Source organism: Entelurus aequoreus, linkage group LG28 (assembly GCF_033978785.1).
Source record: "Entelurus aequoreus isolate RoL-2023_Sb linkage group LG28, RoL_Eaeq_v1.1, whole genome shotgun sequence".
Lineage (NCBI taxonomy): Eukaryota > Metazoa > Chordata > Actinopteri > Syngnathiformes > Syngnathidae > Entelurus > Entelurus aequoreus.
In genome coordinates this window covers 26,389,113-26,533,291 of record NC_084758.1, presented here as the reverse complement: position 1 = coordinate 26,533,291, position 144,179 = coordinate 26,389,113, and the positions used below count along the sequence as shown (strand labels likewise).

At 38.4% G+C, this 144,179-nt stretch overlaps 7 protein-coding genes across 17 annotated transcripts in view; 4 read left to right on the top strand and 3 right to left on the bottom strand.

Annotated features, from left to right (window-relative positions):
* Positions 1-723, bottom strand: part of urp1 (urotensin-related peptide 1) — a 7,439-nt gene extending 6,716 nt beyond the window's left edge. The window contains exon 1 of the mRNA XM_062039850.1: positions 492-723. Coding sequence (XP_061895834.1) covers positions 492-594 — 103 coding nt within the window. The 5' untranslated portion in view covers positions 595-723. The remainder of the gene's footprint in view (positions 1-491) is intronic.
* A 5,595-nt stretch (positions 724-6,318) lies between these two features.
* Positions 6,319-15,911, top strand: c1galt1c1 (C1GALT1-specific chaperone 1). 2 transcript variants are annotated; one of them, XM_062040034.1, is made up of 3 exons: positions 6,319-6,363; positions 6,433-6,510; positions 14,214-15,911. In XM_062040034.1, the coding sequence occupies exon 3, from the start codon at positions 14,224-14,226 to the stop codon at positions 15,181-15,183; it is 960 nt and encodes a 319-aa protein (XP_061896018.1). In that variant the 5' UTR covers positions 6,319-6,363; positions 6,433-6,510; positions 14,214-14,223; the 3' UTR covers positions 15,184-15,911. The 2 variants fall into 2 exon arrangements, with proteins under 2 accessions (XP_061896018.1, XP_061896017.1); XM_062040033.1 differs by having other exon boundaries at positions 6,335-6,510.
* A 6,767-nt stretch (positions 15,912-22,678) lies between these two features.
* Positions 22,679-31,633, bottom strand: mcts1 (MCTS1 re-initiation and release factor). The gene is made up of 6 exons (XM_062040096.1): positions 31,432-31,633; positions 31,019-31,171; positions 30,840-30,937; positions 23,143-23,276; positions 22,956-23,023; positions 22,679-22,883 (listed from the first exon to the last, which is right to left on the bottom strand). The coding sequence occupies exons 1-6, from the start codon at positions 31,440-31,442 to the stop codon at positions 22,802-22,804; spliced, it is 546 nt and encodes a 181-aa protein (XP_061896080.1). The 5' UTR covers positions 31,443-31,633; the 3' UTR covers positions 22,679-22,801.
* Positions 31,634-36,111: 4,478 nt separating this feature from the next.
* Positions 36,112-65,777, top strand: cul4b (cullin 4B). The gene is made up of 20 exons (XM_062039787.1): positions 36,112-36,989; positions 39,940-40,055; positions 40,138-40,241; positions 40,316-40,385; positions 44,218-44,291; positions 44,369-44,531; positions 44,671-44,760; positions 49,461-49,543; positions 49,616-49,683; positions 49,767-49,885; positions 52,177-52,369; positions 52,455-52,559; positions 52,637-52,747; positions 52,829-52,914; positions 54,913-55,020; positions 55,123-55,236; positions 55,314-55,419; positions 55,486-55,658; positions 55,737-55,889; positions 64,828-65,777. Exons 1-20 carry the CDS (start codon positions 36,548-36,550, stop codon positions 64,921-64,923), a joined length of 2,574 nt encoding a protein of 857 aa, XP_061895771.1. The 5' UTR covers positions 36,112-36,547; the 3' UTR covers positions 64,924-65,777.
* Positions 65,778-65,897: 120 nt separating this feature from the next.
* Positions 65,898-94,239, top strand: lamp2 (lysosomal-associated membrane protein 2). 3 transcript variants are annotated; one of them, XM_062039789.1, is made up of 10 exons: positions 65,898-66,078; positions 69,887-70,002; positions 73,129-73,339; positions 75,119-75,280; positions 77,675-77,901; positions 77,977-78,096; positions 81,132-81,186; positions 81,275-81,445; positions 89,098-89,261; positions 93,534-93,670. In XM_062039789.1, exons 1-9 carry the CDS (start codon positions 65,913-65,915, stop codon positions 89,238-89,240), a joined length of 1,371 nt encoding a protein of 456 aa, XP_061895773.1. In that variant the 5' UTR covers positions 65,898-65,912; the 3' UTR covers positions 89,241-89,261; positions 93,534-93,670. The 3 variants fall into 3 exon arrangements, with proteins under 3 accessions (XP_061895773.1, XP_061895772.1, XP_061895774.1); XM_062039788.1 differs by lacking the exon at positions 89,098-89,261 and having other exon boundaries at positions 93,534-94,239; XM_062039790.1 differs by lacking the exons at positions 89,098-89,261; positions 93,534-93,670 and adding an exon at positions 85,455-88,965.
* Positions 94,240-97,531: 3,292 nt separating this feature from the next.
* On the bottom strand, positions 97,532-110,843 carry atp1b4 (ATPase Na+/K+ transporting subunit beta 4). Of its 2 annotated transcripts, none has more exons than XM_062040115.1 (9): positions 110,651-110,843; positions 110,509-110,568; positions 109,942-110,158; positions 105,850-105,978; positions 104,379-104,483; positions 103,929-104,128; positions 101,365-101,421; positions 98,446-98,538; positions 97,532-98,331 (listed from the first exon to the last, which is right to left on the bottom strand). In XM_062040115.1, the coding sequence occupies exons 2-9, from the start codon at positions 110,563-110,565 to the stop codon at positions 98,170-98,172; spliced, it is 1,020 nt and encodes a 339-aa protein (XP_061896099.1). In that variant the 5' UTR covers positions 110,566-110,568; positions 110,651-110,843; the 3' UTR covers positions 97,532-98,169. The 2 variants fall into 2 exon arrangements, with proteins under 2 accessions (XP_061896099.1, XP_061896100.1); XM_062040116.1 differs by having other exon boundaries at positions 110,509-110,565.
* A 10,859-nt stretch (positions 110,844-121,702) lies between these two features.
* Positions 121,703-144,179, top strand: part of tmem255a (transmembrane protein 255A) — a 25,285-nt gene continuing 2,808 nt past the window's right edge. The window contains exons 1-9 of one of the 7 annotated variants that reach the window (XM_062040062.1): positions 121,703-122,296; positions 130,928-131,070; positions 133,665-133,727; positions 137,386-137,475; positions 142,590-142,655; positions 142,729-142,817; positions 142,960-143,028; positions 143,232-143,394; positions 143,466-143,612. In XM_062040062.1, the coding sequence (XP_061896046.1) occupies positions 122,239-122,296; positions 130,928-131,070; positions 133,665-133,727; positions 137,386-137,475; positions 142,590-142,655; positions 142,729-142,817; positions 142,960-143,028; positions 143,232-143,394; positions 143,466-143,612 (888 nt within the window). In that variant the 5' untranslated portion in view covers positions 121,703-122,238. Of the gene's footprint in view, positions 122,297-130,927; positions 131,071-133,664; positions 134,048-137,385; positions 137,476-142,589; positions 142,656-142,728; positions 142,818-142,959; positions 143,029-143,231; positions 143,395-143,465; positions 143,613-144,179 lie in introns of those variants that run through there. The other 6 variants (XM_062040068.1, XM_062040066.1, XM_062040069.1 and 3 more) reach the window with 6 other exon arrangements.

Below are 144,179 nucleotides of genomic sequence, written 5' to 3'. Positions count from 1 at the left end.
GAGGAATGTTGAAAAAGGGTTGAAAAAATGTGAACTGTGATAACTTTCCATGAGGAGGTGAAAATATGGCTTTGAAAAACCTTCCGGGAATTCCTGGAATTTTTTTAAACTTGTAAAATGGTAGTTTAATTGTCCAAGGTGAGTGGAGTGTGTGGGTGGTTCGAATCGGTTAAGAAATGTGGGAAATGTACACGTTGGAAAAATGGCCCATTCATTTTCAAAGGACAAAATGACCCAGAGAACCGGGAATTCTGGGTAATCTGGGATATTTTTGGATAAATTGTAGTAAATATAATATAAATAAATTGTGTTTGTAGTAATTGAAGTAAGTTTTGTTGTTATTTTTACAGAAGATAAGACTTTCGGAGGGTGAATATAGTGAGGCTAGCAAAGTTAGCATGAGCATGAGGTTTCAGATGTGGGAAAAATACCATAAAAGTCACATCTTTTTGAGAAAGTATGAGAATAAAAATGTAAAGATGCGTTCATACCCGGCTGCGTCTCCATGTCGGACTCGGGGTAGAGAGGTAGCGCATGCGTCCATCTTGCGGAACAGATGACAGCGACGAGGTGGACCACGGCGAGCGACGGCATGGCGGCAGTCTCTTTCTCTAGAGGCGGACCTGTGTTGCCCCCTCCTCGGCAGAGATGTCCGCTTATAAGCCCGCGCGCCCGCCATCCATCACAATCCGATCAATACATTATCATCACAGCCAGCGTCGGCCGTTTAATGGCTCGGGCGTCACGGCCGCCATTTAGAGGAGGCGGTCAAGTCAGCTGAGGCCTATCTGTGCTTGCTCAGGGACGCCTGACAAATGTTTGCCCTCCCGCCGTAATAATGAGCGGCTGTCCGCGCAGGATGTGGCGCTTTATGTACGCCGCCGCCTCGAAAGCATCATCGCTCACGCCGGACTTTGTTTGTGCCAAGTTTCTGCGTCATTTTCCCGTCGCTGACCCACCTGTGGGGTCATCCATCTCCCACTCGTCTTATAAAACAACTTTCATACGACGCACTGACACAAGAAAATGTTTATTCTTTTGCAGCGTGTGGTTAATTATATCAGGTAGAATTTTCTGATATGATTGGAAGTGGCATGTGTTTTGTATTTGGTCACAGAATCATTTTAAAGCATTCTTCTACTAAGGTCAAAGTGCACATGTCCAAGGCGCTGTGAGAGTGCCCCCAGGAAATTGAGAATCCCACAAGAATGTAGATTTAGGGTTCAGGACAGGGGTGGGCAATTAATTTTTACCGGGGGCCGCATGAGCAACCCGAGCACTGCTGGAGGGCCACATCGACAATATTTCAATTAAATTTTGCTCAATATTATTTTTGATATATACCGTAAGATAAATAATAATAATAATAATACTTTCTTTTAACCTAACTTAACTTTATACCGAAAGCACTGCTTTGGAAATCATTTGTACCCCTTTCAGAGATCACATTTAGTTCCCCTTAAACATCCTCATGTTGCACAATGAAATGTAAGCATAGGATGAAGTGTGCATTCCTGTAACTTTCTCTAGTAACAGCATTCCATGATTAATATAAATAAATTAACATTAATAATAAATGACAGTAAAATAATCACACGTATGACTGAGGAGTCATAGTGTAACTTTGTGTGGTGTTTGAGTTGTCCGACGTTTTGTGTGGCCATAAACGCACCAGTGGTTTAGTGGTATGCGTGTTGGTGACAGATGACAAGTTGGTTTTGGCCTGGTTTGTACGGCTGAAAATGACTAGTTTTTCGAGAGGGGGAGGGAAGCTACAGACTCTCAGCCTGGGGGCAACAAGAATTGCCACCCTAGCTCGTTGCCTCTGGCTGCTTGCAACGCCAGAGTGGAAGAGAGTCCAGCCCCTCTCGAGAGCACTGGTTCCAGAGCCCTTGTTGTGCGTCGAAGTTCTCCACTTTGCGCATCAGCTCAGGCTCCTCCCCCCCAGCGAGGTGACGTCTCACGTCCCAAGAGCTAGCTTCTGTAGCCGAGGATCGGACCGCTAAGTGCCCTGCCTCCCAGCTCACACTGCACCCGACCTCTATGCTTCTCTATGGTGAGCCCATTGGAGGGGGGACCCACAGTGCCTCTTCGGGCCGGCCCCATGAGAACCACCTTTGGGCCCGGCTCCAGAAGGGGGCCTGTTTGTCTTGGGAGACCCTACCAGGGGGCATAGAATCCCCTGGGCAACATAGCTCCAAGGATCATTGGGACACGCAAACTCCAGCTCAGAGAAGAGTCATTTTGAATCATTTTTTAAAAAGTGTAGGGAGTCAACCAGTGGCATGGAACTGATTTTGAGGTTCCATTGAATCATTATAATACTGTTTTACATTATACCTTTAAATATTGCCAATTTTCCTCACGCCACCAACTTTTACATTGTCAGATTTTTACATGCCAGCGTGGAAACTTGTGATTAAGGACTATATAAATAAACTTTGATTGATTGATTGAAAAATCATGTGGAATTGTACAAATGGAAAAATCCCAAAATGTCTTCCAAGGCTTGAGAAAAGCTCAGGGGCTTCTGTCACAGTGGAAGGTCACTAATGGGCGTCAGACGAGACCATGAGATGTATCAGCGTGTGTTCTCGTCTGGGATGTTGTCGCTGAAAATGACATTTCATACATCTTGCTGCTCGGCAATTACGCTGTGACGCAGACACAGGTTTTGTCCAAAAGAACGTTACTCAGCTGCAAACTACAATCAGTGGTATTGATGTTGCGCCATTTAGGATGTCAGTGATTGATTCAAGTAAATGACTCCATTTAATGATAATATTTTGTGATTTGCATTGGTACATTATTTACATTATTTATCAAAATGAGTCATAATGTCAATAAAAGTATACTTACTGCGATGGTTATTGTATTTTTTTTTTGTCAAACTATTTGTATTGGTTTGTATGTGCGTCTATTACATACATTTATATGCAGATATGTACATATTTTTTTACTATAATATACAACATTGGTGCATGTGTATACTGTTTGTACATGTTGCTGTTACCTTTGTAATATTTTAATGTTGTCTTATTGTTTTATTCCATATGGTTTGCTGGCCTAAAATAAAGTCAATTACAAAGAATATTACAATTTAAAACATTAAACAATTGTGTTAATGTGGCACATAAAAAGGTGCAAATAGTTAAACAACTTTAGATTTAAATTATTTTGTTTGTATATTCTGATTGATATCGTCGAACAGGAAAAAATGTGTAGTACTTTTATTTTAAAGGCCGGAAGTAAATATTAAACATTGGTGTATGTGTATACTAATTGTAGATATTGTTATTACTTTGGTGACAATTTTAAGAATGTCTTATTGTTTCTTTCTTTTTTCCCTTTCATATGGTCTGCTGGTGTAACATGAAGTCAATCATAATGAATAATTAAATTCAAAACGTAAAATCAATGTGTTAAATGTTGACATAAAAAGTATAAATAGTGAAAAAATGTTGGGTTTAAAATGTGCTTTAATAATACAAATTGAATCAAACAAAAACATAAGTATAAAAAAATACAATAATCCAATCATTTGGATATAATATAATTGTGAACTAGAAATCTGAGGCCGTTATTTTGTTCAACGTAGTCTAACAGGAAATAATGCGTTGTGCTTTTATTGTGAAGGTCGGAAGTAAGTATAAAAAATAGTTCGTACATATCGCGGTTACTTCTGTAATAATTTTAATAATGTCTTATTGTTTATTTTTTCCCTTTCATATGGGCTGCTGGCCTAACATGAAGTCAGTCATAATGAATAATTACATTTAAAACAAAATCACTGTGTAAATGCAGCACTAAAAATGTTAACATAAAAAGTATAAATAATGAAATAACTTTGGGTTTAAAATGTGCTGTATAAATACAATTTTAATCGAACAAAAAATAAAGATAAAAAATACAATGACCTAATCTTGTGGATTAAATTGTAACGTAAGATACTTTTCTGAGACCCGTATTTTGTTCAATGTAGTTGAATAATGTCACCACTAAAAGTGTAAATTATAATACAGTTTTGGATTTTTTTAATTTTATGTTATTTATTTGAAATTAAATGTGCAATATGAACAATCATTTTAATACTAAAAAAATACAGATAAAAATACAATGTGGCTATATTGTGAGCTACTTTTCTAAAAACCTTTATTTTGTTCAACGTAGTGGAACAGGAAATAATGCTTCATTGCTTGTATTGTAAAAGCCAAAAATCTGTTGTTTGTCTCGCTCTTTGTGACGAACAAAAACAATTGTCTATCGCCTCGTTCTTCATGTTAAACTTTCATCTCACAAAAAATAAAATGACCTAATCGTGTGGATTAAATTGCAACGTCCGCTACTTTTCTGAGACCCTTATTTTGTTCAATGTAGTTGAACAGGAAATAATGCATAGTGCTTTTATTGTGAAGGCCGAAAGTAAATATAAAACATATTTGTACATATTGCTGTAACTTTTGTACTAATTTTAATAATGTCTTTATTGTTTTCCCCCTTTCATAATGAATAATTACATTTAAAACATAAAATCAACGTGGTAAAGTGGCACCAAATATGTCACCATGAAAAGTGTAAATTGTAATACAATTTTGGATGTATTTCATTTTATGTTATTTGAAATTAAATGTGCATTATAATATAATCATTTTAATAATAAAAAAATACAGATAAAAATATCATGTGGTTATATTGTGAGCTACTTTTCTAAAAAACTTTTATTTTGTTCAACGTAGTCGAACAGGAAATAATGCTTCATTGCTTTTATAGTGAAGGAAGAAAGTAAATATAGAACATATTTTTACATATTGCTGTAACTTTTGTAATAATTGTAATAATGTCTTTATTGTTTTCCCCCTTTCATAATGAATAATTAAATTTAAAACATAAAATCAACGTGGTAAAGTGGCACCAAAAATGTCACCATGAATAGTGTAAATTCTAATACAATTTTGGATTTATTTTATGTTATTTATTTGAAATGAAATGTGCATTATGAACATAATCATTTTCATAATTAAAAAAAATACAGGTAAAAATATAATGTGGCTATATTGTGAGTAGAGATGTCCGATAATATTTTTATTTTTTATTTTTTATTAAATCAACATAAAAAACACAAGATACACTTACAATTAGTGCACTAACCCAAAAAAACCTCCCTCCCCCATTCACACTCATTCACACAAAAGGGTTGTTTCTTTCTGTTATTAATATTCTGGTTCCTACATTATATATCAATATATATCAATACAGTCTGCAAGGGATACAGTCCGTAAGCACACATGATTGTGCGTGCTGCTAGTCCACTAATAGTACTAACCCTTAACAGTTAATTTTACAAATTTTCATTAATTACTCGTTTCTATGTAACTGTTTGTATATTGTTTTACTTTAATTTTTATTCAATAATTTTTTAAAAATTTGTTTATCTTTTTTTTTTTATTAATTAAAAAAAAAAAGACCTTATCTTCACCATACCTGGTTGTCCAAATTAGGCATAATAATGTGTTAATTCCACGACTGTATATATCGGTATCGGTTGATACCGGCAGGGGCGCCGAAAAGGGGGGGTAAAGGAGACGGATTCTAGGGGCCCATGATGGAGGGGGGCCCAGAGAGGCCCCTAATAGTGATGAAATTATAATGTTGCCGCTGTGTTGGGGGCCCTGTAAAGATTATTTTCATGGGGCCCAAAATCCCTAGCGGCGCCCCTGGATACCGGTATCGGTAATTAAGAGTTGGACAATATTGGAATATCGGATATCGGCAAAAAGCCATTATCGGACATCCCTAATTGTCCCTAATTAAATGTGCATTATAATATAATCATTTTAATAATAAAAAAAATACAGATAAAAATATCATGTGGTTATATTGTGAGCTACTTTTCTAAAAAAACCTTTATTTTGTTCAACGTAGTTGAACAGGAAATAATGCTTCATTGCTTTTATTGTGAAGGCCAAATATCAGTTGTTTGTCTCGCTCTTTGTGACGGAGAAAAACAATTGTCTAATTTTATTTGTTTTTTGTTTTTTTTACATATAAGCAAATAAATAATAATGATCAAAAAACAATTGTCTATCGCCTCGTCCTTCATGTTAAACTGTCATCACACATGCAATCATCTTTTCTAAAAAAAAAACAAAAGAAACACGCAACATGAAAAAAATAAATAAATAAATAAAAATCAGTAAATGCAAAAGTGCAAAAAGTAAAAAAAAAAAAAAGTAAACAATAAAAACTTCTGAATCATTTATATGGAAACGATCGATATCTAGTAAAAAATGCTAGATATTTGGCTTAAACTATCCGAACGCAACCCACGCAGATCACGTGACGACCCGACAATGGCGGAAGCAGGTACAATGTGAGCCAGCCATGCACTTTATCGCCAACTAATCTCGTCTGCTGCTGCTATTATCTGCCCAGACTGGACTATTGGGAGCTGAAAGACCAAACTAAGCCGGAGCAGCACCTGGCCAAGGACTGTCGCCCTCGCTCCACACAGTATGACACATTTATCTCACTAAATAGGCACCGAGTGACAGCATGCTAACTGTTAGCTTGCAAGCTACGGCGACGTTCGTCGTTATTAAGTTTGGAAACTTATTTCACGAATACGTCGATAATGTCTCCTTTCAACTTTTAGACTTTCGAGTAAATGTCTTGGGTCGAATGGACGTCAATTGCGACACTTTTAATGTGTTGATTCGTGTCATTATATTTAACAATGGCGCTGCCCAAACAGCTTTATGGTGTCATGTTTAATGGTTAGGATGTATGAGTTTCAGACCTGTCTAAACACCTCAAATTAATGGTTAGGATGTATGTGTTTCAGACCGGTTTAAACACCTCACATTAATGGTTAGGATGTATGTGTTTCAGACCGGTTTAAACACCTCACATTAATGGTTAGGATGTATGTGTTTCAGACCTGTCTAAACACCTCACATTAATGGTTAGGATGTATGTGTTTCAGACCGGTTTAAACACCTCACATTAATGGTTAGGATGTATGTGTTTCAGACCTGTCTAAACACCTCACATTAATGGTTAGGATGTATGTGTTTCAGACATGTTTAAACACCTCACATTAATGGTTAGGATGTATGTGTTTCAGACCGGTTTAAACACCTCACATTAATGGTTAGGATGTATGTGTTTCAGACCTGTCTAAACACCTCAAATTAATGGTTAGGATGTATGTGTTTCAGACCGGTTTAAACACCTCACATTAATGGTTAGGATGTATGTGTTTCAGACATGTTTAAACACCTCACATTAATGGTTAGGATGTATGTGTTTCAGACCTGTCTAAACACCTCAAATTAATGGTTAGGATGTATGTGTTTCAGACCGGTTTAAACACCTCACATTAATGGTTAGGATGTATGTGTTTCAGACATGTTTAAACACCTCACATTAATGGTTAGGATGTATGTGTTTCAGACCGGTTTAAACACCTCACATTAATGGTTAGGATGTATGTGTTTCAGACCTGTTTAAACACCTCACATTAATGGTTAGGATGTATGAGTTTCAGACCTGTTTAAACACCTCACATTAAGGGTTAGGATGTATGTGTTTCAGACCTGTTTAAACACCTCACATTAATGGTTAGAATGTATGTGTTTCAGACCGGTTTAAACACCTCACATTAATGGTTAGGATGTATGTGTTTCAGACCTGTTTAAACATCTCACATTAAGGGTTAGGATGTATGTGTTTCAGACATGTTTAAACACCTCACATTAATGGTTAGGATGTATGAGTTTCAGACCTGTTTAAACACCTCACATTAATGGTTAGGATGTATGAGTTTCAGACCTGTTTAAACACCTCACATTAATGGTTAGGATGTATGAGTTTCAGACCTGTTTAAACACCTCACATTAATGGTTAGGATGTATGAGTTACAGACCTGTTTAAACACCTCACATTAATGGTTAGGATGTATGTGTTTCAGACCTGTTTAAACATCTCACATTAAGGGTTAGGATGTATGTGTTTCAGACATGTTTAAACACCTCACATTAATGGTTAGGATGTATGAGTTTCAGACCTGTTTAAACACCTCACATTAATGGTTAGGATGTATGAGTTTCAGACCTGTTTAAACACCTCACATTAATGGTTAGGATGTATGAGTTTCAGACCTGTTTAAACACCTCACATTAATGGTTAGGATGTATGAGTTACAGACCTGTTTAAACACCTCACATTAATGGTTAGGATGTATGTGTTTCAGACCTGTTTAAACACCTCACATTAATGGTTAGGATGTATGAGTTTCAGACCTGTTTAAACACCTCACATTAATGGTTAGGATGTATGAGTTACAGACCTGTTTAAACACCTCACATTAATGGTTAGGATGTATGAGTTTCAGACCTGTTTAAACACCTCACATTAATGGTTAGGATGTATGAGTTTCAGACCTGTTTCAACACCTCACATTAATGGTTAGGATGTATGAGTTTCAGACCTGTTTCAACACCTCACATTAAAGGACGACATGTGGTTACATTTGCACATTTCAACATATATATATTTAATAAACCTGTTGTGATCACAATATTACACATTATTACAGTGTAAACAATGGCTTTATCCTTTTAACACTATAATAATTCTGCCCAAAAATAGAAATAGCTCTGTGTGTGATGGATGTGAGCCACCACTAGTCTGATCAGTGCAACAGCAGGCAGTCATGAATGCTAAGGATAATAACAACATACATATACACACAGGGTCGATTGCCAGGGTTAATGTGGTCAACATATATCAAATAAAAACTAAAGAAGATAAGGCTCAGAATGGTTTCTTAACAAAACCTTTCTACATATAAAGTGCTTTTTTTGATTGATTGATTGATTGAGACTTTTATTAGTGGATTGCACAGTACAGTACATATTCCGTACAATTGACCACTAAATGGTAACACCCCAATAAGTTTTTCAACTTGTTTAAGTCGGGGTCCACGTTAATCAACATTAAACTGCCTCAAGTTGTTGCTCAGATTAAATAAAATGACAAAACTTTTCTTCTACATACAAAAAGTGCAACATTAAACAGTTTCAAGTCAACTCAGCCTCAGATTAACCCCCCGCCCCCCAGCCTTTAACCCTGGTGACTTTCACTCAATCTTCATGTTTTTTGCCAGAAAAATCAGTTTATCCACATTTTCTGCAGAAAGAGCAGACCTGCTTGCAGTTAGAATGGCATGGAGGTAGCAGGTATGGCGAGGTAGTGCCTGGCTAACTTGGCAGTAAGAGGATATATGGGCTCATTGTTCTTCCACCATAGAGGTGGGTCAAAATCTAGTTTTTAATGCAATATGGTCTTAAATCTGCTGCTATAAAAACATTTGTTATTGTTTTAGCCCTGCCTGACTTAATATGTCCGTGTGGAAACTCGTTCGGTACACCTCCGAACCGAAACCCCCGTACCGAAACGGTTCAATACAAATACACGTACCGTTACACCCTTATTAAACAGTTATTAAGCAGTGGCACAAACATTCATGTCATTTCCAAAACAGAAAGTGCAAGATTGTCAGACATTTTAAAACAAGCTAATAGTGCACTTTTGTGCATGATGTCACTAAGATGACATATCAAAACAACACCAAACTAAATTAAAGTGCACTTTTTGTACAGAACGCCACTACAATAGTTTAAAACAAATAAAGTGCACTTTTGTGCATGATGTCACAAGATATTTAAATAACTGTCTAATAAAAATGAGCTGCATAATAAGAAATCAAATAGTGTATGTCCTTCGCTATGTGGTATTTCCTTCTGTTGACATTTTTTTTCATATGGTGTTGATCTGGAAATGGTTGCTTGGGCATTTTGTTGGGTGTGGCACCGGCCAGATATGTTGACATGCGGAGTTTCAAGCACTCTTCATTCTCTAGCGTTAGACTTTTCAAATGATGCTACAAATTAGCAGTAATGCTACTTTCTGTAGCAACGCTTTTGCCGCATACTTGACATGTTACGGTTGTCTGTTCAACATCTTCCCACTTGAAGCCAAACAACCGCCAGACGATGGACCCCCTGCTGTTTGTCTTGGGATAGAATTCTTCTCCCTTAATTTGTTACCAGATTCGCACCTTATTTATCTCTTATTACCACTCGCACCGCTCCGCTAGCATCACAGCTAACGTGACCGTGTCTCTACCTCTCTGCTCGGCCGTGTGACGTTGCACGCGCGACAGTATGCGACGTATGTAAGAAGGTGCGCTTGTTATATGTCACTGTGAGTAGGAGAGACAAGAAAGAGTGAGAAAAGCCTGCAGTGTAATGCCCGCAGCTAAAAGCAACTGTGTGAGAACGTATACTCGAATATCACGATATAGTCATCTTCTATATCGCACAGAGACAACAGTGGAACCCTTGAAAAGGGTTCTTGAATTGAAAATTTTGTATAGATAAGCCAATTTTAATAAGAATACTGTGTTCCAGCCTTGACAAAAGTCTTACATTTAGTTAAGGTTTATACACTTTGAACACAACAAAGTGTAGTATATCAAACAAACATCATAAGGAGGCCAACTATCTCTTTATTACAAGCCAAAACAACAACAAATACAAGCTCAACTGTGCTGTATACGCTGCTCTGCCAACACAGAAGTCCCTTTGGTGCACTCACAAAAGATCAGAAATCACAAAAATCCTTAACTTTAACAACTATATTGCGACAATGATTAACATGTTTAAAAGTAAAATCCTCTTACAGTACATTAACATGGTGGAGGATCAGCTCACGAGAGGAGAGAAATGAGCAGACAGAGGGAGAGAGGGGCCGCTGAACGAGAGGTAGTCTTGTCTGCTGTGAAATAAGTCCTCTTGGGCATCTTTTTCCAGAAAAGTCAGTTTTCATCATCATAAAAAACTTGCTGTGGTACAAAGCCGGCTTCCTTAATCTCTTGTATACGAGCAAGCACAACATGAATGAAGTGTTCGTACACAAAGACATGGTTCGCACACAGAGGCATATTTGGCTTGTTCTAATAGTTCGGAAACTGAAAAGTTTGCAAATACAGTGGTTCATGAATCGAGGCTTGCCTGTTTAAGTTCTTACGGCTTGTTTTTAATGAATAGGTAGCAACGAGCAGTGGAGTATCAAATGTTTAATCGGTCGTGAGTCACAAAGGAAAACATGTCTCCAATGTCAGTACCTGCTTTACCGGTAAAACAAACAGACTTGCCTTCATGTTTGGAACACATTCCTTTTGTTCAAAGAAACTTGACAAAGTATTAGTGATACTGTCATTATACAGTAAGTGCTAACACAGACAAACTATTTATAGCGGCTGGGCGATTATATGATCATGATCGCGAATTTGAGTTTGATCAGCCGTTAGCATATTTCCTCAAACAAACAAGGCGAATATGTCTGTTAGAAGTTACCGCAGTAGGGAAGCAACAATGCTTCTACACGGAACAATCCGCCTTTCTTGACCGTGATCCTGTGTGTGAGTTTGTGTACGTTTGTGTGAAAGTGTCCATGACCATCTCCTTCCACCGTCGCGAAAGTCAGTCTCCTCACGACATAATTAATGTTCAATCAGCGTTGTGCCTCTTCCTCCTTACACAGCTGGAAGTGCAGCCCAGAAGAACAAAACAAAGAAATATGACTAACACTAGCATAGAAGTTGAAACAACATTTAAAAGGAGCAGCGACTTTACTTGCACTATCTGCTGCAGCTCACCAGTAATCCTGCCCTGCATGCGGACCTGCAGGCACTCAGAACATCTATGTGACTGTATTGGTCCCAACTGGGAGAAACAACACCCATTAATTTAATCAGAAAATGCATTTTTTATACCTAAATATTTTTAACCAGACTTTTTGTTTGTGTCTGCAAAGATTCCACTCCTCTGATATATAACATGTACTAAAAAACTCTGCAGACATACACTTTGAGTTCTTTTTGTTTGTGGATAAAAAAAACATTTTGTTCGTGAAATAATCATTAAAGTTGTTTAATGTGTTGGTACTAGGGGTGTAACAGTACGTGTATTTGTATTGAACCGGTTCGGTTCGGAGGTGTACCGAACGAGTTTCCACAAGGACATATTAAGTAGCATAACGCACGTTGTGTAAACAATGCACACCGAGGCACAACACACGGCATGCTAGCAGCTAACGGGCTATGATAGACTGACCACACGTCCTCTTTTCACCGGACATGTCCTCTTTTGCGGAGCTGTCAGGGCGGAGTTTCTTAAATGCCTCAAATGTCCGGCATTTTGAGTTAGGGTTGCGTGTATTTTCAATGTACGTTCAGGGTTAAGAAGGGGTTAAAAACAAAACAAACTGTGCGCGCAGCAGCATTGGTGAGGGAGGGGCAGAGAGCGAGAGAGTTATGATAAACGCGCATGCGTCGCCAGGCTCCGCTTTTTATCCATAGATTTATCAGATTTAATTATCTATAGCAGGGGTGTCAAAAGTGTGCCCCGGAGGCCATTTGCGGCCCACAGCTAATGTTTTAAAGGCCCACGGCACATTCTAAAAATAATATTAAAATAAACAAAAACATAACAAAAGTGAAATAAAAAAAGCTTAAAGGTTAAATGTAATTTAGAAAAATTTGCAATGTTTACTAATAAAACAAAGCTGTTTTTTTTTCTTTCAAACTGTCATTGCTCAAAACATAATATTGAATCAAAATCAATGTTATTATGAATGATTGACCTATCCAAGGTTCTGATTATTTCACATGAAATATTACACTAAGGAAAATATTTTTGGTGGAAGATTTTGCAAATTTGGTAAAATAACCCAAAAATTTATATTTTGTTGTTTTCTTACTGTATCGAAAATGAACGGAACTGTGACCTCTAAACCGAGGTACGTACCGAACCGAAATTTTTGTGTACCGTTACACGCCTAGTTGGTACACAATATTTTACTGCACCTCATATTCAAACTGCACTTAAACAAATTCAATTGGTGCCTTTTGGTGTCCTTCAGTATGTTTCATTTGTTCACGGGGACTATATAATAAAATATTTCTTATATGAACAAAAAACTAAGTATGCATTTTTTTGCCCCGTATTGAGCGCAGTAAGTGCAACCTGTCTCCATTGAGTGCACCTTTTAGCTGTAAAAAGAAAATGGAAAAAGTGCTTCTAAAATGCCCATAAAAAGTGGTAGATGTCTCCTACTTGCATGACAACATGGACGTGCAGTAAATAAGAGTGATACCCCGTACTATACATACAGATTCTTCATTTAAATGAGGTGGTCTGCACCACTTAAATTACACACGCAATGTTAGTAGATCACACGCAACACGTCCACTAATAATACATGCTACGGTTGTACAGTATACCGGTATTAGTATAGTACTGTGATACTAATGAATCCTATTCGGTACTATACCGCCTCTGAAAAGTACCGGTCCGCATATCTAGTCAATACTACTATGATTACATCAATATATATATATATATATATATATATATTTTTTTTTTTTTGAAAGTTATATTATGTTTATAAAGTCAGGAAATATGTCCCTGGACACATGAGGACTTTGAATATGACCTGTAACTTCTTGGTATTTGATTGATACCCAAATTTGTGGTATCATCCAAAACTATTGTAAAGTATCAAACAACAGAAGAATAAGTGATTATTACATTTTAACAGAAGTGTAGATAGAACACATTAAAACAGAAAGTAACCAGATATTAACAGTAAATGAACAAGTAGATTAATAATTAATTTTCTACCACTTGTCCTTAATAATGTTGACAGAATAATAGAATGACACAATATGTTACTGCATATGTCAGCAGTTAAATTAGGAGCCTTTGTTTGCTTACTTACTAATAAAATAGAAGTTGTCTTGTATGTTCACTATTTTATTTAAGGACAAACTTGCAATAATAAACATATGTCTAATGTACTCTAAGATTTTTTGTTAAAATAAAGCCCATAATGCAATTTTTTGTGGTCCCCTTTTTTTAGAAAGTATCAAAGTATTGAAATCATTTTGGTACCGGTACCAAAATATTGGTATCGGGACAACACTAGTACACGGTATTTTATAGATTGCACACGCTGTTTACTGTGTGATATTTGGATCTTAGTAAATCAGGCCCTAAATATGAGAAAGGTACTTTAGTTCATGGTGTGTGAAATACAGGGAGTGACAATACAACCTTCAGTTAGTGTCTTCTTCTTCTTCTGTGCAGAGGAGCCAAGATGTTGTCCGAAGGTGGCTCTTTTGTGAAGGGGATGGCCTTGGGAGCGGTCTTCAGCCTGACGCTGGCCATCCTCGGTAGTTTCAGCCCCAGGGCCCAGTCTGTGTCGGAGGAGAACCACCATCACCACCATCACGTCCAGGCGGCGAGCAAAGACGAGCTCAAGCGCCTCTCGGACCCGGAGGCTCAGGAATTGAACTACCAAGTCCGCGTGTATTGCGTCATCATGGTCCAGCCCAAGACTCTGGTCCACTGGGCCGCCGCCGTGGACACGTGGAGCAAACACTGCGACAAAGCTGTGTTTTACACCTCGGAGTCCTCCAAGGCCCTGGAGGCGGTGGACCTGAACGAAAAAGACGACTGGGCGAGGTTGCAAAAAGCTCTGAAGCACGCCTACGAGAACGCCGGGGATCTGCGCTGGTTCTTCATAGCGCAGCCCACCACCTTCGCCATCATCGAGAACCTCAAGTACCTGCTGCTCACCAAGGACCCCGGCGAGCCCTTCTACATCGGCAACGCCGTCAAGTCCGGCGAGCTGGACTACGTGGCGTACGACAGCGGCATCGCCCTCAGCTACGAGGCTCTCAAAAGGCTGGTGCAGGTTTTCCAAGACCAAGACAAGTGTCCCCAGACCAGACAAGGCCTGTGGCTCCTGAGCGAGGACAAGCAGCTGGCCGTGTGCCTCAGGTACACCGGCGTGTTCGCCGAAAACGGCGAGGACATGCACGGCAAGGGCCTGTTCAACAGCAAGAGCGTGGAGACGTTGATCAAGGAGAGCATGAAGAACAACCCCAGCAAAGTGGTGGAAGGCTGCTGCTCCGACATGGCCGTCACCTTCGGCGGGATGTCGCCCAATCAGATGCAGGTGATGATGTACGGCGTCTACAGACTGCGTTCTTTTGGCCACGATTTCTACGACTGGTTGACGTTTGACCCTCCGGAAGGTTCAGAAAACGACTAGATCTTGGCTTTTAATACTAGCTCCTTGTATAGGAAGATGGTTTTCTTATGTGGACTTATCTAATTGGATCTTTACTGGGGGGGGTTTAGGTTTTTACAAGTTTTCTACCTTTTGCACTCTTTGCTCCCGGTTCCTGTGGTGGTAACAGTCCATGGGCACACCGTCCTTTTCAATGAAGATAACAATGTGACTTGCGCTTAGGCTACGGCTTTTTTTTATGTTTTTCCGTCCTTGTGTGATCCTAAAGCTGAACCTTTGTGTAGACGTACCAAATCAAATATGTCACGTTTTCCTCATTTTCTAATTTAACAAAAAGAAGAGGGTTCTGCTCTGGAAGGTCACAGATAGCAAAGGGAAGTTTCCTGGTACTGATTGGGGACATTGTCTTATACAGAAGGTAACACTGTATTTTTGCCTCATTACTGTTGAGAATCCTGCATGTGACGAAAGCATTAAGGAGTAGGACTATCCAGGGCAAGCTGCAGTGTGCTCAAACAACCACCAGGCAGCATCTGTGAGCAGATATCGCTTTCTCTGTGGGAAAGGGTCGGTAATGCTTTCTTTTACCATACTAAGTGAAGGAAAAGTCCAAAATACAGTGTTGCTACTGTTGAATCTCTTTTTTGTATGTTTGTGTGGAATCATCCTTACTGGATAACCTGTACTTGAAAATGACAATTATTTAAGAAATTTAATAAAAGTGAGAAAACATCCATCCATCCATCCATTTTCTACCGCTTATTCCCTTCGGGGTCGCTGGAGCCTATCTCAGCTACATGCCAAGTCAAATATGAATTGCATGCGGCACAAATGGTGGAGTTTATTGCTGTGCAAATATTGTTTGTCTACATCCGCTTTTGCTCTAACTCAGGCTTGTCCAAAGTGCATTTGCAGACCACAGCTGATTTTTTTAGCAGCCAACTTAAAAAAAACATTACCATAAAAATTGAAATTAAAGAGCAAACGGGTGTAATGTGACGGGAAAATGTTGCAATATTGACACCGATGACACAAAGTTGCCATTCGGGCAATTTGTTTAACTTGAAAACCGTCATTGCTGAAAAAATACAAACTAATAATCGACGAGTTGATCTACAGCAGGAGTATCAAACTCGTTTTCACTGAGGGCCACATCGCAGTTATGGTGGCCCTCAGAGGGCCGTTTGTATCCGTGAATAATTCATGAAGATAAATGTATAGGGATTCACCTCATTTTTATATAATTTTTGGCCCTGCGATGAGGTGGTGACTTGTCCGGGGTGTATTTGCAGCTGGGATAGGCTCCAGCACCCCCCGCAACCCTGAGAGGGACAAGCAGTAGAAAAAATGTTTTTTTTTTAAATCTTAAAACTGTCAGCTCAGTCACCAAAATTTTGTCAAATTTAAGGTGGTTTTTCAACATATTACTGTAAATGGTAAAACGGTATTATAGTTTTTTTTCGGTAGAATTCTGGCAACTGAGCTGGCAGTTTTTTACCGCAAAATCTATTGTCATTTTTAAAGTGTACAATTTGATGTAAAACTTGCTCTGATATAAGTCAAGCAGATATTTATCATTATTTGTATTTTAACTAAAAAAAACACATTTGAAATGTGTATATATGTTGCATTATTAGATAATAAAGTTGAAAATATATGCAATTGCATGCAGTATGTGCTTTTTTCTGTCAAAATGGAAAGAAGAATACGTTTTGTCAGAAAAGATAAAAATACTTCTTTGATGAGTATTATTTCAAAGTTTTGGCGGGCCACATTAAATGATGTGGCGGGCCAGATCTGGCTGCCGGGCGTTGAGTTTGACACGTGTGGTCATATTTAAGCGTTGAAAGCTAAAATAATATATTTATGAGTGGGGGCCTTTTGGAGCGCCAATATCTTTAGTCTGATATTTTTTGGTCATTCATAAATAATTTTGACTAAAAAGCAATGTCATGAATTATTGACTTATTTAAATCTGCAATAACCTGAAATCAATAGTGCATATTTTGTTTTTGCCATGAATTAACGCTACAAAAAACGGCATAAAACATAAAAAACAAGATAAACACCTTATGGAAACAGATCTGAAGTTGATCTATAGTTTAAGTGTTAAAAGTTTAAAAAAATAACCGGTATTACTTATATAAAAAATATATATATTAACCATTTTGGGCTTTTGAAATGTTTCCAAATGTGGGTTGCGATCAGGTGGTGATGTGGTTTGTGCAGGCCTTGGAGGCACTCATGATTAAGGGCTATTCGATTGATTAACACTTAAATGACTGAGACCCTTTTGGGTCCCCGGGACCTTTAACAGTCACCAAAATTGAGGGGAGCCCAATGTTTGTTTTTTCGAGAACTCTATCTTAAATCTTATCTGTACTGTAAAGTTCAAATTTGAATGATAAATGTGAATGACTATAAAAAGGAAGTCTAAGTCTAAATGCTGATAGCTGTGTTTGTCTACGTCTGTGTCGGACTATCGTGCACTTTATCCATTTTCACTGTAACTCTGCACTTGTCCACCATATTTCTTAAATGAAATAGGGGAGTGGGCTAGGAGGACACACAAGTTAGCAGCCCTAGCATGGCAATGTGAGTTACAGTGCTAAAAGTCAACATCATGCTTAGCCCATTTGCATAAAGGGAAACATGTCTGTGGCTGACTGGTGGGTTTTTTGGAAGAGCTCCTGAATGTGTTTTAAGATGTGTAGTGAAGCCTCTTGATTTACAATGTGGTGGGCATATACAGAGGGTGGCATGGAGTGGGTCAGAGGCCGTATGAAAGTCATGAGAACTTTAAAAGTGAGCCTCTCCTTTTAGGATTTCTTCCTGCCTAAAATGTCTGGAATCGTTGCAGCCTTTTCAGAACGTTGTGATAAATTTGAGGTTTATATTTTTTCAATGACATTGAATTAACTTGTGATTTCATGAATTTGTAGTCTCGGTTTTAAGTGTTCATTGTAACCCTAACCTCAAAGAGCAGATTTCAACAAACGTGTGAAAACAAATCCTAGACACTAGATGGCAGTAAAAGCACATACTACAAACATTGTCAAATTACTATACGGTTATTATTCACTATAACTAGTAGTAACAATGATAATTACAGCAATAAACACCACCAAAGGCTTTCTTATTGTCTGCACTAAACATTCTATGTTTATGTTATGAAAATGTTTGTCAATTTTTAACATTCATTTATGTTACAAAACCAGTGAAGTTGGCCCGTTGTGTAAACAGTAAATAAAAACAGAATACAATGATTTGCAAATCCTTTTCAACTTATATTCAATTGACTAGACTGCAAAGACAAGATATTTAACGTTCGAACAGGTAAACTTTGTTATTTTTTGCAAATATTAGCTCGTTTGGAATTTGATGCCTGCAATATGTTTCAAAAAAGCTGGCACAAGTGGAAATAAAAGACTGAGAAAGTTGAGGAATGCTCATCAAACACTTATTTGGAACATCCCACAGGTGAACAGGCTAATTAGGAACAGGTGGATGCCATGATTGGGTATAAAAGCAGCTTCCATGAAATTCACAAACAAGGATGGGGCGAGGGTCACCACTTTGTGAACTAATGCGTGAGCAAATTGTCAGAACAGTTTAAGAACAACATTTCTCAACCAGCTATTGCAAGGAATTTAGGGATTTCACAATCTACAGTCCGTAATATCATCAAAAGGTTCAGAGAATCTGGAGAAATCACTGCACGTAAGCGGATAAGCCCGTGACCTTCGATCCATCAGGCAGTACTGCATCAAAAAGCGACATAAGTGTGTAAAGGATATCACCACATGGGCTCAGGAACACTTCAGAAAACCACTGTCCGTAATAACTACAGTTGGTCGCCACATCTGTAAGTGCAAGTTAAAACTCTACTATGCAAAGCCAAAGCCATTTATCAACAACACCCAGAAATGCTGCCCGCTTCACTGGGCCGGAGCTCATCTAAGATTGACTGATGCAAAGTGTAAAAGTGTTCTGTGGTCTGACGAGTCCACATTTCAAATTGTTTTTGGAAACTGTGGACGTTGTGTCCTCCGGACCAAAGAGGAAAATAACCATCTGGACTGTTATAGGTGCAAAGTTCAAATGCCAGCATCTGTGATGGTATGGGGGTGTATTAGTGCCCAAGGCATGGGTAACTTACACATCTGTGAAGGCACCATTAATGCTGAAAGGTACATACAGGTTTTGGAGCAACATATGTTGCCATCCAAGCAACGTTACCATGGACACCCCTGCTTATTTCAGCAAGACAATGCCAAGCCACGTGTTACATCAACGTGGCTTCATAGTAAAAGAGACTGGCCTGCCTGTAGTCCAGACCTGTCTCCCATTGAAAATGTGTGGCGCAATATGAAGCCTAAAATACCACAACGGAGACCCCGGACTGTTGAACAACTTAAGCTGTACATCAAGCAAGAATGGGAAAGAATTCCACCTGAAAAGCTTCAAAAATTGGTCTCCTCAGTTCCCATACGTTTACTGAGTGTTGTTACAAGGAAAGGCCATGTAACACAGTGGTAAAAATGCCCCTGTGCCAACTTTTTTGCAATGTGTTGCTGCCATTAAATTCTAAGTTAATGATTATTTGCAAAAAAAAAAGTTTCTCAGTTCAAACATTAAATATCTTGTCTTTGTAGTCTATTCAATTGAATATAAGTTGAAAAGGATTTGCAAATCATTGTATTCTGTTTCTATTTACGAATTACACAACGGGCCAACTTCACTGGTTTTGGGTTTTGTGGAAATAGATAGTGTTAATGTTTGTTGGTAAATGAGACAATGAGAGATTACCATCGCACTTCAACATCCCTAACATGTAAATGCTGCCTCTTTGCTGGGTCAGCATTGCAAATGAAAATATTTTTAATTGTCTTACACTGAATAAATGATTAAATATATAAATACATGTAAACTAGGAATAAGTGTTTATAACCTATATTACCCAGAAGGCTCAGTGCTGTAGACAAGAACCAAGAGGAGGTCTAATGCTGCGTTCCATTTACCTGGGAAGTGGGAAGTCGGAGCTGGGAATGACGTCACAGCAGAGTTGTGAGCGTTGCAGTTACGATGTCGGAAAACAAGATGGCCATATCCACGGAAGCTATTTCCTGCGCTTGCCTTGTCTGAATACAAACAACTTATGGGACAACATGCAGTCTTTCTGCAACCTTCAAACACAGTTGATGAAGAGGAAACACAGACGCTACTGCAAGCTATGTACAGCGTATACACCACATGTAATAAACCCAAACAAACTTCCCTAGTCATGGTGCAAAAAAAAAAAAAAAAAAGCAACTAACAAATGTCAACACACATGGTCACACAACACAAACTGCTCACTGAACATTGTGGATATTATGAAAAGAAATCCAAACACCAAAAAATGATTCTAAATTACACCCATTTAAATCTATTAGAGTGCATGATGGAAAAAATGTAAAACACTCTACATTTTTGGCACATTTTAGCTGCTTGATATATCTGATTGATTACAAAACTTTGAAGAGGTTGTCACAGAAGTAAACAAGGTAGGAGTCCAACTTTGACATACTCTTGATATCCAATTATATTAATTATATATCCATTATATTAATTAATGATATATCTATCATATTAATATATTATGTACACTCATACATATATGCACAGTTACTTTACATGCAGTCGGCTTTTGTCCCCCGGCCAAATTTTTTTTAGCCCAACGCAGCCCACCACTGAATCGACATCAACAATATGATTTGCCTGAGTGCATACTTGCCAACCTTGAGACCTCCGAATTCGGGAGATGGGGGCGGTGTTGGGAGGGCGGGTTTGAGGTGCAGGCAGCATACCCCTTCCCCTTCGAGCAGTCCTGGATGAAATGAAATTATTTTTTCCAATCATTTTGGAACTTGCAAGCGTACTTCTTCTTACTCGTCGTCACCATGTCTCTTCTTCGTTCTTCTGCTTCGTCTACTTCTTCTTGTGTGTGCAATTGTGCACTGAGCCGCAAAAGCCGTAGATGTTATTGTAGCGTCCCGGAAGAGTTAGTGCTGCAAGTAGTTCTGGGTATTTGTTCTGTTGTGTTTGTGTTGTGTTACGGTGCAGATGTTCTCTTGAAATGTGTTTGTCATTCTTGTTTGGTGTGGGTTGACACTGTGGCGCATATTTGTAGCAGTGTTAAAGTTGTTTATACCACCACCCTCAGTGTGACATGTATGGCTGTTGACCAAGTATGCATGGCATTCACGTGTGTGTGTGTGCGTGCTTGAAATTAACGTTATCATTAAACAAGTCAAAAGATCATACGTGTCAGCATTTCTTGACATCTTCGAGTAAAGACCATTGTTAAACCCATCCAACGCTACATTATGATGTGACTGTGCCGGCACGCTGTTTATATGGAGGAAAAGTGGAAGCCTGGACAGTAGGGCTGCAACAACTAATCGATTAAAATCAATTATAAAAATAGTTGGCGATTAATTTAGTCATCGATTCGTTGGATCTATGCTATGCGCATGCGCAGAGGCTCCTTTTTAAAAAAAAATTTATAAACCTTTATTTATAAACTGCAACATTTACAAACAGCTAAAAAACAATAATCAAAATAAGTATGGTGCCAGTATACTGTTTTTTTTCCAATAAAATACTGGAAAGGATAGAAATGTAGTTTGTCTCTTTTATCCGATTAATCGAAGTAATAATCGACAGATTAATCGATTATCAAATTAGTTGTTAGTTGCAGCCCTACTGGACAGCATGCGGCTGTTAAGGCGTGAAGGTTTCAGGTGAGAGAGGACGCTAAAGGCAGTGCCTTTAAGGCACGCCCCCAATATTGTTGTCCGGGTGGAAATCGGGAGAAATTCGGGAGAATGGTTGCCCCGGGAGATTTTCGGGAGGGGCTCTGAAATTCGGGAGTCTCCCGGGAAAATCGGGAGGGTTGGCAAGTAGGCCTAAATGGCTGGACCGGACAGATACTTTTTTTTTTTAAAAAACAAACTTTTTGATCAATTTTTTATTCTTAATTATCGTTACAAATAAGAATCGCAAATATTTTGAGTTTTAATTTTTCAAATTAAAGTCCAAGCCCTATTGAACATCTGCCGAATCTTCTGGCCCAACAAAATAACAAACAAGGAGCTGTACACCAAAACAGGATGCAGAGATGTGGTCCGTGAAATAAAACTTAGGCGACTCAGATGGCTAGGCCATGTTCTAAGAATGGACAACGAGAGGATACCAAAGGCAGCGTTAAGATGGACACCACCGGGAAAACGTAAGCCAGGGCGGCCAAAGAACACCTGGCGAAGAACAGTTGAAGGGGAGCTGAAAGAGATGAAGCTTACATGGGGCGAGGCACAGAGACTAGCACAGCAGCGAGATGAATGGCGTCGAGTCGTCGAAGCCTTATTTCCCATCCGGGAAGAAGAGGATTAAACGTAAAACCTATTGAACATCATTCAATAAAGTAACTTTTGCATAAGAAATAACTTTTAACCAGATCCTAAGACCAAAAAAAAAAAGATGTTCGAAGCGAGTTGTTTCTTTTAATTGGTGCACAATGGTGAACTGGTACAAAGCCTTGATTAAGTCGGTGTAAACAGATGAGCCTTTAAAATCGCTATATATTTTGGGATGTGACTTATTTATACGTCTTCATGTGCCACAGTCCGTCGTTGAGATAGTGAACGTTCTCGATCCCGATGCCCTTGTTGACTTTTTCTCTGTGTGATGAAAAGAGACCCTATTAACGCTTGCGACTCCTTTCAAACTTTGCATGAGCATTTTAAACTTACATGCTCTCTGCAGACATCTTCATGACGCCGACACACAGCGCGTGTTGTTTACCCTCCGCCATGATGGCCTATGTCCTCTGGTCAAGGATATAGCGTTAGACGACAAACTGTGCACACAGTCTTACCTGCGGAGGTGTGCACAGACAGGAAACTCTTGCAAATAATTAAAAAAAGATGAGAAGGATACGACGACGGTGTCGGATCCAGCCGGGTAGAGTTTAGCGCCCGGTGACGTCAGCCCCGGACACATGATGTTGGCTCCGCTTAAGACGAATTTGATGGCCCCTTTGTCAACTTGCTGGTGCGGAAGAATAAACGGATCTGAGAGGAGACAATGTAGTTAGTGTTGAATAGGGGCAGCACAATTCTGTAAAAAAATAAAATCACGATTTCATAGTGTTTCGATGTACTGTATTTTCCCAGACTATAAGGCGCACTTAAAATTATTTTTTGTCCTCAAAACTCGACAGTGCGCCTTATAGCCCGGTGCACCTAATGTACAGATTCTTTCTAGTTTTGCTTACCAACCTTGAAGCTATTTTATTTGGTACATGGTGTAATAAGTGTGACCAGTAGATGGCAGTCAAACATAAGAGATACGTGTTTCAAGTAAACAACACCAACATTTTAAATGTTCCATTGAAAATATAGAACATTACACACGGCGCACAAAAATATATCAAAATGTTTTAGTACGACATTGGTAAGCTATGAAGGCGCACCGCTTGATGTGTTTCAACATACGAGTATTATTATGGTGTGCGTTTAAGGTAAGACAATATCTGGCGTTTTGTTTCGCAATATGCAAAATCAACTTTTCATACCTTCTGGTACCTGCTGATCTGTATTTGAGATCTGCATAAGTCCTGAAAAATTGCGTGCTTCCGCCTTTGTAGTGCGTGGCGACGCTGTAGTCCATAAGCTTCTTCTTTTTCTCTATCTTCTTGTTATGGGACATTCATCCTCCACTGTTGCTATTTCTAATATAAAGTAGTGTAAAGTTCTTACTTATATCTGTCAGTAAACTCGCCATGAAAGCGCTAAAACATAGGGAGTTTATATTATTCACCCAAGGAACTTTAGTTATTAGAGAGTTCCGGTCGGACAGTTTTTCACGGGACACATTTCCTGTGTTGTTCTTTCCGGATGAGGAGATGCTGCTCCGTTATTGATTGAAGTAAAGTCTGAATGTCATTAAAACAGTTAGCTCCATCTTTTGACACTTCGTTCCCTCCCGTCCTTGCACGCTACACCGCTACAACAAAGATGACAGGCAGAAGACGCTGCCAAAGGTGAGCCACGTAAATAAGACCACCCATAAAACGGCGCATCCGGAAGAGACTGTCAGAAAGCGGCTTGAAGATGATCTGTAAAACATCATCTATGCAACATTTTGACCAAAGAACCACCATTACAGGTTATGTAGACCACAAGGAAGTATTTTACATTTAGAAAAAATTATAATAACATGACTCCTTTAATGCGCCCTATAATCCGGTGCGCTTTATATATGAAAAAAGATTTAAAAAATAGACCATTCATCAGCAGCGAGCCTAATAATCCGGTGCGTCCTATGGTCCGGAAAATATGGTATGTAATAATGACAAGTCAAGATGATAAATCTATTCATTAATATCATTGCTCGTCTTGTGCCTTAATGAATAATAGCAACGGATTAGGGCTGCACGATTAATCAACATCGAATTGATTCTAGGATTTCAATTAGTGCGATAACCGTCACCGGCATTTGAGTGACAGACATGTTCGCCAATCAGAATTATGGAGCCTTGCGTCCTTTGTCCCATGGCCAATCAAAAGTGTTTAAAGTACACAACGAGCTTGTGTTCGCTGCAGAAGAGGCAGTCAGTACGCTAATAACACACACCACTTGCACATTGGAAAAAGTTTTGATGGCGACTAGACCTGGGCTTATTGTCACTAAGTCAATCATTTGAAAGATAAGTGAAAATAAAGTCAAAATAAATTGCAATGTCCGTGTGTGTTTGTTTTCTTTCTCTCTCACTTAAAGGGGAACTGCACTTTTTATTGGAATTTTGCCTATCGTTCATAATCATTATGAGGGACAAGAACAGGCGTCTTTTTTTTTAAACGACTTTAAAGATGATAAAAAACGCTTTGCTTAGAAGATGCGGCTAACGTGAGTCACCGTTGTAACCTTTAAAGTCCTCTAAGACAACTTCAAAAAACCCTCCAACATTTTATATACACACTGCAAGTATATATATAATGTAGTAACAGACACCTTCATAACAATATGTAATATGTACAACATAAACACTGCAAGTATATATATATATATATATATATATATATATATATATATATATATATATAATCTCCTGAGGATTGAGGAAACCCCTCATGAAACAGGCCTGTAGAGATGAAATAGTCTTGTGATTTTTTTCCCACACAAACATATATATATATATATATATATATATATATATATATATATATATATATATATATATATATATATATATATATATATATATATATATATATATATATATATATATATATATATATATATATATATATATATATATATATATATATATATATATATATATATATATATCACACCCACAATGTAGTAACCGACATGTTCATAACAATATGTAATATGTTCAACATTTACCGTATTTTAGTCATTTTAATCATTTCCGAGACTGATTTATTTTGCGCTTGATTTCTGTTTCCATAGCAGTGCATGTCCAACTTCTGGCAACAAATGTGTGTTCCTACTTCCAGAATCAAACAAAAGTGTGTTCTAATCATAGCAGACTTGGTAACAGACAACAAAGACAACTATTTTTGGACAAATGAGGATTTACAACCTTATGTTTTTGAGGCTGAATATACTGCTGCTTATAGAAGCGAGCACAAAGAAAGAGTTAGACAATTGAGCAGACGGAAGCCGGGAGAGGGGGATGAAAGCGATTTTGACGCTATAAATATGGAACTTGGAGACAAGCTATTTCAACATAAATGGATTGCTTACCCAAAATCAACAGGAAACGCCCCCAACCAGTTGGGCCAGACAAAAAATTATCCATCGAGTCAGTCACTTTAATATTGATCATGATACACGCAGCACATCATGCGCGTTATTACAACTACAGTACATACGCTGTCTGGCTAGCTGTGTACAAACAAAAGATGAAATAATACTTTACAGATACTGTAATATGATTGTTCATGATTTTCAGTCAGTACAGATTGGTGTTGTATCGCAGTGTTGTGCATAACAAACTCAAACGTGTTTCATGTTGTTGTAGAAGCTCGCATATCTCTTTCCGTAGCTAGTTTTTACAGATAATACTGTAGCATGCCCATGTGTTACTACGCTAGAAAATGAGTTCCTCAGTGTTCGCTCTAACGATAACAATGTCACTACAGTTTGGTTATAATACAGATTATGGAACATAAATGAAGTATTGTTGACGGTTTTTGAATGCATTTTTAAGTGATTTAGAGGTAGAATTGATTGCTCCCGTTAGCTGCATTGCTACCAAGAACGAGGCGATTTTTAAATGGTAGAAAGCGAAAAAAACAACCTTTTGTCTTCTTGTCTCTCATAATGATTGTGAACAATAGGCAAAATTCCAAAAAATGTGCAGTTCCCCTTTAAAGTTCTTACTCTGTGCATCGTTCCCAGCACCTGAGCAGGTTTATTTAACAGTAGAATTAACTGAACGCAGTGAGCCCCCTTTTCAGTCATCCACAATCTTTGTCTCGGTGGGCGGCAAGCGGCACCGTTAGCTTACACACACAGGACATCGCCTCCGCTACTCGCTAGTGGGAAGTTCCGCAAAGTAACACAAATTATGAGGAAAAACTATGATTACAAAGCAACTTAAAATGGGATGGGCAATGTAAGGCCATCAACATGAACGAACGAGCGAGAATGCCATGATGAAAAAAAATTCATAAAAAAGACAACCTAACCTAGTTTTTCCAACTGGGAAAACTTTTTGGGGATTTTACCTATCATTCACAAGCCTTGTGTAAGACAAGCACACGTTTCATTTTTTTAATGCATTCTCACTCGTAAACAAATGCAATCAAAAGTCCGCTTACAATGGAGCCTATGTGGGTCGCTCTATTATGCCTAAAAAGCTCTTAAAAGTACACCCAAACACCTTCATTAAGGTGTTATACACCTGATCTAAGTATATATGTAATGTAGTAACAGGAACATTTATAATAACATGTAATATTTATGTATTTTGCTCAATTTGGGCATACGGAGACGCATTCATTTCATAAACGCTGATTATTACTCACTACACACCTCATGAGAGCCATCAAACATAATAAAACATCACTTACTGCTGTCACTGGGATGCCGACTTTTAGGATGTTGACATATTTTCATTTAGATGAGGAATGACTCATAATCCTTGCAAAGAAAAGGGGCGTGCAACCAAACATCTTTTTGTGTCTTTCTCGTCTTTTTTGAGTCTAAATTGGATGCCAAAGTTGACCAACTTTTCGGATTCTGTCCGCATCTGTCAACTATTTAAGTGAGAGGCATTATTTATGATCAAGAATAAACTTCCACGAGTTTCGAGGCGAGAAAGCAGCTGATGAGGTCAAAATAGCAGCACAACTTAGTTAGCTCTCTGTGATCACGGCGTCGCTATAAATAGCGTTAGCACTTATAATAACAATATCGCTAACAGTCAGGTCAGAATATGTTAGAATATTATTGGCTGGATAGAAGACCTCCTGTAGACTCCATTGTAAGCAGACTTTTAATCACATTTATTTGCAAGTTAGAACGCATAAAGAAATACATCCATATTCTTGTCTCTCACAATGATTGTGAATGATAGGCAAAATTCCCCCAAAAAGTGCAGTTCCCCTTTAAGATGTTCAATACTCACAGTAAAATGTTTGCTTACAGAAATGAGTCCATTATATTGTTTTATTTATTTAGAATAACAAATGTATTTACCTTCTAATTCCAGATATATAAATACTTTATTGATCCCGACGGAAGTTCACTTACAATGGGAAACAATTCTACAATAAAGAGAAATAAAAGAGAACATCCTTTTAAATGGTTTATGATTACATTATTACTTAATTTTGTCATAAAGTAATATTATTGTTCATCAGCAATTACTTGTGAGACAATATAACTTCACTGTATAGAAGTTATTGGTTTTTTCTTCAATTTAAGCGCATGATGTAGACCAGGGGTGTCAAAATCATTTTAGCTCAGGGGCCGCATGGAAGAAAATCTGTGCACACACGGGCAGGACTATTAAAACTAAAAAAATAAAGACTACTTCAGATTGTTTTCTTTGTCTTACTTTGGCCAAAAATAGAACAAACAACATTCTGAAAATATTACAATAAAAGTATAGAAAAAACTACCGGCAGTGGTAAAGTTTAGATCCATGAAGGAAAGAAGAAAGTGAATGAATGTTTATAACTGAATACATTTACATATGCATAAACACGTCTTTTCTTTGTTTGTTTTTTTAATGAATTAAGTAATGTTTATGACAACCTTTTTCCAAAACACAATATAGAATGTGAGATATAACAGGATAATGCATACATTTATAATTTGTTTTCAAAAAGGTTACAAAAAAGTGGGACTCCAAAAATGTACTGTGGGACCCCATTTTTATGACTTGATGGGGTCCCTGGGACCCCATTTTGAAAATTCCTAGAGCCAACACTGATGGAGTATTGGTGCGTGCGAAACAGCAGCAGGTGGCTGTGGCCTGCGGGCCGCTTCTATCACTAATCAAATATAATCCCGGGGGCCATAGATCATTCATTCGCGGGCCGGATCTTTTGACACCCTTGATGAAGACAAAAGCTAAGAGTCTGTCTGCAAAAAGCCAAATATTTTTGAAAGTCGATTTATGGAATATTGTGGGGGGGGGGTGTTTAGGTGGGCGGGTGTTTGGGGGGGCGTAGTAGAGGTGGCGGGTATATATTTTCAAGTATTTCTTATATATATATATATATATATATATATATTAATCTGTTCATGAATGAGTATATCCGTTCGGCCACCGTGTCCAATGGAGAAGTCTGATCTACAAAATTTGCAGGCAGCATACCCCTTCCCCCTCTTGCTGTCCTGGATGAACTGAAATTATTTTTTCCAATTATTTTGGAACTTGCAAGCGTACCGTATTTTTCGGACTATAAGTCGCAGTTTTTTTCATAGTTTGGCCGGGGGTGCGACTTATACTCAGGAGCGACTTATGTGTGAAATTATTAACACACTACCGTAAAATATCAAATATTATTTAGCTCATTCACGTAAGAGACTAGACGTATAAGATTTCATGGGATTTAGCGATTAGGAGTGACAGATTGTTTGGTAAACGTATAGCATGTTCTATATGTTATAGTTATTTGAATGGCTCTTAACATAATATGTTACGTTAACATACCAGGCACGTTCTCAGTTGGTTATTTATACGTCATATAACGTACACTTATTAATTTATTTTAAATTGCCTTTCAAATGTCTATTCTTGGTGTTGGGTTTTATCAAATACATTTCCTCAAAAAATGCGACTTATACTCCAGTGCGGCTTATATATGTTTTTTTCCTTCTTTATTATGCGGCCGGTGCGACTTATACTCCGGAGCGACTTATACTCCGAAAAATACGGTACTTCTTCTTCTTACTCGTCGTCGCCATGTCTCTTCTTCGTTTTTCTGCTTCGTCTGTTATGTTTTTGGACATTACTACTTTCCGTAGTTTTGAAGCAATGCATGATGGGAATCCAGGATGTTGTGTGTCTGTGTATTAACGTGCTGGCTGGAATAAACACACAACACACGCTGAGAAATAGCTCCGTGCCTGCCTACTTTATGGGTTGTAGATAAACCTATGGATAACGGAGACATATATAATAGTCTCCTTCTTGTTGTGTGTGCAGTTGTGCACTGAGCTCCAATAGCCATAGATCAGTGGTTCTTAACCTTGTTGGAGGTACCGAACCCCACCAGTTTCATATGCGCATTCACCGAACCCTTCTTTAGTGAAAAATAAATAAAAAAATTATTCAAATTCAAGACAAAGTTATATGTGTTTGGTAACACTTTAGTATGGGGAACATATTCTACGTAACAAAGACTTAATTTAGAGTTATTTGGTTAGGGTTAGAGGGTTAGGGCCAGGGTTAGAGGGTTAGGGTTATAATAAGGCCATGTCGTTTAAAGCACTAATAAGTACTTAATAATGACTAGTTAAGAGCCAATATCTTACTAATTTGCATGTTAATAAGCAACTAATTAATGGTGAATATGTTCCCCATACTAAAGTGTTACCATGTTTTTTTACTGGTGCACAAAATGAACCGTGCATGAACATCACCTTGTTCAAAGAACAAAACCAACACAGTGCATAAACTCACAACAAATTACACACCTGCAAATCAGTCTGACTTCTGCTGTTGCCGTATCCGTAATACGCCGATAGGGAAAAGTTTTTATTTACACGATGAGTCGGTTGTGTTTTGACCTCCGCCGAACCCCTAGGGTTCGATCGAACCCAGGTTAAGAACCACTGCCGTAGATGTTATGTGACTGGGCCGGCACGCTGTTTATATGGAGGAAAAGCGGACGTGACGACAGGCTGTCTTCACTCAGGTCTTGTTAAGGGGTGATGGTTTAAGGTGAGAGAGGACGCTAAAGGCAGTGCCTTTAAGGCACGCCCCCAATATTGTTGTCCGGGTGGAAAACGGGAGAAATTTGGGAGAATGTTTGCCCCGGGAGATTTTCGGGAGGGGCACTGAAATTCGGGAGTGTCCCGGGGAAAATCGGGAGGTTTGGCAAGTATGAGTATAACCCCTTTACCATTTACTTGAGCAGACTTACATTTATGCAACAATCTCAGTGTGGGGTAGAACGGGCCTTCTCGCTGTCTGAAGAAGAGCAACTCTCCATTCACCGTCAAGATTTCAATGTGTTCATGGCTGCAAAGTGAAGAAGGAAGGATGTGGGATCAACACATCACTACACAAGTTGAACATGAATACAAATAAGAGAAATCATACCATCTCACTATTTTGACAGGGTCCTTCTTTGGCATTATGTGATTGAGCCATGACTCGATTTCAGGAAATTGATCCAGCAGCTGGCTCTTTATGCCTTTAATGACGGATGTTTTCAACTGTATGCAGTTTGACACATTTTCCTTCTCATCAAACCTAAAATGGATGACAAAAAGAGTCACAACACAAATTACACTGCATTAGCTTGTTTTTGGTAGCTTTGTCGTAGCGTATATATTTTAAACACCAGCATAATAACCCTCGAAAATGTCAGTAAATACACACCCCGAACATTGTAAAAGACTTAATTTAAAGTGGACATTTTTGGACAGACATACAACAAGCACACCTTTGACCAATTAGCCCTTGCTAGCTCCGTTAGCGTTAGCCACTGTACCAAAATAATGACCACTCACTTTTTAAACATCTTCTTTTGTCGTCTTTTCGTCGCTTTTCTGTGAGATCCAAGCTTTGTTCCTACACACGCCACTCATATACGATACTATAATCACGCCGTGGAAACAATGTCGTGTAGAAAAAATGGCAAGTTAAAACTAACGCACGCCTGTTTTACGACGATCGCAAAGCAGTTCGAGGAGTAACTTGATTTGCGACAGTCATGTCGTTACACGGCAGGTCAGGTTGTTTAAAAATGTATTTGTTTAAATTTCGTGGGGAGTATTAATTTTTATATTGCTGTATTTATTTATCTTTTTTATGTATGTTCATGCTGTGTCATTGCACTTAATAAAACTGAGCGCTACCGGACATTTTGTGTATGCATAACGGATAACGAAGACTTTTGCAATATGTTTTAATCTGTATTCTAGTACCAAAGTGGACAATAGAAATGAACTATACATTGAATTGTGAGTTGTTTTTTTAATTTTTTTTAATTTTAGTAACAAATATGGATGGACTGTACAAAAGAAATCACTAATACATTAAACCTTTTAATTTAAATGAATGTCATATTTGATTAAGAAAGTAGTATAACACAATGTATACACAATATACAGTAGAAATCAACAATACACTACTAGACCTTCAATCTTTTTTATATAGTTTAGTTTTAGTAACAAAGTGTAGGAAAACATACATTAACAACAAATCGGAAAAAAGTTCATTATATTTGTATACATTTTTAGAAATTAACAATACGTTAAATCGTTTTCTTCCATTTTATTTATTTTATTAACAAAGTAATATGGAACGATACATAGCCAACATACAGTAAAACATGAGCAATACACTGAATCTTGAATCTTTTATGTATTTGTATTACTCAGTAATAAGTAGTAATAATAACAATAATAGTAAAAATAGTAATAATAATAGTAGTAAAATACTACAAAATGTACATACCATAAAGTAGAAATGACCAACACATCATTTGTTTTCATTTCAGTAACAAATGACTATATGACAATGTATGCACAACAGCATTTGAATTAAAAACACATTGACTATTAAATGTTTTTTGAGCACACAAACCATATATATTGACAATGTACATACAAATTAAGTCACTTTTAAAACATTTCAATATTTGTATATATCCAGTCAACATCCTGATATAAACAAAACATTTCAAAGAAAGTAAAATAAGAGACAAAACAAATAGAAAAAATACGAAAAATTGGGCTTATCTAAAACAACTTACATTTCTAAAATAAAGACAGTAATTTAAGGGCTTTTTAAAATGTGTTTTACCATATTCCAAGGTTGTTGTTTTTTTAGAATAATTAAAAATCATTCATCAAATGGGAGAATTTGGGTTTTACTTTAAGAAATTGAATTTAATATAAATACATTTGCTTTTAACGTGATGATAATAATTATTATTTCTAATAAGATCATCAATATGCCAGTTTTATTCTCTTCTACAGTACATAGGGACATCTCTATATCTTTGTCTTTCAGCCAACCTCTGATCTCCTCCCAAATTAAATGTACAGGATCACATTCCAAAAATACATGATTCACATATTATATAGTATTCCATAACAGTTGTCAACCATAATCTTTATATTTTGTTTCAGAAAATCATTAGTGGGTTATATTCCAATAATTATTTTAAATTATATTTAGTGAATTCCATTAATAAAATGTATTTAGTGTATTCGAGTTATACATTTAAATTATACTAATTTAACTTTAGGAATAATTTGCTATGTATTATATATTATGTGTTACTCTTGAATCGTAATTTCCAATGGTTAGGGGGCTGTTCTCGAGTGTGTATATTGTATGGCGCCATCTTGTGGGCCAAAGTAATACCACAATATGGTGCGAAAAGTTTTTTTTATTTTCTATTAACCAATTGAACACAAACATTATATATTGACAATATACAAACAAACTGAGGTACTTCCAATACATCTCAATGTTACAGATATTCATTAGGTTGAGCAATCAAAATATTTCTACAAACAAACATGTTAAAGAAAGTAAAGCAAGAGACAATACAAAACGATTTAAAAAACTACAAAAACTAGTACCACTCTTGGTACACTGTCTTAATCTAGTGGTACGCCAAAAAAATCACTGGATTAAAGTACAGTGTTTTATTTTCCTATATTCAAGTACAATTGTACTGTTCAAACTGTTATTGTTACAGTGACCAAACATATTAAATATGTTTTTTAAATAGAACCTAAGCCTTGTTTTTGATGAATACTTAGGCCTATTATGCTACTGTATTTTAATGTTGGTCATTCTGGTGGCACATGGAGAGCCAAGTTTTTTCTGAACCACTGATCTATAGAATTACAGATGTAACAATTGTCAATTGTCAACCATCATGGGTTTTTTTTCTTTCAAAAAAATCATTCCATCAACAATATTTGTTTAACTTTAGGAAGACTCGGATATGCAACGTATGTATCTTTTTAAAAAAATTTTTTTTATAGAACTTTACTTATAATATGCAACATTTGCATATAATCAATAAATAATAATAATCAAAACAAGTACAAAAACAGTACAAAACAGCGCCTGGGGGTTGTAAACCCAACAAAGTAACTAAAGTAGAATGCCAAATATATACAGTATATGTAACAAAATGTAAAGCCATAGGCTCACACAAGCTCCGTAAATAATCCAAATTTGGAACACAGCCTCATAGTTTTTACAGCTTTTTGAAGTATAGAGTGTTTTAAAGGAGATTATTTTTTTAAAGGCACAAAAAACAAGTTGGGTATTGACAAACTTACATGTATGAATATAAAACTTAGCCAATAGTATAATGAGGTTGCAAAGGTAAAATTTCCATATTTCCATTTTCTACCGCTTGTCCCTTTTGAGATCGCGGGGGGTGCTGGAGCCTATCTCAGCTGCATTCGGGCGGAAGGCGGGGTACACCCTGGACAAGTCGCCCTCTCATCACAGGGCCAACACAGATAGACAGACAACATTCACACTCACACACAAAGGTAAAATTATTTTTAATTATTTATTTTTTTATACACTGTAAATCCAACTATAGCACATCTTTAAAACAAAGCCCACATTTGTGAAGTGAAGTGAAATATGTTTATATAGCGCTTTACATAGTGAAACCCAATATCTAAGTTACATTTAAACCAGTGTGGGTGGCACTGGGAGCAGGTGGGTCAAGTGTCTTGCCCAAGGACCAGTGTTGGGTTAGTTACTGAAAACCAGTAATGAGTTATAGTTACTAGTTACTTCATTTCAAAAGTAACTCAGTTACTAACTCAGTTACTTACACCAAAAAGTAATGCGTTACTTTGAAAAGTAACTATTTAGTTACTTCTTTTTTTCTTTTCTTTTTTAAAAGCACCCATTAATGCCCTTTAGCCTTCATTTCAGTACTGTTATTGCACTGGAGAATAATACAATGTGTTGATCAACTTGACATGCATTTGCATCACTGAACTCTGCTAAGCAATGTGGTCTACATACAACACACAAACAATGTGGTCTACATACAACACACAAACAATGTGGTCTACATACAACACACAAACAATGTGGTCTACATCCAACACACAAACAATGTGGTCTACATACAACAAACAAAGACAAAGATATGTTTCAAAGGCCAATTTGTTTCTGGCCAGAACAAATTGACAAAACTATTTTAAATAGCTGCAACATAATGGCACTTTAACTTGAACTTGAAGTAGATAGGATATTTGAGCAAAGACACAACTTACATTTAACTAAAATGTTATTTTCTTTGTGCTCGACAAAAGAAAAGTATTGAGAATTTCTCCTTGTTAAAAAAATCGACTCTTGGCTTCGCCATGATGTCTTGTTAGTTGTTATGATAGTAGCGTTTATGTGTGTGTGTGGCCCTTTAAGATATGACAGCATGTGGGTGAGGGACGTCAGCGAGTAAGTGGGCGAGAGAGGTGAGCGAGCGGCGACAGTGAGTGCTTGCAGGTGCTCTAGCTTGGTGGATGGCTGCGTCCAATAAAGTCACAAAGTTGCAACAAACCGCCGGCCTCGTCATTCACCCTCAGCTGTAAAGACCCTCTTCCGGGTAAAGTGAAGGTTGTTAGCCCCGAAGTAACGTCTCCCCTGCGCTCCTCAACTAGGTATGAGAGTCCCCCCCCCGCCCCCACCCACACAAAGCACGTACGCCTTTTCTTTTCCACCGCAGCGCTGCCACAAAACACACTCAGATCTTCAGTTTCTAGCCGATACTACATAAAAAATAACGTAAAATAACGCAGTAACGCATCATGTAGTGACGGTAACTGAGTTATTGAATATAAAAAATAACGCGTTAGATTACTAGTTACCGCCGAAACTAACGGCGTTACAGTAACGCGTTAGTCCCAACACTGCCAAGGACACAACGGCAGTAACTAGGATGGCGGAAGCGGGAATCGAACCTGCAACCCTCAAGTTGCTGGCACGGCCACTCTACCAACCGAGCTATGTGCCTCATGTCATGACTTTCGTACTTGTATCTTGCCACGCTCGAATGTCAATTTCCTGTATTCAATTAATTGTTCTCGAGTGTGTGTATTGTATGGCGCCATCTTGTGGGCAAAAGTACCACAACAATATAAAACACGTTGGTGCGAAAAGTACTTTCGTTCAAAGTACTTCCGGTGGGGTCACCGGTAGTTTTTATGAGCCTTTTTTTTTTACTCGTTCTTACCACCACTTGCTTTCCGCACCTATAAACCTACATGCACTTTGTTTATTTATGAAAAAACCCAAAACATTTGTTTTCGTTTTCTGTTATCGAGTTACTCTTCGCCGGACCTCCTCGCAGCACCGGCGGCTGAAGACGAGCGAGGCGAAAAGAGGAAGCAATAGACGTCCATCTTTCTTTCTGGATGCCAGCAGCAATAATAAGAGAGCAGGCTAGCTTCAAGTCTACTTTCCCCACATTTCGGTTTTTTTTCCACCTGTATTGGGACTTAGCAAAAAGGAAACAAGCCGGCGTTGAGCTCCAGGACAAAGCACCGCGCTCACCCCCGCTGAAGCTAGCCTGCTTTGGGAAGTTCGCGACTAAGAAGACTGGCTGCTGAGAATTAGTATTCCCGTTCTTTCATGTTTCCAACAGGTTTATCTTCCCCTAACCCCCCACCACCGCCGACCCAGGAGGCAAGAGCGACGGCTACTGATGTCAAAAACGACAGCGGCAACATTATATCTTCGAAGAAGAGGAAAATAAACGGCTCCGAGAGGGAAGAGACCAGCGGCCCCATTTCCCCCTCGCCCCCCAAGACCCTCACCTCGTCCTCCTCCTGCTCGCCCATCCACAAGAAGTTGCGCTTCGAGGACGCCGTGGACTTCATCGGGCTGGATGTGAAAATGGCCGAGGAGGCTGCCGCCGCTTCGTGCTCCTCCAACAACAAAAGCAAAGCGGCGCTGCTGGCCGCCGGCGTGGGCCACCATGCCAACGGACTGAGCAAGAGCGCCGCAGGCTCCGGGACCTTCTCCAACAGCAAGCCGGGGGCCGCCAAGAAACTAGTCATCAAGAATTTCAAAGGTAGCAGAACATATCTAATATCATATCTTGCATTTAAAGACTCCCTCACAAACATAACACTACTGTTTACAAATCAAGTCCGTGAGCTATCTGCCTGAGCTTTGTGGTTTTGTGTTCATTTGGTTCGAAAGGGACAAACGGTAGAAAATGTATGGATGGATGGTTAATTATTCATAACAGGAGGCTATCCTGGTCATCAAACTTGATTTACTTCAGAAACCAAACTGACCCAAACATAACTATTTTTTTCTCTCTCACGCCCCCCCTTGGGGATAGATTGTTTTCACGCCCCCCTGCAGTAATTTTTATTTTTAATCTGCATGTCAGGATCGTTATTTATTAACACTAAAGATTAAAGTTAAAGTACCACTGATGAAATTACCCTCTGCATTTGACCCATCCCCTTTTTCCATGGAGGAGAGCAGTGAGCAGCAGTGGTGGCTGCGCTCAGTAATCATTTTGGTGATTTAACCCCCAATTCCAACCCTTGATGCTGAGTATCAAGCAGGGAGGTAATGGGTCCCTTTTTTATAGTCTTTGGTATGACTCGGCCGGGGTTTGAACACACGACCTACCGATCTCAGAGCGGACACTCTAACCACAAAGTCACTGAGCAGGTTCCTGAGTAGGGATGTCCGATAATATCGGCCTGCCGATATTATCGGCCGATAAATGCGTTAAAATGTAATATCGGAAATTATCGGTATCGTTTTTTTTATTATCGGTATCGTTTTGTTTTGTTTTTTTGTTTTTTTAATTAAATCAACATAAAAAACACAAGATACACTTACAATTAATGCACCAACCCAAAAAACCTCCCTCCTCATTCACACAAAAGGGTTGTTTCTTTCTGTTATTAATATTCTGGTTCCTACATTATATATCAATATATATCAATACAGTCTGCAAGGGATACAGTCCGTAAGCACACATGATTGTGCGTGCTGCTGGTCCACTAATAGTACTAACCTTTAACAGTTAATGTTACTCATTTTCATTAATTACTAGTTTCTATGTAACTGTTTTTATATTGTTTTACTTTCTTTTTTATTCAAGAAAATGTTTTTAATTTATTTATCTTATTTTATTTTATAATTTTTTTTTAAAAGTACCTAATCTTTACCATACCTGGTTGTCCAAATTAGACATAATAATGTGTTAATTCCACGACTGTATATATCGGTTGATATCGATATCGGTTGATATCGGTATCGGTAATTAAAGAGTTGGACAATATCGGAATATCGGATATCGGCAAAAAGCCATTATCGGACATCCCTATTCCTGAGCTTTGTGTTCATTTAGTTCGAAAGGGACAAGCGGTAGAAAATGGATGGATAGATGGTTAATTATTCATAACAGGAGGCTATCCTGGTCATCAAACTTGATTTACTTCAGAAACCAAACTGACCCAAACATAACTAATTTTTTCTCTCTCACGCCCCGCCCCCCCTTGTGGATAGATTTTTTTCATGCCCCCCCTGCAGTAATTTTTATTTTGAATCTGCATGTCAGGATCGTTATTTATTAACACTAAAGATTAAAGTTAAAGTACCACCGATAGCCACACACACACACACACACACACACTAGGTGTGGTGAAATTACCCTCTGCATTTGACCCATCCCCTTGTTCCACCGAGGGGAGAGGAGCAGTAATCATCAGCTTCAAAATTTAGCATCCTCCATACGTCTACTCTCAGTACTCTGTCTGGGTAAAGTTTGTAATCATCCATCCATCCATGCATCCATCCATCCATCTTCTTCCGCTTATCCGAGGTCGGGTCGCGGGGGCAGTAGCCTAAGCAGGGAAGCCCAGACTTCCCTCTCCCCAGCCACTTCGTCCATCTCCTCCCGGGGGATCCCGAGGCGTTCCCAGGCCAGCCGGGAGAGATAGTCTTCCCAACGTGTCCTGGGTCTTCCCCGTGGCCTCCTACCGGTCGGACGTGCCCGAAACACCTCCCTCGGGAGGCATTTAGGTAGCATCCTGACCAGATGCCGAAACCACCTCATCTGGCTCCTCTCGATGTGGAGGAGCAGCGGCTTTAGTTTGAGCTCCTCCCGGATGGCAGAGCTTCTCACCCTATCTCTAAGGGAGAGCCCCGCCACCCGGCGGAGGAAACTCATTTCGGCCGCTTGTACCCGTGATCTTGTCCTTTCGGTCATAACCCAAAGCTCATGATCATAGGTGAGGATGGGAACGTAGATCGACCGGTAAATTGAGAGCTTTGCCTTCCGGCTCAGCTCCTTCTTCACCACAACGGATCGATACAGCGTCCGCATTACTGAAGACGCCGCACCGATCCGCCTGTCGATCTCACGATCTACTCTTCCCTCACTCATGAACAAGACTCCAAGGTACTTGAACTCCTCCACTTGGGGCAAGATCTCCTCCCCAACCCGGAGATGGCACTCCACCCTTTTCCGGGCAAGAACCATGGACTCGGACTTGGAGGTGCGGATTCCCATCCCAGTCGCTTCACACTCGGCTTTTAATATTGTAATCAATCAGATGAAATATCTAGAAGGAACTGGTTACAGAACAACCCCTGGAAATGGACTTTTTGAATGTTTTGAGGTTAAAAATGTACATAAAAGTTGCTGAGTTTTATTATATTTATATATGGCGGTATGAGGCTAAATTCCTCCCTGGCGGTGTTGTTGTATGGTAAAAATTGCTGTTTGGTCTGCAGACCACTGGCACATTTTCACTTTGGCCCTTGTAGGCCAAACATTTGGGCACCCCTGCTCTATTACCACTCACACCCTGGGGGGCCCACCCCACTATTTAAGAGGCACTGCATTAAAGGGTCTGTTTGGATGTTGCTCACAGTTACATTTTTGTAGGGGACATACATTTTTCACGCCCACCCTGAAGTGAGCTTTTATTTACTTATCTATCTGTATGTGTCAAGATATACGCTATAACCTTGCTTTCCCCCACACACAGAGAAACCCAAGTTGCCAGAGAACTACACACAGGAGACGTGGCAGAAGCTGAAGGAGGCGGTGGAGGCCATTCAGAACAGCACATCCATCAAGTACAACCTGGAGGAGCTCTACCAGGTCTTGCTTGCGCTCCCCAAATCCAGTCCGCCGCCAAACGTGTGCCTTTCACTCAAGCTTGTGTTCCTTGTTCCCTCTGCAGGCTGTAGAGAACCTGTGCTCCCATAAGATCTCAGCCAAGCTTTACAAACAGCTGAGGGCTGTGTGCGAAGACCACATCAAGGCCCAGATCGATCAGTTCAGAGAATATCCTTTTTCAAATATTATACTGCTGTTTTTATTATTCACTAACCTGACGTTTGCCTTAATATTGTTCTCACGGGCGCTCTGGACAGTGTGCTCTTTCTGAAGAAAATTGACAAGTGCTGGCAGGATCACTGCAGACAAATGGTACGTCCTAAGTAAGGAAATACACCTGTGAACACAATGCTGCTTAATAGGTGGGCATAAGCCAGGGTTAGTTAAGTGACAAACTGTCTAATTGCTTCTAAAGCTGTCATATATGTGTAAAAAATTAAGTTGTGGTTTTTAATAAATCCCAAAGATGTAACATTGCTTCCCACTATGCAGCCGATTTTCGTAAAAAAGTATGTGATCAGCCATTGCATATTAATGACGATTTATTTTTGGTGACCTGCTGACAAGCTGCCAGCATCTAATTGTTTCTACATACACAATGTGGAGCCGCTCCACTAAATCAATAATAAACACCTACATCACGGCAAACACACTGCATTTACTAGTCTCTTTGGTAGCATTAGCAAATACGATTATCACTGGAGGACAATGCTAAGCATCACACACAGAGAGAAAGCCAGGAGCAGGCATGCTAATTGCTCAGCTAACTAGGCTTTAAACAACACCAAGAAATAGTAGCTTAGTAAATTTTAAGTGTAGATGGAACCATGTTGAGTGTGTGGATGTTGGAACGGTTCAAATCGGATGAGAAGTGTGGGATAAGGAGAGGTTTGTATTATGCCCATTCATTTTCAATAGGGAGAAAATTACCAAAAAATCCTGGAAAACGGGGAATTGTTTTTGCGTTTGATATACCGGAAGAGCAGGGTGTGTGGATGGTTGAAAGGTCAGAAGGGTTTAAAGAATGCAAAACATTTTGAGAATTTCAGTTATTTTAGAACTATGAATATGTCCCTTCATTTGAATGGAAGTTTCCTAGAAATTTGGGGATTTTGGGGAAAAACAGGAATTTTTGAAAATATAGATAAGACCACAATTGTCCTAGATCAGGGGTGGCGTGGCGAAGTTGGGAGAGTGGCCGTGCTAGCAATCTGAGGGTTCCTGGTTCAATCCCCACCTTCTACCATCCTAGTCACGTCCGTTGTGTCCTTGAGCAAGACACTTCACCCTTGCTCCTGATGGGCCTGGTTAGCGCTGTGCATGGCAGCTCCCGCCATCAGTGTGTGAATGTGTGTGTGTGAATGTGGAAAATAGTGTCAAAGCGCTTTGAGTTCCTTAAAAAAGGTAGAAAAGCGCTCTACAAGTACGACCCATTTACCATTTAGATAATTTGGCCCTTGACTTTGACACCCCCGTCCTAGATGATATGAATGGGTTGGTGTTGGCATTTTTGGAATTGATTGAAAAATGTTTACGTAGTAACAGTTTGAATTTAAATGTGTATTCTGGAATTTTGGGGAAACCAGGAATTTTTATGAAAAGAAATGATAACTTTTGTTGTCCCAACTAATAGGAATGTTTTGAAGGTGGAATGGTCAAAGACGGTTGAAAAATGTGTACTGTGAAAACTTAGGTGGGGAAAATATCCCGGAATTCCTGGAATGTTTTTTAACTTGGAAAATGGTAGTTTGATTGTCCAAGGCGAGTGGAGTGTGTGGGTGGTGGAAAGGTCAAATCGGTTGCGAAATGTGGGAATTGTGCAAGTTCGAAAAATGTCCCATTCATTTTCAATGGGCAAAATGACGCAGAAAAACTTGAATTCTGGGTAATCTGGGATTTTTTGATTTTTTTGGGGAGATCCTGATTTCCGATCGAGCCGAACGTTTTGATACTTGAACGGTTCCCATCGGATGAAAACTGTGGGTTCTGGAGTGCGCCAAAGTTTTTGGGCGGAATAATAATAAAGAGACCTTTTTTTGGTGTAGAATAACATATAATAAAATGAATAAGGAAGAGGATAACATAACAACAACTGTTGGTGTGTCAGCATTGTCGCAGTCAGTACAGGACACGTAAGAGGAGGGCACACATCTATAAATTGGTGGCGTCAATGCCAAAGGTAGTATCAGTATATAATTGATTCAAGAGTGATTTTTATTTTCTCAATAATTTTGTCGTTATTGTTCACAAACTCGGGGAATATTTTCTTGCACACAAGAGGACCTTGAGGGCAAAAACCAAATCATTTAAATGAGTAATAGAGAGTCATTTTTGCTTTTGTTTAGTTATTATTTACTATTATTGACTCTGTTTTGCTCAAACCATTGTATGTCATAAAAGGGGAAAAGGAACTAGTTTCAATATCGTGTTGATATTGTTAAACTTCCAATAGCACTCACCTTAAATACATTGAAAAAAGCACAGTTAGTACTTGTGATATCGGACGATCTTACTCATGGATCATCGGTATCGGCAGCGTAAAACCCTGATCAGAACATCTACACTTCCCACGCATCTCATTTTAAAGAAATTTGTAAGTGACATACAAGTGTAAAAAGAAGTTAAGACATGTAAAACAACAAAATACTGCCTGTGGCGAAGCTTACGTCTTGTTACTTTATTTTTCTTCTCTTAAATCCTTTATCACCTTGTTGGTGAAGGTGTCACAAATGATGCCTCTGACGTCTTCTCATACGGTGATTAAAAGTTAGAATGATACTTTTCTTGAAAATTGGATTAATTGTACGGCATTTAACTTTCTACTGTTTTAGTGTGTAGTAGTGTTAGCATTTTATTGTCTCATTACTAATTTTGGCAGGTACATTACCACAACCTAATAAGGGTCCAGTACGAGAGCTGTGTCAAACGCTCAATTTTTGCATTAAATAACGTTTTGATAGAGGTTATTAGAGCGCTAAGAACAGGGGTGTCAAACGTAAGGCCCGCGAGCCGGATAAGGCCCACAAACAGGTTTTATCCGGCCCACGGGATGAGTTTGCTAAGTATAAAAATGAGCGGAAATTTTTGAATGGAAGAAACTGCTGTTCGAAATGTGTCCACTGGATGTCGCAATAGCAATTCATTGTATCTTTGTAGATGATGCTACATATGTCGAGTACACCAGTTGAGGAAAATGAGCAAACTACATAAATAACATCCTGTAATTTGATTTTGATATTACTTTTGTTATCTTGATAGATTGAAAATTAACACCAATGAGTTGACTGATGAACATTATCAGATAGTTTATTCAGAAAGTATAAATAACGACAAATAAAGATAGAATACTATCAACCGCAACATGTAAGTGTAAAAAACCCAACAACTTTATGATTTGTACATTTTCAGAATGTGCTTGTTCTATTTTTAAACAAAGAAAACAATCTGCGGTTGTCTTTATTTTCAAGTTATCGTGCTGTGATTTTACCAGTCCGGCCCACTTGGTAGTAGATTTTTCTCCATGTGGCACCCGATCTAAAATGAGTTTGACACCCTGGTTTAGAAGGTACCGGTAATGTTTATTAATGTTTGTAGTTTACAGTAGTGTAGAATACTTCCATCCATCCATCCATTTTCTACCGCTTATCCCTTTTTTTGGAGTCGCGGGGGGTGCTGGAGCCTATCTCAGCTGCATTCAGGCAGAAGGCGGGGTACACCCTGGACAAGTCGCCACTTCATCGCAGGGCCAACACAGATAGACAGACATCATTCACACACTAGGGACCATTTAGTGTTGCCAATCAACCTATCCCCAGGTGCATGTCTTTGGAGGTGGGAGGAAGCTGGAGTACCCGGAGGGAACCCACGCAGTCACGGGGAGAACATGCAAACTCCACACAGAAAGATCCCAAGCGCAAGATCAAACCAAGGACCTTCGTATTGTGAGGCAGACACACTAACCCCTGTTCCATCGTGCTGCCGTGTAGAATACTTGTATTACTAAATAAGCTAACCTGAAATCGTTACCCCCAAAAATCAAATCGAATCGTGTGGTGCCCAAAAGATTCACAAACCTGTAAAGCATCATCATTGAAAAAAGGTCATTACACTTAAAAAACTGTCATCATGTTTTTTACCCCCACAGATCATGATAAGGGGTATATTTTTATTTTTGGACCGTACCTACGTTTTACAAAACTCAATGCTGCCATCCATCTGGTGAGTGATCGGCCACGTTCCTTTTTTCTGCACACAAATTGAAGTGTTCCGCTAAAGTTGTCCCGCCTTTCTCGCAGGGACATGGGTCTGGAGCTCTTCAGGTTCTACATTATCAGCAACCTTAAGGTGCAGAGCAAAACCATCGACGGCATCCTGTTGCTCATCGAGCGGGAGCGAAACGGCGAGGCGATAGACCGCAGTCTGCTGAGGAGCCTGCTGAGCATGCTCTCTGACCTGCAGGTATCTCAACTTCACTCCCGATGGACTCCTAAGAACTGCTTAATATGAGCTATTTTAATCCCTTATGTGATGAAGAGTGCAGCTTTGGGATCTTCCTGTTGATAAACCACTTTAATGAAAACTCTCTGACCTCGGACAGATTTACCAAGACTCCTTCGAGCAGCGGTTTTTGGAGGAGACTAACCGACTGTACGCTGCGGAAGGACAGAGGCTGATGCAGGAGCGAGAGGTAAGCTTTGTTTGCTGTATGCTTCCAGTTATAAAGAATCACTTTAAAACCCTACGGCAGTCCCCTTTAAAAATAGACGCACATACACAAAGTAGAAACAAAGAAATGTCCGGAATGTAAATCCGGGAAGTGAGTCAGAAGTCAGTCGAGGTTCAGTAGCTAATCCGCAAATAAATGATAAGAAATATGCGTGTCGTTAACAACCCACACAGCAACCGTTTAATCATGTGAAGTCATTTGCATGGGATTAATTTAGCCTGAAATTAAAAATGCAATTTACAAAGTTTGCACTTTCTCGCAATTGAAAAGCTTTGTTGACGCTGCACCAAACTGTTCAATAAAGCAGAACGTAAGATTACTGCATATTTGATGTGGCAAATAATCCTCGCTCTACACAAGGTTGTTACGAGAGACCAAAAGAGGTGTTTGGTGCTTAGCCATGTTCCATTTTGATTAACAAAGGCTTTTATCATAGTATTGGCCTATTTTCCTGTTCACTGATGTTATTTAAATAATCAGTGGAACCTCAGAAGTCAAGTAGTGCTGTCAAAATATTAGTTTTTTTTAATCACATTAATCACACTTTTGCATTTTGATTAATCACAGTAAATTGCTTGCGTGCTTAATTTAAAATAGTAAACTCCCGCGGAACTTTTGATGGACCCCCCATCAAAAAAAGTCGGTTTAAAGACAAATGCAAAATTTGCAAAAAATAAGTTAGCATTCTAAAGTTAGCATAGAAATATTGTTATGTTGCCTTGCTAAGAAATAAGTAGTTAACATACTTACTTGATGTCTCTAAGTAAGGAAATCCAAGATTTTTAGGTTTAAACATAAAATGGCAAAAATTCTAGCCTGAAACGTTAGCATGCTAGCATAAGAAAAAAAGTACCAAGTACCAAACTCCATGATTTTAGGTTAAAAGTAGACGTATTATGCAAAACCAATATTTCTTACCTATTGGTACCTGGGTTATTTTTTAGGCTTTTGTATTTGGTATCTACAAAAGCCTAGAAAATGTGAAATCAAACCATAAAGGCATTATAGAGATATTTTTAAAACAATCTTGCCTTCCTTCATACTTCCTCCAAGCGAGCCGTTTGAAATTTGCCCGATTTGTGACGTTTTTCCCCATTGGTGATGTCAGTGATTATCTCCATATAAGGTAAAGTTTTGCCCAAAGAGCTTTGCGTGAGTCCGCCATTGTAGTCAAAATAAGCTCCTTTTTTTCCCTCTATCCTCTTGTTGTGGGGCAGACTGGCTCGTACATGCACATGCATCCTCCGCTGTTGCCATTTCTAATACAAAATAGCGTAAAGCTTGAACACATATCTGTCAGTAGACTCCATAGGGAAGCGCTAAAAACTACAACATGGCTGATGGGGAGAAGACACAGTCGAAGTGGAGGCACGTAAATTAGACCGCCCACAAAACTGGGCATTGTGAAGAGACGGTCAGAAAGCGGTTTGAGGATTGTCCTCTAAATTTGACCAAAGAACGACCATTACGTGTTATTTAGACCCCAAGGAAGTGTTTTAAATGTAGAAAAAAATAATCATGATATGACCACTTTAAGCATATAATATTTGCCAGATTGTTTAAATAAGACTTTAGCATGCTAATGTTAACATGTACACTACCGTTCAAAAGTTTGGGGTCACATTGAAATGTCCTTATTTTTGAAGGAAAAGCACTGTACTTTTCAATGAAGATAACTTTAAACTAGTCTTAACTTTAAAGAAATACACTCTATACATTGCTAATGTGGTAAATGACTATTCTAGCTGCAAATGTCTGGTTTTTGGTGCAATATCTACATAGGTGTATAGAGGCCCATTTCCAGCAACTGTCACTCCAGTGTTCTAATGGTACAATGTGTTTGCTCATTGGCTCAGAAGGCTAATTGATGATTAGAAAACCCTTGTGCAATCATGTTCACACATCTGAAAACAGTTTAGCTCGTTACAGAAGCTACAAAACTGACCTTCCTTTGAGCAGATTGAGTTTCTGGAGCATCACATTTGTGGGGTCAATTAAACGCTCAAAATGGCCAGAAATAGAGAACTTTCATCTTAAACTCGACAGTCTATTCTTGTTCTTAGAAATGAAGGCTATTCCACAAAATTGTTTGGGTGACCCCAAACTTTTGAACGGTAGTGTAATTATAGGAACAGTTAGCCTTCTTAGAAAAAATATTAACATAAAATGTTAGCATGCTAATGTCAGCTCGCTAACATAGGAAAAGTTAACATACTTGCAAGATGGCGTCAAGTGTCAAAATCCTTAATTTTAGACCCAATCACAGATGTAATTTTATTGTGAGAATGGCCCACAAGATAAAAAAAAAAAAAGGTTTTACTTGAATGCACTTCATTTATTTGTTCAGTTTTATCTGAAGTACCACCTGGATGTATTTTGATGTGAAATTTGTAAGCAATCACACCAGTCAGTCTCTGTATTTAACTTTGCACTGACCTATGCATTGACCTGATCACTAACCTAAAAGCATCTGCGCCTGAGGTAAAAGAGCAAGTGCGGTCTAAATAAATGATTGATTAATCTGCGTTCAAACATGATTAGTCGCACGAGTTTAAGTACCAGTCGAGTGGAAAAACCAATTGCCTCTATATTGAAGCTATTATCATGAATATCTGATTTATCACACCGAAAGACTTACAAAGTAAATGTATATAATATTTAGTTTGATTGAATAGTTATGATCAAAATAGTATCAATCTCACAGAGATTCCAGAGCCATTTTGAGAGATACAGAGGAAGCCAGACACATCATTGTGTGACGTAGTGGTAGGAAAAACAGATCCCTTCCCCATCAACAAGAATGCAAATCATGCAGACTTTGTGAGAGCCAACAACGGTTACTGTGGGAAAATTATGATCCAGAACCTTATATTTTTGATTCTGAATATAAGGAGGATGATCTACAAATTTTAGAGGCTCTGCTAAACTGATCCAGCTTTACTGAAACACTAAGCACCATGTAGCAGTATTGCAAAGTGCTAAACAAGAAATACAAACTTCAAACATAATAAAACGATAGCTTACTGCACGATGTCTGCTCTCACTGTGATGACAACTAATAGGATATCAATATCTTCCCGTGCTGATGAACAAGGAAAAGTCTCCCTGCAGACACTGTCTTCGATTTTCTTCGAGCCCAGAAGCGATGATGCGGGAGCAGCAGGACATCGCGGTAAACTCACAGTAAATCAGCAAAGGGCTATTTCGCTGTGTGCTATCAATCCGCTGCTAAAAAATAGTATGTCTGCGTTAGCGCTTATAATAACAACATTGCTAATATTTGATTAGTATTCAGGTCATGATATGTATGAAGAGTATTGCTGACGGGTTTTGGATGGTTATTTAGAGATTTTTGTGGGCGAAATAGAGAGCCCCTATGGACCACATTGTTACCTGACTTTTGATGTATTTATTTATTTCTTAGACTTAGAATGCATAAAAAAAATAATGTGTTCATGTTTTATATAAGGACTGTGAATGATAGAAAGCAAATGTCTCTCTAATTTTTTACATATTTCCAGTATGACTGATCTGATACGACAGTCAAGAGTGCAGAAGTATTACTCCAGTGGCGCAATCTACGGAAATTAGCGAAAACGTTCGGACGGAATATTAAAAAAGGCTGACTGAATTTGTGGCATTTTGTCAACTTGTTTTTTCCACTCTAGAGTGGCAGTAGAGTGGAAAAAAGAAGTTGACTTTATAAGCTTAATTGTGATTAATTGTATCCATTAAACCATATCAGATTGTATTTACAATCCGCAAAGTATGTGAAATTACTGTCTACGTGTTAACTTTGACAGCCCTAAATTGGGCCACCAAAGTTGCATAAATTCTTCATATGATCATTATGCAGGGTTTCTTTTACACAATGCTTCAGCTCAATGAGTAGTTGCTGGTGGGTGCATTGCTTATTCTTTGGCTTTTTGTATAACAAAAGCCAACGCATCCAAGACCCTCCAGCAGAGCATGATGTGCACCTCAGAGAAGAAATCTAAACCTCCATCAAGGGTCACACGGACCACAGATCTTTGGTTCGCCCAATATATATATATATATGTATATATAAATATATATATATATATATATATATATATATATATATATATATATATATATATATATATATATATATATATATTTTTTTAGAGGAAATCATTTGTAGCCTTTCTTGTTTTTCCACCCGTGTAAAAGCGCCATGTTTAAATCTGCCAATACGATCTGGATGTCACTTCTGACTCGCCATTGTTCTGTACTATTACACAGGAAGCTAAATAGCTAGTCAGCAAATTGTGGTTGCGCCATCTCAGGAAAAACATATTTTTACACTTGTATGACCAATAATAGTGTTGAAAAAAAAAGTGTTACTCCGGGCCTTTTGCCATTATTGTGCGCAAAATCATGCCGTTATTTAAGTCAAGACTGTTTGTCCAATTAGCATATTTTTACAGTAGCATGGCCATTAATAATGTCAAAATATTGCTTTAGCCCACGCAGGTAATAAAGGTTTTATGTTGTTGCCGATTTAACCCTGGAACGAATTCATTTTAGTTCCATATATTCCTGTGGGAATAAATAGTCTCATAAAGTGAACAAATCCCGAGATTGAGCAGAATCCGGCAAGTTGATTGCATCCGACTAAGTTTTTAATGTGCTTGCAGGTACCCGAGTATCTGCATCATGTCAACAAACGCTTGGAGGAAGAGGCGGACAGAGTCATCACATATTTAGACCAGAGCACACAGTAAGCATTGGCCGGATTGTTTATAATTAAAACAGAAATAAAAGACCGGGAAATTGTTTCTTTGCCTTCCAGAAAGCCGCTTATTGCCACAGTGGAGAAGCAGCTGCTCGGAGAACATCTCACAGCAACACTACAAAAAGGTAAACAGCATTAGAGTGCAATGAACACAAAATGGAGACTTTTTTATTATTATTATTATTGATTGTGACTTTTGTTGTTCCAGGGCTGACGCACCTGTTGGATGAAAACAGGATTGAAGATCTTTCTCTCCTATATCAGCTCTTCAGTCGAGTGCGAGGTGGGGTTCAGGTGCTCCTGCAGCACTGGATAGAGTACATAAAGGTAACCAACTCTGTGTTTTCTCACTGCTGGATATAATATATTATTTATTTCTTAACAGTGAAGAAAACATGACGTTTTCATTTCAACATGTGTCTGAAAAGGACAACTTATTTAATCCTACCCTGATTCATTCACACCATGTCTTTAACAGAATGATACTCAGTAATTCAGGGGTTTATATTTTGAAGAAAAAACAAAAGGTGTTAAAAAAACACAATAAAAATGGTAACGTCAGTAACAAGTATAAATAAAATAGGAAAATTATAAATTGATAAATAATAGAAAATTCCATCCATCCATCCATCCATCTTCTTCCGCTTATATAAGGTCAGGTTGCGGGGGCAGCAGCCTAAGCAGAAAAGCCTAAATTTCCCTCTCCGCAGCCACTTTGCCCAGCTCCTCTTGCAACAGAAAATTAAATAAATTAAAATACGTAGAGAGACTAAAGATTGATGTAAAAAAAAAAATCAGACAAACCTAATTTAGAATAAATGATGAATTCAACTTAAGCATTAAGCTATGAATGTTGATCAATAATTAAGTATATTGTTATAATTACCATACATCAGGGGTGTCAATCTTGTTTTTATTAAGGGGCCACATTGCAAATAAGGCTGCCCTTAGAGGGCCCCTTGTAAATAGTGAATATATACATTACAGGCTAAAAGTTTGGACACACCTTCTCCTCATTCAATGCGTTTTCTTTATTTTCATGCCTTCAGATTGTCACTGAAGGCATCAAAACTATGAATGAACACATGTGGAGTTATGTACTTAACAAAAAAGGTGAAATAACTGAAAACATGTTTTATATTCTAGTTTCTTCAAAATAGCCATCCTTTGCTCTGATTACTGCTTTGCACACGCTTCGCATTCTCTTAATGAGCTTCAAGCACACCTGTGAAGTGAAAACCATTTCACGTGACTACCTCTTGAAGTTAATTGAGAGAATGCCAAGAGTGTGCGAAAAAAGTAGTGCACACACGCCTTGTTAAAATATGTTGATAAATATGACGTGACGGGCCACATTAAAAATGACAAGGCAGATCACAATAGAAATTATGTGCAGGCCACACATGCCTTGTCAAAATATGTTTGACAAATATGACGTGGCGGGCTATGTTAAAAATTACAAGGCAGACCACGTTAAATATGACGTGGCGGGCTGCGTTAAAAATGATACGGCAGACCACATTAGAAATGATGTGCATGCAACACACGCCTTGTTAAAAAAATATGTCGATAAATATGACGTCGCGGGCCACATTAAAAATTATGTGGCGGGCCAATTTAAAAATGACAGGACAGACCACATTAGAAATAATGTAGCGGGCCACACACGCCTTGTCAAAATATGTTGATGAATATGACGTGGCGGGTTACGTTAAAAATGACATGGCAAACCACATTAGAAATGATGTGGCTGGCCACACAAGCCTTGTTAAAATATGTCGATAAATATGACGTGGCGGGCCACTTTAAAAATGACAAGGCAGACCACATTAAAAATAATGTGGCGGGCCACACACACCTTGTTAAAATATGTTGATAAATGTGACGTGGTGGGCTACGTTAAAAATGACATGGCAAACCACATTAGAAATGATGTGGCGGGGCCACACATGCCTTGTTAAAATATGTTGATAAATATGACGTGACGGGCCACATTAAAAATGACAAGGCAGATCACAATAGAAATGATGTGCAGGCCACACATGCCTTGTCAAAATATGTTTGACAAATATGACGTGGCGGGCTATGTTAAAAATTACAAGGCAGACCACGTTAAATATGACGTGGCGGGCTGCGTTAAAAATGATACGGCAGACCACATTAGAAATGATGTGCGTGCAACACACGCCTTGTTAAAATATGTCGATAAATATGACGTCGCGGGCTACATTAAAAATTATGTGGCGGGCCAATTTAAAAATGACAGGACAGACCACATTAGAAATGATGTGGCGGGGCCACACATGCCTTGTTAAAATATGTCGCTAAATATGACGTGGCGGGCTACGTTAAAAATGACAAGGCCACATTAACAATGACGTGACGGGCTAGGTTAAAAATGACAAGGCAGACCACATTAGAAATGATGTGGCGGGCCACACACGCCTTGTTAAAATATGTCGATAAATATGACGCAGCGGTCATAATGGTGCAGCGGGCCCGATCCGGTCTTGAGTTTGACACCTGTGTCATACACGCTTCTGCTGTTGAGCTGAATTATTTATTGTTAAATGCATGTGCGTTTGATTCTCACTGCGTGTGTGAACTCATTCCGTTAGGCTTTCGGAAGCACAATTGTGATCAATCCTGAAAAAGACAAAACCATGGTGCAAGAGTTGCTGGACTTCAAAGACAAGGTGGATCACATCATCGACGTGTGCTTCATGAAGAACGAGAAGTTTGTGAACGCCATGAAGGAGGCGTTTGAAACCTTCATCAACAAGCGGCCGAATAAGCCCGCCGAGCTCATAGGTGGATTTTTTTTCCCCCCATTTGTTTTAGATTAGTCTGTTAAATTCATAATGAATATCCACTCTAAATGTTGCTTCCTTTCCAGCCAAACATGTTGATTCTAAACTGCGAGCTGGAAACAAGGAGGCGACCGATGAGGAATTGGAAAAGATGCTGGACAAGATTATGATTATATTTAGATTCATCTATGGTAACACTGACCAGCGTTGTAACAATGAAGGTGCTTTCCTGTCTGTGAATATTAATAACATGCTTCTGGTCTTTTAGGCAAAGATGTTTTTGAGGCCTTTTACAAGAAGGATCTGGCCAAGAGGTTACTGGTGGGGAAAAGCGCTTCGGTGGATGCTGAGAAGTCAATGTTGTCAAAACTAAAACATGGTAAAACATTCTCACATTGCTGAGAATAACACAGAGAGTGTGGACTTTCACTTTCACTTTCCCTGACCCCCCCCTCTGCAGAATGTGGAGCAGCTTTCACCAGCAAACTGGAGGGCATGTTTAAAGATATGGAGCTTTCGAAAGACATCATGGTGCAGTTCAAACAGGTAAGAATGTGCAACGAGGTCATTGTGCTGTGAAGATGTGTGAGGACTGACAAATCAAAGGATGCAGAAGCCATTTAGCTATTTTTCGCCTTCCAAACCAGTACAATATGTATCTTTTTTTCCCCAAAGAACTAGAAATGCAATATAAGTAGAAATTTTGTGTGAATGCTGAACGCTGGCCAAAAAGCGTCAACGAGCTTTTAAAAAATAAACGCAAAAAATATACGCTAAAAATCTGGCGTGGTAACAGTACTATGCGTACAGTTAGCATTATTGAAATACCAAAATATATGACACCGGAGTGTAATCCTGCTAAATAGCTAAAAAAAATCTAGCATGCTAAAATGCTAACTGTAACATGTGTCAAGTACCAAAATAATCCAAAGCGCTAAAAACTACAGCATGGCTGACGGGGTGGAGACGCAGTCGAAGGGGCTTGGTCTAGAGGAGGGCTTTGGCACATAAATAAAACCTCCCACAAAACGGGAGCTTATTGAAGAGCCAGCCAAAAAGCCGCTTGAAGAGGGTCTGTGGAACAAAAATATACGCAAAATTTGACCAAAGAACCACCATTACATGTTATGTAGACCACTAGGAAGTGTTTTAAATGTGGGGGAAAAAAATCATAAAATGACCCCTCGGAATAACTTTTGCACCATATTCAAATTTATTGAGGCGCATCTGTGATCTAGAAACACATGTTTACAATTAGATTCAATGAACATACAGTTAGAGAGTCAATTGCCTTGAGCCATAATGCAGACCCATCATTGGAAAGACAAGCATGTGTTCATTAAAAGGACCAGGATCAAAATTTGAATGGCGATTTTTAGAATTACCGTACTGCCAGGGTTCCAACTAAACCAGAAGAAAGAATGTTTCTACACTGCAAAAACTGAAATCTAAGTAAGATGAAATATCCCAAATAAAGGTGATATTTGCTTATTTTCTGTCTGATAAGATAATTCTTCTCACTAAGCAGATTTTATGTTAGTGTTTTACTTGTTCTAAGCGTTTTGGTCCTAAATGGTCTCAGTAAGATATTACAGCTTGTTGCTGAGATTTGATGACCTATATTGAGTAAAACATGCTTGAAACTAGAATATCAACTGTTGCAAAGCTGTGTCATCAACACTCACAAGTATAAAACTACGGTACTTTTTTAAAGTAATCAATTCTTACTTCGAGCATGAAAAACAAAATCAGGATTTTGACACGAATGTGTCTCATAATTAAAACGGATGACAGCCAAATGGACTTTGCTGTTTTATTTTCAATGAAACAATAGAAAATACATACTCATATAGTAGTACAGTTGGCACAGTACAGTAAACTGACAGTTAATATTTAAACATTTGACATTACAAACCATTTTGAGCAGAAATAGTTCATGCACTTTCAGATAAATTATTCAAAATTACAATAAAAAAAAATGTGGCCAGGCTGTAAATATGCGCGCTAATTGACTGAAAGAGCACGCACTTGGTGAGATGATGTCATGTTATCGATGGAAAAATGCAATCTTTAGACCATATGATTTGCCTGAGCGGCTAGGAGACCCCGAGAGTAACAAGCGGTTGCCTTTCCATTAAGAACAATAAACTCGTTTTTAGTATAAGTTTGCTGGTTTCAAGAAATGTAAATGCTGAGCACATATCATTATGTCAAGATAATGGCACTAGCATTTAATTAATTAAAGAATATTTTTCAACATATTGAGCAAAAAGGTCTCTTTTTTTTCTACCAAGAAAAGTGCACTTGTTACTAGTGAGAATATACTTATTTTAAGGTATTTTTGGGTTCACTGAGGTAAGCTAATTTTACTTGTTTTGGAAAGTTTTGACAAGCCGAATTTTCTTGTTCTATTGGCAGATAATTTTGCTTAGTTCAAGTAAAATACCCCTAATTTTTTCTTTTTTTTTCTTCTTGTTTTTGAACACTGACTTTTTGCAGTGTACGCCAATGTCTTTTGATGTGGCCATGTCTCCTGCCTTTCAGCATATGCAGTGCCAAAACATTCCCGGTAACATTGAGCTGACGGTGAACATTCTCACTATGGGTTACTGGCCCACCTACATCCCCATGGAAGTACACCTGCCTGCCGAGGTGAGAGCAAATATTTTAACAGACGCCATTTTTCCTTTATGACCCGACGTGTCGTTAATGTGCCACATGTTGCTCTGAAACGCCGCTGTTATCTACGTCCAGATGGTGCGGCTGCAGGAGATCTTCAAGACCTTCTACCTGGGCAAACACAGTGGCAGGAAGCTGCAGTGGCAGTCGACACTCGGCCATTGTGTCCTAAAAGCGGAATTTAAAGAGGCGGGTGGTTTATTTCTGGGTTGCTGTGACGCACTGCCTCTTGTGATATCTCAACAATGTCTTCTTTATCACACCAGGGCAAGAAGGAGCTGCAGGTGTCACTTTTCCAAACACTGGTGCTGCTGATGTTCAACGAAGGGGAGGAGTTCACCCTGGAGGAGATCAAACTGGCCACAGGAATAGGTGCACCTGGTCGCACCAAGGTCTCATGTAAAAGACAAAACAACTGATGTATTTTTTTCTCTACAGAGGACAGCGAACTGCGTCGCACTCTGCAGTCGCTGGCGTGCGGCAAAGCGCGCGTCCTCACCAAAATCCCCAAAAGCAAAGACGTGGAAGACGGCGACAAGTTCTCGTGCAACGACGAATTCAAACACAGGCTTTTTCGCATCAAAATAAACCAGATCCAGATGAAGGAAACGGTAAAGCTTCGCTCCGGCTTACCCGCCATGGTGTCGTGTTGGTGGACAATAACCTTGAGGTGGTTGTCCTCCCTGCAGGTGGAGGAGCAGGCCAGCACCACTGAGAGGGTCTTTCAGGATCGACAGTATCAGATCGACGCCGCCATCGTGAGGATCATGAAGATGAGAAAAACTCTGAGCCATAACCTTCTGATGTCTGAGGTGTACAACCAGCTCAAGTTCCCCGTCAAGGTGATTGGCCCCATGCCTTTTTAGATACAGTATCCTCACATTTTAGCACGTATAGCTTCTCAGAGGACCACACTATCAATGTGGATATATTTTAGAATAGTCAGTGTACAGCAGGGGTGTCCATAGTGTAGCGTGGAGGCCATTCGCGGCACGCAGCGAATGTTTTATTCTACACATTTTTTTAATAAAAAAACATAAAAAGAGCAAACAGGTGAAATGTAACGATAAAAAGTTGCAGTGTTGACACAAAGCTGCCATGCAGGCTGTTTTATTTCTCTAAAGCGGTCATTGCTCAAAAAATTATAAGGAATCAAAATAGGGCTAGGCAATATGGCCTTTTATTAATATCTCAATATTTTTAGGCCATGTCACGATACACGATATATATCTCGATTAGGGATGTCCGATAATGGCTTTTTGCCGATATCCGATATTCCGATATTGTCCAACTCTTTAATTACCGATACTGATATCAACCGATACCGATATCAACCGATATATGCAGTCGTGGAATTAACACATTATTATGCCTAATTTGGACAACCAGGTATGGTGAAGATAAGGTACTTTTAAAAAAAATTTGTAAAATAAGATGAATAAATTAAAAACATTTTCTTGAATAAAAAAGAAAGTACAACAATATAAAAACAGTTACATAGAAACTAGTAATGAATGAAAATTAGTAAAATTAACTGTTACTAAAGGTTAGTACTATTAGTGGACCAGCAGCACGCACAATCATGTGTGCTTACGGACTGTATCCCTTGCAGACTGTATTGATATATATTGATATATAATGTAGGAACCAGAATATTAATAACAGAAAGAAACAACCCTTTTGTGTGAATGAGTGTAAATGGGGGAGGGAGGTTTTTTGGGTTGGTGCACTAATTGTAAGTGTATCTTGTGTTTTTTGTGTTGATTTAATTAAAAAAAACACAAAAAAAACAAAACACCGATACCGATAATAAAAAAACCGATACCGATAATTTCCGATATTACATTTTAACGCATATATCGGACATCTCGCATATATCGGACATCTCTAATCTCGATATTTTGCCTTAGCCTTGAATGAACACTTGATGCATATAATCACAACAGTATGACAATTCTATGTGTCTACATTAAAACATTCTTGATCATACTGCATTAATATATGCTCATTTTAAACTTTCATGCGGAGAGGGAAATCACAACTAAGTCAATTAACCAAAACTGTATTTATTAAACAGTAATTAAGCAGTGGCACAAACATTCATGTCATTTCCAAAACAGAAAGTGCAAGATTGTCAGAGACATTTTAAAACAAGTTATTAGTGCACTTTTGTGCGTGATGTCACTAAGATGACATATCAAAACAACACTAAATTAAAGTGCACTTTTTGTACAGAACACCACTACAATAGTTTAAAGCAAATAAAGTACACTTTTGTGCATTATGTCACACAAGATATTTCAATAACTGTAAAATAAAAATTAGCTGCATAATAGGAAATCAAATAGTGTATGTTCTTCGCTATGTGGTAGGTTCCTGCGGATGTTATCACCTTCTGTTGTTGACTATTTGTTTCATACGGTGTTGATCTGGAAATAGTTGCTTCTGCATTTTGTGGGTGTGGCACCGAACGGAGATGTTGACATGCGGAGTTTGAAGCACTCCTTATTCTCTAGCGGGTGACTTTTCAAATGATGCTACATTAGCAGTGGTGCTACTTTTTGTAGCAACGCTTTCGCCGCATAATTGTTCAACATCTTCCCGCTTAAAGCCAAACCACCGCCAGACAATGGACCCTGTGCTGTTTTTCTTGGGAATTAATTCTTCCTTTATTCGTTACCTTGTTCGCACCTTCTCTCTCTCGTATTACCACTCGCGCCGCTCCGCTAACATCACAGCTAACGTTACCATGTCGCTACCTCTCTGCACCGTGGGAGCGTGTGACGTTGCACACGTGACGTGTGTAAAAAGGTGCGCTTGTTTTAAGTCTCTGTGAGAAGGAGAGACAAGAAAGAGTGGGAAACGCATGTAGTGTAATGCCTGCAGCTAAAAGCAACTGCGTGAGAATGTATACTCGAATATCACGATATAGTCATTTTCTATATCGCACAGAGACAAACCCGTGATATATCGATATATCGCCCAGCCCTAAATCAAAATCAATGTTATGAATTTTTGACAAATCAAAACTTCCACTTTTAAATATTTTTAAGCAAAAATATTGCATATTTTGTGTATTTGCCATATAAAAAAACAACTTTTCTTTGACAAAAAGGGCATAGAACAAACCATAAAATCTATAATTGTTGGCTGGATCTTAATTTGATCTAGATTATGCGTGACCTCGGGGATCATGCTTTTTTTTTGCCATACCAGAATATGATGACGCGTATGAATCACTTAGCTTCACTGTAACCACGGTGGGAAACGAGGAAAGACTGGTGTGTTGTTTTCTTTAATGTTTATAAGCTTACAATTAGAGGTGGGAATCTTTGGGCACCTCACAATTCGAATAAGAATATGATTCAGGAGCCACGATTCGATTAAAAATCGATTATTGATGCATCTTTAATTTATGTATATTGATGCGGTTTTATATTTATTTTTGTTTCACTAAATAAGCGTTAATCACTTGCAACTTAAAAAAAATAAATACAAATTTGCAATACTAACAGTTAAATTAATTCCCACATTTATTAAATTAATGAAAATGTGGGAAAAACTGGACCATAGGTGCCTGATAATAAAGGAGCTGGTTGGATCTCTCGGTGAGGTGGCTCGCTGCAGTCAGCCAACATTTAGAACTGTCTGCATTACTTTATTTACTTCATTTAATCGATTCTATAATTGTCCATGTCTGAATTGCAATGCCGTGAAAATAACGTTATTTCCCCCACCTCTACTTACAATGTTATGCAGAGGTATAGTTATAACAATATTATAGACTAATTATACTATTTATAGTTACGGTGGAGAATTGGGTGGCCGCGATATATTTTCTTCTTCCTGGGGGGGTGTAACAGAAAATAATTGAAAAGCACTGATGTAGAGACTTAAGCGTTTCAAGAAAAAAAAAAGGCTTATTTTAAAGACTTTTATGAGTGGGGTCCATTTGGATACCCAAGAATTTTTGTCAAATTATTTTTTTAAACTGTCATTGGGCAAAACAAATAATGAATTGAAATCAATGTATTTATGGGTTATTGACCTATTGAAGGCTCCAATTACTTCACATCAAATTTTCCACTTTGAAAATCTTTTTGGGGAAAATATTCCATATTTTGTGTTTTTGTCATAAATACAGGGTTTTGATAAAAAGCGCACAAAAAATAAAATAATTACAAAATTATATCGACATAGACCTAAGATCAAGAGCAGGGGTGTCTAAACTTTTGGACTGGCGGGCCGCATTGGGCCGTGGGCCAAAAGCTGACTTCATACAAAGTAACACTCAATTAGCCTGTTCACCTGTGGGATGGTCCAAATAAGTGTTTGATGAGCATTCCTCAACTTTCTCTGTCTTTTTTGCCACTTGTGCCAGCTTTTTTTAAACATGTTGCAGGCATCAAATTTCAAATGAGCTAACATTTGCAAAGAATAACAAAGTTTCTCAGTTCGAACGTTAAGTATCTTGTCTATTCAATTGAATATACCGTAGGTTGAAAAGGATTTGCAAACTTGAGCAAAAACCTAAAGTTTAAAAATAAAATCTACATATTGTATTGGTTTTGAAAATGAATAAGATCAAAATGGCCCCCGCATGCTTTGATTTTTCCGTGTGCAGCCCTAAGTGGAAAAGGTTTGGCCACCCCTGGTGTACAGATTGTATAGCAGTATAGATTTACTATCCACTAAAACCGACTCCACACAATATTGTCTAAATAGCTGGCTATACAAGTGAGTAGCACAATAATCGTGTCTTACCTACACGCAGCGTGGTGGCGATAGTGTCACGGTGTGGGGCTGCACGAGTGCTGCCGGCACTGGGGAGCCACGGTTCATTAGGAGGAACACATGAATTCAAGCATGCACTGCGACTCCCTTGATGACAAGGACATAAGGAGCCCAAACACACCTTTTCAGATGAAGGCGTGTCTTGCTGAGGTAAGCTGCAGGTGATGCAGTGGCCACCTGAACACAGTTTGAGCACCTGTGTGGCAACCTCCAGCAGGAAGGAAAGGATAAAAGGTGCATAAGCAGCAGTGTTTTCATCGGGTTGTCACACTGTGTACTGAATTTGCATCCTAATGACAAAAAAGCATGGAACCTGAACAGGCCAGCCTGCTGTGTATAGATATAAATATGAATATGATATAGATATATACATGTGATGTCCAACTCAAACTGCATCAAGGCTAACCACCATGTCAAATTAGTTCGCTAGCTCTTATTCTAAACTCTAGCTTTACATTCACACTTTTTAGGGTAACAATTGTTTTGTCGTGACGCCATCTTGTAAAAGTATAGAATATATTAACAATTTGACATGACAAACACTAAAAGTCGTCTCACCCCAAGTTCAACTGTCTTATTCCAGAGAGGACTACGTAGATCCATCACAATGTATTTATACAGCTCTCAATCACATGTGTATCAAAGGGCTTAACGAACTCACAACATAACCCTGATCTAAACCCACATCAGGGCAAAGAAATGCTCAAAAGTCCCCAACTGCACTGCAAAAAGTCAGTGTTCAAAAACAAGAAAAAAAAAATACAAAAATTAGGGGGCTTTTATTTGAACTAAGAAAAATTATCTGCCAGTAGAACAAGAAAATTTGGCTTGTCAAGACTTTCCAAAACAAGTAAAATTAGCTAACCTCAATGAACCCAAAAATACCTTGAAATAAGTATATTCTCACTAATAACAACTGTACTACTATATGAGTGCATATGTTCTATTGTTTCATTGAAAATAAAACAGCAAAGTCCATTTGGCTGTCATCTGTTTTAATTATGAGACACAATTGTGTCGAAGTCATGATTTTTTTTATTTCATGCTTGAAATAAGAAATTATTACTTTAAAAAAGTACTTTTTTACTTGTGAGTGTTGATGACACAGCTTTGCATCAGTTGATATTCTAGTTTCAAGCATGTTTTACTCAATATAGGTCATCAAATCTCAGCAACAACTGAGATCATTTAGGACCAAAACCCCTAAAAAAAGTAAAACACTCTAACATAAAATCTGCTTAGTGAGAAGAATTATCTTATCAGACAGAAAATAAGCAAATATCACCCTTTTTTGAGATATTTCATCTTACTGACATTTCAGTTTTTGCAGTGTGGGGAAAATGAATAAACCTTGAGAAGGGACCGTAGACAAAGGGACCCCCCTTCCAGAGTGATTGGCTGCAATGGCTGTCAAGTAGATATAGGTATACTTTTTGTTATGTTACAACCTTATTCCAAAATGGAATAAAGTCATTTTTGTCCTCAAAATTCTACAGACCATACTCGACAATGACTATGTGTACACTGCAGGCCAATGTGGCCCAAATCTGCGTTTTTCGAAATCGGATTTTTGTCCGACTATTTACACTGCAAGTAAAATGTGATCTTTACCAGACTCCAGGGTAAACGCACACAGGCCCCAATGCGGCCCCAATGTGGCCCCCACGTCTCTTGCATGCGCAGTTCGACAAAGCGAAAACAACGGAATTTGACCGGATTCCGTTAATGAACAAGGAAGTTGCTACTACTACTACAACATTTAAAAAAAGGTCGCCGCACCTTAAAAATTAGTGTTTTTTTATATGAAAATGAACAAAAGTAATATAATGTATGAATGGATGTATATAGTGTGATATATTTGGCAGGGTTCTAATCTTTGTTATGGCTGTTAGGTAGAGGAGTGTGGTTCAACGCTTTATTTTTCAACTCACATGTAAGCAAATGCCCCACAGCGTCAATTCCCGTCCTTCAACAATCGCTAATTCTTTGGAATCCAAATATATATTCATATATTATATATTGCCTATTATTTGCACACTATTGATGCACTATTGATTGACTATTTGCCGTCGAAAATAGACTTTGCGCTCCAGACCGGATGTTGTGATGAAATATCCACTTCCGCTGGGGGGCTGTTTTTTCCCCCCGCGCACACGATTGACGTAGATTGCCCAAAGCTGATGAAAAAAATCCCATATGGGTCGCATTGCGTTTAGACTGAAATCACATTTAAAAAGATCAGATTCTAATCGGAAAAATTAGATTTGGGCCACTTTGGCCTGCAGTGTAAACATAGTCTTGGACTACCTCCTGATGTGGCCTGAATCAGATGCGAAAAGATCCGATTTGAAGCACTTTGGAGCGTTTAGACTGGCAAAAAAAAATCCGACCTGTGTCACTTAAGGGCAAAAAGATTTGGTGTGCAGTGTAAACGGGGCCAAAGTGAAAAGTTTTTTTTTGTTTTTTTTGCAAGTGTATTAAAACTAAAAAAAATGACATGTACCTAAGTATTCACAGCCCTTGCTCAGTACATTATTGATGCACCTTTGGCAGAAATTACAGTCTCAAGTCTTTTTGTATGCGATGCCTCAAGCTTGGCACACCTATCTTTGTTCATTTCCTGTGCTGGCTGTAAATGCCTATGAGCATGTGATTATTTTTTTTTAATACATTTACTTAAACAAGCCTGCTCAGTGGCCTTGTGGTTAGAGTGTCCGCCCTGAGATCGGTAGGTCGTGAGTTTAAACCCTGGCCGAGTCATACCAAAGACTATAAAAATGGGACCCATTACCTGCCTGCTTGGCACTCATCATCAAGGGTTGGAATTAGGATCACCAAAATTATTCTTGAGCGTGGCCTAGGCTGCTGCTCACTGCTCCCCTCACCTCCCAAGGGGTGGAACAAGGGGATGGGTCAAATGCAGAGGGTAATTTCACCACACCTAGTGTGTGTGACTATCAGTGGTACTTTAACTTTAATTTGCAAAATAAATTCAAAAAAACGTTGCACATTGTTTATCATGGGGTATTGTCTGTAGAATTTTGAGGACAAAAATAATTGTATTCTATTTTGGAATAAGGCAGTAACATAAGAAAATGTGGAAAAAGTGACGCGCTGTGAACACTTTCTGTATGCACTGTAATTATTGAATTATTAGATAATAGATCATGTGGGAGTCCAGTTCATCAGGAAGCCATCGGGATCTTCTTCCAGGCTCAGCCTTGTCAGCCCACAGTTGTGTGTGGAAGAGCTGTCTACCCCGGGTCACCACTCTGGTCAACTAGCACATCATTCGGACTGCTCCCTCTCCAGGAATTATTTGTGGCTCACCGCGTCGTGAAGCTCTGGTTCAAATTTATTGAAATTATTTAATTTCGGTCATATAATCAACCATTTTGTGTGATCAGTTTAACAGCACAGATTATACATATTAACAATCATACACATACACACACAAAAAGAAAAAGAATGACCGAGAAAGGAATAGGCTGAAGCCAAAGCTTATATTTGCCTGTCTTATACATTCACTGAAAATTAGATTGCCTGGAACATCAACATTCAAAAAAATCAATGGGATGAAAGTAATCATTGCTATATTTTATAATTTTCCATTATTTCACCTTTTAAGGCTTTCTTAAACTTTAACAAAGAACTACATGTCTTCAACTCATCACTGAGCTTGTTCCACCATTTAACTCTTAAAACTGAAATACATTTGTATTTTATATTCGTTCTTACTTTACATATTTCAAAAATCAATATCCCCCGTAAATTATAGTTTTCTCCTTAATTTAAATAACCTAAGAATACAAGCTGGAAGGCTGTTGTTCTTTACTCGAAACACAATTTCCTTTGTTTTTAAAAACACAATATCTGAAAATGTTAACACATTAGAACTTATGAATAAAGGATTGGTAGGTTCATAGTAGCATGCTTTGTGTATTACTGTAATTAATCTTTGTCGGGTTCAAACACTGATGACATCTATTAAACAGACAAAGAAGCAAGGAATTAAACAGACAGAATTAATTGAGGAGAAACGTCTGGGCTGTTCCCTCGTACAGTGTACCACCACGCTCTGACGAAAGATTGTACGCATCCTCTTTTATTTGGACTTTCCCTGATTACATGGCAACAGATGTTTCTATAGGAAGGGGGTCGTAAACAGCCGCTGCCTTTGGTCACAGAACAGTTCAAAGAAAAGGTGCCTGTAGATCTCGGGTCAAGACAAAATTTTCCTGTGGATTACAATACATCAAAGAAACCGAAACCTTCATGTCGCTTCCCATCCTACACAGTGGAGTTTTACAAGCCTTTTGCTTGGTAAGATCAAACACAGCTTTTGTCTGCTTGCCAGGAACTCATTGAAATTGTGATAACTTAGATGCAATTATTCTAACAATCTTTTTTTAAGTTTAATTATTGGGTCTATTTTTGTATTATACACATTTCCCCAAACGTCAACACAATAAGTTAGATATGGAAAAATAAAAGAAAAATATAACATATGCAGACATTTCTTATTCAGCATCTGTCTTACTTTATAAAGAATAGCAATTTTGTAAAATCCTTCTCCACAATTTGGGAGACAGCGCCTTCCGGTGGGGAAATACAACAACTGCGACAACTGACCCGTGTGACAACTATACTAGCTGTACACTGACTGCTTTAAAGCATGTCCATTAATCCATTTTCAACCGCTTGTCCGTGTGCTACCTTTTTGATTGACTGATTGAAACTTTTATTAGTAGATTGCACAGTTCAGTACATATTCCGTACAATTGACCACTAAATGGTAACACCCCAATAAGTTTTTCAACTTGTTTAAGTCGGGATCCACGTAATCAATTCATGGTATCAATTCATCGCAGGGCCAACACAGATATCAATCATTTGAAATTCACCATTGCAAGATCCAGCACATTTAATGTATAATTTGTGTGTGCAAACCATTGACGCTGGTCTCTCCCCCTTCTCCCCGCCCAGCCTGCTGACCTGAAGAAGAGGATAGAGTCTCTCATTGACAGGGACTATATGGAGCGCGACAAGGAGAACCCCAACCAGTACAACTATGTGGCTTAAAAGAACAAAAAAGAAAAAGTGACAAGAGAGTGAGAGATGCAGATGGTCACGGCAGGCCGAGAAACCTTTTTTTCGTCCCAGTGGATGTTAACATTGTCATCTTCAACCCGGCCACGACAAGCTGAATGGATGCCGCTCCACAGGAAGTTGTTGGTCAGGGGTCGGTCTTAAGATTCTGTGGACTGTGCGTCCATCGACAGCATATGTCCATATTCCCCAGTGCCTCTGAGTACATTGGGTGCCGCTGGACAAAAGACACACAACACATATATTGTTCTGTTTTTTTTTGTTTTGTTTTATAAAAAGGTGGGGAAAATATTTATTTTCAAACTTTGTCCACAGTTTGAAACAATACGCTCTTTGTTACCGAGTCACCTTTTCTTTTCCCTGGCAACCCTAAAAGCGCTGGCACACGTCCACAAGTTGGAACACAAATGTGCTCAGCCAATGTCAAACAAGAAGACTATTGGACTGCATGGCTGGTGTATGTGTGGTTTTGAAACGCTGAAACACAAAAGCAGATAACCGCACCAGAAAAAAAAAAAGGAGCACTTCTTTTGGTATCCAAGCTGCTACACCATCAATCTTCAGTATTTTTGGTTTTTGTACAATTCCTACCTAACCGGTGACGTTTTAACCTGCTTACAATCCTCTTTGTTTTTGTTTACCCCCTTTAGACGCCAAAAGCACAACGTCACCATTTCATCACCATCTTCCCTTTTTTATTTGTTTCATCTGACACTAAAGAGTTCTTTGGAGTTTGCAGGAAGTGAGCCGAGGGTAAAACATTGAATAAACACACATTTTGTTTGTAAAAACATGTTAGGGTTATTGCTTAAGATTAAAATAACTGTTTCAATCATTTTTATTTCTGTTTTTGGAAGACATTTTGCAGCCAGTGAACTTTGCAAGTGCCTTTAGTGCAGTTGTAAAGTGGGTTGTAGAGGCAGGTTATTGGAGCCCACACTGACACATTGGCCACTGGTCATATGACTTTTTATGTGACTTGCATTTCCTCGTACGCTGCAGTTCGTCAGCCAGCCAGCCAGCCAGCCAGCCAGCCTCGTCCGCTAAGATCACTGCTTAACGCTTTAACCCTTATCCTCAGGACCATCATGTTGCGATACTTTGTTTTACTTCTTGCAATCGGATCTGGTAAGTACTTGTTTTTATTTGAATATTAATGAAACTGCAGTGGGGAAAAAACATGCGATGCGAGGCAACTAGGACACACACGTCGGCCCGCTGCTCCGGCGTGCTTTGACGCACTAAAACAATATGACATCTTCTAAATAACATTTTTAAAAAATTGGGTTATCTTTCTAAAACATAATGACGCCAAATGGAGTAAGCCATCACGGCAGCTAATCGGTGTTTTGCAAATGGGGTTAGCTTGAATGCTAATTACCGTCTACGTCAACAACATTGCAACTTGAGAATTAAAACAGAATGTTTAATTTACGCTTCGGTGTACGTCTAAGTTTTTATCAAAACAAGTCTTAAAGACGAATTTATTATTTAATATTACGAAAAGCGGCATTGTTGTTAGCGCTTTTACGGCGTCACGTTAGCCTCTCCTGGCTAACGCTAGTTTCGGAAAGCTAAAGTTTTTTGAGTTAATGTTTAAAGCTCGTTTAAGGGACACGTTTTAAATCTTAGTTCCGTTCATAATTTTAACAAATGGTGATTTAAAGACGTCAGCGTCGTGCTAGGTTAGCAGTTAGCTTTGTGTGGTTGTTTACAGCGGGACGTTAGCACTGTTAGCTAGCATAAGTAACTTTCATGTTTGGCAATAGTTCGTCGAAGATAACACAAATAAGTCTACATTGTTTTTTAGTGTGTTTAAAGCTATTAATATTTAAATGTTGGGCTCATGGGGACAATCGAGCGAGCTGACGCTATGATTGTTAAACGTTTTGTTGTTGATTACGGGTGGACCAAACTATAAAGTTGACTCAAACCAGGCGGTTTTACTGCCCTTGTCTCCTGATTGACTTTAACCCAGATTTATTTTGTAACTATTTGTTACAACAGTGTCAAAAAGCTGTGTAGTATATCACAAAGTGTTTACACCAGAGGTGGTCAAAGTGCGGCCCGCAGCAGATTTTTTAAGGGCCGCTCCACATTCTTAAAAATCAATCAAAGTTTATTTATTTAGCCTTAAATCACGAGTGTCCGCCCGAATGTAGCTGAGATAGGCTCCAGCACCCCCCGCGACCCCAAAAGGGACAAGCGGTAAAAAATGGACGGATGGATAAATCACGAGTGTCTCAAAGGGCTGCACAAGCCACAACGACATCCTCGGCTCAGATCCCACATCGGGGCAAGAAAAAAACTCAACCCAATGGGATACAATGAGAAACCTTGGAGGGGACCGCATATGTGGGGACCCCCCCTGGGCGACCTGTGCAATGGACGTCGAGTGGATCTAGTTAATAGTCCAGTCCATAGTGGGGCCAGCAGGGGATCATCTTGAGTGGAGACAAGTCAGCAGCGCAGAGACGTCATCAACTGATGCACAGATGAGTGGTTCACCCAGGGTCCCGACTTTGAACAGCTTGCGCCTCATCTGTGGTCACCTTATAACCTCTTCACGCAGGAGAGGGGGGCAGAGCAGAAAAGAGATGGCAGATCAACTGGTCTAAAAGGGGGGTCTATTTAAATGCTAGTGTATACAAATGAGTTTTAAGACGGAACTTAAATGCTTCTATGGATACTACTACAAAAAACACAAAGTGCAAGAAAAGAGAAAATGTTTGTTCATTTATTTATTTTATCACAAGTGTCTCAAAGGGCTGCACAAGCTATGACAACATTCTCGGTTCAGAACCCACATAAGGGCAAGGAAAAACTCACAACTCAGTGGGACGTCAATGTGAATGACTATGAGAAACCTTGGAGAGGACTGCAGATGTGGGTGGGTGACCCCCCCCCCCCCCCTCCTCTAGGGGAGACCAGATGCAATGGACGTCGAGTGGGTCTAGCATAATATTGTGAAAGTCCAGTCCATAGTGGGGCCAGCAGGAGACAATGCCGAGCAGAGACGGGTCAGCAGCGCAGAGATGTCCCCAAACGATGCACAGGTGAGCGGTCCATGGCCACCGGACCTGTGCCCCCCACCCCCTCCACAAGGGAGAGAGGGGCAGAGGAGAAAAGTAAAGAAAAGGCAGATCAACTGATCTAAAAAGGGGGTCTATTTAAAGGCTAGAGTATACAAATGAGTTTTAAGATGGGACTTAAATGCTTCTACTGAGGTAGCATCTCTAACTGTTACCGGGAGGGCATTCCAGAGTACTGGAGCCCGAATAGAAAACGCTCTATAGACCGCAGACTTTTTTTGGGCCCTGGGAATCACTAATAAGCCGGAGTTCTTTGAACGCAGATTTCTTTGAACGCAGATTTCTTGCCGGGACATATGGTACAATGCAATCAGCAAGATAGGATGGAGCTAGACCGTGTAATAACTAAATAACTAAAATGTTGACACTAAAAACTAAGGATGCATGATGGGGGTTTTTTTCGAGCCCAAATAAAATATAGTTTCTTGCTACTCAAGGACGATACCAATAACCAATTAACTTCTTATTTATCTAATGTAATTTGTGCACATGCACCTTTCTTTGCAACCGGCTTTGGAGCAGCCCTTGTAGCATAGATCATATTGATGCTGGCAGTTCAGGTGGATGTGTTTAAAGTGTGATGTTTTTTTCCTGAACATTCGGTGCAAATAGCACGCCAAAAGTCTTCCTCTGAGACAGTGAATACGTCCCGAACCTAAACCTCGTCTACATCAATTCAAGTATGTTTTAAAGCAGTGTCGATTTGAAATGCCGTAAAAAAGACACAAACGCACACTGACAAACGAGCAGAGATTAATAAACATACAATTTATTAAATAGCCAACATTTTAAGAATTGATCAAAGATATAGTTCTACACATTGAGCCTATTAGAGTGCTAAAACTTAAATCAATAGTCAATATATCAGTGTGCAGCTTTTTAACCCAAACCTTCCTGAGCGCGGCCACCGCTGCTGCTCACTGCTCCCCTCACCTCCCAGGGGGTGGAACAAGGGAATGGGTCAAACGCAGAGAGTAATTTCACCACACTTAGTGTGTGAGTGTGTGTGTGTGACTATCAGTGAATGGTTTTCTTTTTGAGTAAGTTAGATTTTGTGTTTTGTTTGTTTTGTTTTCATTGCTGCTATTTTAACAGTTTTTAATACATAAACAAGGTTCATTGTTTTTTAGCACTTTGCCTTTCCTTTCTTTTAAATAGACAACATTTTATTATTCATTTAAATTTTTGTGACAGCTGAATGAGCAGCACAGTTACAGTATAAATCAATATTTATAAATGAATTAGTCATCTTGGTTATTAGTAAACACATGCTTAAAATAACTTAAGCTGCATTTAAAAGTCAAAGGAAAAATTAGAGCCATTAAATATGTGTACGCTTTATCCGATTAGTCGACTAATCGTTAAGATAATTGTTGACTAATTGACTTTCAAAATAATCGTTAGTTGCAGCCCTATTAATACACATGATCGGTATCCGTATTGGCTAATTTCACTCATGGATGATTTGAATCGGCAGAATAAAATCCTGATCGGAACGTCCCTACTTTATCACTGAAACACTTAACATTCAATATCACCTGAATGCAAAAGACATTGCTGCGAAATAACGTTAGTTTGGGGCCGTTTTACAGTAATCAGACCCAAGATAAATGAACAAACTTGTGGAAGAAATGTTTCCAAGACATTGTAAGTGCTTGATTAACAAAAGTTGGCTCTGGTCAACTTGAATGATATAAGTTAAAGCCATATGGATATGATCAGCTCAACCTTAACCCTGTAAGTAATAAAACATTGCTTATTGTGTCAGTTGTTGATGTTCAACTAAAATGTAATTATTTGTATACAGCGCACTAATCATTTTTTTGTTCCTTGGTCTGTCTTAGTAATCCATCCGTCTCATGGCACAGAAGTGATGGTGAAAGGCGAAGATGACAAGTTGTGTCTGTACGCCAAACTCATGGTCAACTTCTCCGTTTTGTATGAAGCGGCTGACAACAAGGTGGGTTTCGACGCTCATCAGATTGCACAGCCGAGTAGATACACGACTCCTAAAAGTGATGAAGGAAGTTTCTGGCAAGATTTTTGTAAACTCAGCATTTTAGCTTGTTGAGGTTTCCTAGTGGATATCCTGTCAGTGTGCTTATGTCCTGTCTGTTCATTGGTTTATTATTGGACTGAAGTAAGTAAGTAGAAGTCTACAGGGGAATCTGTTTAGTCGACACTGCTCGAAAATGACTTGACTGATATTGTCATAATCGAAATTGAAACAAGCTATTTCTTGCACATTTTAAGAATGGCCGATGATCAAGGATTTTTTAACAAAGTAGTTTGTTGAATATTTGTATTCTTTGGTGTCTATATTCATATGATATTTCATACGTTTATCTAACTTCAAAGACTTCACAGTCCTTATGTGAGACAAGAACACGTTTTTCATTGTTTATCCATTCTATCTCGTAAATAAACGCTAGCAAAAGAAAGCAAACAATGGAGGTAATGGGAGTCATTGCGTCTATTGCGCCCATAAAGCGCTCTATAAAACCTCCATCAACGTGTTACATACCGTATTTTACGGGTTACAGAGTGCACCGGTATATAAGCCGCACCCCCTAATTTTAAAATAAAACATTTTTTTCCCATATTTTAGCCACACCGGACTGTAAGTTGCAGATATACACGTTGCGAAATTAGTTATTTACACAAAAAGATTTTGTAAATGTTTATTTACATACCTTAATTGTTACCAAACGGTGTTTGTAACATGGCAGTAAAACGGCTGATCAAACACAACAGAAGTCATCGTAGCTGCGTAAGCTAGCTCTCCTATCAGCAAAACACTCAATAACTCCACGTTGACGTTTTTGTGAATTTACTGAGAAATTTGTGAAACTGAAACAATTAAAAAAGAATGCCTTTGTAAGTTAGTCATACTAACCCACACACCCGTAAACGTTTGAGCATATTAGCTAGTATTAACAACGCTAGCTTGATTATATTACGATAGCACGTACACATTTGCATGAAAATACTCTTAAAGATATCACACATTGGACAGTTTAGTAAGTATGAATTGTTTTAGTTATAATGTAAAACTTACAAACGTTTTTTTGAGTGATGAATGAAGAATCTATACGAGTAGAAAAGCTATGGCTGGCTAGAGGACAGAATGTCACTGATACTTCCGGTTGAAAGCTATAAACAGAAGGGCACTGCGGCACCTGCACTGAGCGAAAGGCCTCCAAAAGATGGTGCCATAGCACAAACAATAACACACCATTTAATTGTCTTTGCTTGTTTAGTTTTTTTTAACTATTTACACGATTGCCGTCAACAAAGAAAAATCCATAAATTAGCCGAACCGTTTTATAAGCCACAGGGTTCAAAGTGTAGATTTACGGTACATGCTGTAAGTGTGTGTGTGTGTGTGTGTGTGTGTGTGTGTGTGTGTGTGTGTGTGTGTGTGTGTGTGTGTGTGTGTGTGTGTGTGTGTGTGTGTGTGTGTGTGTGTGTGTGTGTGTGTATATATATATATATATATATATATATATATATATATATATATATATATATATATATATTGTAGTAACAGGCACATTCATAGTATTTACCTATTTTGTTTTTTTTTAAGCTTATGGCAGCGCATTAATATCACAGACGCATCACAATGTTCGCTATTTCCTCCAACAGCAACACTACTAATCATAGCAGACTTAATGAGAGACAAGGACGACTATTTTGGGACAAATAATAACCGAGAACCTTATATTTTTGAGCCTGAATATAAGGAAGATGAGCTTCAAGTTTTAGAAGCTGAGTGATAAGCAGATTCAGCAAGTATCACTATTGCTAAGTGCAAAACAAGAAATACAAACTATGAACATAATTAAAAATATCTTACTGTACAATGTCTGCTCTCACTGGGATACCGACTGATGGGACGTTTACATCTTCTTGTTTAGATGAAGAATTAATCATTATTCTCATGCAGGTAAGAAAAATTAAACAGGCGTCTTTTTGTGTTTTTCTCATTATGTCTGGGTCTAACTTGAATGTCAAAGTTGACCAACTTTTTGTTTTATGGGCACAACTTCCTACTATACAAGTGAGAGACATCTGAAATTAACTTATACCAACTCTGAGGCGATGTCATAGCTGCATAAGCTAGTTACCTCTGAAATCACAGCGCAGCTAAATGTAGTTCCTCAGCGTTAGCGTTTATAATAACAATATTGCTAATACTTGGTTAATATTCAGGTCACATGATGTAAATATAGTTTCGTCTGTGGTTTTTGGATGTGTTTTTAGAGGGCTTTATGGGCACAGTAGATTACTTTTAGCTGCATTGTTAGCCACCTCATATTTGCAGTATATTACGAATTAAAAGGCATAAAAAAAGAAAAATATGTGTTCTTGACTAAAATAGGGATTGTCAATGATTGGAAGAATTCCAAAAAATGTGCTGTTCCCCTTTACCAAACTAAGACCATAAAAAAATGGTGCATTTTAGTACTTCTAATAAAATTACGTAGCTTTTAATATTGAACATAACGGTCTGCAATTCCCAGCACATGGACTTATTTATTTGTAAATATTTAAATGTGTATATTAAATAGTTAGTTTTTATCAGTGTCCAAAGAACGAAAAAGTAATCGACAGATTAAACGATTATCAAAATAAGTGTTAGTTCCAGCATTAGTGTATTTTGTTCGTTACTGTGCCAGAAACCAGATGGATAGTGCCATGCTTTTTTTTTTAAGTGTACTTTGCACTGCATTTTAATGCTGTGTGACTAGACACTAGTACAATAGTTATCTTTTTGTTGTCATTTTAAGCTACTTAGCAACAATGAGGAAGTTGACAATACCACGATACGCGTTGACATTAAAGGGTCGATTTTTTAAATACAATTGACCACTTTAGGTCTAAAATTTTATGTCGTCAAAAGCGATCGACCATGTATGTCAATATCGCCGTAAGCGAGCACTTTTGTAATAGAAATAATAGAGCGGGACATGATGAATAGGTCAACATAGATGGGTTTTTGACATAAGCGAGACCCACTTAAGGATGTGTCACTGAGCTATTACTTATATTATTTATAATACTTTGATTATTCTTTTTTCAGAGCAATTCAGTCCAATTTGAGCTCCCAACTAATGTCACGTTAGACGGCAGTAAGTGCGAGGCCAACAGCTCCACGCTGAAGCTGAACTTTGGATTGGGGCACTCTTGGAGTATGAACTTCACCGTCAAAGGGAATGTGTACCAGGCTGACTCCATCACGTTCTCCTACAACCTCAACGACTCCACCGTCTTCCCTAAGTCGGCATCAAACGGTAATGCCTCCAGTCTCACTTTGCAAAGAATATGGACGTTTGCTGCTAAGTGCAAAGCATTAGGCATGACGGTATGCCTTCAGCCAGGCGTAGCATTAGAGATTTTCGTATTAATCGATTAGATTGTTCATTCATTGAAGCAAAATAGTGTGCGCTACTTGGTTCCAACCAGCAGAGGCGCTGTTGAGTTTAGTCTCAACTTAGTCTGAATAACATCAGCTGCAGAAGCTGCATTGTACTAAACCAGTGACTCTCAAACTGTGGTCTGTGGTACGCTAAATAATCACTTAAATAAAGTACAGTGTAGTATTTTCCTATATTCAAACACAGTGTTACTCTTCAAACTGAGTGTAATGTTACAGTGGCCAAAAATAATGAATATACTTTTAAACAAAACCTCTGCTTTGTTTTTAATGTATATTTAGGCCTACAACACTACTGTATTTTATTTTATTTTTACCTGTCCAGGCACTTAGGCAAATCATATTGTTGATGTGGATGATCATATTGCTGTACAGATTTACTTTACAAAAGAGAAGTGTGGGATACTTCTCTTGTTGCCTTATTTGTATTTAACTTTATTAAATTGATATATATTAATGTTTGGCGCAGCAGGAGGGGATATGAAGACAAAAAAACTACAACACTACCGTACTGTATTTTAATGTTGGTCATTGTGGTGGTACTTGAAGAGTCAAGTTTTTTCTGAGGTGGTACTTGGTAAAAAAAAAAAAAAAAGGGTAGCGAACCACTGTTCTAAACAATACAACACTGGTAGTGAAACAGGGGTTCACAACATTTAGAGAGAGATACCCCTATCCTATAAAGAGCAGTATTTAGTATTAGATGGTTGATTTTGCTGGCATTTTTTCTGTCTAGTTTGTATGTTTCAAGCATTGAAATCTTCTTGACCGAAACTGTCTTGCTCACATAGCCTAAGTATCCAGACCGAGGGGCTGGTGACAGGAAAAAAAAGGAAAGATGGGATATATATTTTTTATTAAAGATGCTAAAAGCAAACCAATGTAGCACCCCAGACCTAAGAAAAGTTTATTTTCCTTCAGATATTTGACAGTTGTTAATTACTTTGTAGTGCCCTGTAGTGCCACCTATGGGATTGGAGAGTAACAAAGCAACGTTTTAATGTAAGCCTGTTAAAAATGTATATAGCTATTGTGTTGTCAGATGAAGTTTTAAGACCCAAAGTATTCAGACATATTCCGCTCATTAGCAAAATGCCATGCTAAGTTTAGGACTGCTTGTTTGCTTTTAAAGAAATTAAGAAGCTCTTTGGCAAGTCAAACTGACAAGCTACAACACACTTGAACCAGTGACATTTTCAAGGGTCGGTATAGGTTTCCGATAAAATAATGGAAATATCTAAAATACAAAATGTATTTTCTTCCATTAGACACATTTTGCCTGGCAGTATTTTTCCACTCACTCTCCCTTGCAAAAGACTTGTAACATGTCAGACCCATTCAGGTCACCCCACAGATTTTCAAACCCCTCTGAAATAGACCAACGATCCAGACGTGCTCTCAGTTCGCCTTTGTTGTGTTTCATTTGATTGATTTCTGATGCCGCCCTTCTACTGGGTTGGCTGAGGTCCCATCAGAGTGGAAATGGACCAGAATGAGCTCCTGCAGCTCCTCTTTCAACAAAGTAGCGATGTGAAAGTGAAAAAAACCCATGACCCAAGTTGCTTTTTTGTCGTTTCACTTTTGCTCCACATTTCGAAGACTTTGTTAACCCATAACTCTGTTTTTTGTCATTCAGAAACTGTTTCTGTGACCGTGAGGCCTCACATCACCGACGTCAGCATGGACACCTGCTACTCTTGCAATAGCAAAGAGACCATTGAGGACGAGTCGGTCAATCAGACCCTGTGGAACGTGCTCATCCAGGCTTTCGTCAGCAACGGCACACAGAGCGAGAACAGTAAGAGAAGGACTTGGCATCACTTGGTCTTAAGGCGTACTCAATCGTTTTTGTTTTTTTCGACCGACTTCACGCCTAAAGCACTGAACAATTGACCAGCGCAGGGGTCGGGAACCGGTTGCTTCGGAGCCACATACGGTTCTTTAGCCTCCCTGTTGTGACTCCCTACCTGTCCAATTGCTCTAAGACTGCAAAAGAAGCTCAGCGTCTCCTGAAATGTAAAACAAAAATAAGTGGTCAAAGATGTACTTCTGTGCTTACATTTCATTGATTAAAAATGCGCTACAATGCATTTAACTTTCTGAATCAGAATCAGCTACTTTTGCGACAGCTCATTTATTGTGGCAGCGTCACAGTGAGTTAACAGCGTTGAAGCTGAGCAGTCTTAGAGTGGGTTCTTCCACTGTGGCCAAACTAGACAGCCATTGGATATATGCTCGGCTTTGTTGCGCCCATCGGACGTCGAGCGTCTCTGGAAGTGAATAAAAAGTGGGCTTGATAAATAAACCACTGCCAGAGCATTTTTCAAATTTAATTTTGTTGTTTTGTGTTTATATAGAGAATTTTACAATCGTTTAAAGGGGATGTTTGCAACATTTACACAGATGCCTCGAGGACGCCAACCATCCAATGTATTTTACACAGTATATCCCGCCCTCTGACAGCTTCTCGTACGTAATTATGTACATACGTTACACATGCACACGCATTAACTTTAGGTGTTGTTAGTTAATAATAGCAATTTGGATAGTTAGTGTTAGCTGTCATTGAATGTATATTCTACAATTACAACAACATGACTGCAAATTGTTTGTCGCTTCTTTTGGACTGCTTTTGTATGTGTGCATGCGCTCCCGGCGTATATGTGTTGACGAGACCGGGTGAGTGACTGTCGTAGACACCAATCATTTTATTCGGGCCAGTAAAAATTTTAATACGTAAACTTTTTCTAATTGTGAAAAAATACAGACAATTGTCAAACAAATGTGTTCAGTTAAACCACTAATGGCTATATAAGCTTGTTGGTGGAGTTCTTGTGTTTTTTGCTTTGAAAAATGTAACTTTGAGGAAGTTGCAAACAGCACCTTTAAGTGATATTTTCTTTGTTAAATCTAGCATCTTTGTATCTTCTAACGGTTATTGGACCCTGTAGTCGTGTTGAAAAAGTAGCTGAAAATAAGCTTACTTAAAAGACCCGCAGCTACCTCTGCTCCCTATTGTCAGGTTTAAGCACCGAACTATCTATTAAACAGAACAAGAAGAAAGGGATCAGGCAGAGACAGAGTTCAATTTTGCTCATGAGGAGAACGCATGGCGCTGCACACTCGGTTACAGTCTCCCCCCACGCGCCAAGGAATAGCCCACGCGCCCCCCATTTTATTCGGGAGTTCCCTAGTTACATCACTGAGGCTGCTTCTAAAGGGAGGGTTCACATATTATGCAAGCAGCTCAGTAGACACAATGCGTGATTATTCAGAATGGAAATGTGCTGAGCCTTGTGAATTCGCCCTGTCTTTGCTTTGTCTGCCCGGTGTTGTCTTATCTTCGTTGAGGTACTTGAGGTCCGTCCTTGGCTGTTAGCTGGCTGAAAAACAGAATCAGCTGCGGCGAGGCAACTCCTAACTTGCAGTGGAAGATAACAAGTTATGTGCCTTTGCACGAAAAGAAAAAGGACAGCTTGAGCACATTAAATAATAACTAGAGCAACGGCCTTTAAGCATAAGAGTTGTGTGATAACTTATATATAGTTATTCTAACACCTATGAAGGAGATTTTTGGTAACACTGGAGTGGGGGAAATTCGCCTTTCTGAAAAAAGTTCTGTAATTTGCAACTGTCAGACTGTGAATGTGTCCTGATTGGTGATTAGATTAGCACAAGGAAGGTAAAGAATAAGGATGGGGAGCCAGGCTTCACGTCGTCTTCTTGAGCGTAAGCTAATCATGAATCTCACAAGGAAATAGTTAAATTCTATAATAAACTAAGAAAAGATTAAGACTTCTTAAAAGTTTTAAAGCTGTGTTTTGTTCTGTGGCTGGAGACTGTTTTTCTTTTTTGGAAATGGTGGCAAAATGTGTCTCTTGACCCCTGGCGCTAGCATGACAGCACTCAATAGTGCCCAGGCCCTTTTTTTGGTCTAAGGCCAGGCACAATTCCATGTACACGTGGAGCCTAGCAGGGTCATAGAATAAAAAGAATGTGACCAAATTATTTAATTATAAACCGACACAACACCAACCCAGGCAGCAACTTTGTACAACATAGATAGTCACGACGACTACAAATAAAGGTGAAAATAGTCCACATATTGAGGTAAATTGTATTAACACATAAATAGAAATCTTCCTTACTGTTAAAAACATTCACCTCCATTTTTTTCTTTGCTGCCTCGCAGTGACTACCTGTATTGCCGATCTGCCCACCCCTGCTCCCACGGCCCCCAACACCACCACAGAGGCTCCGGTCACAAACGCCACCACCCCAGCCCCACTTCCTACAACCACACCCACCCCGACACTCCCCACACCCGCCACCGGGAAGTACACTTTAAAACCAGACACTAACAGCACAGCCTGCCTGTTGGCAACCTTTGGCCTGCGAGTCGGCATCAAGCAAGGAGAGGTTTGTGTGATTCTACTATCAACACTTTTGGGATCGGAACCATTTTATGATTAAATACGCTTCTTTTCGCTTTAGAAATATGAGGAGATCAACCTGGATCCGAATGTGACTACGGCGTCTGGATTGTGTGGCGGCAACAGTAGCGAGCTGGTGTTAGTGTCTAACACAATGACTGTGACATTTGTGTTTGCCAATGTGAGTACTCAACAACTCAACAATGTTTTTTTTAATGAATTTGCTACTTAACAAAACCAAACGAGTTGGCCAATAATGGAAATGGTGCTATAGTTTGGATCTCATTGGATAATTCATGTTTACCGAATGGAGTTTCTGTTGAATGTTTTCATTTGAATTAGGCAGCTCTCTGGGTGGACTGTTGTAAGGCAGAACCTTTTTATGTCGCCACCTGACTTAAGCGGTTGTTGATTCATCAAAATTTAAACTGAAACTTGCCATTGTTGTCTCATTAGCATGTGACTTTAGCCAGGGACAAATGAAGAATGGTGATTCATCTTTTTTCATATTATATTTTATACTATATCTGTTATTTTGTTGTATGTTTGCACTAGAATGACAATGTAGTTGTCATTCATGTGTAGTTGTCATTCATGCACATTTTTTTTCTCATTTTATGTATTTATATCAGTAATTTTGTTGGATCTTTTCACAAGAGTGACTATATAGTTTTCATTCATGCACAATTTTTTCTTTCAAGCTAACTATCTTTAAAAAAATATATATGAGTGCATTTTATTTGTTGTGGTAGAATCCAGGCTAATACTGCCTTGCATTTATTTTGAAGCTTATTCTCCACTTAACAGGAAGTGAGTGTGTCTTAATGTCACACTGCTTAGTGAGAATGAGGAAGATGACAAAGCTCCAACTAGGGTTGTGTGATATATATGATATAAATGATCTAATTTTGGCCTAAGATAGATCTCTTAATACTATCGTTATCACCGCAAATTGACAGCTACAAGTGAATGAACGTGTCCTCAGCGCAATGTAGCTTCCGTGCTAGCAGCTAATGTCACCCCACCGTGCAAAGCCACTTCTGAGTTCCTCGCCTTCCTGGCGGCAAATAAACTGTTTAAGTATCATCCAAGGATGACGTGGAATGGCTAAATATGCTACACTACACACTGTAGGGGGATATGGTCACCGCAAGCCAGACCTCTTGAATGTAAAACAAAGCTGGGCGGTTTTGATACAGATATTGACAGTAACAATACTAAGTAGGCATCAGGTCGATACCACAGTGATTTAACATCAAAAAATATTTTGTCGATTTTGTTATTTTTGTCAAACTCAGGAAATAAGTCCTGCGTTTATAAACAATAAGAGGGCTTCAAGGGCAAAAACCAAAGGATTTAAATCAGTGCCAATTGCTTGAAAAATAGTGATGGTCAACCAAGCCAATATGGCTGTTGTGGAGCACGCAAACTCTCTGAGTATGCAATGGGGCCTAAATCTTCCTGCAAAAAAGCAGATATGAGCAAAAAATGTAACTATGCAATATTACAGATCCCTATATTTTATCAAAAAAAGATGTGTCGAGTGATATCAGGGATTATCCGTCGGTGGAGGTTTTCAAGACATATCGAACTATCTTGTGCTTCACACGTCATTCTACACAACAAAACAGATGAAAACTCTGAAAAGCATGGAGGCCTACAATTTCTTTGGCCGTGTGGCTGGGACAAGGAAATTGGTATCATAAGTCTCGTTTTCGGATTAGGTTGCATTTCATGATTCGTTTTAGTGTCTTGTGAGGACTCGTCCATGTAAACAAACTACGACGATATAGCACCCGACAGCTGACACCTGTGACTGCATATCCATTTAACAAACTAACAATTACTGAATCATCACCATTTTATGATCTTTGTCCTGTTGTCATATGTACTCTTGACATGTTTGTGTACAAAACAAACAAGAGGGGAGACCTTTCCTGACTCATTGACCCTCACTTTGTGGTTTTTGTTTGTCAAAAATGTAAATACAAATAACCTCAAGATAATGCTTCAATGGGAAATACTCAACTTTAAAATTAAATCAAACAAACCTTTAACAAAGTAATCACTGCAAACTTGGGCGTTCTTCGACTCAGCTGCTTCCTTGGGCTGAAGTGCTGCCACGATTCTCGTCTTTGGTAAAATCTTGCACTCTTCCGCCCTCTTGAGGAACTGTGAAGAAGATGTTATCCTTTTTGCAATTTGAACTGTTCACACAGCCGAAAACAACGCAAGCATAGGGCATTTTTTCTTCGTAAAATTGTGCTGAGTACCCATTGAGAACAGACACTGGCTTGACCAGTACACATATTTAATTAACCGGGCGGGATGTCATGTAAATCCAAACAATAGTAGGTATTCATTTGAATATTTAATTGATATCGTTAAATGGCCATCCTGTGTTTTTGTCTAATCATAATTGTAAACAAACATGGTATCATTCAATGAGCTTGACATATTAGGTATCAGCATTGGTATGAACAATACTGCTCCTGTAATTACTTGGTATTGGATAGACACTAATTTGTAGCATCGACCAAAACTAATGTAAGTATCCTAACAGTAGAAGATGAAGTGCTTATTCTATGATTACAGAAGAGTTGATAGTACCATGTTAGTAACAGAAAGTAACTAGATATTAACAGTAAATTAGCAAGGAGATTATTAATAGTTTTGTGACCTAATATGTCACTGCGTACGTCAGCAACAAAATTAGAAGACATTGTAACCTGTTTTTAAATGGTAATCATTTACATACTAAATATTATATGCTGATATATGTTGATATCGCTGGCGGCTGCAATATGTTATCGCATTGTACATTTTAGGCCATATTGCTTATCTCTAGCTCCCAACACATGTGGACATAAACGGACCAATTTTTTATAGAAATGACCCCTTTGGGTCTCAAATTCTGTGTCGACAAAAGCCGTCGAGCATGTATATCGATGTTGACTCAAGCGGGTACTTTTTAATACAAAACCCAAAACCAGTGAAGTTGGCACGTTGTGCAAAAGGTAAATAAAAACAGAATACAATGATTTGCAAATTCTTTCCAACCTACATTCGATGGAATAGACTGCAAAGACAAAATTGGTTTTGGGTTTTGTAAGAATGAGTTTGTTGACAGAGGCGGGACCGACTAAAGCAGGTTCCACTGTAGTTCCAAAGTTAGGATTCATTGTCCTGACATGTGTGGTTTGTTGTCTCTTGCAGGATACCAAAAAATTCCGCCTCCAGGCAATGAATGTCACCGTAAAACTGAGTTCTGGTAATTAAAATGATTTGGGCCACATTTCTTCAAAGATGAGGAGGAGGAGGAGAAGGGCGCTAACGCGTGGTGTGCATTTTTTGTCAAGGCGAGGTCTTCTCTGACGGGAACAGCAGCCTGAGCCTGTGGGAGGCGTCTGTGGGCAGCTCGTACATGTGCAACAAGGAGCAGAACTACACCATCACCAGCCAGCTCATCGCCTTCACATTCAACCTCCAAGTGCAGCCCTTTGGAGTGAAGAAGGACGTTTTCAGTACAGGTACTTTTCTTCGGTCGTTTTACCGCTTTTGAGGATTTTTGCTTAACTTCAAAGACACCCCTTTCTAGTAAAAAATATAACATAGTGCAAGTAGTATACAATGCAAAGTTGCCGACATATATTCAGCACAACAGCTGTCCTTACAATGTTAATGCTCGTTTTTTATTGACATACATAGGGCTGTCAAAATTAACAAGTTAACTCGTGATCAATCCCAAAAACTTATCGCATTAATCATGTACACACTTAGAATAATCAGGCTATTTTTTTTGCTCGTAAAAGCTCTTTTACCTTAACCGCTATTCTGTCATTTATCAGACCAATGCTTACGTCAGTACGAAAATGAGTGAGGAGAGCTCACTGGCAAATTTCACCACAAAATAAAGTCTGAAAGAACTTTAGATACAATTCTTTCCACGTTTTGTGCAAATAAATGACATGCATTCAAGTGATCTGTTCAAATATTGGGGTCTTTCTTTTTAAACAATTTTTCAAGGGGGACTGCTCTTTTTTGGAATTTTGTCCATCGTTCACAATCATTATGAAAGATAGGACGACGGACGTCTTTTTTTTTAATGCATTCCAACTCGTAAATAAAAGTCCACTTACAATGGAGAAGATGGGAGGTCCTCTATTCCGCCCATAAATCCCAATAAATAACCATCCAAAGAGCGCCAACAATACTCCATTTACATTTCGCAACTTGAATATTAACCAAGTATTAGCGATATTGTTATTATAAGCGCTAATACAGACAAACTATTTGTATCAGCGCCATAACCACTAGATTTTGTGGCTATGTTAACATCATTGGCTAATGAGCTGCGTCCTTGCCTCGGTGCTGGTGAAAGTTCATTCTAGATCATAAATTATGCCTCTCACCTTGATAGTAGAAGGATGAGGACATAATCCGACAAGTTGGTACACTTTGGCAGTCAATTTACAAACGGAAATGGCGAGAAGAAAGACACAGACGCTTGGTTCCAACCCCCTTTTCTTCACAAGCATTATGAGTCATCCTTCATCTAAATGGGACTATGAAAACAACATCTTATCAGTCTGCATCCCAGTGGGATCAGACATTGTACAGTAAGTGATGTTTTATTATGTTTGTTGGCTCTTTTGAAGTCTGCAGTGAGTAATAATCAGTGATGTTAAAGAAAAAAACAAAAGAAATGTGTTTTTTTAAATAAATGTGCTGTGAGCAAAATATGTAAATATTACACGTTATTACATGTACATATGTTTTTTAAGGGCTTTATAGGCAGAATAGGCTCCATTCTTAGATGAGTGTGGATCACATTTATTTACTAATTGGAATGCATAAAAAAAAGAAAAACATATGTGTTATTGTCTTACACAAGAAATGTGAATGATAGGCAAAATTCCCCAAAAAAGTGCAGTTCCCCTTTAACTAAGCAAGCGAGTAATCGCCTGTGATCATCATGATTAATCCGAATTCAAAAATGTGATTACTCTGATCATTTGACAGCCCTAGACATACCCTAAATACAACCACCACTAACTACAACCATAATAATGTGAGTGTGTTTTTTAACCATAGCGCCTCCCAGAGGACCGCCAAAAGTGTCTGCTTTTCAGCTGTGGGCCAAAGCGGCACTTAGTTGTAATACACTTTTCCGCCAATTGTGCCAGTAATGACCATCTCAAATCAGAGTGGTGTCTAAAGAGAGGATGCCCAACTGGGTTTCAGGCGATCTCCTCAATAACCTCAATGATTGGTCAAAAAAGCATTTACGTGACTACAGGGCGCCATAGCTGCTACTAACTTTGAGCTGATGCTATGTGTTTGCGGCATTTACACATTAGTGTTTCGATGTGTAAAAATGCCCTGTTGTGCAGTACGGGCCTGGTATAACCGCAAAAAGTGTGAGGAGCTTTTACATCACTTTACCTACAACCCGGAGAGAAGCCAAATATGGGAAGAGATGGTTCATGTAAAACATTAGAGAGCCACCGATTACAGCATCTTGTGCCAGACAAACACACGACACAACGTCTGCGTTGTGTTCAGGAGAGAACACACAGAAGCTAATACAAATAATAACAGAAGAAGAATACATTTAATACAATTATGAGATGGTTTGCCAAAAACAGATTATCTTTAAATCTCATTAAAACTAAACTAATGCAATTTAGTAACCATAGAAGAGAAAGTCAAACACAAATACAAATAGACGGACATTGAAAGAGTAAAAGAAACCTAATTTTGGGCTTAATAATAAATGATAAAATGAACTGGAAATGTCATATTTAAAACTTACAACATGTAAATAATGATTTAAGCAAAATATATTCTGGACCAATAGTCACTCCATATTCTCTACTGCTCGCTAGTGTAACCATATCTGAGTTATTGTGCAAAAATAAGGGAAAATAAATACTAAAGTACACTTATTCACTTAGCATGCAACAAAAAAGATCAGTTAGAACAATTCCTTAATAATTGATACATACAGTAATAACAAATACACCACAAGTGATATACTTCACTCAAAAGTCACAATTTCTCTGTGATTGTTGGTCCAAAGCTAATGAAGATTTTGGCAAAGTTAGGGTAATACGTTATTTTTTTGGTCGTTCTGTGTATTTTTTTTACGTGTATTGCACCTTCGGGTGCCTGCTGCTCACAAAACACTGCAGGAATGTAGCAGCAGAGTGTCAAAATTCTATTTTCAGAAAATAAAACCATGTTTTATTGCAGGTTTATGAGCTGGAGTATGTTTAGAACGATATATAGACATATTACTTTGGTTTATTTCCTCAGAAAAACTAACGTCAAAACGACAGCAATTGCATGCATCCTTGTTAGCAGTCATGGCGCCTGTTTTTTAGTTGGCCAAATTCTCTTTATACATGACTCTGCCTCAAACAAGCAGAATAAGTCTGGAGCTAAAGTCATAGAAGTATCTTAAGCGCAAAAATGATAAATAAAGTGGTGAAGCTGTATATTCAGTTTAGTTAAGAAACATATTCATTATTAATTTAGTTTATTTTAGCGCAACATTATTGTATGTAAACTTATTTTTGTTAGTTATTAATGAATCCCTTCTTATGCAGTGTATTTGGTTAGTACAGTACTTATTTTTCAAATCAGCCTGACCTGAGCCTAAGGTTTATGTGTTACATGAATAATAATCTTTGTGATTAACACATGGTTTCATAACATTTGACCAGGTTGTAAACTGTAAGTAGGTTAGATATAATTATTCAATACGATTAAGATCATGACTAAAATTAGTAATTTAATGTGTGTGTGGGTCTTAGGCCCCTGTTGTTGTGGAAAAGTTGGGCCTCGTGGTCAAAAAGGTTAAGAACCCCTGATATAAAACCTGATACCGCATAAGTCCAGGTACATTATAGTCTTGAAAGCACAGAATAAAAACATCAAAGTGAAAACCCACTGGGAAACAAAGTATCAATATGATGTATCCGTTTTTATACAAGTCCTGCATAATTTGCTGTGAGTATATAATGTGTTGTTGAAATTACTTTTCAAGTACTTAATACATAATGTTCAATATCCAATCATGGACACTTCATACACAATGTTCTTAGTCCTTAGCGGGCCTGTCATTCGTCAGGGATTCATTCAAACGACAAACTTGTGTTGCAACATTTTGGTGTCACAGATGCCGCATTTCCACTGCATAGTACTGATCCAACTCTACTCGCCTCGCTTTGGATCGGTTTTTGTATCTTCCACTTGGAAATAGTCCCTCAAAAAACGCACTGCATTGAACGGTTTATCTAAGAGGAACTGCAGGCAGCACCGCAGCAAAGTGGAAACTATGGAGCGTAATACTGGAAAGCCTGCCTGACCGCCTACCAATAATTAAAACGTTTATTAAAAATACTTATTTCTAGTATTGGAATTTTGCCAGTAAGAAATGGCGAGTAGAGTCGACGTGAGATGAGTAGGTACTATGCAGTGGATAAGGGCCCAAAGTCTGACACGCCCATTAACTGACTCTCTTTTCATCTGCAGCCCATGAGTGTCCATTGGATGACACCGGCATCTTAATCCCAATCATTGTTGGCGCTGCTCTGGCTGGCTTGATTGTCATTGTAGTGATCGCTTACGTGATTGGTCGAAGAAAGACCTATGTTGGATATCAGACCCTTTGAGAGGCCACTTTTGCAGATCACTCATCAATTATGGCAGGGAAGCCTGGTCCTTGGAATCATGTGCAATGAACTCAATTGGCTCTTGACAATTCACCCCCCTTCAGAAATGTCTTTTCTTACACCCTAATGAATTGAAACATGCACAAAAAGCATTTCTTAGAATCTGCAGGGACAATCTTTTTTTTTTTCTCAAGGACCAAACTTGTCTGCACCCCATTTTTTTATTCTGTTTTTTGTTCTCCAATGTTGTTGTTTTTTGTTTGTTGTTTTTTGTGATAGAGGAAATGCAAAATATTGCTGTTTTAGTCCCAATCCATGTCAAATATAATGTAATCAAACTAAACAAATAATCTTATCGGCATATATATTGTTTGGACGGAACTTCGAAATCTTGCATTTGCTCTGCAAACACTCTGTTTCCTTTCACATGATTTAACCTCTTTGCACATTTTATTTTCCTTTTTCTTCTTTTTTGTTTGACTGATCATCTTCATTATCATTTACATTGAAAACAAATATTCCCTTCAGGATTTAGATGCAAATTCTTCACAAAAGTACAAAAAATTAAGATAGTTTTAGTCTTTGCAAAACCAATCATCAGGGTATGGAAGGAAATGAGCAACATTCAATTTGTGTTTTAGAATGTCCATCAAACCTTTTTGTTTCCTCCTTCAAGGACGTTTTGATGTGTTAAGCGGAGACAAATCAGAAAAATAATCAAACCTTCGCTGATGTACATCACAGCGTCTGCTGCTTCAAGGGTGTGCAGACACTTGCACAAGTCAGAAAAATGTAAAGTGTTTTGCATACATGTGCTGGACACTAGGTTCTGAAAAGGGAAGTCGTTGTGTAGATACTCCATTTCATTTAAGGTATATTTTCATATAAATGCACTAAGATGCTCTTTTACCTTGTGTTTCTGCATTTGTACTTGGAAACTGTGTCACGTGACGATGATGATATGTTTTGATCCAGGCTCTGAAGGCTGCAGTCAAGTTAATATGTAACATGGTCATGTGACTAACTGCGTTAGTCTCGCTTGAATATCGTAAAATGGACAAATCCTAATTTGAGGTGCAGCAACACAAACAGAGTGAGTGCATGTTTCACATGTGGCACAAAACTGGATCATTCAAAATGATGATTCCCAAGATTTTTGTCACATTAGATAGGAATATGAATTAGTTGTAAATATATAGATTTGTTTCAATAAAATCACTAAATCCCAGATTGTTTTAATTCAAACATGCCCTGATTTATAATTAACTTTCTGGGGGTTTCTGTGCACCCAAACCAAAATGCTCAACATTTAAGGAAATAGCACTGCAGCCCTATCAGAACCTCAGGAGAAAAGTGGTTGTGTGCGCGTGCGTGAGTGTGTGTGAGAGAGAGAGAGGAAGAGGGTTCTTTTTTGCATCGACAACAAGCCAGTTTGAATTTCGTGTTTTGCTCATTTGTAGACGTGCTGTCTTTTTTGGACCTTGGAAGGAGTATTAGTGCCGATTGGAAAAAAAAAATATTTTTTCTAAATTAAGTTAACCCAAATTATTTTGTAAATTTATGAGAAAAGTTAAAGTTGTACGAAAAAAGTCCTAAAGTTACAGGCAAAATATCGTCAATTAAGAGGAATAACATTTTAAAATCACTAGACCAAATAATGTAAGTTTATATGGAAAGTAGTCTGATTGTAACAATAAAAAAGTCAAGTTAGAGCAGTGCTTCTCAATTTTTGTTACGCCCGCCCTAGGGAATAGAAAATATTTGGGCGCCCCCCCCCATCTCCACCGTGACAATAAATAGTATAATTTGTCCATAACATTGTAGGTTTATTAACATTAAACCTTTCCTCGTCCCCCACCGTTGGTACACGTCATATTCCGGTACAGGAAAAAAAAGCATGTTCCCCACAGGGGAGCCCGCCCCAATAATTGAGAAGGACTGAGTTAGAGGAATAACATCGTAAAATTGCAAGGAAAAATTTGTCAGATTACAAGAAAAAAGTTGTAAAGTTACAGGAACCAAATTGTAAAATCACCAGAGAGAATATGTAGGGGTATGAGGAAAGAGGTTTGACTGTAACCAAAAAAAAAAGTCACGTTTGAGGAATAACATCATAAAATTGCGAGGAAAAAGTTGTCAGATTACGACAAAAAAAGTCATTAAATTATAAGAATAAAGTCATGGGATAAAATTAGTAAAAATTATGAGGAAGCAATTCCAACTGTAACAAGGGGGAAAAGTCGTAAAGTTACAGGAATAACATCGTAAACTTGTCGGACAAAAATGGTCGGATTCTAAGAAAAAAGTCTGAATGTTTCAAGTAAAAAATCGTAAAGTTACAAAGATGACAAGGAAATAAGGCTAACTGTAACTAAGGAAAAAGTTGTAAAGTTACGGGAATAACATTGTCAAATTGGCGGACAAAAATGGTCGGCTTTTAAAAAAAAATGTCTAAATGTTTCAAGCAAAAAATCGTAAAGTTACAAAGACAAGGAAATAAGTCCAACTGTAACAAAGGAAAAAGTTATAAAGTTACGGGAATAACATCGTCAAATTGGTGGACAAAAATGGTCGGATTCTAAGAAAAAAGTCAATGTTTCAAGCAAAAAATCGTAAAGTTACAAAGATGACAACGGCATAAGTCCAACTGTAACAAATTAAGTTATAAAATGACAGAAACTTCCCAAAGAAAAATGCCCAAATGTTACACGCAAAATGTCCTAAAGTTACAGGTATTAAGTCGTAAAGTTACGAGAGAGAATTTCTTAGTTTGAGGAAAAAAATTCCAAATATAACAGAGAAAGTCACAAGGTTACACGAATAACATCATTAGGACAAAAGTTACGGGTATCAAGAAAATGTGACTATTACAAAGAAAACATTAAGAGAATAATGTCTCTTTAAGATTGTTGTAATATACAACTTGTACTTTATGATCCCTGTCCATATAATAATCAGATTTTTGACTTTAAAAAAATGATTGTACTTTTTTGAAATTTTTTAGGTCGAATACTCCTTTTGTATGTTCCAAGTGGGACAACTGTGTCGTTTGATTTTTTTTTTTTCCTCCTAGCATTTTAAACGTGACTTACCCAGGACTTTGTGTGCGTTTGAACAATTTCAGCAGAGCAACTTGTGTTGATATTTTCAGCTCGGCATTTTCTCACTTGTCATGCTAATAGTGCCTTTCCAGTAGAAGAGTTTGGGATTCCTTTTAATATTTGGCTCGTCATGACGACTATATGCATGGCACGTGGTAAACAAAGGGAATGTGTGTGTAAGGTTGCTCTCACCACCTGGATCTCACAGACTTGATTGTTTTTAGTTGTTTTTGAGATTCATGCAAATAAAAGCGTTGCTGTCCTGGCTCATCTGAGTATACATTTATTTGTTGAACCTGTTTTGGTACTAACCTCTCATTTACTGTTAACTCACCATCTTTTTCCTTACTTTTAATGTTGTGGCATAAGACGCTGACCTCTGCTCTCTTCACTCTCATCTAGCTGAGGAATGCCAGACGGACTCGGAGAGCTTCCTTGTTGCCGTAGTCGTCGGAGTTGCCCTGCTTGTTCTCATTCTTATCGTTCTGCTGGCCTACTTCATCGGGAGAAAGAGAAACATGGCCAGCGGTTACGAGTCTTTCTAGACACCTTTTGACACCTTTCTGGTGATTTTTCTTTCCTTCCTTTCCCCATTTTTAATCACTTAACCGCTGCCTGTGTTCCTCTCTTGTTGGCCTTGCTGTTTGGTGTTCGCTTTCTACTTTGATTCCACTTCTCAACCTCTTACTAATCGCCAGAATTTGGCAATTTGGTAATACAAATGTGATCTTTTAGCCAAAGCATTAGCGATACCACCCATGTCTAGGCAGAAAACCGAAAATAAGCTTGTTCAAGCACAGTTTATTTTAGTATTTTAGCTTAGCACAATTAAAAAAAACACTAAATAAAATAAGAAAAATAGTAAAAACTAGTGAAATTAACTAGATGCATGGGCAGATACATTTACTTGATAAGGCATCCTACATTAAGAAATAATCACGACTTTTAAGATAGAAATAAGTATTTTATTTTGAAAACAAGCATTATTCAACTTGTAGTTCTGAAATTAAGTTAAGTTAAAGTACCAATGATTGTAACACACACACTAGGTGGGGTGAAATTTGTCCTCTGCATTCTACCCATCCCCTTGTTCACCCCCTGCGAGGTGAGGGGAGTAGTGAGCAGCAGCGGTAACTGCGCCCGGGAATCATTTTTGGTGATTTAACCCCCATTTCCAACCCTCGATGCTGAGTGCCAAGCAGGGAGATAATGGGTCCCATTTTTATAGTCTTTGGTAGGACTCATGCAAAAATGTATGTTGGTCAATGACTAAAAATAAGTATGTAGCTCTTAAAACTAGGGAATATTTTAGAAATACAATTTTAAATCTTTGCAAGTGGCAAATAATTTACAGTGCATAAATATAGCACACATTTCACATTTTGTTTATAGAAAAGTTCCTTTGCAGCCAAAATATGACTAGCTGGACAAAAACCGTAAAACAAAGCTTATTGTAGCTTCGTTTAGCTTAGCATTTTATCTTGGCACACATTTTGAGCATTTAAATATGCTTTTTCAGCCAAAGTATGAGTGGTACCACCTGTGTCTGGTCAGAAAATGTAAAACAAAGCTTATTGTAGCTTCGTTTAGCTTAGCACACATTTTGAGCATATAAATGTGTCTTTCCAGACAAAATATGACCACCTGTGTCTGGACAGAAAACTTAAAAGAAGCTACACGTTTAGCATTGCATTTTATCTTAGCATAATTTGTATAAATTAATTTTAACAGCATACAAATGACATTTTGAGGCTATTAATGTGCCTTTCTAGCCAAAATGTGAGCGATACCGCCTGTGTCTGGACAGAAAACGTAAATAAACCTACACATTTAGCATAGCATTTATCTGCGCATAATTGGTATATACTTAGCACACATTTTAACAGCCTACAAAGGTCTAGATTTGACATTTTGAGACTAAAAATTAGCTTTTCTAGCCAAAATTTGTGTGGTGCCACCTGTGTCTGGACAGAAAACAAATGAAGCTACATGATTAGCATAGCATCTTATTTTAGCATAATTTGTATAAATTTAGCACACATTTTAACAGCCTACGAATTACTAGATTTAACATTTTGAGACTATTATGACCCCAAAAGGGACAAGCGGTAGAAAATTTATGGATTGTGTCTTTCTTGCGAAAATATGAGCGATACCACCTGTGTCTGGACAGAAAACATAAATGACTACGCGTTTAGCATAACATTTTATCTTAACGCAATTGGTATAAATTTAGCGCACACTTTAGCCTACGAATTGACATTTTGAGACTAAAAATTTGCCTTTCTAGACAAAATATGAGCTATACCACCTGTGTCTGGAAAGAAAACATAGCGTTGTTTTGCATAGCATTTTATGTTAGTATAGTTGGTAAAAAATTCAAGCCTACAATTGACGATATTTGACATTTTGAACATATAAATGTGCCTTTCTAGCCAAAATATTACTGATACCACCTACGTCTGGACATAAAACGTAATGTAGTGTCGTTTAGCATAGCAATTTATCTTAGCATAATTGGTATACATTTAGCACACATTTGAAAAGCAGAGATTTGACATTTTAAGCATATAAATGTGCCGTTCTGGCCAAAATATGAGTGATACCACTGGTGTCTGCAGAAAAAGCTTATTGTAGCTTAGTTTGGCGGAACATTTCGGCTGAGCATAATTGGTATAATTTTAACACATTTCTTCTATTTCTTAACCATTGGAGTAGATTTGACATGTATAAATGTGCTTTTCTAACCAAATGATAAGATATAGCAGCAGTGTCTGGACAGAAAATGTAAAAGGAGCATAGTTTAGCTTAGCAATATTGGTCTAAATTTAACAAATGTTAGACAACCTGACTGCCAACTATTAGACTACATTCAACATTTTGGGAAAATAAATAATGATTTACATTAGTGAGTTGACTTAATGGTAACACCTTTGTGAAATGCTAGCCTAGCTTAGTTTATCTTAGCATCAGGGCCAAAACTGGTAAAAACAAAATGTCTGCCCCTAAACATAACATCAAACTGCAGCCAGCACATTTTTATGAACACAAAACGGTAAAAAGCTTAGTTTAAAATGGTTACTTAGTAGAATTGTTTGTTTTGACCTTGAAATACTGTTTAATCCTTAAATTAGCGTAGCATCAGAACCAGTACAAGTATTTGTCTATAAAATACTACCAACCCTTCCAGAGTTCTCTTATAAGCAAACAGACACGAAAACAAAACCTAAATCAGTTTAGAATTGCAAGTTATTTTGGTATTATTGTTCAATTTTGTTTTTATACAAAGCTTTGCTATTAAGCTCAATGTTAGTTATAAATCGAGTCAAGCAAAATATATATTTCTGTAAATCAACTGACTAGTCTTCCTCTCAGGAAATAAAAGTCTTTGGTCAATCCCAAATTCTTTTGGATGACATATGTTGAGTAAGAAGGACCACCAAGACGGAACAGCAATATTATCAAGATGTACTAAAGTTTTAGGAGACCAGCCCAATGCGATAATAGCAGCATCAAGAACAGGTCTAAAAATCTAACGGAAAGAGTCATCTTATTTAATACGAAAACAGCCCTTCCCGCCCAGAAAGAAATACAGCCTTTTGGTTCTACACCGATAAGGCTTCCTCCACAAAAAGGGAGTACATTATACTCCCAGCAGACATTCCAGGCCTTCAAGATGAAACACAGAGTTCACTAATGAGCATAAGGAAAAAACACCAAGTGTACACATGGGAAAATATTAGCTGCTTTAAACATGACTATTGATAAAGAAAATATATGCATTCTCCACACAACTTACTATTGATTGATTGAAACTTTTATTAGTAGATTGCACAGTACAGTACATATTCCGTACAATTAACCACTAAATGGTAACACCCGAATACGTTTTTCAACTTGTTTAAGTCGGGGTCCACGTTAATCAATTCATGGTAGTGACATTAGAAACTAAACTAGTGCGTCTCAACTATTTTCTGTTACGCCCACCACAGGAAGAAGAAAACATTCCACTTCCCCACTTAAAGTGCCAATATAAATAGTATCAATTGTCTATAAATTGTTATAAGTACACCTCTGCATAACCTTGTATTCCTATTAACATTAAAGAAAACAAAAAAGCAAAAAAATATAGATCAACTTACAACAAATAACTTTAACATCCTTATATTAAATAAACTCAATAAATAATCACTGCGATGAGGTGGCGACTTGTCCAGGGTGTACCCCGCCTTCCGCCCGATTGTAGCTGAGATAGGCTCCAGCGACCCCAAAAGGGAATAAGCGGTAGAAAATGAATGGAATAAATAATCAATTCAAATTGAGGAGCACAAAAATTGTTCAGATTTTTAATCAAAATGAGGACGTCTGGATTACGAGCTACAATGAACATGTTTTGTCAACATGATACTGACAAAGCTTAATCCCCAAGGTCACACATGCCCGCCCAACTATTTCAAAACAACTGAACTAAACTAACTTTAGAAGAAGAAAAATTAAAAATTAGCATGTTAGCTTAGCATAAATGCTAATTTTGTGTATTTATAAAAAGATCTGTTAATTAATCTGTCAATTCTAAATAAAACACTGCTTTTATACTTCATTATCCACTTTCAACACCGCACTTTTCATTAATAGGGTTTTCCCCCAATGCTGAACTTTCTTCCTATTTGTATGAAATAAGAAAAAATGTTAACTTTTGATTCCTTTTATGACTCATTTCCAGGGATTTTCTAACCACTGTGAAGATTTCTAACATTCCTTGCTTCCCTCTTGTTGCCCCCTGACAGCGAGCCAGCAGCACTAACCTCTGCTGTCTTGTGTGTTTGTGTGCCTATCAGCCCAGGAATGCTTCCTGGACTCTGATTTGAGCTTTTTGGTGCCCATGGCGGTGGGCGTGGCCCTCAGCCTCCTAATCGTCCTCGTGCTTATCTCTTACCTGATTGGCCGCAGGAAGAGTCGCACCGGCTACCAGTCTGTATAATCACGCTCCTCCGCCTCTCACCTTTCCTGAAACAAACGAACTAAAACAATCCTTTTCCTCCTTCCTGCACTGCAAAAAGAAAATGAAACTTTAACCTTTGTGTATCCTAGCAACCGCCTCACTGGTTGCCCCATTCTTTGCCAATGGCTGAATCAATTAGGCTGCATGTCCATGCCATGTACAATACTAATACTACTCTCCTGTATAGAATGAATGAATGTAAACCGCACATTGACATGAACTTTACCAGCACTGCAAACACACTTTTGGGGAAAACATTTTTTTCTTGGTTTACGCCAAAAAAAAACCCAACTCAACTAGTGGATCATTTCAAGGTAGAAACCGGCAATGTTCGATATTTTAATGGCGTTCTCCTCAGCTCTGCACATTCCATCACTAACCAGACCCCTGACAGTTTTGTGCCTTTCCGTTAATTCACCGTTCGACTGCTTTGCTTGAGAAGAATGTCTTATGTGATGAGCTTGTCTTTCTTAATGACACGAGAGGGGGAGGAAAGGGGAGTGCGTCGCCGAAATGAATAAAAGTTTGGTTCTTGTTTTGTAGCGCTGTCGTCCTTTTTTTCCCTCTTTTGCGGCGACCGATTTTAGTACACAGTGCTGGACGTACACTGCAGCAGAGGTCTTTAACAGCGGTGCCTGGCCCCCCGGGGGTCCGCAGAGGTACTGCAAGGGGGGGTCGTTAAATATTTACTTGATTGGACATGTTCTTTTTTTCACAAATGTAACATGAAGGTGGACTTGACTCACTGTCGTGTTTATGAATGGCATTGGTATGGACACTCCTACTCGCATAAAACAACTATTGTTGTATTCATGTTAGCATTTAAGCTAGCGAGCCATTTGCGGAGTAGCTGCCAGATAGCAATTTGCAAACTAGTTGCTGCCAGCTTGCAATTAGCGATCTAGTTGCCAGCAAGCGAGTTGCCGACTAGCTGACAGCTAATGATTTGCGAAATAGTTGCCAGATAGCAATTTGCAGACCAAATGCTAGCTTGCAATTAGCGCTCTAGTTGCCAGATAGCGAGTTGCCGACTAGATGACCGCTAACGATTTGTGGATTGGTTACCAGCGAGTTGACAGCTAGCCATTTGCAAAATAACTGCCTGATTGCAATTAGTGCTCTAGTTGCCAGCTATTGAGTTGCCGACTAGTGGACAGCTAACGATTTGCAGACTTATTCCCAGATAGCAATTTGCAGACGAGTTAACAGCTTGCAATTTGCAAACTAGTTGCCAGCTAGCGAGTGGCCGACTAGTTGACAGCTAACAATTTGCGGACAGGTTGCCAGATGGCGGTTTGCAGACTAGTTGACAGCTAACAAATAGCACTCTGGCTGACAGTGAATTACACTCTGGTTGCCAGCTAGCGAGCTGCGGACTAGTTGCCAGCAAGCGATTTTTGCAGACTAGTTGACAGCTAGCAATTTGCAAACTAATTGCCTGCTTAAAATTAGCGTTGTAGTTGCTAGATAGAAATTTGCGCTCTAGTTGCCAGCTAGCGAGTTGCCGACTAGATAACCACTAACGATTTGCGGACTAGTTGCCAGCGAGTGATTTTTGCAGATTAGTTGACAGCTAGTCATTTGCAAACTAACTGCCTGATTGCAATTAGTGCTCTAGTTGCCAGCTATTGATTAGTGGCCTAGTTGCTAGCTGGCGATTAGTGTGCTGGGATTCTAACTCGCAATTAGCATGCCAGTTGCCAGCTATCGATTAGCAGCTTAGTTGCGAGCTAGCAATTAGCGTGCTGGGTTTCTAACTAGAAATTAGCATAACAGTTGCCAGCTATCGATTAGTGGCCTAGTTGCTAGCTGGCGATTAGTGTGCTGGGTTTCTAACTAGCAATTAGCTTGCCAGTTGCCAGCTATCGATTAGCAGCTTAGTTGCGAGCTAGCGATTAGCGTGCTGGGTTTCTAACTAGAAATTAGCATAACAGTTGCCAGCTATCGATTAGTAGCCTAGTTGCTAGCTGGCGATTAGTGTGCTGGGTTTCTAACTAGCAATTAGCATGCCAGTTGCCAGCTATCGATTAGCAGCTTAGTTGCGAGCTAGCGATTAGCGTGCTGGGTTTTTAACTAGCAATTAGCATGCCAGTTGCCAGCTATCGATTAACGGTTTAGTTGCGAGCTCGCGATTAGCGTGCTGGGTTTCTAACTAGCAATTAGCATGCCGGTTGCCAGCTATCGATTAGTGGCCTAGCTAGTTGCTAGCTGGCAATTAGTGTGCTGGGTTGCCAGCTAGGGATTCGTGCGCTATTTAGCAGTTTGCGGCACCACTTTTTGATTATCTTAATGTTGCACAATAACAATTATGACCAGTTTGATATAAAACACATTTTTACACAAGATATATGACTAGGGGGTCCCCACTCCATCAGTTTTGGGGTCCTTGGCCTGGAAATGGTTAAAGATCCCTCCTCTACAGTATTGCACTACCAATTGCAAGTCCCCTAAAGTTCTATTTTGGAATATGCTCAAGGCTTTCTGAAGAAGAAAATGCACCAATCAAGTCACATAAAAATGTCAGAGGTGAAACCACTGGCAACACAAAAGTCTATTAGTAATGTCAGAAATCATAAATATGTGATGATAACCATAGAACCGGTAATGTAACGTGGAAGTGGTACACATGCCTCTGTCCTGGCAGAAAACAAAACATAGGGTTGACAAAAGTCATGTAAAGGGATGTTGTCCAACCCTCAAATAAAGTGTGATGATAACCATAGAACAGGATATGGCGTTTGTGGTGACGTGGGAAAGCAGTACACGTGTCTCTGTCATGGCTGCTGAGTCCAATAAAAGAAAAAACAAAGAGTAAAAAATGTTAATATACCCAAAGGACTCTAATCCGACACCTTGAAGTGTGATGATAACCAAAGAAGAGGAAATGGGGTTTATTTTGAGGAGGTGCCTCTGTCCTGCCTGCTCAGTACAATATGGCTGAAAACACAAAACCAAGAATGGGTAATTGTGTCGTCTTAATGTGAAGAGACTCGCCTCCCAGGCACACGACGTCATGGCCCCCCCTGAATGCTCGCCGCCACCAAGACTATCAGGTGTTACACGGGTGAGTATACTATTTCATTTGTTTATGGTATGTAGGTTAACTTCTTCTTACACTTGTAAGCATGTTAAATAAGCGTGGCACGGTGAAGTCGACGCCTCATCAAAGGGTGAGTATCTCATTTTTTTCATTTTCGTGCGGCAGTTTGCGTCTTCTCACACTACAAATTATATTGGGTACGTCAATTATATGATCGTTTAGTACGAGCTGTTACTCGTGAGCAGGAGCAGCGATTCCTGATAAAGTTTGGTGTGTTGCAGTCAAACGACACAGCAGCAGTATCGGTCACATGGTAGAAGATTCACCGGGGGATTGATTGAGACTTTTATGAGTAGATTGTACAGTACAGTACATATTCTGTACAATTGACCACTAAATGGTCACACCCGAATAAGTTTTTCAACTTGTTTAAGTCGGGGTCCACTTAAATCAATTCATGGTACAAATATATACTATCAGCATAATACAGTCATCACACAAGTTAATCATCAGAGTATATACATTGAATTATTTACATTATTTACAATCCGGGGGGTGGGATGTTATGTTAATGATGGGGGGGGGGGGGGGGGGTGTTAGGTTTGTGAGGGGGGTTTATGACCTAAACCGAAGACAGGAAGTATACGTCATATCCGACGGCCATTTTAATTTTGTAGTTTTTTAAAGCTTTAAAGATGGCTACTACACTCCAAAACTACAAACTGTAATACCCTTGTCAGCCTGTGGGAGTCATAAATAATTAAGGACTACAACCAAGATGGTGGACAGCTTAAAAAAACAACATTAAAATGACCGCCGGATATGATGTATGCTTCCTGTTTCCGGTTTAGGCCATGCCTACTTCCTGGGGTCATAAATCAATCCCCTGTTGACCCCCCTATTTAGAGGTATGTGGAAGCCACGCCCACAATCTCTGGTGGCCCCCCTTTTTTGTTGGGCCTAAATCTTCTCATGGTTTTTCTTAAAGCGATACACACACAAGGCACACTTTTTTTTTTTTCTTTTTTTTTTTTTAAAGTTAATGACATGCATTACCAGTCTTAACATACTGTATATATACTTATATAAAGAAAGGCAAGATTTTTCTCTTTTTATTGTGTAAGTACAGTGCATTCATTTGCATGATATTCCTTCAAATATACATGTTTTTAAAAACACATGCGCAACAAATTAGTGCACTGTCACACAAAATCCTATTCTAACATATTTTTATGTGCACCAAGAATTAAGTTTTAATTTCATTTGCATAGCCGAGGCAAAAAAAATAAATCTATTTTAGTTTGATTAAATGTCCTAATGATGAAGAAGACGTGAGCAACTGGGTGTAGTTGTGCTTGTACAGTGAATGTCTGGAGAGAATAACAAGGAATTACGTGTAAAAAATAATAATAACCCGCCGTCCTGCAGGTGCTTAGGCGCCCACCTCCAGGGAGAAGGTGACACTGCCGAGGTGGCGGTCGGTGGGCGAGTCGTTGACGATGCCCTTGCCGTTGAGTTTGCACTGCACTTGGATGTGAGCGCCGTACTGCACACTAGCGAAGCGCACTGCCACCACCGGGGCCGAGTAGTTCACCTAATGGAGAGACATTTCGCCATTATTAAGGTGACCCTTTTTTCTTCTTTTTTTTATACATATATATATATATATTTTTTTTTTTTTTTACAATGCCTCTACATGGATGCTTACATGTCTGAGTTTCCCATAGTAAGGGTAGTACTTCAGGTCAAAAATATTCTTGGGGAAAAACTTGACCTCTCCCAAAGCCTCTGGTGGTCCTTTCTGCAAGAGAAATGGCTTTTAATGATAGAAACAATGTGGAAGTACATTAGTGCAATCTGATTGGCCGCTTTTTAAGTGCTATGATAATACCCAAAAAGTGCTTTCAGGTTACCTTACATACACGATATCAGTGTTTTTCAACCTTTTTAGAGCCAAGGCACATTTTTTGCGTTGAAAAAATGCGGAGGCACACCATCAGCAGAAATCATTAAAAAAAACAAATCTCAGTTGACAATAAAAAGTCGTTGTCGCAATTGTTGGATATGACTTTAAAGCATAACCAAGCATGCATCAATATAGCTCTTGTCTCAAAGTAGGTGTACTGTCACCACCTGTCACATCACACCGTGACTTATTTGGAGTTTTTTGCTTTTTTCCTGTGTAGTGTTTTAGTTCTTGTCTTGCGCTCCTATTTTGGTGGCTTTTTCTCTTGTTTTGGTATTTTCCTGTAGCAGTTTCATGTCTTCTTTTGAACGATATTTCCCGCATTTACTTTGTTTTAGCAATCAAGAATATTTCAGTTGTTTTTATCCTTCTTTGTGAGGACAATGTTGATTGTCATGTCATGTTCGGATGTACTTTGTGGACGCCGTCTTTGCTCCACAGTAAGTCTTTGCTGTCGTCCAGCATTCTGTTTTTGTTTACTGTGTAGCCAGTTCAGTTTTAGTTTCGTTCTGCATAGCCTTCCCTAAGCTTCAATGCCTTTTCTTAGGGGCACTCACCTTTTGTTTATTTTTGGTTTAAGCATTAGACACCTTTTTACCTGCACACTGCCTCCCGCTGTTTCCGATATCTACAAAGCAATTAGTTACCGGCTGCCACCTACTGATTTGGAAGAGTATTACACGGTTACTCTGCCGAGCTCTAGACAGCACCGACACTCAACAACAACACATCATTTGCAGACTATAATTACTGTTTTGCAAAAAATATTTTTAGCCCAAATAGGTGAAATTAGCTCATCTCCCACGGCACACCAGACTGTATCTCACAGCACACTAGTGTAACTCTTCTGGGAAGGCTGTCCACAAGGTTGCGGAGTGTGTTTATAGGAATTTTCGACCATTCTTCCAAAACCGCATTGGTGAGGTCACACACCGATGTTGGTCGAGAAGACCTGGCTCTCAGTCTTGGTTCTAATTCATCCCAACGGTGTTCTATCGGGTTCAGGTCAGGACTCTGTGCAGGCCAGTCAAGTTCATCCACACCAGATTCTGTCATCCATGTCTTTATGGACCTTGCTTTAAGTTTAAAGTTAAAGTCCCAAAGATTGTCACACACACACTGGGTGTGGTGAAATTTGTCCCCTGCATTTGACCCATCCCCATGTTCACCCCCTGGGAGGTGAAGGGAGCAGTGACCACAGATGAAGCGCTAGCTGTCCAAAGTCAGGACCCAGGGTGGACCACTCATCTGTGCATCAGTTGGGGACGTCTCTGTGCTGCTGACCTGTCTCCGCTCAAGATGATTTTTTTTGTACCTTTAGGGCTTCCCTCAAGTTTGGTTCTGCGGACCCGGAAGGCTCTTTAGTCATAAAAATGTTAAAATAAGTCATATGTTATTATTCATTTATTATTTTTCACTGCTTAAATCTCTAGATCAACTTCAGGTCCATCAACATGTTTTTAAGTTTTATAACTCTTTTCTGTCAAAGAAAACCCTGTTTTTGTGGCAAAAACACAAAATATGCAACATTCCCCCCCTCCAAAATGTTTTAAAGTAGAATATTTGATGTGAAGTAATTAGAGCCTTCAATAGGTCAATAATTCATAACAATATTGATTTTAATCCATTATTATTTTTTGATCAATTAAAAAATTCTACAAAAATTCTTAGGGATCCAAAATGATATAAATAAAATGATGATAAAATAAGTCACACATTTTTTTTTTCCAACGCTTAAGTCACTAGATCAACTTCAGATTCATCCGTTGATAATAAGTTATATTTTTTAAATTTGTTTTATGCCGTTTTTGTCAAAGAAAATGTTGTTTTTTTATACGACAAACACACAAAATATGCAATATTTTCCCCAAAAAATTTTTGGGGAATGTGGCATATTTGATGTGAAGTAAGTGTAACCTTGAATATGTCAATAATTCACATTGATTTTGATTCATTATTATGTTTTGACAAATGACTGCTTTAAAGGGAATTTCAAGTTGATCTAGTTAAATGTTGGGGGGGGGGGGAGTGTGACTTGTTTTATCATCATTTTATAATTGTATTTATGTCATTTGGGAAATTTTGTAGAATTTTTGTAGAAAAAATTTCAGTGATCAAAAATAATAATGGATTAAAATCAATGTTGTTATGAATTATTGACCTACTGAAGGCTCTAATTACTTCACATTAAATATTCTACTTTGACATTTTTTGGGGTGGGAAATGTTGCATATTTTGTGTTTTTTCCACAAAAACAGGGTATTCTTTGACAGAAAAGGATATAAAAACATGTTGATGGACCCGAAGTTGATCTAGAGATTTAAGCAGTGAATAATAATAAATGAAAAATAATATATGACTTATTTTAACATTTTTATGACTAAAGAGCCTTCCGGGTCCCCGGAACCATAGTTGAGGGAAGCCTTAAAGGTAAAAAAAAAAAAAAAAATTGATATATTTTATTGGTTTTGAAAATAAATGCATGCTTTAATTTTTCTGTGTGCGGCCCCCATTGGAAAACCTGATCCAAGACATCCTCAGGTAGCGTGCATATACGCCCCCTAGTGGCTGAGAGCAGCAAAGGCGCGTCGGTGCAAATCGTATCTACAATCTTCTTGTGATACTTATCAATATCGATATATTGATCGTTTGATAGCCAACCTTCACTCCACAAGTCACATTAATTGGTTTCCCTTGGCCAGGCAGGTATCCGAGAATCTAGAAGCAAACAAAAGACATTTTGAGTAATCACTTGAATTATGTTTCGCCAAATCACAATGTAAAGCAGGTTTCTTTTCATGTGAAGCAGTTTTAGGAGAAAATTTGAATTTTAGGTAGACTTAATCAAGACTAAAAATAGAAGTTTGACTGTAGAGTAAATAACATCCGGTCTCAACTTTGCCCACTACCTAAAACGGCCACAAGATGTCACTCTCTGACATCACCGCCTGTTTAAGCCTTTCTAGGAAAGAGCACATCAATATAATAAGTAAACAATATAATATGTAAAAAATAAAAACATAAAAAAGTAGTTTCTGTGAAAGTCAATGAGGTATTTTGAGGGGAATATGTGGCACTACATAAAAAAAATGATAATGCAATCAAATAAATGTTAACAATCTTCGAGGTATCCAGACTATAATTCCCACCCAACCTTGATTTTTGGTCACAAATAAGTCATTTAAAAAAAGGAATACTTAAAGCGGTTAAAATCCTTAAAATGTTAGAATTATTTGATAGTTTTGAGTAAATCTGAAGCACAAGAAAGTAAAATAGAATAATAGATATAACATTTTGATTAAATTAGTATAATGTAATGATTATTATTGTTATAAATAAATATATAGATGGTTTAAGGCTTAAGCAGTCAATTATGTATTTCAAAGGTATATAGAGAGAGTATGTGGCACTATATTACAAAAATAATGCCATCAAAATATATCCAACCTTTAATCACTGTTATCCAACCCCATTTTTTAAAAGAAATAATTCATACTTTTAAACATCTAATAAATCAAAGGGTAAAAATCTTTAATATTTTCAATTATTTTATAGTACTGAGCATGTCCAAAGGGGAAAACATTAAAAATAAATTTTAATAATAATAAAGAATAATACAAGTAATAAATACATAATTTAATTTATTCCAATTAAATGTTCTTTTTTTAATTATTATTTTTTAAGTAAAATAAAAATTAAATTGATAATAATAAGATATGAATTAATGACAATAATGGTCCGCGTACCTTCCGTTCATTATATTTCCAATTCTGAAACGCAAATCCAAAAAATTTATTTCGATTTCTATTATATATAGCAGATTTTAAAACAAACAAAAAAGCGTTGATTCTCATTAAGATATTGCCATCAAGTTGGATTTTGTGCTGTTTTCCTTTTATGGATTTTGATTTTTTTCAGATAAACACAAAAATCAAATATATGTTAATTCAAACTGCAAAAATGCATGTTTATCTGTGCGATGACAAATTGAACTGGAAGCAGTATTTTAAGGTCCGTTCCGTTCATTATATTTCCAATTCTTAAATGCAAATCAAAAAACAAATTTCGGGCAATTTTTTCAATTTTAATTTCTGAAACAAAAGTTGCACATCAATTTAATGGCACTTTAAAAAAATTTAAAAAAAAGACAATAGGACGCCTAATGAACAAATATGTTACAGTTATTCTAAAAACATGCTAAACGCAAAGGAAAAGCTAAAATACTGCTTCTGATTCAAGAATGAAAACAGATAAAAACTCATTTTTGCATTTTGGATAAACATGAATTGGATTTTTGTGTTTATCTGGAAAAATAAAAAGCCATGAAAGGAAAACGGCACAAAATAAAATTTTATGGCAATATTTTAATGAAAATCAACCCTTTTTTTGTTTGTTTTTAAATTTGCCATTTATAATAAAAATCGAAAAAACAGCCCTAACTTTGTTTTTTGATTTGCGTTTCAGAATTGGGAATAGAATGAATGAAAGGTACATGGACCAATAAAAAAAGTTTAAATAGTGATGCATTGTTTTGGACAAAAAGGGGAGTATGCGGTATTACATCACAAAATAATATTATAATAAATACAAGACTCTTATCCCCTTTTGTAATTTATAAAATTGTAGTGTTTTTAAAGGGTTCAAAAAAATATAATAAATACAAGACTCTTATCCCCTTATGTAATTTATAAAATTGTAGTGTTTTTAAAGGGTTCAAAATAATATTATAATAAATACAAAACTATTATCCCCTTATGTAATTTATAAAATTGTAGTGTTTTTAAAGGGTTCAATATAGCATTATAATAATTACAAGACTCTTATCCCTTATGTAATTTATAAAATTGTAGTGTTTTTAAAGGGTTCAAAATAATATTATAATAAATGCAAGACTATTATCCCCTTATGTAGTTTATAAAATTATGTTTTTAAAGGGTTCAAAATAATATAATAAATACAAGACTCTTATCCCCTTATGTAATTTATGAAATTGTAGGGTTTTTAAAGGGTTCAAATATGATTTCATAGTTTTAAGAAAGTTTATAAAAGAATACATAAGTAGATGATTTGACAGCAGTTTTCTGTTTCTTTTTTTGGCCATAAAAGTGTCCAAACGGTGCAAAATGCATAAATGGAGTATAAATTTATATTTAGGTCTAAGAAAAACACTGCATTAGTAAAAATGTCCCAACATGAAAGAATTGATCCCCATTCTCTAATCTTACCCGGTTCATTCGCAGGAGGACACACGGCCTCCCCTGCGAGAAACCATAATGGGGGTCCTGCAGGCCCGAGCAGTCCCCCAGCCAGGACCTCTTGAACTGGCACGCTTTCCTCTCGGCGTCCTCCTCCAAGTCCTCCTGCATGAAGTACCTGTTGTGCGTGCAGCGGATATTCTTCCTCTCCTGCGTGCCGTCGTTGTAATCTGGAGGGCAAAAAAAAAAAAAAAAAGTGTCAGGGGGGCATGGTGGGGCATAAATAAACCTTTGCTTGGCTCTGCCAAGTCAGCTTGAATGAAGGAATAAAAGGGGAGGGAAGAAAACCCCCTCACACAAAGAGGCTTCCCTTCCCAGCATGCCGTGCGGGAACCAAAGAGAATACGGGACAAAAGTAGCGAGGAGGATTAGCCGTTTGGTTTTAACCCCACCGAGCCATCCTGAGCGCCGCACACTCACGTTTTAGATATTCATCCATCGATCTGGCGTACTTCTTCCACGATTTGCGGTCGGAGGCGTTGAAGGCGATATCGTGGCCTTCCGAGTGTGGCGCCATGGTCATACCTGCCAGTGGAGACCCACAGACAGTCAACTGTGACGGGACATAAGTGGTCCAACACGCCTAAAGTGCACAATCTAGGGATAAACTTAGCTTGTTCTTTGGCTTTTTGTCACACATGAAACAAAATTAGTCACAGGTGAGAAAATAGCTAAAAAATACGCAGGAAGTTACCATGCATGTTACAGGGCTTAACTTCTTTTTACACTTTAATTGGGAATGTTAAAAAGTGACAACTTTGTTCATTGTCATTTAAGTGGAAACGTTTTTAACGTTACACTCCAATAAGGTTAATATCGTCAAATATAGCTTGCACCGTTAAAAAAAAACACGTTTTGTTTAAATTAGTATAATGTAATGATTATTATTGTTATAAATAAATATATAGCTGGTTTAAGGCTTTAGCAGTCAATTATGTATTTTATTTTGCCCACCAAAGCTATCTAGAGATTACAAAAAATAATGCAATCAAAATATATTCAACTTATAATCACTGTTACCCAACCCCATTTTTTAAATAAATAATTCATAATTTTAAACAACTAATAAATCAAATGGTAAAAATCTTTAATATTGTAAATTATTTGATATTACTGAGCAAGTCCAAAGCGGAAAAAATAAAAATTAATACAATAATAATAAAGAATAATACTAATAATAAATAGATAATTTAATTTGTTCCAATTAAATGTTCATTTTATTTTGAAGTAAAATTAACATTAAATTAATAATAATAAGATATGAATTAATGACAATAATGGTCCGTGTACCTTCCGGTCATTCTATTTCCAATTGTGAAACGCAAATCTAAAAACTAAATTAGAGCCGTTTTTCGATTTCTATTATATATAGCAGATTTTAAAACAAACAAAAAAAGGGTTAATTTAAAAAAAAAAAATTGCCATCGAATTGGAATTTGTGCTGTTTTCCTTTTATAGATTTTAATTTTTACTGATAAACACAAAAATCGTATATGTGTTCATCGAAAATGCAAAAATGTGTGTTTTTATCTGTGTGACGACAAATTGAACCGGAAGCAGTATTTTAAAGGTCCAATTCTTAAATGCCAATCAAAAAACTAATTTTGGGCCATTTTTTCTATTTTCATTTCTGAAACAAAAGTTGCACAACTATTTAATGCCACTTTTTTTTTTTAAACGACAATACGACGCCTGCTGAACAAATATGTTACATCCATCCATCCATCCATTTCCCACCGCTTGTCCCTTTCGGAGTCGCGGTGGGTGCTGGAGCCTATCTCAGCTGCATTCGGGCGGAAGTTACAGTTATGCTAAAATGAGGTTAATATCCTCAAATATAACTTGCACCGTTAAAAAAACAAAACGTTTTCAATTGTGAGGTTCTGTTTACCTGGTGGCATCACTCTGTCGTTGTAGGTGGGATGGTAGGGACTGATGGACCACATGAGGCAGAACAAACAGCCGCCAAACATGGCCGCCAGGAAGACGTAAAGTGCGGCGTAGAAGAGAAGGATGAGGCCTGGAAGAGGAGACGAGAGGTCAGTGGAACTGTTGCTAGGCAGAATTGATGGGGGCTCAATCATAAACTGTACCTCCTAAAACCCCTCAAAGCCACGGCTGTTTGAATGACATTTCTACTTTCTTCTAGACTAAATATATAAAGTACATGTTTTTGTATGAGAACACCTTCTGAGGAGATATAATCTTGGAGGGGAGGGAAACTGAACCACCTGGTGGTCCTCATGGGGAACTGCATTCCGTTTATCTGCATATTCTTTTGTTTAACCCAGGGGTGTCCAAACCACAGGCCCGTCATGAGTTTAATTAGGACTCTAAATGATATCAAATCATTTTAATAGCTAAACCTATGGTGTCTATGACCATTTGTGCTTTGAATTACATCCGGCGCAGCATTTATTTATATGACCCAATGCAAACAACCTTCCCTCGTCATGGGGCAAAAAAAATACAAATTCGAACCAACACAAAATGCCAACAGACATGATCACACATAATATAATACAACATTTGTGAATATTATAAAAAACGTCCATGCCCCATAATTTTTTTTTAGAATGACACCCATTTGAATCCATTACAAAGTATGATGGGAAAAATGCAAAGGGCTATCTCCACATTAACCACAAAATTTTAAGGAGGTAGTCATCAAAGTAAACAAGGTAGGAGTCCAACTTTCACACACTCTTAATATCCAATGATATTAATTATATATCCATTATATTAATATAATATGTACACCTATATTATATATATGTATATGTATTAATGTTGTGTGACCCCGAAAGGGACAAGCGGTAGAAAATGGATGAATGTATAAATGTATGTATATATACATATACGTATGTCAATATGTATATGTGTATATAAGTATATGTATGTATATATTTATATGTATGTATGTATGTATACATATATGTATATAAGTATATGTATATATGTATATGTGTATATGTACATAAGTGTATGTATATGTGTATAGGTATGTGTATATATGTATATATATGAATATATATGTGTATCTAGATACATATATATGTATATATATACACACTCACACATATATATATATACACACACATATAATATATAGAATTATATGTGTGTATATACATATGTGTATGTATGTATGTATACATATGTATGTGTATATGTGTATATATATATATATATATATATATATATATATATATATGTGTATATATATATGTGTATATATATATATATATATATATATATATATATATATATATATATATATATATATATATATATATATATATATATATATATATATATATATATGTGTATATACACTACCGTTCAAAAGTTTGGGGTCACATTGAAATGTCCTTATTTTTGAAGGAAAAGCACTGTACTTTTCAATGAAGATAACTTTAAACTAGTCTTAACTTTAAAGAAACACGCTCTATACATTGCTAATGTGGTAAATGACTATTCTAGCTGCAAATGTCTGGTTTTTGGTGCAATATCTACATAGGTGTATAGAGGCCCATTTCCAGCAACTATCACTCCAGTGTTCTAATGGTACAATGTGTTTGCTCATTGGCTCAGAAGGCTAATTGATGATTAGAAAACCCTTGTGCAATCATGTTCACACATCTGAAAACAGTTTAGCTCGTTACAGAAGCTACAAAACTGACCTTCCTTTGAGCAGATTGAGTTTCTGGAGCATCACATTTGTGGGGTCAATTAAACGCTCAAAATGGCCAGAAAAAGAGAACTTTCATCTGAAACTCGACAGTCTATTCTTGTTCTTAGAAACGAAGGCTATTCCACAAAATTGTTTGGGTGACCCCAAACTTTTGAACGGTAGTGTATATGTATATATATGTATGTATATATATATATATATATATATATATATATATATATATATATATATATATATATATATATATATGTATATATATATATATGTATGTATATATATATATATATATATATATATATATATATATGTATGTATATATGTATGTATATATATATGTATGTATATATATGTATGTATATATATATGTATATATATGTATGTATATGTATATATACTGTATATATGTATATGTATATATACTGTATATATGTATATGTATATATATGTATGTACATGTATATATGTATATATATATGTATGTATATATATGAATGTATATATGTATGTATGTATGTATATATATATATATATATATATATATATATATATATATATATATACATATATATATATATATATATATATGATGATGATGATATTTGAGCCAAAAAAAACCATAAATATACTGTACATATTTTTGTTTAGAACTGACGTATATTGAAAAATTTTAGCAAAAAATGTGCAAAAAAAACAGATATGAACTGATGATGATACCGTAATTTCCGGACTATAAGCCGCTACTTTTTCCCCTCGTTCTGGTCCCTGCGGCTTATACAACGGTGCGGCTTATTTACGGCCTGTTCTTCTCCGACACCGACGAAGAGGATTTCGGTGGTTTTAGTACGCAGGAGGAAGACGATGACACAATGATTAAAAGACTGACTTTTCATATACCGGTAGGCTGGTTATTTTGATAACGTACAGGCGAGCACTTTGTATTACTTTGCACCGTTGTATTATTTGTACTCTGCACGAATGCTGTTCGCCGTGTCAAAGATGTGAAAGTTTGATTGAATGATTGAAAGATTTATTGTTAATAAATGGGACGCTTTGCGTTCCCAAACAGTCATCTCTGTCCCGACAATCCCCTCCGTGGTAGCAGGAACCCCTATATACTACGGTAATTACACATCAAAACCCTGCGGCTTATAGTCGGGTGCGGCTTATATATGGAGCAATCTGTATTTTCCCCTAAATTTAGCTGGTGCGGCTTATAGTCCGGAAATTACGGTATTTGAGCCAAAAAAAACATAGATATACTGTACATATTTTTGTTTAGAATGGAAAAGTTAATATACATCTTTTTTGGTTTAGAACTGACGTCCATTGAAACATTTTAGCAAAGAAATGACCAAAGAAAATGTATATACATATTTACAAAATGTATATACATATTTCTTGGTTTAGAATAGAATAGTATTGAAAAATATGTTCAAAATGTTTTTATGTCTTGTTTAGCTTTAGAAATATTTAAAATTGAACAACAGATATTTTGCTGTGTGGGCATTTTTCCTCGCCGGTCGGACGATGGCTATAGCCACTTCTGACGTGCCCCCCGCCCCCCACCCCCCGGGGTCCACAAAGGCCTTTCTGTTCCAGCCCAGTGAGAATTCTTCCAGCTGTCCTTTCACTGGGGAACACACTGAACCTCCGGTTGACGTCGTAGTGAAGGTCCTTTGCAGCCATGGAGGCCCCGGCCAGCTCCAAGGAGCAACCAATCAGCCTGCTCTGGTATTGTGGCCCCCCTACCAACTCTTACTCACTTATAGGGCTTTGTGGGGGTGAGGCTACGTGGGGCCCCAATTCCTCCTTGACAGCATGGGTGCAGCATCCTTTGATATTAACTTTACGTTTCTTTAAAAAAAAAAAAAAAAAAAGGTTGTGTATTTGCCAAACGCCCTGGACGTAGTTAGGAAATGTGTACGTGTCGGCCTGCGCTGAGGGGGGGCTTGAATGCATGATGAGTTCAGTGAAGGGGGAAGGGGGGGGCAAAGGGGGGGTCGCCGCTGCTTTGGGAAGGAGGATGTGGCGAGCATGCTAAGACGTAGATGGAATGTGATTTCTGGCTAACGCGAGGCTTGGGGCGGCGTGCCCCCCGCTGGGGCCCCTGTCCCCAGGCGGCCTGTTTTCGCCGAGGAAGCGTCGGCGCACCTATGTAAACATTGACCACACACACTTGCAGCACACAAGACATCACACTAAAGACATTTAAAAAAGACAGTTTCTAACACATCATTTAGAAATATGCAACATGGGACTGAGGGGAGGAAGGGAGGGGGGGGGACTCACTCCAGCTCTTCCCCGAGCGGCCCATGAACTCCTTGGTCTCGGCGTTCCACAGGTACGTCTTCAGGTCCCCGATCTTCTGGTGCAGCGTCCGGCGGGGCAGGGGCCGGCGCTTCCAGCGCTCGAAGTTGAGGTCCTCCTGCTCCAGAGGCCGGTGCTCGGCCAGCTCCTCCTGCTCCTCCTCCAGCTCCTGGCCGTGCTTGAGGAGCACCTTGGGAGGCTGGCGGCGGAGAGAAGAAGGGAGAAGACGCTCAACGCACATTGTCGGCGAGAAGGTTTTTTCGAAGACGACCCGACACTTCACTGCATGCTAGCGATGTGCTGCTATCCTCTCTGTCCCCGGTTTCATGCAGATCATAGAAGAGGGGGAAAAAAACGGTGACCTTTGCAGCCCTCATCGGGAGAGATGACCTCCCTTGAAGCGGAACCTCCTGCTTCCTGCGTCCAGATGTTTGGACTCTTAGCCAGCAAGTAAGTGTTCACTAACACTCACAACCTTTTAGCAGCAAACACCAAATCTTATCCCCCTCATAATTGTACAATTGCAGACATTTTTTATTTTGTACTTACGGGACTTTTAGGGAGCGGGGTCTCCTCACCTCCTCCCTCTGTGGAACTGGGCTCCATCTTCTTCGCAGGGGAGGAAAAAGTTCTCTTAAGTATCGTCAAAAAAGCAAATTATGGAATGGTTTTAGAAAAAAAATAGCCGTACCTGAAGTTCCCTTTTTCAGCAAAAAAAAGCAGATCAAAGGGTGGAGTGGAGAAAAAAAAATGTAAAAAAATTGCTCTCTGTCAAAAGTTTTTGGCGGAGTTCATTAGAAAGTTTTAGTGGTGCGGAGAGCCTCCTTCATCTAAACGCCCAACATAGTGAATGAACTCAAGGCAGAGGAACATGGGGGGGTGGGATACTTCCTAAGTCCTTTTTTTTTTTATTGGAGGGTTCAGTCCACAATTTGGCAACGGTTTGGAACTCGGCGCTGCATTCTGCACACGCACACCATCACTCATTGTGTGCTAAAGCGACGCCTGAATGCAATATTTATAGCTCATTGCAGCACAAAGACGTGCACCGCCAATCATCCTCCTGGTGCACCTGTGGCCCCCGAAATCTTCATCTACATTTTTACCCTCCGTTTCTTAAGGAGCATAAATCATAAACACTAATCACAAAGCCTCGGTGCAAAGTGTTTAACATAAACTTCAAGCTCAAAGAGACCTTCCACACACACACACACACACACACACACACACACACACACACACACACACACACTTGCACACACACTCTCACACACTTGCACACACACACACACACACACACCTCGCCCGCCATCTGCACCCCAGTCACGTAGCGCCAACTGTGTTAGCTCGGGTGCAAGTGTGAGAGGAGGACTTTTGTCGGAGTTTTGCATGAAAAAAGATGTTGCGTCATGGAAAAAAAAAAAGCAAAAAAAAAAAAAAGCAGATGTTGGATGGAGAAGGGTGTGTTTATTTGTGTGGATGTTCTCAGCTTGTTGCACTTTTGCATTCAAAAGTTAGTTTGGTGTTCAGAACAGTGACAGAAGCCCTCAAAGGACACAAATTGCACGCAAACATTTTGTAGTTTCTGTCGTATAATGACACCAGTCTTGCTGTGTGGGGTATTTAACGGTGTCATACTTGACCTATGGTACACACCTTTTAAAAAAGCATTGTTGTTAGGACTAGCGGAAGAAATCAGGGCACATGACCAGGCCCCATAAACCCCATAAGGCTCGAAAAAGCCACCTGGTGTTGCAGTGCATTGTGGGTAGCCATAGGAAAAAGATTTCAAATCATCTTAATAGTCAATTCATATGCTTCTGGCCATCTTGTGAACAGCAAGAGTCATTCGGGTCTATGACCACTCATGCTTTGAATGGCAATGAGCGCAGCATTTACTTATATGACCCAATGCAAACAAACTTCCCGAGTCATGGTGCGAAAACAAAATCCACCCATTTAATTCATTACAAAGCATGATATATATGTATGTACATATGTGTTTGTATGTACATATATGTGGGTGTATATATGTGTGTATATATCTGTATATATATATATATATATATATATATATATATATATATATATATATATATATATATATATATATATATATATATATATATCAGTGGCGTGCGGTGAGGTTAATGTCTGGTGAGGCACGACTGCATCATCACAGTCAGATTTACAAACATATGAACCTGCAGTGCAGGTGTACCTAATGTTGTGTCCCTGCGGTCGTTCGCGGCTCCTGCAGCGCGAGCATTGTTGTTTTTGCACTTTTTGGCTTCTTGTTAAGTAACTTTTTTTGGGTGGATTCGGTCTTGCACGTGGAGGGTTTGGGTGTGGGCTTTGGTTGGTGTGGCCGCGGCGCTCCCGTCGGGCGGTGCATTCTGTGGTGGAGGTGCTTGGCACCAGGAGGCGGGGTTATGAGACGAGCCTCACACAGTGTGTCTTTGCAGCAGAGTTTTATGAATGCTCAGCACTAAAAATACTTTACACACATACAGTGGTTGACAAAATACACTGTACATTATATACCTCAGCTAACTAAACTATGGAAATGTATAATATAATTCATATAGCAATACAGTCTCACTGCACAGCAGGCCAGCAGTTAGCCGAGTCATTGCGCAATCCATGTTGAGGCACAAATCAGTGACGTGCCTCAACTGGCTGCTGATCACCGCACCGTCTCTTCTCAGTATTTGAACGGCAAATGTGAAAATAAAAATAAAAATAATCTAAAACTGGTGAAGTTAAATGGAAAATAACTTTAGTATAATCACTGGATACATATAATAATTTTTAATTGTTTTTTTTTTCTTCTTACTTTTTTTTTTCTTTCCATGATGGCAGGTGAGGCCATGCCTCCCCTGCCTCTAGTGACTGCACACCACTGATATATATATATATATATATATATATATATATATATATATATATATATATATATATATATATATATATATATATATATATATATATATATATATATATATATATATATGTGTGTGTGCATACAGTATGTGTGTATATACATACATATACATATAAATATATGTATGTATGTATGTATGTACATGTATGTACTTATTTGTGTATATATATGTATATGTGCATATATATGAGATCGGTAGGTTGTGAGTTCAAACCCCGGCCGAGTCATACCAAAGACTATAAAAATGGTACCCATTACCTCCCTGCTTGGCACTCAGCATCAAGGGTTAAATCACCAAAAATGATTCCAGGGTGCGGCCACAGCTGCTGCTCACTGCTCCCCTCACCTTCCGGGGGGTGATCAAGGGTGATGTGGTTTATCCGTTATACAGTGCTCAATACGGGGGTAGAGCGGAATATACGTTAGGTCAGGAAAAAACACAGAGGCTATATCATCCCTACAAGCCTGTTTTGCGGGTTTTCTTGCTCGTCAGGGGATTTTTTTCATAAAATCAGGTTTTCCTGCTCGTCAGGAGATTTTATTAATAAAATCCCCTGACGAGCAGGGAAACCTGCGAAACAGGCTTGTAGGGATGATATAACCTCTGTGTTTTTTCCTGACCTAACGTATATATGTATGTATATGTATATACTGTATGTATATATGTGTGTATATGTATATATGTGTATATATATACATATATATATATATGTATATATATATATGTATATATGTACAAAACCCAAAACCAGTGAAGTTGTCACTTTGTGTAAATTGTAAATAAAAACAAAATACAATCCTTTTCAACCTATATTCAATTGAATAAACTGCAAAGACAAGATACTTAACGTTCAAACTGGAATAAGTTGTTATTTTTTGCAAATATTAGCTCATTTGGAAATTAATGCCGACAATATGTTTTAAAAAAGCTGGCACAAGTGGCAAAAAAGACTGAGAAAGTTGAGGAATGCTCATCAAACACTTATTTGGAACATCCCACAGGTGAACAGGCTAATTGGGAACAGGTGGGTGCCATGATTGGGTATGAAAGCAGCTTCCATGAAATGCTCAGTCATTCACAAACAAGGATGGGGCGAAGGTCACCACTTTATGAACAAATGCCTGAGCAAATTGTCGAACAGTTTAAGAACAACATTTCTCAACCAGGTATTGCAAGGAATTTAGGGATTTCACCATCTACGGTCCATAATTACATCAAAAGTTTCAGAGAATCTGGAGAAATCACTGCACGTAAGCGATGATATTACGGACCTTCGATCCCTCAGGCGGTACTGCACCAAAAAGCGACATCAGTGTGTAAAGGATATCACCACATGGGCTCAGGAACAGTTTAGAAAACCACTGTCAGTAACTACAGTTGGTCGCTACATCTGTAAGTACAAATTAAAACTCTACTATGCAAAGCGAAAGCCATTTATCAACAACACCCAGAAACGTCGCTGGCTTCGCTGGGCCCGAGCTCATCTAAGATGGACTGATGCAAAGTGGAAAAGTCTTCTGTGGTCTGACGAGGTCACATTTCAAATTGTTTTTGGAAGTGGACGCTGTGTCTTCCGGAAAAATAGGAAAATAACCATCTGGATTGTTCTAGGCGCAAAGTTCAAAAGCCAGCATCTGTGATGGAGCAACATATGTTGCCATCCAAGCAACGTTATCATGGACGCCCCTGCTTATTTCAGCAAGACAATGCCAAGCCACGTGTTACAACAGCGTGGCTTCATAGTAAAAGAGTGCGGGTACTAGACTGGTCTGCCTGTATTCCAGACATGTCTCCCATTGAAAAGGCGCAATATGAAGCCTAAAATACCACAACGGAGACCCCGGACTGTTGAACAACTTAAGCTGTACATCAAGTAAGAATGGGAAAGAATTCCACCTGAAAAGCTTCAAAAATTGGTCTCCTCAGTTCCCAAACGTTTACAGAGTGTTGTTAAAAGGAAAGGCCATGTAACACAGTGGTAAAAATGCCCCTGTGCCAACTTTTTTGCAATGTGTTGCTGCCATTAAATTTTAAGTTAATGATTATTTGCAAAAAAAAAATATTTTTCTCAGTTCGAACATTAAATATCTTGTCTTTGCAGTCTATTCAACTGAATATAAGTTGAAAACGATTTGCAAATCATTGTATTATGGTTTTATTTACGAATTACACAACGTGCCAACTTCACTGGTTTTGAGTTTTGTGTATATATATGTATATGTGTATATATATATATATATATATATATATATATATATATATATATATATATATATATATATATATATATATACTGTATATATATATATATTTATATATTTACATGCAGTCTGCTTTTGGCCCTCAACCAAATTGTTTTGTGTCTCATGCGGCCCTCAGGGCCAAAAGTTTGGACACCCCTGGTTTACAATGTAAAAGTGAGCAACAAAAATGGATTGTAAAAAATTTTTAAAAAAGCAAGGCACCATACCGAGACAAACTGTACCCTATTCCAAAGGCTCGCTAACTGGAAAAAATAAAAATGGTGGAATTGACTCATATGAGCTATGAGCACTTCCGAGTAAAAGTGACACCAAACTTGTCTATATTTCGTCTACGTAATAAATGTTAATACCGGTGAAGATTCCTGAATGGAAAATCTGTTAAGGCTCATTGTCCTTTCTTCAAATCGCGCATAATCTATGTCTTTCATCTCTTATGTGTTCGAGATGCGTGTGGTCCCCCGGCCTCGTTTTATAAGCAGCCCATTATTACTTTTAAATACTTTGACCGCGGCTCTCTGAAAATAATACTCATTCATTTTTGTACTTAGCAAAGACTAAAAGTAAACAGACAACATGCTTTTTTCCAAAATACTATACGTTGTAAGTAAACTTGTCCGCAGCTAGTTTGGCTAACGCTAGGTGTGTAACTGAATAAAACATTCAAATGTACCAGTGTGGAAATGCCGTGAACACACCAACATGTACCAGGTGATGGCGTTAAAAGTCATGTTTGATCGTCTCACGGCTGCTATCCAGGCTATTCCCCGTCTATTTATTAGCTTCATAACCCGACTTCTTTCGGCTTTGCTTCCACGCCGGAAATGAGAAAAATCTCACCAAATACTTTTTTTCCCCCCCTGAAGTAATCATGACCTCAGTTGTGGCAGTTAATGGTCGCACGTTCGCGTCTCGTTGTAAAACGTGTTAAAGAAAAAAACTAAAACCACATAAATCAAACCAAATCAAATCAACTTTATTTATAAAGCACATTTAAAATTTACCACAGGGGTAGCCAAAGTGCTGTACGATGGGCAGGTTAAAAGATAATACGAGTACCGAGCAAACACAACACAAACAGAACACGATAAAAAATAAATAAATAAAATAAATAAAACATAAAAAACAGGTTTTAAGCACAGAGTCTTCCATTGGCCATTTAAATAAGTTAGTCAGATTCCGACAAGACCCACAATGCAATGGGTTTCCACGTCACACTTTCAAGCCTTATGCTACCAGGTAGATAGCCTGAGCTTTTATCTTGGTCGTGCCCCAGCTCCAAAAAACTCAGAGAGAGAGGCTACATAGAATAGAATAGAATAGAATAGAATAGAATAGAATAGAAAGTACTTTATTGATCCCTGGGGGAAATTCAGCACCACAGTTCGCTCACAATGGACAATAAACATTTAGGTATTTTTACATGTGAATGATATAAATACAGTCTATTATACAGCATTATTCACATGTGAATAACATAAATACAGTCTATCATACAGCATTATTCACATGTGAATAACATAAATACAGTCTATCATACAGCATTATTCACATGTGAATAACATAAATACAGTCTATCATACAGCATTATTCACATGTGAATAATATAAATACAGTCTATTATACAGCATTATTCACATGTGAATAATATAAATACAGTCTATTATACAGCATTATTTACATGTGAATAACATAAATACAGTCTATTATACAGCATCATTCACATGTGAATAATATAAATACAGTCTATTATACAGCATTATTCACATGTGAATAACTTAAATACAGTCTATTATACAGCATTATTCACATGTGAATAACTTAAATACAGTCTATTATACAGCATTATTCACATGTGAATAACTTAAATACAGTCTATTATACAGCATCATTCACATGTGAATAATATAAATACAGTCTATTATACAGCATTATTCACATGTGAATAACATAAATAGAGTATATCATACAGCATTATTCACATGTGAATAACATAAATACAGTATTATACAGCATTATTCACTTGTGAATAACATAAATACAGTCTATTATACAGCATTATTCACATGTGAATAACATAAATACAGTCTATTATACAGCATTATTCACATGTGAATAACATAAATACAGTATTATACAGCATTATTCACATGTGAATAACATAAATACAGTTTATTATACAGCATTATTCACATGTGAATAACATAAATACAGTCTATTATACAGCATTATTCACATATGGATAATATAAATACAGTCTATTATACAGCACTATTCACATGTGAATAATATAAATACAGTTTATTATACATTTAAGTACAGTCAAAAAGGAACATATGCATTATACAGTCTGATGGCTGTCGGTATGAAGGACATAACCCCAACACTTGCTCTCCTTTTTCACTAAAATCACTAAAGTCAGTCTTGTCAAGTTTTAGCAACCATGACTCATTCTGACTGGGGCAACCTGTAAGTCCAACCCTCCCAACTTTGTTCTTAATTCCTAGTGGTTAGAGTGTCCGCCCTGAGATCGGTAGGTTGTGAGTTCAAACCCCGGCCAAGTCATACCAAAGACTATACAAATGGAACCCATTACCTCCCTGCTTGACACTCAGCATCAAGGGTTGGATTTGGGGGTTAAATCACCAAAAATGATTCCCGGGCGCGGCACCGCTGCTGCCCACTGCTCCCCTCACCTCCCAGGGGGTGAACAAGGGGATGGGTCAAATGCAGAGGACAAATTTCACCACACAGAGTGTGTGTGACAATCACTGGTACTTTAAATCCAATTACAATTACAAATAATTGTTAGAATGCTCATTTGCATCATGGCAGTACATCCTTAAAGCAGGCTGTACTGCAGTTGCACATGTTAGACAGCAGATGTCGCCAGATACCCGAAATGAAAACTACATTATTTCCTTATAAAAATACTCCTTTTAACAAAATGTCTTGTTTAATTATTCTCATTTATCTACGTTGCTCACGAGGAGTGATTATTTTATTGTCATACGACTTTTGTATGTGTTTTCAAAAGAAAAGAACCCCAGACTGATGCATCAAAGGCGTCATGGATGGGACCCTGAAAGGACATCAGACCAGCCTGCCAGGTGAGTTTAAAAGTTGGGAAGTTCGTCACAACAGCAGCAGTGCAGTCAATTTGGAGGATCTTTGATTAGCATTTTGTCGGTAGATTCTTAAAACCATCAGTGATCCTGTCAAATAGAGGATCGTTGACTGTAGTGTTTTGCAATAGGTCTTTATAAACAGCAGAGCGCCTCTGTGCTCTAGAGGATCTTTGACAAGCTCTTCTGGCAGTAGATTCTTACTGTAAGCACAGCAGCGATACTGTCAAATAGAGGATCTTTGACTAGTGTTTTGTAATAGGTCTTTATAAACAGCAGAGCGCCTCTGTGTTATAAAGGATCTTTGACCAGCATTTTGGCAGTACGTTCTTCAAAACAGCAGCGATCCTATCACATAGAAAATCTTTGACTTGTGTTTTTGTAATAAATCCAAACTTCAGCGCGCTTCTGTGCTATAAAGTATCTTTGACCAGCATTTTTGACGGTAGATTCCTAAAAACAGCATAGCGATTGTGTCAAATAGAGGATCTTTGACTTGTGTTTTTGCAAGAGGTCCTTATAAATAGCAGAGCGCCTCTGTTCCATAGAGGATCTTTGACTAGCATTTTTAGCCGTATAATTTTAAAAACAGCAGCGATCCTGTCAAATAGAGGATCTTTGACAAGCATTTTTTTTGCAGTAGAGTCCTAAAAATTGCAGCAATCCTGTCAATTAGAGGACTTTTGACTTGCGTTTTTGCAATAGGTCCTTATAAACAGCAGAGTGCCTCTGTAGTAAAGCGGATCTTTGACTAGCATTTTTGGCGGTAGATTTTTATTTTTTTTAAACAGCAGTGATCTTGTCATAAAGGATCCTTGGGTCATGTGTTGTGCTTCGACTAGCTGTGCACTGCAAAATGTGCCCACTGTAGCAATTAATTCTGACTTTGTCATTTTGATTTATTAAAAAAAGCACATATTGTTGCATACTTTTTTGTTTTGTAAGTTAAATGATTTAATATACTATGTGCTCCTGGGGAAATGTTGCTGATTAGTAAATGTATTGTTATTTATTCAGTGTATTTTATTATATTTTTTACTATCAAATGGCTCAAGTCGGTCAAAAAATGTTTATAGTTTCAATGAGATTATTATTTTTAAATTTCAAGCAAAATGATGCACTTTAAACCTTTCTGCTACAAACTAAAACACAATGTTAATACATGTATTATTTGTTGTAAGTTGATCTATATTTATTTCTGTTTTGTTTTTTTATGTTAATAAAGATGCAATGTTATGGATAGATGTATTTATAAATTGTATGAACAAATGTTTTCTTTTTCCTGGGAGCGGGGAAACGTAACAGAAAATAATTGACAAGCACTGGCTTAAGTATTGAAGTGTATTTTTGGTCTTGTCGTCCCCTCCCGGGCCGAGTTGCGTAGTTGGATCAGAAGAGACGTCGGAGACGCTTTGCTGAACCAAAAGTTGCTTTATTACAAGCGAGCGTCATTTAAACAGGTCTGCAGTACCCGGAGGAATCTTAGTCAAAAATGGAGGATTCCTAACCTGGAGAAACCAAACCATCAGTTTATATATTCCTTCTTTGTCTGTCTAGGTGTGCGCTTAGTCTAAACAGCACCACCTGACCATAAAAGGAGATGTTTGTGTGTAAGTGTCTGGAAAACAACTGCTTTAAGTCATAACTTAAATGTTGGTGTTTGAACTAGACAGGTAGTCTCCTCTCAAGGATAGGGCTATCACTTTTGCATTCCGAAGTCCCAATTAGGCGCTCCTTCCTATGAGAAGTGATCCAATTCACCTGCAAAAATCAAACTAAGGGGTCTTATCTTGTCATGTGCTCAAACTGAAATACCACTGTGTACTCAAACTTGAATGTTTGCTTTCTCCAAGATGAATATGAACAATCACCATATGTAGAACGTAATATGACTTCATCATTCATCATTTCTTTTTATTCCTTTCATGAAAATGCATATATACAAGCCATGTACAGTTGACACTTTCATTGTTTTTTTGTTCCTTATACATTTCCATGATCAGAAAGGAGCAGATGGAAGAATAATATTTTTATATTTCTCTGCCCCCTTTTTAACACAAATTATTTTAGATTACTTTATAACTGTTCCCTCCACCAACACCCCAACTCCAACATACTTTTTAATTTTAGTTTAAGCATTTTCACAATAACACGTCCAATCAAAATCAAAAATCAGTTTGATATAATTCCAGTTGTCTCTTTTTATAACTCTTTTTACATTCAAAGATATTCTTGCAACTTTTTAAGTCTTTCTTTAGAGAATTCCATGCTTTCACACCAGCAACAGACAAGCACATTTGTTTCAAATTTGTTCGCACTCTTGGATGTTTAAAATCATACGGCCTTCTGTGGTTCTCATCTTCAGACGTGAACACAAATAACTTTTGTCAGTCCTTCGGAAGAACTTTATTTCAAGCTTTGAACATCACTAATAGAGTATGCAATTATACAATGTCTTTCAGTTTTAATAATCCTGCCCTAATGAAGAGTGGATTTGTGTGGTCTCTGTATCCTACTGTAAAAATGATACAAATTACTCTTTTCTGTGAAAGAAATAAAGGCAAAGTTAATTAATTAACTTCAGTATCTACTAGGGATGTCCGATAATGGCTTTTTGCCGATATTCCGATATTGTCCAACTCTTTAATTACCGATACCGATATCAACCGATACCGATATATACAGTCGTGGAATTAACACATTATTATGCCTAATTTGGACAACCAGGTATGGTGAAGATAAGCTCCTTTTTAAAAAAATAAAATAAAATAAGATAAATAAATTAAAAACATTTTCTTGAATAAAAAAGAAAGTAAAACAATATAAAAACAGTTACATAGAAACTAGTAATTAATGAAAATGAGTAAAATTAACTGTTAAAGGTTAGTACTATTAGTGGACCAGCAGCACGCACAATCATGTGTGCTTACGGACTGTATCCCTTGCAGACTGTATTGATATATATTGATATATAATGTAGGAACCAGAATATTAATAACAGAAAGAAACAACCCTTTTGCGTGAATGAGTGTAAATGGGGGAGGGAGTTTTTTTGGGTTGGTGCACTAATTGTAAGTGTATCTTGTGTTTTTTATGTTGATTTAATCATTTAAAAATTTTTAAAAAACAAAAAACATACCGATAATTAAAAAAACGATACCGATAATTTCCGATATTACACTTTGAAGCATTTATCGGCCGATAATATCTCTAGTATCTACTCTTATTTTTAAAAGTGTTGTGATATATTCAATGATTGTATAGTGTCCATTGAAGCTCTTTGTTCGATTTTAAAGACCAAATGTTACTACTGTATTGTATTTCTTTAATTAGCATCAGTTGTTAATGCTAGCTTAATTGTACAAAATGGCGCCTGATGTAACGCGGACTATTTTCGGGGATGTTACATTTTCAACATTTATCTAAATTTGAGGCGAAATGAAGAACGTTTTTAAATCATTTGCAAGTGGCTGAACTAGTATTTTATGGGTGGTTGTGTAAATAATGTTCCCTGTGATATCAAGTAACGATATGCTATAATGCTAACTCTTAGCAACAATGTTTAAATTACTTAATCTGTCGTTATAGTTATATAACCGCTATGAATATTTTAAGTATTGTGTAAGTTTGTGTGTTTTTTTTGGTTCACTAAGTGTGTGTATGACATGCGCACACAGAGCCCAGCCGCCGCGACCCCACCACTGCCCAGACACCGACTCACGACCAGGAGAGAGACCGACGGACGTGCGAGCAGACGCGGGCATATGTGAGTGGAACGGCGGGGAAGGTGGAAGCGGACGGGACGTCGCTGCGGTGGTCGGTCGGACGCTTTATCTCATTCAATGACTACGGACAGCCAGGTTAAAGATTTACAGCGAATACGTCGTCACGCTGTCTGCTTAATTTACAAGCGGTGCGATCCATCCATCCATCCTCCATAGCCGAGCCATGCCCCCCGCACCGAGCCTCCAATCCAGCGGGCTGACTCTCTCGGAGACCAGCATCGGTAAGTGTGAGCGTGTGTGTGTGTGTGTGTGAGTGTGTGTGCGTGTGTGTGCAAGGTCACCGGTGTGTCTAAATAATGTCTCTCCGTGGGCTGGGTTTGAAGCAGCATAGTATCCGCTAAAACACAAAGGCGGAGTTTTTTTTTAAAGCGATAAAAAAAAAAGATGTTACATCACATATTTTTTAGCTCCATCCAGGCCGCAGCACGTCATTGCAGGTGCAGGCTCAGCTTCTTTGTTTGCTGGATGCTCCAACAGCACCAGCTAAATACCAAACATCTAAAGTGGTGCATGACAGTACTTGTAGAGGTGAGTTATTGTTGTTTGCGCAACAAAAATAGTTCACTTTTGCTCAGGTCGGTGGCAGTGGAAGTTGCGAGTTTGGGAGGAAGTCATTCTAGCTCATGTCAATAGAACTATACTAATTATTTATAGGTAATAAGTCAAACAGGGTGTACCCCGCCTTCCGCCCGAATGCAGCTGAGATAGGCTCCAGCACCTCCCGCGACCCCAAAAGGGACAAGCGGTAGAAAATGGATGGAAGTCCAACAGAGGATCTTTGACTTGTGTTTTTGCAATAGGTCCTTATAAATAACAGAGCGCCTCTGTTCTATACAGGATCTTTGACTACCATTTTTAGTTGTATAATTTTAAAAACAGCAGTGATCCCTGTCAAATAGAGGATTGTTGACCAGCATTTTTTGCGGTAGAGTCCTAAAAATTGCAGTGATCCTGTCAATTAGAGCAGTGTTTTTCAACCACTGTGCCGCGGCACACAGGTGTGCCGTGAGATACAGGCTGGTGTACCGTGGGAGATTATGAAATTTCACCTATTTGGGTTAAAAATATTTTTTGCAAACCAGTAATTATAATCCGCAAATAATGCGCTGTTGTTGAGTGTGTGTGCTGTCTAGAGCGCGGCAGAGTAACCGTGTAATACTCTTCCACAGGGGCGCCGCTAGGGATTTTGGGCCCCATGAAAAGAATCTTTACAGGGCCCCCAACACAGCGGCAACATTATAATTTCATCATCATTAGGGGCCTCTCTGGGCCCCCCTCCATCATGGGCCCCTAGAATCCGTCTCCTTTACCCCCCCTTTTTGGCGCCCCTGCTCTTCCATATCAGTAGGTGGCAACAGGTAGCTAATTGTTTTGTGGATGTCGGTAACATGGTTTGTCGTGATCACAATATGCAGACGACAGCGGGAGGCAGCGTGCGAGAAATAAGGTATCTACCGTATTTTTCGGACTATAAGTCGCCGTTTTTTTCATAGTTGGCCGGGGGTGCGACTTATACTCAGGAGTGACTTATGTGTGAAATTATTAACACATTACCGTAAAATATAAAATAATTTAAAAAAAAAATCTAATAATATTATTTAGCTCATTCGCGTAAGAGACTAGACGTATAAGATTTCATGGGATTTAGCGATTAGGAGTGACAGATTGTTTGGTAAACGTATAGCATGTTCTATATGTTATAGTTATTTGAATGACTCTTACCATAATATGTTATGTTAACATACCAGGCATGTTCTCAGTTGGTTATTTATGCCTCATATAACGTACACTTATTCAGCCTGTTGTTCACTATTCTTTATTTATTTTAAATTGCCTTTCAAAATGTCTATTCTTGGTGTTGGGTTTTATCAAATAAATTTCCCCAAAAAATGCGACTTATACTCCAGTGCGACTTATATATGTTTTTTTTCCTTCTTTATTATGCATTTTTGGCCGGTGCGATTTATACTCCGGAGCGACTTATAGTCCGAAAAATACGGTGCCATTTTTAGCGGTATAATTTTAAAAACAGCAGTGATCCTGTCAAATAGAGGATTGTTGACCAGCATTTTTTGCGGTAGAGTCCTAAAAATTGCAGCAATCCTGTCAATTAGAGTAGTGTTTTTCAACCACTGTGCCGCGGCACACAGGTGTGCCGTGAGATACAGTCTGGTGTGCCGTGGGAGATTATGTAATTTCACCTATTTGGGTTAAAAATATTTTTTGCAAACCAGTAATTATAGTCTGCAAATAATTTGCCATTGTTGAGTGTCGGTGCTGTCTTGAGCTCGGCAGCGTAACCGTGTAATACTGTTCCATATCAGTAGGTGGCAGCCGGTAGCTAATTGCTTTGTAGATTTCGGGAACACCTTGTGTGAGACGACGAGGATTTGTCGTTGTATCTAATGCTTGAACCAAAAATAAACAAAAGGTGAGTGCCACTAAGAAAAGGCATTGCAGCTTAGGGAAGGCTATGCAGAACGAAACTAAAACCTAACTGGCTACAAAGTAAACAAAAACAGAATGCTGGACGACAGCAAAGACTTACAGTGGAGCTAAGACGGCGTCCACAAAGTATATCCGTACATGACATGACAATCAACAATGTCCCCACAAAGAAGGATAGCAACAACTTTAATAGTCTTGATTGCTAAAACAAAGCAGATGCGGGGAATAGCGCTCAAAGGAAGACATGAAACTGCTACACTAACAAAACAGGAAAAGCCACCAAAATAGGAGCGCAAGACAAGAACTAAAACACTACACACAGGAAAACAGCAAAAAACTCAAAATAAGTCACGGTGTGATGTGACAGGTCGTGACAGTACACCTACTTTGAGACAAGAGCTGTAATGATGCATGGTTGGTTATGGTTTAAAGTCATATCCAACAATTGCGACAACAACTTTTTACTGCTGCTGAGTTTCATTTTTTAATGATTTCTGCTGGTGGTGTGTCCCCAGATTTTTTCAATGAAAAAAATGTGCCTTGGCTCAAAAAAGGTTGAAAAACACTGAATCAGAAGACCTTTGACTTGCATTTTTACAGTAGTTCCCTATAAACAGCAGCGTGCCTCTGTACTAAAGAGGATCTTTGACTAGCATTTTTGGCAGTAGAATTTTCATTCATGCCATATGTTGGGTTAATGTGTTGGTTATTTTCAGTGATGCCTTTTTTTTCCAAGTCAATTCCTGCTTCTCTAAACTAATACCAATAACTTATTTATCTCTATAATTTTTTTTATGCAGTTGTAACTGATGTTTGTGCACTCCTGAAGGTAGGAAAGTTGGATTTGACCAACTGTACCTGTAGATTTGTCTTAACAAAAGCCAGTATCCTCAAGGATGACAAAGGGCGGGTGGTCAAGCGCCATCATTTCCATGATTAAATTACAGACCACTTTAACTCTCGTGTCGTCTCTGGCAAACGCTTTGCACTTTTCAAACGCTGCGGCGATAGAAAAAGCCCCCTGGCCTTTCTTTGCAGCTAGTTATGGCGTTTCCGGGGTCTGATAAGATTTGATGTGTTGAAGCGTAATGTTGTTTACTTCCTCGTGGAATGTTTGCAGGACATTTAGTGTAAATGGCACGTGAAATGTATTCCTCTGAAACGGTTAAAAAGTCCCACTCGATTGATGCTATGGCTGGGCGATTAAACGATGTTAATATATATATACCGCGATAGACACGTAATCAGTATCAATAAAAATGAATTTGATAATTGTATTTTTTTTGTTGTTGGAAGAAACCGGATGTTGCAATGAGGGATTTTTAATCACTGCTATGTTGAAATTGTAACTTATATTGACACTGTTGTTGATAATATTCATTTTTGTTTCACTACTTTTGGTTTGTTCTGTGTCGTGTTTGTGTCTCCTCTCAATTGCTCTGTTTATTGCAGTTCTGAGTGTTGCTGGGTCGGGTTTGGTTTTGGAATTGGATTGCATTGTTATGGTATTGCTGTGTATTGTTTTGTTGGATTGATTAATTAAAAAAATAAATAAATAAAATAAAAATTAAAAAAAATAAAAATAAAAATCGATTTTTTAAAAATGAGAATCGATTCTGAATCGCACAACGTGAGAATCGCGATTCGAATTCGAATCGATTTTTTCCCACACCCCTAATATATATATATATATATAAGAAATACTTAAATTTCAGTGAATTCTAGCTATAAATATACTCCTCCCCCCTTAACCCCACCACCGCCCACCTCAAACGCCCCAATCTCCCGAATTTGGAGGTCTCAAAGTTGGCAAGTATGCGAGCATTGTTCCTGCTAAAATGTACTCCCACTAATGGGCAGTCGGGGGCAACTCCCTTACTTATGCGTTTTTCAAAAGCAGCTACACTCCTAGTCAGTTAGATGTCGATGACATAATGAAGTTACTTCTAATCAAGTTTGCTATCAGGGCTAAATGCCCTGTGATTGGTAGTTGTGGCTTTGGAAATTGATGTTGTTTTCAGACGGCGAGAGGGGATTTTTGACTGTATGTTGGTCAAAAAAGTGATTAAGTGATACAAGTTGACACAAGTTGAAGTTAGGAGTAGGTATGTTTGTAAAAGGTTGGACTGAGAACTCACATAGGCTACGATCACTTTTGATTCACCCGTAACAGATACTTATTGTCATGATCCGTTGCCCCGGTCATGTTTTGTTTAGTTTTTGACTGCCTCATTTCTTGTTTTGAGCACCCCTGGGTTTGTGTTTTAGTTGCCATGGGTGCAGATTGGTTTCACCTGCCTCTGATTAGTGTTCGGCACGCTCACTTGCCACCGGGCACTAATCAGAGAGCTACTTATTCCCGTTTTTCGCCACACTCAGTCTGGCTTTCTTATTTGCTTCTATGCAACAAGTTACCTATTAGTTGATTTACCTTTGGATTCATATGCTAAGCGTTTCTTGTTTGGTATTCCATTAGCTTCCTGTGCTATCGGCACCCTGGTGCCCTTTTGTTTGTATCCCGCATGATTTATGGACATTAAATCATTTTCCTACCTTGTACCTTGCCGCCGGAATTTTCCGTCTGCATCCTGGGAGAGCGACCCACGCAGTAAAATACGACCCCGTTGTGACACTTATGCTGTTGAATGCTAACTACATACGGGACCTTGATCCAAATGCAATGTTTAGTACACCACCCGTTGCACTGTTTCTTAAGCTTTCTTAATCATCTATCTAAATTATCACGGTCTTTAATATTATCGCGGTATTGTTGAACATGCTCAAAAGTACTTATGGACACTGAAATCTTTTAACCAAGGTATGTTTTTTAGATAGAGCTAAATTATCTATTTTGCACGTTTTATGGTTTTTATGCTTCATTTATAGTGTTATAGGCCTTGTTCACACTGCAGGTCATTGTTTTGCCCATACGTGACCTGTATAGGATTTTTTTCATTTCAATGTGAACAGTGAAATTCAGAATTTTTCAAATCCGACCTAGGCCTGTTTCATATGTGGGAAAAATTTGGATATGTATACAATGCAACTGCAGTCTGAACGATCGAGTCGCGTTCCTCCGACCAGTAGGTCATCAAAAAGCGGTAAGCGTCATAATCATAGAGTGTAAAAACAAATTGCCTCTATATTGAAGCTATTATCATATATATCTGATTTATGACACCAAAAGACTTCCAAAGTTTGCAGATAAATAAATATGATCAACATCGTATCAATCTCACAAAGATACCCGAGCCATTTTGAGAAATAACGAGGAAGCCAGTCACGTGGTCACGTGACTTCGCGCTAGGTACCACAGATCTCTTCCCCATCAACAACATTGCTAATCAAGCAGACTTTGTGAGAGCCAACAACGATTACTTTGGGAAAAATTATGATCCAGAACCTTATATTTTTGAGCCCGAACACAAAGAGGATGAGCAATAAGTTTTAGAAGCCGAGTGATGGATGCAGTTCCATTGTGACACTATAGCATCATGTAGCATTGCTAGGTGCTAAACATACAAACTAACCATAACAAACCGAAATTAAACAAAAACTTACTGTAATATTTCCACTCTCGTTGGGATGCCGAACGACAGGATGCTCACATAAATTTGTTTAGATGAAGTATCAATCACAATCCTCACAAAGGGTTAAAAAAAAGTTTCTTTTTGGGTCTTTTTTGCCATCTTGAGGACGTGAAAGTGAACCAGCCTGCCGGTCCATGGCCACATTTGTCCACTACCAAATGAGAGATGCATGAATTATAATCTACAATTTACTTTTAGCAAAGGTATTCGGCGCGGAATATTCAAAATGTCCGACTGAATTTGTGGCCTTTTGTGATGTTTAAACGGTGTTTCCACATACTTTGCGGATTGTAAATAACCATTGGATATGGTTTAATGGATAGAATGAAACTCAAATAGGGATATAAAGTCAACTTGTTTTTCTGCTCTACTGCAACTCTAAGAACTAACGTCAATATTCGACCACTCCTGTTTGCGACTGCTCGGCCACACGCTCTCCGGAGCAGACGTCGAAGCAAATGTCCCACAAACTGCGAGAGCCAAAATGCTTGCCCTCTTCCTTCCTTATCTTCTACGTGCAATAATTCCTTTCAGAAAATGTTGACTTTGATTGCATAGAATTCTTTAAATCGCCACAAATGCACCAGGATAGAGATAGAGGATGATAAAAGCCATGTTTAAGGCTGCGATATATGTGAGTGACGTCATATCCAATCCAATTCAATCCACTTTATTTATATAGCACATTTAAAAAAACAATAGACGTTTCACAAAGTGCTGCACAGAAGTCAAGACAAGCATACTAGAAGAGTCAGTAATATAAAACATTTAACTATAAAAGATTAAATACATTTTACATCAGAGGAAATAAAATAGACTAAAATCACACAACTCTCTTGCTGGTTTTAAAAGCCGAAGAGTAAAAATATGTTTTAAGATGTGATTTAAAAGCCACAGCAGAAAATGCACGATCACCTCTGGATTTTAAACGGGTTTTTGGGACAAGCAGAAGAAACTGATTAGCTGACCTCAGAGACCTTGTGGGGGTGTACATTTTTTAAAGGTGTGACATACATTGTGGCGCTGATATATGCATGTGGGTCAGACTACGTTCACTTTAGACATCGCATTTTTGGCAATGTGAACGACAACAAAGTGATCGAATTTGACCAAAAAAAAAATCAGAATTGGACATAGTAGCCCTTGTCTTAGTATTTTATCTTTTTTAATGGCTAAGTAGTTTTTTGTTTGAAATATTGTTGTGTACTAGATCACTTTAAGATCTATTTAAGTCAAAAGTCAATAAAAAATAAAATCTATTGTTCTTATTTTCTATGTATGGTGGGCGTTGTGGCATCCTGCTCTGTTCAGTTGACCTCAAGCACCTCCGTCTCGTTTTCCTCCGAGTATAGAACAATCACTCTGTTCGAAGAGAGCACAGCTTGTAGGTTCAATGTGCACAACTGAATAACTGTGTTGCTCAGATAATAATGTTTTTATATAAGTTTGGATTGGGGTATGTTGTTTCTTAATCGGGAAATACGTTAATGTCCCTTGTTTCCATTTTAGCATTTAAGCTAGCGAGTTGGCGCAAGTCAGTCCATGAGTTGATCAAAGTGCAGTTATTGTCAGGTTCAAACACTGATGACATCCATTAAACAAGAATTAAACAGAGACAGAATTAAATTTGGCTCAATTGAGGAGAGACGTCTGGGCTGTACTCTTGTACAGTCTCCAGCATGCTCTGGCGAAAGATTGTACACCTCCTCTTTTATTTGGACTTTCTCTGATTACAAAGCAACAGCTGTTTCTAAGGGACGGGGGTCGTAAACAGCCATCGCCTTTGATTAAAACAGTTAAAAAAAAAGGTCGTAAAACAGTGCAAAGAGGCGGTGCCTGGAGGGGAGTCTAGTCCTGCTTCCTCTTTGCTTTGTAGACTTCGAGTCAAGACAATATCTTTCTGTTGATTACAATACATGAAAGAAACACAACACCTTCATGTTGCTTCCCATCCTGCACAGTGGAGTTTTACAAGCCTTCTGCTTGGTAGGATTAAAGACAGCTTTTGTCTGCTCGCCGGGAACTCATTGAAACACAAAGTTTTGTGATAACTTAGATACAATTATTCTAACAGTCATCAATCACAGTTTTTGTTCAATTTAATTTAAAACAGTACCACTCACCGTCAGACGTTAGGCTGACTTTATTGTTACATCCCTATTTTCCACTAAAGTGGACTTCTCCCTTCAGTATTATTATTATTTTGTATATTCCTGAGAACCAGCATCCTCTGCAGTGGACATTTGATTTTTGTCTATTTTGTCAGCATACATGAATTGGAAAACAAAAATTGCTTTGTCCATACAACAGAAGTGCTCTGTTGTTTTTAGGGGACCTACTCCCAAAAAGCTAGTCAAAGATCCTCCATATGACCACGCTTTAGTGTTTTTAGGAATTTGGTGCAAAACTTTTGGTCTCCTCCAAGTTATTTGAACTGAACTCAGATGACGGTCTGGTGTCAAACCTGGGCCGGATTGGGCTCCAGGGTCGCCAGTTGACTACCTATGCCAGTTTCCAGTATCAATTAAAGCTTTACTGCATGTTGGCCCTATCGATTTTGATTGAAATTCGACTCAAGATGGCAGTCAAGGTCCAATTTCAGCTCTCTTCCTCTTTCAAATGTCCAAACTTTCAGGAACTGTTGTTCTGTATCACAGTAATGGCTTTAACGATGTGTGCAGCAAAGGTCAAAGGCGAGCTAAGGAAGATAAATGTGCTTTGTAACCAATCTCCAAACATTGGATGTCAAAGTCGGAGGCAGTTAATCGCCTCGAGTTACTACTCCTGTGTGTAAAAGTTCCCGTCTGCTCCCAGGTTCTTTTAAGAGGAGGAAGAGGAAATCCATCATCGTCACGGTGATGCTGTTGATCGTGTCGGTGCTCATACTCATTTTCGGCCTGGCGGCGACGACCAGGACGCAGAACATCACAGTGGGCGGCTACTACCCGGGACTCATTGTGAGTGGAACTAAATGATACACAACCCACAGCCACTCATCACAGTATGATGTGAAGTAAGCAAGCTCTTTTCACTCACAATTACTGACGGTCTCGGGGGCCGGGGGGAACACATTCATTATTCAGCATCAGTGTCATTAAGCGCTGAGTGAAGTGAAGTCTTTCCCATAAAAGTGTTTTCTTCACTGCAATCACGTTATCTAGATTGCACTTCCGCTTTTTGACTGGTGGGCAAACAATTCAATAGCTCCCTTCATTCATTTTGCAGCAGTTGCGCAGACATGGTGTGTCGACAGAAACGGGAGAATGTACGCATTTTGGCTTAAAAACTAACGATAAAGTAGAAGCTATAAACACTGAAACGCCCTCCACAAGAGGTGCTTATCGCTTGCTTTCGTTAGCCGTTAGCTAGCTAGCGGCTAACATCCATTCGCAGTCTGTAGTGTTTTAGCTACTTCTAAATCACTAATCCATGGCGACAGATAAAATACGTTTCTTTCCCTGAACGATGAGGAATAGCTAAACATGCTTCACTACACACCGTAGGAGGATACAATAGCTCACCAGCGTCACCGCTAACAAAAGCTAGCGCTCCTCAATGTGAACAAATGACGTCCACTGTAATGATACCAAGTACAAGAGCGTATCTAATAGATAATACTAAGATTACATCGATATTTTTACTGTCACAAAATCTTTTTTCCTTTTTTTAAATTCATCTAATGTTTAAAAACTTAGAAAATATGTCCCTGGACACATGAGGACTTTGAATATGACCAATTTTTGATCCTGTGACTACTTGGTATCAGATCGATACCTAAATTTGTGGTATCATCCAAAAGTATACCGGTAGTAGTAAAAGTATCAAACAACAGAAGAATAAGTGTTTATTGCATTTTAACAGAAGTGTAGATGGAACATGTTAAAACAGAAAATAAGCAGATATTATCAGTAAATGAACAGGTAGATTAATAATCAATTTTTTACAGCTTGTCCCTCATAATTTTGACAAAATAATAGAATGAGACATGACACAATATGTTATTGCATATGTCAGCAGCCAAATTAGGAGCCTTTGTTTGCTTACTTAACACTAAAAGACAAGTTGTCTAGTAGGTTCACTATTTTATTTAAGGCCAAAATTGTTTAATGTATTGTAAGATTTTTTGTTAAAATGAAGCCAATAAAGCCATTTTTTGTGGTCCCTTTTATTCAGAAAAGTACCAAAGTATCAAAATACATTTTAGTACCAGTACCGGTACCAACATTTTGGTATCAGGACAGCCCTACTTCACAAAATTTGAAAGGTTTAACGTCACTCAAGTGGACTTTTCGAACTATCTGATCAAGCACACTTACTTTTTTACACTCAAGTAGTTCAATAAGAATTGTTTGTGTGTTTGTTTGTTTTTAAATTCCTCTGAAGTTTTAGCTGTATTCTGTTACCTAGGTATGTTTCAGAGACCGGATCGTATGAAAACCAAAGCAATTGTTTCCATAAGGGATAATTAATAATTAATCTGTTACACACAGCCAACAATATGAACACAAAACACATTTTTATACAGAATTATTATGGTTTTCCATGCATAGAACAATGCAAAATGCGGATGTCCGCCAGGCCCGATCTCCTACAATTAAACATTACTTTTAAAAATCCTGAATCCTGAAAGTGCTGCGACTCAGCCCCAAAATGTAATCCTTTGTTTCTTATACCATATCTGACATTTCCTGAAAGTTTAATCAAAAACCGCCCATAACTTTTTGAGCTATGTTGGAATGAAATAAACAGAGTGAAGCCTCTTGTCAGTCATCCACTCTTCTTGTCTCTGTGGGTGGAGGCAGGTACGCTAGCATACAAGTTGAGACTCGTAGCGTAAATGTAATGAAATTGAAACAATCCAGAATTATCCACAAAATGTAATGACTTGTTCCTTATCTAATTTCACCAAAATCCGCCGATAAATGTTTTACTTATGTTGCTAACTAACTGAAAGGCTGACAGACAAAACAAATCTCTGGCGATTACAGAGGTAATGATTATGGCTTTACATGTAAGAAACAATGCAAAATGCATAGAAATGACAAATGATACGAATACGTGGACATTTACTAGCACTTTATTAAAGATTGGTTAAGATGGCAATCAATAATGGGTGGGGATCGGGGGGCACAAGAGGTCACCTTCATACTTTCTTGGATTAAGCCGTGTTTCTCATCTTTTTTATCATAAAGTGCTAGTATTTGCAACTTTTTTTGGCCCCATTAGGGATGTTTTTGAGTCACCAACAGGTGGGATTCCTCATTTGGGCACTGGACTAGTTTTTTATGCGCAATGTTTGGCCGTACAATAACAGAGACGGTAAACATACACCAGGGCAAACTTTTGGTGAAAGGTTCATGCTCTAGTCTCACAAATCTCCCTTGACTACTGAATAAACAGATTCTCTTTTTAAATAATTTCCCACCATAAAAGTCATGTGTATAATAATCATGTTGCAAACAGAGCATGACAGAAGCACTTAGCTTCTTGATTTATCACTATGGCGCTTTACAATAGCAATAACAGCCTTTTATTTTCTCTCTGCTTTCAGCTGGGCTTTGGCTCTTTCCTGGGAATCATCGGCTCCCATTTGATAGAGAACAAGAGGCAGATGGTAGGTTTTGTGCTGGGTGTCACCTTGTCTTATGTCATTAAAGCTACAGTATGTGCAAGTCACAGTTACAGCACTTGATGATGACACCACACCGGGCTGAGCCAAGGCCTGCCGGCGTCCGCAGAGGTTTGAGCTGTGTGCCAGAGCTAAAAGTGGGATGCGTCCAGAAATAGAAATCAGGGTGTAAGAGGAGCAGGCCAGATGTCCACGCTGGAATGTAAGGGCAGATGAGCGAGGCTGTCAGAGCTGAGATGAGGAATGACTTTGGACCGTGGCAGCTTTTCCAGCAACGCAGCAAAGTTTGGACGGCAGGTGCCACGGTCAGCACGTGCAGTGACAGCTTACACCCACTTCTTTACACCCTCAGGGTCCAGTTGCAGTGAAAACTACTTACTGTTTATTTTATTGCCTGTGTAGTAGCTGACGCCGTGGTTGTAGACATGCATAGGATGCCAATGAATTATTCTCTATTTTTGCCAAGCCCGAATTAATAAACATTGGTAATAAATACAGTAGATGTACTGATTACAGCAAACACATGTATTTGCCTAAGCTGCAGGCTAATTATTGTAAGATAATTGGAGAGCAGCTAGCAGATAACAACTTTATCGTTAAACTAAAATAATGTTTTGGAGTACATGAGAAAGTAGCATTCCTGAGGACGGATACCGACCAAATTCTGTACTGATTCACGTAAAATTAAACGTTCTAAACTTCGGTACCTGGTTGTGTACTTGACACCGGCTCAAGCGCTTGGCCAGCAAACTGTCTCCAGGTAATGTTGCGATTTTCCATGCCATTAAAGCCAGCATGCCTAAAAGAAAGCACTCAAAAGTAAGACCGCACTTTTTAAAATGCTCTAGCGCGATGCGAATTTACATTGAATACTGTATGCCCTTGCTCAGGGAATATTTCCCGACTTAAAGGCCTACTGAAACCCACTATTACCGACCACGCAGTCTGATAGTTTATATATCAATGATGAAATCTTAACATTGCAACACATGCCAATACGGCTGGGTTAACTTATAAAGTGACATTTAAAATTTCCCGGGAAATATCCAGCTGAAACGTCGCGGTATGATGACGTATGCGCGTGACGTAGTCAGTTAAACGGAAGTTATGGTACCCCGTAGAATCCTATACAAAAAGCTCTGTTTTCATTTCATAATTCCACAGTATTCTGGACATCTTTTGCAATTTGTTTAATGAACAATGAAGGCTGCAAAGAAGACAGTTGTAGGTGGGATCGGTGTATTAGCAGCGGACTACAGCAACACAACCAGGAGGACTTTGTTGGAGAGCAGACGCGCTAGCCGGCGACCTCACCTTGACTTCCTACGTCTCCGGGCCGCCAAACGCATCGGGTGAAGTCCTTCGTCCTTCCGCCGATCGCTGGAACGCAGGTGAGCACGGGTGTTGATGAGCAGATGAAGGCTGGCTGGCGTAGGTGGAGAGCTAATGTTTTTAGCATAGCTCTGTGCGGTCCGGTTGCTAAGTAGGCTTCAATGGCGTCGTTAGCACAGCATTGTTAACCTTCGCCAGCCTGGAAAGCATTAACCGTGTTAATAGTATTGTTGATTTTCTATCTATCCTTCCAGTCAGGGGTTTATTTTTTTTGTTTCTATATGCAGTTAAAGCACGATGCTATCACGTTAGCTCGTAGCTAAAGCGTTTCGCCGATGTATTGTCGTGGAGATAAAAGGCACTGAATGTCCATTTCGCGTTCTCGACTCTCATTTTCAAGAGGATATAGTATCAGAGGTGGTTTAAAATACAAATCCGTGATCCACAATAGAAAAAGGAGAGAGTGTGGAATCCAATGAGCCAGCTTGTACCTAAGTTACGGTCAGAGCGAAAAAAAATATGTATTTCACTGCATTCTAGTCCGTCACTCTAACGTTCCTCGTCCACGAATCTTTCATCCTCGCTCAAATTAATGGGGTAATGGTCCGAATAGCTATAGCTGCGTTGAAAACAATAGGAAAATATGAGGGAGTGAACAACTGACAACGTCACGCTACTTCCGGTAGGGGCAAGGTTTTTTTTTATCAGAGACCAAAAGTTGCGAACTTTATCGACGTTGTTCTATACTAAATCCTTTCAGCAAAAATATGGCAATATCGCAAAATGATCAAGTATGACACATAGAATGGATCTGCTATTCCCGTTTAAATAAAAAAATGTCATTTCAGTAGGCCTTTAATGCAGAGTGGAATGCGTTGGGAGTCTCACTCGCTATTCACTTTGTTGTGTTCAAGGACAAAACACGATGAATACACCCCTGTGTTTTTTCTTTGCAAATACACGCACATACTATCTTATTTGGTTTTGATGGCAAGAAGAGGTGCCAGACATAAATATGAATGTGTGTGTGTCCAAAACACACGCTTAGGTTTACTTTAGGTTTCAGACAATGCCTAAACAACTCCGCCACGAAGGGGCAGCAGGGAAAGCAAAAGCATGGGAGCAGAAAGCCAGGCTTTGTAGGACAAGGTATTCTCTCTAGCGCTGGTATTGCTACATTTGTGGAATAAATTGTTAATTTTCAATTCTAGTCTCCTTGCTTTATTCAGACAAGCTATAAAAACAAAGGAACCGGTGAAGACTTTGCCCTTTAAAAGGGGACACCTGAACACCATATAAATGCTACTGATCAGCATTAGCCATTTTACATGACGATTTCAACACCTCCAAATTTGGCAATGAAAACTACAACTAAGATGCCTGTTACAATCAAACAGCTGGTGTGTGAGAAGTACAATATTTACAGTATAAAGACTTTGTAGGACTCAACAAAAGACAGGACTGGCGCTGTCACTTTAATGGCAAATATTTTTTCCTGACTATCGCAACACACCTAGGAAGAACTGATATGAATATCTAAGTACAGCAACTCAAAAGAGAGAAACTTATCTTCAGTTTTGTTGGCTTTATTTACAGACGGTGCGGCAACATCCTGACTCTTTCAATGTGTGTAGCTCTGCAACACTGCTCTCTGTGTCGTGCTCTGTAGCCTATACACTACTGCCGTCTTGGAACAGTGCGCAAAGTCTGTTCTAAAAGTAAACACAGAAAACTAAATATAACAACTGGACAGCACAATTAAAATCAGCTCAATATTAAATCATTTAAAAATATATATATTTTATTATGAAACAATCAACATTTATTACCACATTAGTATCGGTATCAATTCCCGGGTACCAGGAATCGGTACTGTATCGGTTTGAATGTGAATGGTACCCTTCTCTAACCACATGGTCATTTATTAAGTGACACGACACAGCAGCAACAGAACCAATGTCGTAGTAGAAAACAAGATTGCAAACTTCGGAAATGTAATCAATATTTTAAAGCGCATGCCGAGGTAGACGCTGGACGTTGACCCCTCATGATGACACTTTAAATGCAACTACTAGCTTTTTGTGGAGATAATGTAAAAAAACTATCTGAAGGTTGCTTACAGGCACAGATCTTAATACCAGCACTTTAATTGAATTATTCAATTACATTCAATTTATAATTCATTGTTTGGAGGTTGAAATCACAATGAGCATGCTGCTTAGGTTCAATCAATGCATGTGCAGAAAGTGCAAGTTCACATTAACATTTTAGAGCGATAAAGCTGATGCTGTGCTTTGTGTTCCCTTCCCAGCTAGTGGCTTCCATTGTCTTCATCAGCTTTGGAGTGGTGGCTGCATTTTGCTGTGCTATTGTAGATGGAGTTTTTGCAGCCAGGCACATTGTAAGTACACCTAAAGCGTACAATTAACCAAGCTTTTATGTAACAGATATGAATGAGATGTGTGCTTAAATGCACTTTCTGAAAAATCAGTGCCAGTCTTTATCAAAGTGGAGTCAAGCTTGTGTGAATTAAACATGCAGTACATGGCAGCCTTACAAAGAAAATCTGTGGCATGAGCCATTCTCCCTCATGCACGTCAGAGCAGACATTAGCTAACCACTAATGCAAAATGAGATGGTTGGAAAGTGAGTTTCTTGGTATCCCTTCCATAAGTGGTTATTAATTAGATACAGTGATGATGGTTGACTCAAAAAAAAAAAAAAAAAAGAGACAAAGTAGGACCAAAACAATTTTTCTATAGATCAGGAGCATCCAACCTTGTTCCACACTGAAGAATCAAAGGCCATTTTAATATAATTTATTTTAAAATATATAGTTTTTTTTAAGGAAAAATACCAACCTGCATGTCAGCTTTATGTTATTAGTGTGAACATTTCAACATTTTGTCACTACACTACACCTGTTTTTTTTAGCAGTAATATGTCAAATGTATGTCATAATATCGTATTTTCGGGACTATAGAGCGGTATACAAGCTGCACATATGTATATGTTGTGAACTTAGTTATTTACACAGAACAATTGTGTAAATGTTTATTTGCATACCTTAATTGTTTCCAAACGGTGTCTGTAAAACGGCTGATCAGACAAAATAGACATCATCGCCATGGACCCAATCAGCAGAGGTGCCCAAACTACAGCCCGTGGGCCAAGTGCGGCCTGCAAGACAATTTTAACAATACTTTTAGACCGTGCCGTGTTTTTGCCTAAATTCAGTCATCTGAGGGTTGAGACAAAGTGATCTTGCCACCCTCTTGTGGGCGACGACAGAAGCGCTGGTTGACGACCATGAAACTCATATTATAAATTATAAAAAATTTAGGAGCAATATGAATTGTAATTAATTACTAGGTAAAGTAATTAATGCATAAAGAATGTCAAATATCGTTTGTGTGTGTGCCTTTTAAAAGGCGGTGCCTGTTGCCTAGTGACATGTGACGCCAGCAAATCTCTCAGTCGCAGGCAGGCTTAGGTTGAGCTGTTTTTGATAGCTTAGCAAGCTAGCATCGCCGCCTTGTCGGCTCTGACGACAGCTCTTTTGAATCTTTCACTGGTTTGTGTTACCTCTAAATAGATTGAATGTGCTTCCATGGCTGTATGTTCTTGTAAAAAAAAAATGGGGGTATTGTTTGGATGGCAAGTTTGTCACTTCAATCGTAGTTACTAGCGCCATGTGCGGTTTGTGTCAAGTTTTAAGATGGTGAAAAAAACATTGTCTTTTACTGACCAGTTCCTCCAACTAAGACCTTGTTTTCTTCTGTGTTGGAAGAAGACTCGTAGCTCACACACAGCCCCGCTACAGCTAAACCCCCGCCCCCGTCTGTGCATGGAGGAAAAGGAGGAGGGACACACATACAGCTTTCAGTGCGCAAAGAGTGATCACTGACACTTCTGCATCAATCACTTGTCCATTTGGTTATGGTTATGGTTATGGTTTAAGTTTATTTCAGACATGTACAGATGGGTGAAATTTTTACTCTCGTTTAATCAAATTTGGATGGATTTATTTTAGGAGTAAAACGCTAATTAAAGGGTAAAATCTGTATTCGCACGTGTCCTACTCTTTTTTTCCCCAATACTCACACAACCTATTTCGAAGTCGTAAAAGCAACTAATAAAGTTAAAGTTAAAGTCCCAATGATTGTCACATACACACGAAGTGGTGAAATGTGTCCTCTGCATTTGACCCATCCTCACGTTCAGGTTCCAGACTCGACAAAAGTTTCTATTTTAGGGAAGGTTTGTACACTTTGAACACAATATAAAGTGCTATCTAGTAGTGTATATCAAACCTACATAACAAGGAGGTGATGGATCAACTGTCTCTTTATGACTGTAGCAAGCCAAAACAACAACAAGCTGAACTGTGCTGTATGCGCTGCTCTGCCAACACGTGCACACACACAGAAGTCCATTTGTTGCTCTCACAAACGATCGCACAAAAATTGTTTAACCACCATATTGCTAGAATAATAAACATTTTTAACAGTAAAATCCCCTTAAATTAGGTGTATAACCGTATTGTATATACCGCGGTATTTCGGTTTCAAAGTCTTCACAATATTGCTGTGATGGTATCAAACAAAAACTTGGTGTGTAGTTTTTTCCGGGGCTTTAAAGTGGGCCGGGTCTGAACATAAACTACAACTCCCAAAATTCATTGCGCAGCGCGGGCCGCCAAGGTGGGTGCTTAGAACGCCGTAAGCAAAGAGTGAGGAGAGGAATTGTTTTTGTGGATATTTCCTGAAACATTTAATCAAAATCAGTCCATTACTTTTTGTTGCTAACAGAAAAACAAACCCAGGCGAAAGCATAACCTCTTTGGCGGAGGTAAGAAAGTCTGCGTTCTGCAAAGCAATGCGCATCATTTCGTCTTGAGGGTTTCCAAGGCGACACAGAGCCAGGCGGTTACGAGTCTGTCTCAGCTGCATTCGGGCGGAAGGCAGTGTACACCCTGGACAAGTCTCCATTTCATAAACTGTCATTCAGAAAATATATTCGAAGCCAGCAAAGCCAAACATCAGTTTGTGATGTATTCACATGATTAAAAGTTCAATTGTTAGTTAACTTTCTGAGAAACAACATATTTCAGACTGATATAAACAATGTCCACTGTGGAGGACACTACTTGTCAGAAAATAAAAGTTGAAAAACACTAAAGTGAACATTGTTTTATACTGGATGTTTACATGGTCACTATAAAGACACACAGCTTTTCTCTGCACTTAAAAATTCTTGTTTGTAGTAATAAATAGGATTCGAGCATTTAAGCATTATGTTTGTGTTCAATTATAGTAAGTGTGTTTATCCGAAACTTTCCTGCCGACTTCATTTTACACACCGTAATATTTTTAAGTGTTTTTTCTTTTGGGACATATACTACAATAATATCATACTGGGACATTTGATGCTGTTACATCCCTACTTATAATCAGAAGTGGGTAGAGTACACAAAAAATTAACTCAAGTAAGAGTACCGTTACTTAATATTACTCTAGTAAAAGTAAAAAGTAGTCATCAAAATAATTACTTCTGATTTACTTATTGGTTATTATTTTTTACTGGTTCTTGAACTACAATTGTAGTTTGTGTGTGTGTGTGTGTGTGTGTGTGTGTGTGTGTGTGTGTGTGTGTGTGTGTGTGTGTGTGTGTGCGTGTGTGCGTGTGTGCGTGCGTGCGTGCGTGCGTGCGTGCGTGCGCGTGTGTAAAACAGAAAACAATTTACTTCAACGTGTTTTCTCTAGTTGGAAGTAGAAATCCATTCAGCTGAAATGTGAACATTTCTACTGACACACATGACAGCACATGATATAAATGTTATTTTAACTTGTTTGAAGGTAATCATTGAATTTTTTTTGCTGCCTTATCTGAGGTCACGACACTTTTTACAGTCAGTACGTTTCTATGTACTAAATGAGTCTGATTTGTCAAATAATGTTCAGTTTCTTCTATTTTCCCAGCTACATGTGAAGTTCTAGTTTCCATGCTCTTATCTCTGATGTGACTGATGGCCATACGCAGTGTGCCTCTCGTACACTACGGGGTGATGGTGGTCATTTCAGCTTGTTTAACTAAGTGAAAATGTAGATACAGTAGAAGAAGATAATGCCACATGCTAATAAAATAGTGCTAGTAACTTTAAAGCTACAAATCTCACAGATAAGTACAACTTTCCACTTATTTTTGATGTTGGTAATGTTTTAATGTGCTTAAATGATACTTGTGGTTATTAGGATCATCAGAGATGTACAAAGAGATTGTCTTTTTAGTCAACTGTTTTAAGAGGTTTCGGTTCAGCAGTTCTCTCAAACAGCCGGGATGTGTTGGCGTCATGTCACGTAACTAAAGTGTCTTCTTTGGGAACATTCTAATACTTATTATTAAAGTAAGTAGGTGTCTATTGTATCATATACTTTAAAAATACTGACCTATTTCAGCTTTCTATAGCGGTACATTGTGCTTGTTTGATTGGTGAAATGGAATCATACGTCACTACTGCTTACGTTGGATTGGCGAAACAGAGTCATGTGATCGTGCCTACCGGAATTATAAATAATTGTGATACAAATAAATGTAATGATCAGAATGGAACTCAATGTAACGGAGTAAAAGTAGCGTTTCTTCTTCCCAAAAATACTCAAGTAAAAGTAAAAAGTATGTTGTTGCGCTTGTAGCGTGAAAGCAAGACAACTTGAAGTATCTTTGACACACAAAAATGTGTGCGTTGTTTATTCGTCAAAGACGAGAATGAATGAACGCTTACATCACACACTCAAAAATGGCGGGAACAACAAACCCCCACCTTTGGGAGAATCTCCTGACGGCCACTTAAAGGGGCCGTGCGGAAATACTCTCTCTTAACTGCATATATGAATGCTAAACAAGAACAACATTGTTATGTGCACATCGAACAATACAGTGAATAATGATGACAAAGTCAAGTAACAGGTGTGGTGAATTATGTCCTTAAATCAACCGCTACAATGTTACATTAAAATTAGTCTAACAAGTACAATTTATCCAAAAAGTTACTTAAGTAAGTGTAACAGAGTAAATGTAGCGCGTTACTACCCACCTCTGCTTGCAATACATTAACATTGTGGAGGTGCAGCTCATGAGAGGAGATAAATGAGCAGATAGATGGGAAAAGGGGAGGGGGCAGGTGTCGTGTGTGTGTGTGTGGGCTCTATCTGAAATACGTCCGCCTTGGCAACTTTTTCCAGAAAAGTTTGTTGTCATCACAATTAAAAAACTTGCTTTGGTACGAAACCGGCTTACTCAATCTCTTCAATACGAGCAAGCACAATACGGCTGCCAGCGGGACACAAAATGAATGAATGAAGCGTTCACACACATAGGCATATTTCACGCTTCCTTAAAATTTGTAAACCGAGAAGTTCGCAAATAGAGAAGTTTGTAAATGGAGGTTCCCCTTTACAATATACTGTAACGCTTGAGAAGGATTATTGTACCCTAACATACTGCTCCTTGCAGGACCTGAGGCCTCTGTATGCAGGACGCTGTGGCTACCTCTCAAGCGAGACTGCGTCCGAACGAGACGTGAGCGACACATTCCTATTTGGTCCCCAAAGTATTTCCAGTGCTGCGAGTAAAGAAGTGTTGTGATCCTCAGGTGCCGTGCCAGACATCCTCTCGCACGTCCTGTAACCTGCACGTGAAGAGCAGCACGTGCTACTGCTGCGACCTCTACAACTGTGGCAAGTGAGTACGTCGCCGTCGTTAATATTTCGGCAGCGGGTGGCCGGCTTGTGCGGCGTGCATTGTTTGAGTGTGCCACTTTTTGTCGGACAATTGTCATCAACAGACGAAGAATGTTTCTATTTCTTTTTAACCTTTGTTGCAGAGAGCATCCTCATATGGGACTTCAGAATAGAGATTTGAAAAAGTTTAAGAAATCGTCAATGATTTGGAAGTAGGTCCCTCTTTTCTAGACCTTATCATGGCCGCCTTGAGAATTCCAAATATCACCGTAGAAGCGCGTGTCCTCTCCTTGCATGCCGTCTATGTGTGTGACACCTCCTCTGTGCCGACTTGGTTTACATAAATGTTTACCATCGCTGTTTTTTGAGGCTTGACTTCGGCTTGTGCTCCTCTCCGTCCCGCCCACTGGGCTAGCCGCGTGGAGGTGGTCGGAGGCTACCACGAGTACACCGACGTGAAGAGCTGCCAGGACGTGGTGCACCTCTACCACCTGCTTTGGTCGGCCACCATCCTCAACATCGTGGCTCTTTTCCTGGGCATCATCACTGCTGCGGTGCTGGGCGGCTTCAAAGACATGGTGGGACTTGAGTAACATTGCGTGGATCGCTAGATATTCACCTTTTTTTTTTCTTTAACTGTATGTGTCAGACACCTTCTCAAAACTCTGAGAGTACTTCTGAACCAGAGGCCATCACAGCCACAGTGCCCCCAGAGGCCACACCACATACCAGCTCCGCCAGCTCCTACTACAACACTGCCCCCTGCCTGCCGCCATACTCTGCCTATGACGCACAGGTAACCGGTACACCTGTTGGACAATACATTAGGAACACCTGCACTCATTCGATAAGATCAAACACAATAACTCTAGCACACAGGTGTCAAACTCAAGGCCCGGGGCTAGATCTGGCCCGCCACATCATTTTGAATGGCCTTGGAATTAATATGCATCAATTAAGTACTTTATCTTTCTTTCTTTTTCTATTTTGACAGAAAAAAAGACATGTCCTGCATGCAATTATATATATTTTAAACTTTATCTATCTAGTAATGCAAAATATATTATATTATCATACATTTGAAACATTTTTGGGGTAAAACATACAGTACAGTACATGAATATCTACTTAGCCTTATGATTTCAAAGCAAGTTATTCATCAAATTGTACACTGTAAACATGACAATACATATATATATATTTTTTTTAAAACAGCTCGGTCTTCAGAATCCTACCGTGAGAAAAAAACTGTGGTACCATTTTTACATTTACAGTAATACACTGTGAAAACAGCAACCATAATGTTTATGCAAAAAAAACAAAAAAAAAACTGGTAGCTCAATCACCAGAATGTTACAGTAAA

Coding starts and splice junctions, on each gene's coding strand:
- c1galt1c1 (XM_062040034.1), top strand. CDS start 14,224: ATGTTGTCCGAAGGTGGCTCTTTTGTGAAGGGGATGGCCTTGGGAGCG.
- mcts1 (XM_062040096.1), bottom strand. Junction 30,938..31,018: donor CCTGTCAAAATAGTGAGATG/GTATGATTTCTC, acceptor TTCACTTTGCAG/CCATGAACACATTGAAATCT. Junction 23,024..23,142: donor CTGGATCCGACACCGTCGTC/GTATCCTTCTCA, acceptor CAGAGGACATAG/GCCATCATGGCGGAGGGTAA.
- cul4b (XM_062039787.1), top strand. CDS start 36,548: ATGTTTCCAACAGGTTTATCTTCCCCTAACCCCCCACCACCGCCGACC. Junction 40,242..40,315: donor CAGATCGATCAGTTCAGAGA/ATATCCTTTTTC, acceptor TATTGTTCTCAC/GGGCGCTCTGGACAGTGTGC. Junction 40,386..44,217: donor AGGATCACTGCAGACAAATG/GTACGTCCTAAG, acceptor TTACCCCCACAG/ATCATGATAAGGGGTATATT.
- lamp2 (XM_062039788.1), top strand. CDS start 65,913: ATGACTTTTTATGTGACTTGCATTTCCTCGTACGCTGCAGTTCGTCAG. Junction 70,003..73,128: donor ATGAAGCGGCTGACAACAAG/GTGGGTTTCGAC, acceptor TTCTTTTTTCAG/AGCAATTCAGTCCAATTTGA. Junction 78,097..81,131: donor TGACATTTGTGTTTGCCAAT/GTGAGTACTCAA, acceptor TGTCTCTTGCAG/GATACCAAAAAATTCCGCCT.
- atp1b4 (XM_062040115.1), bottom strand. CDS start 110,565: ATGGAGCCCAGTTCCACAGAGGGAGGAGGTGAGGAGACCCCGCTCCCT. Junction 110,159..110,508: donor CCCCGCTCCCTAAAAGTCCC/GTAAGTACAAAA, acceptor CTCCGCCGCCAG/CCTCCCAAGGTGCTCCTCAA. Junction 104,484..105,849: donor CGACAGAGTGATGCCACCAG/GTAAACAGAACC, acceptor CTCCACTGGCAG/GTATGACCATGGCGCCACAC.